This window comes from Cibotium barometz, chromosome 36, assembly GCF_041138505.1.
Source record: "Cibotium barometz isolate CiBa-2024 chromosome 36, ASM4113850v1, whole genome shotgun sequence".
NCBI lineage: Eukaryota > Viridiplantae > Streptophyta > Polypodiopsida > Cyatheales > Cibotiaceae > Cibotium > Cibotium barometz.
Genome location: NC_141081.1, coordinates 18,699,292 through 18,843,470, shown reverse-complemented (window position 1 = coordinate 18,843,470; position 144,179 = coordinate 18,699,292). Strand labels below are relative to the sequence as shown.

Genomic DNA, 144,179 nt, shown 5'->3' with positions numbered 1-144,179 from the left:
GCAGGTACTCAGCAACTCAGTCGAGGTGCTGTACGGAAGCATGTACGAAAGCAGAAGCATACGCGTGCGAGGTGTACGGGCTGAAGGCTGCGCTTGACAGGTTGCAGGCGGATACCAGCAGGCGGCGATTTGCTGGCAGCGCTTACTGTACGGGGCTGGTACACGTACGCTTACTGTACGGAGCTGGTACACGTACGTAACTGTAGGCGACGCCTGTTGTAGTACCTGATTGAAGGCGACGTGCAGTACCCGACTGAAGGTGACGTGCAGTACCCGACTGAAGGTGACCAGGTGCAGAAGTTGTAGGCGGCGCTTGACTGGATGTACGGATGATGTACGGGCAGCAACAACAAGTGTACGGGCAGGGCAATGCAAAGCTTCAATGCTCTGATACCAATTGAAGACAATGGAGGGTTAGGGTTAGGGTTTACACAGGTTCAAGCAAGCGTGGAAAACAAGAGAGGAGTGAACACGACTTCAGTATATCTCAATGATCAAAAAGTCAAGTACAATAGCCACATGATAGTGACCCTAAAAGATAAGTGTTCACATGTCCGGCCATAAATGTGCCGGGTGGACCAAAACACTTATAAACTGCATATAAGTGAAACTGAACTAAACTGGGGGAAAAAACCTCCACTAACTGAAGTAAAAAGTGCCCCAGTAACCTACTGATGATCACTAGCACTCCTCTGGGTGCATACACAGCATAAGACCCAACACAAAAGCTGAAAATAAGTTTGCTAAAAAGTGCCCTTATAAGCCGGCAAACTTTGGTCTTAGTGCTGAGAAGAAGGAGCAATATATGCGTGAAGGCAAATGCTTTACTTGTGGCAGCATTGAGCACATGGCAAGAGCATGCCCAAATAAGAAGAACAAAGCTAAAAATGCTAATGTACCGAAACCTAATGTGCATATGGTTCCGGATGTGCAAGGCAACACTTCACATGATAGGTCAGCCATTGCCTATTCCCACGCAGCCATGGGAAAGTATTACAATGGATTTCATTATGGACTTGCCACGCACCCAACAGGGTAATGATGCAATTTGGACAATTGTGGACAGGTTTAGCAAGCAAGCTCATTTCTTGCCGGTCAAAAAGACCATCAAAGCTGAGCATATGGTTAAAATATATCTTGCACAAGTGTTCAAACATCATGGAATGCCGAAGTCCATTGTGGAGGATAGAGATCCCAGGACTACAAGTCTCTTTTGGCGGGCCTTATTTGATAATATGGGCACCAAATTGGACTTCTCATCAGCTTATCACCCTCAAACGGATGGGCAAAGTGAGGCTGCAAATTCAGCCGTGTTGGATCTCTCGAAATGTTATGTGGCGGATCAGAAGTCTTCTTGGGAGAAGTACTTACCGCTTGTGGAATTTGCATACAACAACACGGTGCATGCATCTACGGGAAAGGCCCCGTTTGAGATTGTTTATGGTAAGGTGGTTTTGCCACCCATCCTTCGCACGAAGGATGAGATATTTGCAGCTGATGAGTATGTAAGAGACTTGGATATTGCTTTTGCTCAGGTGCGGACAGCCATTGCAAGGTCACAAGACAAGCATAAAAAGGCTGCTGACAAGCATAGAAGGCAATTGGATGTTAAAGAGAATGATTGGGTATTGCTGAAATTTGAGAAAGCAAGACTTGCAAAGAGGCCTGGCAAAGAGGGTGCATATCCTAAGCTTGCAACCAGGTACTATGGACCTTTTCGAGTGATCGAGAAGATCAATGAAGTGGCTTTCAGATTGGCATTACCTAGTCATTGGCACATACACAATGCTTTTCATGTGAGTCTCCTTTGAAAGTATGTAGGGCCGGAGCCCAGTGAAATGGTCATTGAGGATCCACCACAAGTGAATGAGCTTGAGGAGATCTTGCAACGAGAGCAGATTGTGTATCACAAGGAACGCAAGCTTGCTGTAGGCAAAGTTGTGAGGCGTTACCTTGTGAAGTTTAAGAACTATCTTCCCATTGATGCTAAATGGGTAGATGAAGAGTTCTTCAAAGATTGCCCGCGTGTGCTTCAGACATATTTGGATGCATTTCAGTTGCGGACAATTGTTTAGAAGCGGGGGGAATGTCACCATTTGGCCACCCGAATGGTTCACTCTTGCTTTCACACTATGTATATATGGGATTAGTGTCCATGGCTTATGGAATATGCCTATGCAGGTGATTGACACGTGTTATGCTGTATAGTTGGATATTCCGTTGGGACTTGATGTTATCATGCCCGGAATATCTGGAGGACTTGGCTTTCCGCTGGGACTTGTGTCTTTGTGTATATGCCCGGAAACGCCTGGAGGACTTGGCTTTCCGCTGGGACTTGTGCCTTTGTGTACATGCCTGGAAACGCCTGGAGGATTGGCTTTCCACTGGGTCTGGTATTGCGTATACTTGCCTGGAAACGCCTGGTCTTATATGGTTTCATGAACGGAAATTGCTCATGCCAATGCTGCATTGCATAGCATCTTTATGTGCTTGCCTGCAAATGAAATTGCATGCTGTTTTCATGCTTGCTTGACCAATGTGTAGTTCTGGGTAAGGGGACGCCCGCTCGTGAACCGTGCGTGTGAAACTGTCTGCTTACATGGTTGTGTGGCATGTGAACAGGTGGTAAGTATTACCCAATCTAGGCTCAAATAGCCCTTAGGACTTAGCCAATATTTATAAGTGAGTGCGTTTCCACTTCATTAAAGTTTGGGCGCCCAAAAGTCACTTATAAATTATGATTGCTTCCAAGTTCACACTCACTGAAGTCCCGAGGCGCCTCGGCGACCAGTCGACCATGCTATTTCTTGGGCAGTGCTCCACCTACTCGTGCTCCATATCGAGTTTCTTTTACAGAATCTTAGGAGATACGGCGACAACTTACTAAACTTTTGGAGAAAGGACATATTCGACCAAGCAAAAGCCCTTTTGGAGCTCTAGAACTTTTGGTGAAAAAGAAGGATAAGTCTATGCGCCTTTGCATCCACTATCGTGCCCTTAATAAGTTGACTGTCAAGAATAAGTATCCTCTTCCGCGCATTGATGAATTGTTTGATTAATTGCTTCATGCAAAGGTCTTCTCCAAAATTGATCTTAAGTCTGGATATCATCAGATTCGCATTGATGAATTGTTTGATTAATTGCTTCATGCAAAGGTCTTCTCCAAAATTGATCTTAAGTTTGGATATCATCAGATTCGCATTCGCGAAGGTGATGAATATAAGACAGCTTTTCGCACTAAATATGGTCATTATGAGTACCTGGTCATGTCATTCGGGTTAACCAATGTCCTTACAACATTTATGAGTTTGATGAATGAGCTTTTTCGTCCTTTTCTGGACCAGTTAGTCATTATCTATCTTGACGACATCCTGGTGTTTAGTCGTAATATGGAAGAACACAAGGCACATCTGAAGATCGTTTTCCAGGTGCTTCGTGATAATGCTCTTTATATTATCCAAGCAAAAGTGAATTCTTCAAGACATCCTTGGAGTACCTTGGACATCATGTTTTAGCAGACGGTATTTCCGTGGATCCAAAGAAAATACAGGTTATTGTCAATTGGCCAACTCCCACAAACATCCATGATGTTCGTTCTTCCTTGGGACTTGCCAACTTCTATCACACAAAGGTTCATCGATTTTCTGAAATGGCTGCTCCTCTCACAGAACTTCTAAAGTTTGTTCTTGCATTCAAGTGGACTGAAGCCGCAACACAAGCTTCTGAAAATTTAAAGACAACTTTGACAACAACTCCTATCATGGCTATTCTTGACCCTACTCTCCCCTTTGATGTTTACACGGATGCTTCTGATATTGCCACTGGTGCCGTCTTGATGCAACAAGGACGTGCTATTGCGTTTGATAGTCATAATCACTCTGCAATTCAAGTAAGATACCCGATATATGACAAGGAATTTTTGGCTATTGTTCATGCCTATGGTGCATGGAAACATTATCTCCTTGGCGCGGATTTAGTGGTGAAAACAGATCATCATTCTTTGAAATATATCTTCACGCAGCCAGTTATGAATGCTAGGCAAGTGCGTTGGGTCGAATTCTTAGCCAATTTTCATATGACAATTGAGTATGTTTTTGGTCTTACCAATGTGGTTGCGGATGCTCTTAGTCGTATGCCGCCAGCTTTGGTCTTGGCTATTTCTACAGTTGAAATGGATATACCTCAAAGTTTCAAGGACCATTATTCAAAGGATCGTGATTTTGGAAATGCATTTCGAATTCTCAATTCTCAGAATACAACTCCTTCCGACTTGAAGATTTATGGAGCATATACAATAGTGGACGGTTTATTATATTATCATGATTGTATTTGTGTACCTCATGATACTCATGTTCGAAGAGTATTGGTGAAAGAACATCACGAGGTCACTTATGCTTCACACCCAGGCATCAACAAGACATCGTCTTTTGATAGCTACATACCATTGGCCTCAAATGAAGCAAGATGTTATTAAGTTTGTTACAGCATGTCTCTCGTGCCAACGTATGAAAGCTAGTAGACAAGTTCCAGTTGGTCTTCTTCAACCACTTCCAGTTCCCAATCAACTTTGCGAAAGTATTAGTTTGGATTTTATCATTGGGAAAGTATTAGTTTTGGATTTTATCACTTCATTGCCACCTTCTTCTAAAGGCAATACACAGATTCTTGTGGTGGTTGACAGATTTTCTAAAATGGCACATTTCATTCCGTGCAAGAAAGCAGCCTAGGCTTTAGATATTGTAGTACTGTTCATACAGTATATCTTCAAACTTCATGGATTGCCCAAATCTATAGTTTCTGATCGAGATCCAAAGTTTACAGGACATTTTTGGACTTCGATATTAAGTCTCTTGGTACAAATTTACTCTTTAGCTCTGCTTATCATCCACAAACAGATGCACAAACGAAACGAGTTAATCAGATTCTGGAAGAAATGCTGCGTCATTGTGTTCAGTCTCGATTAGCTTCATGAGAAGAATATTTACCTTTGGTGGAATTCGCTTATAATAATTCTTATCATTCAGCTATTGGAATGACACCTTTTGAAGTAGCTTATGGCCATACTCCCCTTGTTCCTGCTAACTTGGTTCTTCAACATAAAGTGGCTTTAGCAGACCAACTCATTCAGGAAATGCAAGATATTCTATTACAGATTAAGGATAAGATGGTCAGCGTCCAAGAGCAATATCAACGCACAGCTAATAAGCATCGTCGTCACATTGAATTTCAAGGAGGAGACTTGGTATTATTATATATTGCCCCTCATCGATACAAGACAGTGAAATCAGTCTTCCCAAAGCTTCGCCCAAGATATTATGGACCCTTTTGTATTATTAAGAAGAACTCATCTCTCAGTTATAAGTTACCGCCTTCTTGGGGTAGCATTCATCCAACTTTCCATTTTTCTTGGCTCAAGAAGTTTGTGGACTGTGATTTTCTAGTTTTAGATATTTTGGATTATGTTCTAGAAATCGAAGATGAACACATACTGTCAAATCCCCATAGGATCTCCTCGTAGAACGCTCCTGGTACAAGACTCAAAACCTACAAACAAACGAACAAACGTGAAGGGGGTGCAAGCTTGACTCACCTCCCAAACTCGACAGCCGTGGGCAAGCCCACAAGACTTGGCTTGTTGGGGTAAAGGCATAATGCCCACCCTTATAGTGTGTACAAGTCCATAAGTTATAGTACATAGTACACTTAGTACTTTTTAATGTACTAAGTGCACTATGTGTACTAGTGCAATATACATGTGTGATAGGGGAGTCACACACTCATCTTGGTGAGTTGACTTATCCCCACAACTCTCTCTCTCTCCCCGTTTTTTTTTTCCCAAAGAAAACGTGGCAACGTGGCAGTAGTATCTGTTGCTAATATAGGCCACCTGCACGAATACTCTGTACGCTGAGAAGCGAGCAGCCCACACCGAAAGACTTGGAGGTAGACGACAGCTCCTGCGTTGAAGACTCCAGAAATGAAGCTGCTAGAGATGTTGCAGCAGTTGTAGCGGCCATAGCTTCACCACCTTCGCAGTTGAATTATTTCACGCTCCACACAACCTGCAAGACCTGCATCAATACAGCAGCAGCAAATTCATCACCCTCTTTCCTGCAACGAAAAGAGAAATCAGCTGATTTCAAAGGTACATGCTTCAATTTTTTTTGGGGATTTGCAATTGTGCAGGTACAATCATCAATTGAGCAGGTAACAGGTGCCAAATTGCTCAATTTTTGAGCAAAATTGGCAAAATTGGGTGACATTGGTCACAATCAGGATCAATTTGCAGGAAATTGGATGTCAAAATTTGGGGCTTTTGATGTATTTGTGCAATTGGGCATTCATACATGCTGTATGATGTGACAAATCGCACATTCGGGCAAAATTGCAGCAAATTGCAGTGCAAATCAAGGGGCTTTTGTGCCGATTGGATTGATTTGCATGCAGGCACTCGCATTTGATGCTTTGGGCAACGTGTTGATGCCTGTCAAGCACTCAATGTGCCTGTAAATCAAGGGGCTTTTATGTACTGGATGTATATGTGGCCAGGGGGAAGCACTGTGAAGACGCTGGATGCCTTCATGTGTGTTAATGTACCATGTATGATCAGAAATTGATCTTAAATCAAGGGGCTTTTCAAGGTTTTATGCTTGTTGAGCTTGGCAAAGCAGCAGGCAAGACTTTTATGCCTTGAATCCTCAGAAATCAGCTTGCAGTCAAGGGGCTTTTGCCCAATTTCTGTTTGGAACTGTTGTATGCAGTGTTCGGGACTGTAAAAGTCTGATTTTCACTCGTTAGGACAGCCAGGAGAGCATTTATTGCTACTGTACTTGCTGGTACAGATTTGATACAACTTTGTACAAGTTTTGGCATGGCTGTACACTGATTTGAGTGAGGAAAAGGTTCAATTTCAGCTGCTGTACTTGCCGGTACAGGTTTGGTACATCATTGGTGAGCACTTAGTACTGCTGTACAGTACTTTGGAAGGGCAACATAGCACATTTAAGGTGCTGTCCTAAATCTGCAGCAACCAGATTTTGGTGATTTTATCACATACAGTGGGAGAAAAGTTGCATTCTTGCTTCCGCAGTGGGAGATAAAGCTTGGGAGAACAACTGTGAGCACTTTGTGTGCTTTTGGTGCAGTGTTTGCACATTTTGTAGGGAGTCAGGCATTGACAGATTGCATATTGCTATGGCAACCATAGGTGAGAGCTCTTCATTGCTTCACATCAAGAAGCTTGAAGGCTCACATAACTATGATATTTGGCAAACCCAGTGCTATAATGTGTTGCTCCAGAAAAAGCAGCACAAGCCTATCAAAGAAAGGGGTGTAATGCCCGCTTCTCTTACTGCTGAAGAGTGGGAAGATATGGATGAGTTGGCAAGATCTACCATCATGTTGTCTGTGTCAGACACTTTACTTTTCAGCATTCGTGAAGAGAAGACAGCTTGGGGAATGTGGCAAAGATTGCAGGACTTGTATGCCCAGCAAAGTGTCTCAAGCAAAGTGTATTGGTTGAAGAAACTCATAGGTCTTCAGATGAAGGAAGGGGCGTCTATGACAGCCCATCTAAATGAGTTTAATGGTATTGTCAGCCAAGTTATAAATCAAAAGTTGGCAATGGACGATGAGTTCAAAGCCACTTTTCTCTTATGCACTTTGCCAGAGAGTTGGGACACATTCAGGACAGCCACTAGCAATTTGAATGCTATGCTGTCATATGCAGATGTTGAGGGTGCTCTTCTTCAAGAAGAGATGAACAGGAAGAACAACTCTGTTGGAAAGTCCAATGCAATGAATGCACGTGGGAGATCCCAGCAAAGGGGTAAAAGCCAAGAACGGGGAAGGAGTAAGTCCCGCTCCAAAAAGAACTTGGAATGCCATTATTGTGGCAAGAAGGGACACATCAAAAAGCAATGCTACAAATGGAAAAATGATCAAAAGGAAAAGGGAAAAGGCAAAGACAAAGACAAAGATGTAAAGCCAAAGGGCAAAAGTGGAGTCAAGATTGAAGAAATCAATGTGTCACATGCAGGTGACAGTGAGGATGAGGTCCTTTTCACGTCTTCACTTGATGCCCATTCACTTCTTACAGGAGATGGTCATGGTATGCACTCATGGATCATTGATTCAGGTGCCTCCTTTCATGTCACAGGTTGCAGAGACTTGTTTGTCAGGTATACTGCTGGCAATGAAGGAGTAGTTTATTTGGGTGACAACCATGCATGCAAGATTCTTGGCAGAGGTGATGTGAGGCTTGTGTTTTCAGATGGCTCACAGCTTATGCTCCATGATGTCAGGCATGTGCCTGAGATCAAGAAGAACGTGCTTTCTACTGGACAGCTTGATGATGCTGATTATGTTACCACATTTGGTCGTGGAAAGTGGAAGATTAGTAAGGGCTCACTGGTTGTTGCCAGAGGCTCTAAGGTGGACACTCTTTACTTCATGCATGCAGGTGTTTGTCACCATGCTAATGTAAATGCAACCGAGTTGCCGGAAATCTCTATGTGGCATAGCCGGTTGGGACACATGAGTGTCAAAGGAATGGAGCAATTGTCTCGTTTGGATTACTTGCCTTCTCTAAAGTTTTCAAGTTTTCAGTTTTGTGAGCATTGTATGTATGGCAGGCAACTGCAGTGCCCCCACAAGTAAGCTCTTGGACAGAAAGATGCTCAGTTAGAGCTTGTGCATACAGATGTATGTGAGATGCCTCAGCTTTCTTTGGGAGGGGCAAAATATTTTGTGTCTTTTATTGATGATGCCACACGCAAGGTGTGGGTTTATCCTCTTCGTTTGAAGAGTGATATATTCTCAGTGTTTGAGAAGTTTGTTGCTCTTGTTGAGAATCAAACTGGCAAAACACTGAAGGCTTTGCGTTCCGACAATGGTGGAGAGTATATGTCCAAACAGTTTCAGGACTTTTGTGATGCTAAAGGCATCAAGAGGGAGCTCTCTACTCCTTATGATCCTCCACAAAACGGGACAGCAGAGAGGATGAACATGACCATTCAGGAGAAGGTCCGTTCTATGTTGTCACATGCTGCATTACCTCATGGTTTTTGGGCTGAAGCTGTTATGACAGCTGTTCATCTTATAAACAGGTCACCTAACACGAGGCTTGGTGGGAAAGTGCCAGAAGAAGTATGGACAGGGAAGCCTCCGTCATACAAGCACTTGAGAGTGTTTGGTTGCGTTGCGTACGTGCACATACGCAGGGAAATGCACACCAAACTTGATCCTAAGTCTCACAAATGCATATTCCTAGGATATGGTGACAAAGGTGAAATGGGGTATAGACTTTGGGATCCCGTGAATAGAAAGATTATACGCAGCAATGATGTCATTTTTGATGAAACATGCATGTATAAGGAGCCTGCAAGGCAACAGGAGCCTGGCAGAGTCATCTTTGATGATGATGGACATCATGGACAACAACCAAGGGCTGTAAATCAGCCATTACAGCAGCAAAACCAGTCCTTAAATGGTGCTGAAAATGGTCCAAATGGACAGCGAGACATGGCAGAAGATATCCCTATGGATATGCCACAGTTAGAGGAGATACCGGGCATGATTTTTCAGCCTTATGGCATGGAACAGGAGCCACCAATGGGTGATATGCAGGCTGGACAGCAAGCTGCAAATGATGGTCATTGGGTACGGAGGTCCACAAGACCCTCCAGGGCCCCTGACAGGTTTGTTCTAGGGGTTGACTACTTGATGCTCACTGACTGTGGGGAGCCCTCATGTTATAAGGAGGCTTTACAAAGGGCAGACAAGGCTCTTTGGGAGCGTGCCATGAAGTGAGAGATGGATTCTCTGCACAAAAATGGTACATGGAAGTTGGTGCATTTGCCTGCAGGCAAGAAGGTTTTGCCATGCAAATGGGTTTACAGGCTCAAAGTTGCACAGATGCTAAGCCAAGATACAAAGCCAGGTTAGTGGCTAAGGGCTTCAAGCAGGAATATGGTGTGGACTTTGAGGAGATCTTCTCTCCAGTGGTCAAAATGACCACACTTAAAGCTGTGTTAGCTTTGGTTGCACATGATGATCTGGACTTGATTCAGATGGATGTGAAGACTGCTTTTCTTCACGGTGATCTCCATGAGGAGATATATGTGCAACAGCCAGAGGGTTATCCAGTAAGTGGAAAGGAGAAGCTTGTATGCAAGCTGAAAAAGAGTCTTTATGGGCTCAAACAGGCACCCAAGGGAATGGTATCATAAATTTGATACATTCATGAAATCCCAGAAATTCAGGAGAAGTGACATAGATCACTGCTTATACACCAAGAAAGCTTTGGATGGCAGTCTATTGATCCTCATCTTGTATGTTGATGATATGTTGATTGCCGGGAAATCTCGTAAAGAGATGGATGCCTTGAAGCAGAGGCTGCATCAAACCTTTGATATGAAGGATTTGGGTGATGCAAATCACATTTTGGGTATGCGGATACTTCGGGACAGAAATCAGCATGTGTTGTATTTGTCTCAGAAGGAATACATTGGCAAAGTTTTGCAGAGGTTCAATATGGACGGGGGGAAGAAGACTAGTACTCCTTTGCCTCCATATGTGAAACTCAGTGCTATGGACAGCCCACAGTCAGATAGTGGCAGGGCTGATATGGCCAAGATTCCGTATGCTTCAGCTTGTGGCAGTCTCATGTATACCATGGTTGCTACTAGGCCGGACATTGCATTTGCAGTGGGAGTGGTTTCTAGATACATGGCCAACCCTGGCAAGAAGCATTGGGAAGCAGTGAAAGGTGTCATGAGATACCTGAAGGGCACACAGGATATGTGCATTTGCTTTGGCAAACAGGATGCATTAGTGCATGGTTACACGGATTCGGATTATGCCGGTCATCCAGATAACCGGAAGTCTACTACCGGTTATGTGTTTACATTCACAGGAGGTGTTGTGTCATGGATATCCAGGATGCAGAAGTGCATTGCCTTATCTACTACAGAGGCCGAGTATATTGCAGCCACAGAGGCTTGCAAGGAGGCATTATGGCTATCTCGGTTAGTGGTTGATTTGGGTTATACAGGGGATATTCCATTGTTGCATTGTGACAGTCAGAGTGCCATCCAATTGGCAAAGAACCCTGTCTTTCATGCAAAGACGAAGCATGTGGATGTGAAGTATCACTTCATCAGAGAGGTGATAGAGAACAAGCAAATTCAGCTTGTTAAGATTCATACGGATGACAACCCGGCTGATCTGTTGACAAAGAGTTTGCCTCCGGAGCGGTTTGCTCATTGCAAACACTTGATGGGCATTGGATGAGGCCAGTTTCAGCCTTGATATGGCCTTGTATATTATCATGTAAATGCTGATTTTTCTTTTCCTTCATTTAAGGGCACTTTGTCTTTAAGTGGGAGGTTGTTGGGGTAAAGGCATAATGCCCACCCTTATAGTGTGTGCAAGCCCATAAGTTATAGTACATAGTACACTTAGTACTTTTTAATGTACTAAGTGCACTATGTGTACTAGTGCAATATACATGTGTGATAGAGGAGTCACACACTCATCTTGGTGAGTTGACTTATCCCCACAACTCTCTCTCTCTCCCTTCTTCTCTCTGTGTATGTCTCCCACATGAATCTCTAACCCTAATTGTCTCTCCCATTCATGGCTGTCCCAACCGAGCCACGAGCTGAGCGAACTAGATGGACGTATTGACCAATATCTACCTCGTGACGTCCCATACCGCCACGAAGCTACCCTCGCGGGCTTCGAGATTGCTGCCGGCCTGGGCTGCATGCAGCAGGTGCACGTCTGCACTAGATCTAGGCTCCTGACCATAGAGCTCTCACAAAGTCACGCGAGACTCTATATGACTAATGACTAACCTTGGCCACCCTTTTATAGGCTCTTGGCCGGTCATCGGGCATCCACACTTGGGCGTCTGCCCGTCCATACTTGGGTGCCCGCCCGTTAGTCTATCCCTAACTTAGCTCGCCAATTAGCTTGTGAAACCGATCCCGTCAAGTGGGAAAGACTCCGTTGGACACCCACACGCGTAATAGCACAACTTAATATCACAATTTGAAATGGACAACTTAATAACAACTTGAAATCGAAATGAAATGAAATGAGGTAGATGGACACCAGCACTGGGGTCGGAACGGGCCGACCTCCCCCTCAATATATGATATATTTATTGGGAGTATTTAACAAATACAATGCTCCATGGGTTCCAAGAACCAAATGATGTCCATGTACAAATGAATACAGTACCAAACAAATAGGCTCGAAGTAGATATTCGAAGCAGAACGACCACTAGCGTGGTCCAATCTCTACGGTCCTCTGCTTTCATTGGACTCCGTGGAGAGCGCCCAACTGGTGTTCCAAGACCACGCACAAATAGGCGCTCCCGTACTAACGCATGGCTCTTCCGATCTCAGCACCTTTGGACCGAGGTTCTCCAAGAGCTTGGACTACCTGGAACCGAACGGGTGTTGCCGTGGAGAGAATCCTTTATCAGATTTATCACAAAGTACCTTACTTAAATCTGAAAATTCACTTACTTGTGGATGGCGGAAGGAAGTCCAATACCCATGGTGTCTGTGTGCAGCTGCTTGAGAGGGACACCAGATGTAGCCACTTGAAGAAGGAAAACACCGCCTATGGAAAGGAGGTATAACCGCCTACAAAGGAGAAGAGGAGCAGCCGCTGTAGATAGATACACAGGGGCCTGCTGTGAAGGCATTGCAACTTGTATGGTGGTGACACACACACAGCCTGTATGGTTGCCAGGCTATAGTGGAAAAGGCATGGCAGCCTGCAGCCGTCGGCCTGTAGTGCTCAGTTAGCGGAAGAGGACACACACAGTGGGCAGCCGCCTGCTGAAGCTGGAACGCTGCCGGCATGAGAGGGACAGCCGCCTGTGAGGCAGAAATGCAGGTTGTTGGGGAGGACATGCGCAGCCACCAACTTTAGGAGCTGCAGCTGTCAGGTAGCAGTGCACAACCGCCTGACTATAAAAGTACAGCTGCTAGCGATGAACGCACAGCCGCCTGCTGTGGTGGGTGGCGTAGCTTGAGAAGATGGCCGCCAGGTTATACAGGAACGCAGCCTGGGAAAACATGCGCAGGAGTTCAGTAAGCGCCTGGATGCCACGAGGAGTAGTAGGCTGAAGGAACTGCCTGAAGCGGAGGAGCATGCGCAGCCTGTAGAAACGATCGCCGGTTCTGTGTTCGATGGAGGTGGTGGCTTATTTTTTTTATAAAAATTAGAGAGGGAGTTGCACTATTGTGTTGTGGCTGGCTACCCACGTTTGCATGTGGGCGGCCAGTTCTAAGGGGGTGTGGGTAGGTGACCATGCACCCACTCCCACACACACACAACTTACCCACCTTGGCCCCTAAGTGGGTGCCCAAAGTGGGTGCCCACTTTTAAGTGTATGTGAACATATAACCTTATAAATCAAAAGGTTAGAGATTAAAGTATTAAACTAACATGTGCAATATACTTACCACTTGTTCACATGCACCAAAACTCGTCAGAAGACAGAGCAGACTTCACGACTCACTGGCAGGTGTCCCCGCTCAGTAAGTGACATGTCAAGCAGGCAAACACAAAATACAAGTCATGCGAACAGTTTCAAACATGCAAAACATGAGTGCATGTGCAAATAGTATCATGGATATATCTCCCGTTCATGGAACAAGTACAAAATATCTGTCGGCACAAAAATGGCACGACGTAAAACATAAATCCTGGTCTTCCTATGGAGTGACAGTCTCATAGGTAAGACACAGTTCCAGGCACGAGCTTCCCTATGGAGTGAAAGTCCCATAGGTAAGACCCGGCACGAATACTGGCTCTTCCATGGCGTGACAATTCCATGGATCGAACACAGTCCAGGTCATACACGGGTTGCACCAGTCTGGCTCCTGTCCATGTCAGCAAAATACTGGCCTCTTCACATGAGACACCGGCCTGGCCTCAAGTGAACGAGACACAAAAACTGGAGATGGACCAAATGGTCGGCCAATTGGTGACATCCCCCCGGGCTTCTAAAGAGTTGTCCTCAACTGAAAAGCCTCAAGATATGCCTGCAACAACTGTGGGTAATCAACAAAATAGTCCTCATTTATCCACTTGGCATCAACAGGCAAATAATTCTTAAACTTCACAAGGTATCGCCTGGAAAGCTTTCTTGTAGGTAGCTTTCTCTCCTTGTGAAAAACAATCTGTTCTGGCTGGAGGATCTCCTCAAGCTCTTCAATCTCTGGCGAATCTTTTGTGACAGGCTCATCAAGGTCTGGCCCCACATATTTCCGAAATAGACTCACATGAAAAGCATTGTGAATCTTCCAGTGACTAGGTAAAGCAAGCCTGTAGGACACTTCATTGATCTTCTGAATCACCTTGAAGGGTCCATAATAGCGAGGAGAAAGCTTAGGATATGATCCTTCTCGTCCTGGCCTTTTCCGAAGCCTAGCCTTCTCAAATTTCAACAAAACCCAATCACCTTCTTTGACTTGCATGTCCCTTCTATGCTTGTCAGCAGCCATTTTATGCTTATCTTGAGACCTTGCAATGGCTGTCCGCACTTGACCAAAGGCTACATCCAAACCACGAACATATTCATCAGCTGCAAAATCTCATCCTTTGTACGAAGGATGGGTGGCAATACCACTCTGCCATAGATAATCTCAAACGGAGCCTTTCCCGTGGAGGCATGGATTGTATTGCTATAGGCAAACTCAACGAGTGGAAGATACTTCTCCCATGCAGTCTTTTGATCTGCCACATAACACTTCAATAAATCCAACACGGCTGAATTTGTAGCTTCACTTTGGCCATCCGTTTGGGGATGATAAGCTGATGAAAACTCAAGTTTAGTACCCATACTATCAAATAAAGCCCTCCAAAAGAGGCTTGTAGTCTTGGGATCTCTATCCCCAACAATGGATTTAGGTATACCATGATGCTTGAAAATATTAGCAAGAAAAAGCTTTACCATATGATCAGCTTTAATGGTTTTCTTGACGGGCAAGCAATGAGCTTGCTTGCTAAATCTGTCCACAATGGTCCAAATAGCATCATTCCCCTGCTGGGATCTAGGCAAATCCATAATAAAATCCATAGTAATACTTTCCCAAGGTTGCGAGGGAATAGGCAATGGCTAAAGCAAACCTGGAGGTTTTTGCCTATCAAATTTCACCTTTTGACAAGTAATACATGCACGTACATAAGCCTCAATGTCTTTACGCATGCTTGGCCAAAAGAAATATCTCTGAATCATGCGTGTAGTAGGCATAATACCTCTATGACCAGCATAAGGTGGAGCGTGACATTCGTCCATAACCTTTGGACGCAAATCCTTCACCACACAAAGGCAATTATCCTTCACCACACAAAGGCAATTATCCTTCATAAGATAACCCTCGTTGATAGCATAAGAGGCATGTGAATGACCAGCCATCAAATCAGTCCATATATGGCAAAAATCAGCATCCAAATGGTACAAATCTCTCATAGCAGATAAGTTCCCATGAGAGGCCAGTGAGACTGCAGCTACATAAGGCCTCCTGGATAATGCATCGGCCACCACATTTTTCTTTCCTGGAGTATGCACAATCTGAAAATGAAACATGGAAAGAAAGTTTGCCATTCTCATCTGCTTCTCGGAAAGCTTTGTTTGAGCTAGAAAATATCTCAAGCTTTGATGATCTGTCTTGACTACAAATTCAGCCCCAAGACGATAATGTTTCCATATCTTTAAGACGTGAATTACAGCCAAGAGCTCTTTCTCATAGATATCCATATGAAGCTCAGCATCATGCAAACGACGGCTCTCGTATGCAACTGCATGCCCTTCTTGATTTAGGACAACTCCTATACAATCACCACAAGCATCACATTCAACTACGAATGACTTGTGCAAGTCTTCTTGGTGAGATCATGTAGAGGAGGCTATCATAGCAAAATGCCTTATGAAACGCCTTTTATACGAACATAATCCCAGAAAACTACGTACTTGATGTACGTTTTGCAATTCGGGCCAATTTCGAATGGTCTCTATCTTTGCAGGATCCATTGTAACTCCATCTTTGGATACAATATGACCCAGATAATGAATCTCTGAAAGGAAGAACTCACTTTTCTTGGCATTAATGAAAAGTTTATGCTTCCGCAACTCTTCGAACACTGTGACCAAATGAGTTCTGTGTTCCTGCTCATTCTTGGAGAAAACCAAGATATCATCAAAGAATACTCTTGTGAATTTGTGATGGGGTCGGAATATCCTATCCATCATTTGATTAAACGTAGCAGGAGCATTGGTGAGACCAAAAGGCATTACCAAAAATTCATATAATCCGAAGGCTGTCCTGAATGCAGTTTTATGGACATCTTGTGGCACCACTCGTATCTGGTGATAACCACTCTTCAGGTCAAGTCGGCTAAAACAAGCCGAACCATCAAGCTTATCCAAAATATCATCAATTCGCGGAATTGGGAATCTGTTCTTGATGGTAAGCTTGTTTAAAGCTTTATAGTCCACACACATACGGAATGATCTGTCCTTTTGAACAAGGAGTACAGGAGAGCAATAAGGTGTGCTTCATGATTTCTTCTTGTTGTGCAGCACTCACTCGATATGCGGGTTTGTTGGGTGGAGAACTACCTGGCACAAGATCTATGCGATGATCTTCGGGCCTTTGGGGAGGTAATTCTCTTGGCAAAGTATCAGCAAAATAGTCGTTGAATGCATGAAGAAAATTCAGCCTATCATTAGACATAGCATCCACATTTTGATGATTTGGCACAAGGCTATCACTAACAAAAACCAAGTACACAGAAAGACTCTTTTTCATTGCCTTATTAATTTGGATGTGTGATACAAGTGGGATGGAATCCCCTTCTTTGCCAGCATCAATAAAATGCATGCGGCCTTTATGCATAAAAGAAATCATATTAGTCTTGTACTCTTTGCGGGGCTCAAGCCTATGATGCCATGGCTTGCCCAACAAGACATCACATCCATTTAGTGGAGCAACTAGGAAATGTTCATTATCAAGGTAGCCCTGGATATGGATGCGCAACTTCTCTATCAATGGGGTAACTAGCACCTCTTTACCAATAAATGCAGCTTCGGCTTCAATCTGAGGTCCCATGTTCTCAACCTCAATACCCAAAGTAGCTGCCGTTTGCATAGAGATGAAGTTATCGGTTGCACAGTCATCAAACATGAATAAGGCGGGCTGATCCTTGATTTGTTCCCAAGCCTTTTTTTCCCCCCCCCGAGAAAAGATCCTTTCATTAGTTATAAAAAACGCCCGTAGGGCTACAAAAGATCCTCTCCTGCTCACAAGAAAAACAGAGTAGAGAACAAAGCAGGCAAGCCAGGGAGACTCTCCCTAGGTGCTGAAAAGTACAAGTATCAGTACAAAGAACTGAATGGCTATATCATACAATAGGAGGGGGGAAGAGCCAAACAGGTGGCTTGTAGTGCCAGGGGGGGACCCCGCGTGAAGGGTATAGAAGGGGCCGCTGCGCCAGGTGGTGTGAAAGGCCTGGCGCCGCAAGATCGCCTCATCCGAGTCGCCCCGAATGCGGTCGTACTATCCCCGCAAGGTGTGGATCAACTCCTGCCAAATCCCCCGAACAGTCTCTGCTGGTGGCTCCAGTCTCCCCTCAAAGGCCCTGAAACACCGGGATTTGCCCCAAAGCCTTGCATACCATCCGCTCTTTTACATCATGACTTGTATTTCCTTGCACATCAGGAACTGCATGTACATTAGCCTTGGTTTGCTTGTCCTCGTGCTTTAGTTTGCGATCTGGGCATTGTCGAAACATGTGGGTCTTTGCTACCACAAGAAAAGCATTTTCCATCCTTGGCATATTGCTCTCTTTGCTCCGGGGTTAAGCCGAATTTGTTCTTCCTTGGGCCCTGATCTTTAGATGTGGTATTTTTAGCTTTACCACCCTTGTGGGTCTCCTGGAAGTTCTTTTTAGGTGGCTGTCCACCCTTTTGCAGATTTGGGACAGCCTTGTCTTTCCCCTTTGAACCCTTGATCCTGTTTAATCTTGAGCACCAATTGCTCCGTAGCAAGAGCAGAAGCTGTGAGCTGTTGCAAAGTATGTTTCGGGTGCAATTAAATGCCCGAACGATATGCTGGTTGCAGTCCAGAGCGAAACTTCCTCTTTCTTTCATCCTCAGTGATTTGCATAAAGGGAGTTACTTCTAGCAACACTTTCCAGAACTTGTTAACATATTGTTGCACGCTTTCATTATCTCTTTGCTCGAGCCTGTCCCACTTTTGGGTGAGAGTTTGCTCCGCATTTGGTGGCAAAAACTGAGCATAGAATCTATCCTTAAATTCCTTCCAGGTGCAAATGGGATCCTTGGTGATCTTTTCAGTGATCCACCAATGAGCAGCAGTCTCTTTCAAAAACATGCTAGCATGGCGTACTTTAGACTTTTCAGTGAAGTCTTCATCACTAAAAGCAATGTCGAACTGTGCCACAAATGCTAACACTTTAGAAGCATCATGTTCTCCATGAAAAACATCAAACTTAACAGATTTGTCACCTGCTTTAAATTCATTGAGCTTTCTGGCATGAGGCTCATGGTCTTCTCTTTTTCTTTTCCCCCTATCCAACGGGGCAGCCCTATCTGCATGGGCTCCATGGGCCGTCATAGAAGTTTCTGTTGGGGTAAAGGCATTATGCCCACCCTTATAGTGTGTACAAGCCCATAAGTTTTATGGTACATAGTACACTTAGTACTTTTACTGTACTAAGTGTACTATGTGTACTAGAGCAAATATACATGTGTGATAGGGGAGTCACACACTCATACTTTGTGAGTTGACTTATCCCCATACGTCTCTCTCTCTCTCTCTCTCTCCCTTCTTCTCTGTGTGTGTCTCCCACATGAAACCCTAACTGTTTCAGCTGAGCTTCTTTAGCTCCCTTCAACTGGTATCAGAGCTTTGGTTCCAAGGCTAGGGTACTCTTCTTCTACATGTGTTTCACCTGGGTCCTCTTCGGTGAGAGCAGGTGCCTCCCTATTTTCGTCAATATAGCGGAAGCCGAGGTGGGTTGCGCAGCTGGTGCCCTTCAAGGCGAGGAGGCAGCTGGATGTGTCCGTCCAGATCGGAGCCCTGGCCCTTGAGGAGTATGTGAAGGACGTGGAGCGCGTTGTGAAGATCACTTTCCCAGACTCCGCCCGCATCGGCTACATGGGCGACTCCACTTGGCGAGCCACCCTCAAGCCCGTCGCCTTCTTCCCGACTCGCTGGGGGCAGCGCTCGCTGCATGTGAGGCGCCTAGAGCGAAGCTCCGCCAGCCTACAGTTCTGTCCCCGTCTCGCCGCTAGCCTGCGGTTTCATCCCTGCGCGCACCCGCGCTCCACCTGGAGCACGCATGAGCCCTGCAAGAAACCCGACGCCGCTGATTAGGCCGCCATGGCGTGATCGCTGCAGAGCTCCTCCGCTACCGCCCACCTGCACGAATACAGCATCCGTACCTGCAGAGCATCAGCACACGAGCCAGCAAATACGACCGCCCCCCCTCCCTTTTCTGCAAAGAAATCAAAAAATTTCAGAGGTATTTGCTTCAATTTTGGGATTTGCATGTCCATTATCATCAATTGAGCAGGTACAGGTCCTAATGGCTCAGATTTGAGCACAATTGGCAACATTGGGTGACATTGGTCACATTCCGGGTCAATTGGCAGGAAATTGGGTGTTATCATTTGGGGCTTTTGATGTAATTGTGCCATTGGGCATTCATACATGCTGTATGATGTGAGCAATCTCACATTCGGGGCTAAATTGCAGGAAATTGGAGTGCAAATCAAAGGGCTTTTGTGCCAATTGGGTTGATTTGCATGCAGGCACTGGCATTTGATGCTTTGGGCAATGTGTTGATGCCTGTCAAGCACTCAATGTGCCAGTAAATCAAGGGGCTTTTATGTATTGGATGTATATGTGGCCAGGGAGAAGCATTGTGAAGGCTCTGGATGCCTTTCATGTGCATTAATGTACCATTCATGATCAAAAATTGATCTTGAATCAAGGGGCTTTTCAAGATTTTGTGCTTGTTGAGCTTGGCAAAGCAGCAGGGAAGACTTTTATGCCTTGAACCCTTAGAAATCCACTTGCAGTCAAGGGGCTTTTGCTCAATTTCTGTCCGGGACTGTTGTATGCAGTGGTGGGGACTGTCAAGGTCTGATTTTCACTCATTTGGACAGCCAGGAAAGCATTTATTGCTACTGTACTTGTTGGTACAGATTTGGTAAACTTTGTACAAGTTTTGGCATGGCTGTACATTGATTTGAGTGAGGAAAAGGCTCATTTTCAGCTGTTGTACTTGCCGGTACAGATTTGGTACATCATTGGTGAGCACTTAGTACTGTTGTACAGTATTTTGGAAGGGGAACAGAGCACATCTAAGGTGCTGTCATAAATCTGCAGCAACCAGATTTTGGTGATTTTATCACATTAAGTGGGAGGAGAGTTGCATTCGTGCTTCCGCAGTGGGAGATAAACTTTGGGAGAACAACTGAGAGCACTTTGTGTGCTTTGGTGCAGTGTTTGCACATCTTGCAGGGAGTCAGGCATTGACTGTGTCAAAGGTTGCATATTGCTATGGCAACCACAGGTGAGAGCTCTTCATTGCTTCACGTCAAGAAGCTTGAAGGCTCACATAATTATGACATTTGGCAAACCCAGTGCTATAATGTGTTGCTCCAGAAGAAGCAGCACAAGCCCATCAAAGAAAGGGTTGTAATGCTCACTTCTCTTACTGCTGAAGAATGGGAAGATATGGATGAACTGGCAAGATCCACCATCATGTTGTCTGTGTCAGACTCTTTACTTTTTAGCATACGTGAAGAGAAGACAGCTTGGGGAATGTGGCAAAGATTGCAGGACTTGTATGCCCAGCAAAGTGCCTCAAGCAAAGTGTATTGGTTGAAGAAACTCATAGGTCTTCAAATGAAGGAAGGGGCGTCTATGACAGCCCATCTAAATGAGTTTACAGCCAGGTCATCAATCAAAAGTTGGCAATGGATGATGAGTTCAAAGCCACCTTTCTCTTATGCACTTTGCCAGAGAGTTGGGACACATTCAAGACAGCCACTAGCAATTCAAATGCTATGCTGTCATATGCAGATGTGGAGGGTGCTCTCCTTCAAGAGGAGATGAACAGGAAGAACAACTCTGTTGGAAAGTCAAATGCAATGAATGCACGTGGGAGATCCCAGCTAAGGGGTAAAAGCCAAGAACAGGGAAGGAGCAAGTCCCACTCCAAAAAGGACTTGGAATGCCATTATTGTGGCAAGAAGGGACATTTCAAAAAGCAATGCTACAAATGGAAGAATGATCAAAAGGAAAAGGGCAAAGGAAAAGACAAAGACAAAGATGAAGCCAAAGATGCAAAGCCAAAGGGCAAAAGTGGAGTCAAGATTGAAGAAGTCAATGTGTCACATGCAGGTGACAGTGAGGATGAAGTCCTATTCATGTCTTCACTTGATGCCCATTCACTCCATGCAGGAGATGGTCATGGTATGCACTCATGGATCATTGATTCAGGTGCCTCCTTTCATGTCACAGGTTGCAGAGACTTGTTTGTCAGGTATACTGCTGGCAATGAAGGAGTAGTTTATTTGGGTGACAACCATGCATGCAAGATTCTTGGCAGAGGTGATGTGAGGCTTGTGTTTTAAGATGGCTCACAGCTTATGCTCCATGATGTCAGGCATGTGCCTGAGATCAAGAAGAACCTGTTTTCTACTGGACAGCTTGATGATGCTGGTTATGTTACCACATTTGGTAGTGGAAAGTTGAAGATTAGTAAGGGCTCACTGGTTGTTGCCAGAGGCTCTAAGGTGGAGATTGACCCGCTAAGGCTGAGGAATGACCTACGTAGCTTGTGCCTGACTTATCCTGGACTGAGGATGTACAATGGGTCACGGCGTACGACAAATATCATCCTATTGGGTTCTAATACTGTACAACTGTTGCACTTCTGATGATGAGCCATCTTGTCACCATGCACTGAGTGCAGAGTGCATGTGACATTCCCTCCTGATTAGCTTGGCGGCATGTTCATGGCTTCCAAGTAGTCGGCCAATAACTGGGGGTACTCCTGGAAGAACTCCTCGTCGAGCCATACCGCTTCGTGGGTGTCTCGATCTCAAAATTTCGTATAGAACTGACGAATCCGTCGACCAGAACCATGCTTCCATCGATGAAGAAGGATGTGCTCAGGCTCAATAACTTCTGTCTCGTCTACCACGTCTGGCTGCTGTTCATCTGAAACAACAAACACTTCTGGACCAACATATGGTTTTAGCCAAGAAACATGGAAAACATCATGCATTGTCCAACTGGCAGGCAACTTTAACTTCATGGAGACATCACTTAACTTCTTAACTATTGGAAAAGGGCCAAAACTACGGAATGAAAGCTTGGGACAACGTTTGCCCACTTGTTTCAATCTCTGTTTCATGATACGCAAATAGACCCAATCCCCTTCCTTGAAGTGGACATCTCGTCTAGACTTATTTGCCTGTCTACTATATGCTTCCTGAACTTTGGTCAAGCGGTCCTTGACTGACTCAATGATCTCGGAAAATGCTCCCGTGGTCAGATGGATGGGTTACTAATGCATACCCAAGGGAAAATCCCTAAGGGTGGCCTGCAAGATTTTGAGAACTGGGTTTAACTATGCGGAAGCGATTAACATGATGTGTGACTGAATGACTGATGGAATGAAAATGATCTAAGGTTGGTTACCCTGTAACGCTCTGATACCAATGTGACATGTGAGGTCTTTGACCGTCGTAAACACAACCTTAGTCTAACTAAACTGCACTTAATGATGCTTAGAAAAAGCCAGATAGTGTCAATGCAATGCAATGCAGCTGTATTAGATGAATGGGTTACAAGGAGATCTGAATAGATCTATGATGCTATCCTAGATGACTATCCTTCTCGGGATGAGAGGAATAGGCTGAATGCTGATTTTGAGGACTGTTCCTTGCTCCAATGCTGAGGTCCACCCTTCGATGCCGGCTGAATATGCTCACGACTGCCATAAAATGCCATAAATACCATAAAAATGTCAGTCGGCTGGTTTATAGATGCTGTCGGCTGATGCAATGCTGTAGGCTGATGCTCACGAATGCCTTACAATGCTCATGATGATTGGAATGTTGATGTTGGTGATGAAACACCCCCATATGATGCTCATACTGATATATGCCTGAATGAATATCCTGATTATATGCCTGATGATGCCATGCCACTTGTACACCTGATGGGTGTGCACGTGACAAGAAGTTTATGAAGTTTTCACTTCATGTGGAAGGTTTGAGTGAGGAGTACAAACAAATTGAGGAAGTTTATCAAAGGGCTGCAAAACAACATCAAGGTTGATGTGGATGCTCAAAGACTCGACACCATCAAGGAGGCCATGCTTCTTGCGGAGATCTATGAGGCAAAATATACACATGCTAGTGGATCAAGGCATGGAGTTAGGGCTGATATTGGCACTTCAACTTTGGGCAAATCTTCAAGTGGAGTTGCTCATCACATGGGTACTTCTAGATTTCCAACCGTCTATGGAAGAGGTGGAATAGGAAATTTCAGATTTGGTAACACTTTTTCTCGACCTCCACATGGTGATGGGAAGCAAGTTGATGCAAAAGCATCTAACAAGAGCAAGGTTATGGGAGAAGATCGTATTAATGAGGCTAATCTCTCATGCTTTTCTTAATCCTGGGCTAATGAGGCTGAATCTAGATTGCCACTTTCTTTCAAGCCTCAAGCTTGTAATCATCCCCAGTTTCGTGCAGAATAATCTAGAGGAGCCCTATGCTTAAGATTAATCACATATTATTCAATATACTAGCCATGGCTACTCTTCCTGTATAACCACAGTTGAAGAACCGTTTGCTACAGCCAACATACTCAACCTCCTCACAGAATTCCTTTTGGAGGCTCTTCCTAGCTCATAGGCGATCAACTCCATAGCTTCAATTCCTAGAAATCACCGCCTGGCCGCGCGAATTCGTCAACAAAGAGGCGCTTGCAGTTTCAACTAATCGGCAGCTACTTGCCATTTCCGGCTAATTCCATGTAGCCTTGGGGGTTTTTGAGCACGGCGAACACGATGGCATGCTCCATTTGAAGTATTATGGTCTCTAGAAGCCCCCACAGCTCTGCGCACTCTCACATAGGGCAGTTTTGCTCAAAGGGCTTATAGGCTTCATTAATCTTTCTAATGTTGTGATTAGGGACTTAAAAACTTTAGTTAAATCAGAGTTTTGAGTGTGTCTTGACACGTTTTCAATTTTGTTTTGATAATGGCTCTCAATTTTATGCTCCAAGGGCTCATCATTCTCTGCTATCAAAATAGTGAGCTTTTCTCACTAATCAAGCTACTAATCATTGTCTAATCCTTAAATCCAAGCTAATAAGAGGTTGTCAAGATACTCTGTGACTGTGAATCATCCATTTCAAAATATGTTAAGCCAAAGAAGCATATTAGAAAATCCAAAGACGAGAAGAAACCTTACAATTATGGCTATGCAAAGAAAATGGGTTTTTCAAAATTTCTTTCTATTCATATGCACTTGTATGGTGTAGGGATCTTTTAGAAGTCCTTAATTCTATTTGTAAGGGTTTAGAAACTGCCATTGGGCTAATTGTCCAAGATGTAAGACCTACCTAGACCATGGCAAACTCCATCAAGGGCGATAAATTTGAGGGGCATGGTTTCCACACTTGGCAAACCAAAGTAAAGTTCACACTTATGACAAAAGGGCTTTGGAACATATGCTCTTATGTGTAAGGGTTTAGAAACTGCCATCGGGCTAATCGTCCAAGATGTAAGACCTACCTAGACCATGGCAAACTCCATTAAGGGCGATAAATTTGAGGGGCACGGTTTTCACACTTGGCAAACCAAAGTAAGTTCACACTTATGAAAAAAGGGCTTTGTGAATATATGCTCTTATGTGTGTGTGTGTGTGTGTGTGTGTGTGTGTGTGTGTGTCTGTGGAGTGCGTGTGTGAGAGCATATCTTGATACAGAGTTCTACACCCACTATTGGGCACTGATGATGTCGTAGTATCTAGTCCATACTATGCATAATGGAGTTGATAGTTATATATCATGAGTATATAACATGCACGTTCCTAAAAGGTGAATTTGGGCATGTTCCTGGATTCATCTAGATATATAATTCAGCCGTATTAGCGGACATGCAGATTTCACATTGTGAATTTTTCGTCCAAGTTGCGGCTAGTTGATATTGTGCTTATTCTTTCTATCTTTGGCGGTGCATTTGCCCTATCAACTACTTATTTGCTGTACTAATTCTTTCTATTTGCTACTTCCCTTAGTGCTAGGCTTCATTATGGCTGAGTCTGCCTTGTCAGAATACGCAGTGGAGATTATAACCAAATCTGAGACCACAAGAGCAAGTAGAGTGCACAAAATAGACAGCACAAGAGAAGGAGAGAGACAGGCGTGTAACTCTGCTCTATATACACAAGATCTCGGAATGATACAAGATGATATGACAAGGGAGCAATGGGGTTATATGGCCCCCATACTACAGTCGGCCTGCATTAGAAGCAGCCGACAGGCCCTAAACCTCCACGACTTGCTGAAGGCACCCAATCGGCCAGCTATAATGAGTCGGTGAGCTCATAGGTGAAGTCATGGACCTGATGTAGCAGTCGGCCAGAATCTGTGAGCTCCAGCCACCATAGGGCAGCCACCCAAGCCATAGAAAAATGGGAAAAAAATATAGGGAGTGAGGAAAAATGAGAAAAACACCTACGAGGGCGGGCACATCCACAACAGAGGCCCTGGTGTCTCAATAAAGACAGGAGATGACTTCTAACATCCCCTCTCAGCTCCTGGTTGTGAAACCAATCCTAGGGAGCTGGAGTGCTGCCTGAGCATAGCATGAGGTAGAGACTTCGTGAAGAGGTCCGCCGCATTGAACAATAAAGTAGCAAGATGTCACTAGCCAAGATCTTCTCACGTACAAAGTGGTACTGTATCTCTTTGTGCTTGATCCGGGCATGGAAGACCGGGTTCCGAGCAATAGCTATACAACTCTGGTTATCACATTGGATGATTGTGGGCTCCTTTTTGTGGAAACCCAATCTCGCCTAGTAGCCTCCGCAGCCACACAAGCTCACAAGCAGCACCACAACCAGCCCGGTACTCTGCCTCTGTCGAAGATAAGGCAATAGTTGGCTGCCTCTTACTGCTCCAAGAAACTGCTCCTGAGCCGAGGGTAAAACTGTAACCTGAAGTGGATCTTCTCGTGTCTGGATCTCCTCCCCAATCTGAGTCACTCCAACCTTGGAGTTTGACTCCATCCTCTCCTGTGTAGAAGAGTCCTAGATCCTTCGTACTCTGCAGATACCGCAAGATCTGCAATCCTGCGTCCCAATGAGACTTCAATGGTGTCTGCATAAAAGAGCTCAACAGCCCCACGGAGAAGCTCAAGTTCAATCTAGTGTTTAGCAACCAGATCAATGAACCAACCAGCTTCCGATACTGAGAGGCATCAACTGGCTCACAAGGATCATTAACAGTTAACTTTGTATTCGGGTCCATCGGCGAAGTAATAGGCTTGCAGTTCTCCATCCCAAAGGTTTCAAGCAACTCATGAACATATTGCTGCCGAGAGATGAAAAAACCCCTCTGGGTCTGCCAGATCTCCAATCCCAAAAAGAAGTGGAGTAAGCCTAGATCGGTCATCTCAAACTCCTTTGACAAGGTAGCCTTCGTCACGCCGATGTGCTCCACATGACCGCCGGTGAGAATGAGATCATCCACATAAAGGATGATAATCGTAACCATGCCGCGTTCCCGAAAGAGATATAGGTTGGGATCTGCAACTGATCTCTGAATACTAGTCCGAACAAAGAAGGAATCAATGTTTTGATTCCAAGCCCTGGGAGCCTGTTTAAGACCATACAAGGCCTTACGTAACCTGTAAACCATCCCTTCTGATCTTGGAACAACAAAGCCTGGAGGTTGCTCAACATACACCTCCTCCTCCAGGTCACCATTAAGGAACGCAGATTTTACATCCATTTGATACACAGGCCACCTCTGAGAAGAAGCAAGGGCAAGACCGGTCCGAATCGTGGTCATCCTTGCTGTCGGTGCAAAGGTATCCTCGTAGTCGATACCTGGCCGTTGAGCATAACCTTTAGCCACGAGTCTGGCTTTGTGTTTGTCCACCGACCCATCTGACGCATATTTGGTCTTAAAGACCCATTTGACACCAATGACTGACCGTTTCGACGCCCTCGGTACCAACTCCCATGTGTTGTTCTTCTCGATGGCATCAAGTTCCACCTGTATGGCTTTCCTCCAAGGATCCTTTGAAAGGGCTTCCTTAACGGAAGTGGGCTCCTTGTCCCGCATGATACGAGACATCAAAGTATAGTTTACCTGAAGAAGCTTCGTTGAATGGCTTTTGTCGCGGACTCTGTGCGATCTTCGAGGGCCGTCCCCTGTGGTCCACTCGGAGGGAAGCTTTGTGACACCTGACTCCCGAAGTGGATACTGGAACATGCTCATCAAAGACCACATCCCGGCTGACAAGTCAAGCTTCCCCCTCTGCTTCTTCGGAATATGTACATACGCATCGCTCCCAAAAACACGGAAGTGGGAGACATCAGGTTTCTTGCCAAAGTATGCCTCAAACAGAGTCATATTAGGTACTGAAGTCGTTGGAGACCGGTTGAGGGTATGGATAGCCGTCGCCACAGCCTCTCCCCAAAGTTGATGAGGAAGATCACGATGCTCTAGCATGGACCTCGCCATCACCACCACAGTCCTGTTTTTGCGTTCTACAACTCCATTCTTTGAAGGCGATCCTGTATTGGCCAGTTCCCTCTTGATGCCATGATCTGCACAAAATCTGATGAAAGCATTCGAATAGAATTCACCTCCTTTGTCAGCCCTGAGAGTCTTTACCTGCAATCCAGACTCTTTCTCCACCATCACGTGCCAATCCTTGAACCGTGCAAAAGCTTGGTCCTTCTATGAAAGAAATTAGACTCACGTGAATCTGGTACAGTCATCAACAAGCAGCATGAAATATAGAGAACCTCCCAATGATGGTGTCTGCTAAGGTCCACACAAGTCAGTGTGAATCAACTCCAATGGTTTTGAAGCCTGCCTAGAAGCCTGCTTCGGAAAGGATTCCGTATGCTGCTTACCACGCATGCAAGAACTGCAACGCCCTTGCCTGTTGCCAACATCTAGCAAGCCAACCACCATCTGGTCCCGAAAAGCTCGTCACAGTGCATCCACATTTAAGTGGCCAAACTGAAAGTGCACAGATCTCCGACCTGAGAACCTGTCAATGAGGAGAGTGCGGAGAGCTTGTTGATACCATTCTCCACACCGCCTTCCCAAACAACCTGGCGAGTCTCACGGTCCCGTAGAGCAACTGAATGCTCCTCAAATTCCATCCTAAAGCCAGTCTTACATACTTCATGCATTGATAGAAGATGGAGCAAGGACGTAAAGAACACGGGAGGAATGCTTACCCCCCTTGCCATCCGGAATAATCTCCATCCGGCCCTCGCGGTGTATTGGAATGGTGGAGTTGTGGCCAATGAAGATGTGACCTGATTGCCGTTTTAAATTCAAAAAGAAGTCTCGGGAAGGAGTCATGTGCCTGGAAGCACCACTATCAAGAATCCACTCTCGGGTATCCTTTGCGGTGAAGCCAAGTGCCTCCTCGCTCGAAGACGATGCAGCATCTGAATCCATCATCTCTAAGTGCACAAATGCTATAGTCTTTGCAGCTAAGGTTGAAGAATCAACACTCTTCGCAGTCCGCTTAGGACACTTCCTCCAATAGTGGTCTTTCTCGCCACAATCATTGCAGGACCTGTTGGCCTTTAGTTTCTCTCGATCCGTGTCAGGCTTCTTCTTAGAAGACTTCTCCGGTGAAGCCTTCCCTTTGCCCTTGTTGTTATTTCGGCCTTTTGACCGTTGGCCAGTTAAGCCCTCCGAACCTCCGCTATGAAGAGGGTTCGTGAATCGTTCCTCCTGGTCCAAGACCATGGGCACAAGCTCCTCGTAATCAAAGAAGAGTAGAATGCGGAATACTGAGAAGGCAAGTGGGACAGCAAAGTGATGGCCATATCTTTTGATGATCTCTCCTTCCCAACCTGAAGGACTTCCTGCTGGACTTCCTGCTGAAGGGCTTGCAGCTTGTTAATATGCTTCGGCATCGTCGACGACTTTGCAGGGTTCATAACCTGCATCTGTACTTCCAAGGAAATCCTCTTCATGGGCGATACCTTGTAATAAAGAGAAGCCAAGTGCTGCCATATGCCTCTGGCTAGCGTCATATGCTTTCCATGATTGATTACCTGCGGTGTGCAGTTGAGGAAGATAAATGAACGGACCCTGGCGTTGACACGATCCCACAACTGTGCTTGTGCCTCGCGGTCCTTTGTGGTTGACTGTAACTCCCCTGCCTCTGCTTCCGGCCGTGGAACCCCGACAACGATGAAATCAGCAAGGTCATATGACTCCTACACAGATTCCATCATAACCTTCCATATGCCGTAATTGTTCCCGTCCAATTGACGGTCCTTCGGGAACGTGGGGAGAGTTGGGATCTTCACATGCTTCTCAGCCATCTCTAACAAATTTGCCATTGCGGGGATGTAACTGAAAAGGGTGGGTGGGTGGGTAAAAAAAACTTACACATGCAAGTGGCTGTGCAAATCAGCCCGCCATCCTCTTGCTTCTTCTCTTTCCGAACAGTCCCGAACAATCCACCAATCAGCAACGCAACAGTCCCCCTCTTGCTCACACAACTCCCAAGATCTATCAAGAGCCTAGGGCTCTGATACCATGTCAGAATACGCAGCGGAGATGATAACCAAATCTGAGACCACAAGAGCAAGTAGAGTGCAGAAAATAGACAGCACAAGAGAAGGAGAGAGATAGGCGTGTAACTCTGCTCTATATACACAAGATCGCGGAATGATACAAGATGATATGACAAGGGAGCAATGGGGCCATTTTATATGGCCCCCATACCACAGTCGGCCTGCATCAGAAGCAACCGACAGGCCCTAAACCTCCACGACTTGCTGAAGGCACCCAGTCGGCCAGCTCATAGGTGAAGTCGTGGACCTGATGGAGCAGTCGGCGAGACTCTTTGAGCTCCAACCACCACAGGGTAGCCACCCAAGCCATAGAAAAATGGGAAAAAATACGGGGAGTGAGGAAAAATGAGAAAAACACCTACGAGGGCGGGGACACCCACAACAGAGGCCCTGGTGTCTCAATAAAGACAGGAGATGACTTCTAACCATAGTTACCACGGAACGGGAACGTTCCGGGAACGTTGGATGCTGGAACAGGAGCGGGAACGGGAACGGGAGCGGATCGGGAACGTCGCGGAACGCCACATCATATGACATGTCGGCATTTAGGACTAAAATGACAAAACATTTTAAATATCCAAGATTAAACTTTAAAGTCTTAAACATTAAAAATTTGAAGAGTCCAGACTCCAAATAGAAACTGAAAAGAAAGTACATCGCATGTGGATATATAGAAACTGAAAAAGAAAGTACATCGCATGACAAGTACAAAACTAGCCTCAAGGGCCAAGGTAACTGGTGAGTCAAAGACTAGTCATCAGCAAGTGGGATCTCATCCTCCTGTCCAGGCTGTCCCTCAATCTGCTCATCCTCATGCTGCTCCACATCATCCTCTCCCTCTGGCTGATCCTCACCATCATTGTCATCAAGATCAAGGCAAAATCCAATAAATGGCTCTGGAGTACACTCAGCCCTGAACTTGTTAAGCAAACGCAAGTTTGCATTAACAAATACAAGGTCATTTGCCTTCTGGACACCAAGCCTGTTCCTCTTCTTGCTTGCAATGTTCGCAAAACTGCTCCATAAGCGCTCACATGGCGAGGAGCTAGCACCCTGGCTAAGCACTCGAATGGCCAATCTTTGCAGCAGTGGTGTATCTGCCCCATAATCCTCCCACCACCGTGCACTGGATATCTTGAACCTATCATTCTGTGCATCCTGCAAAGCGAAGAGGCCTCTCTTTTGTCGATAGAAGGAAAGGTCTTCACGAACCCTCCTCCTATCATCTGCACTGGGTACAAGCTTCCTCAAGATATCCTCCCAACCCTGCACAACCTTTGCATCTGTCTCTTGTCCTTTGCCTTGAAATTCTGGATCCACCACAAATGCAGCAGCCTCTAATGCCGAGTGATACTCTGTCCACCTGCCTGTCGCAAGACGAGATAGCTCCTGTCTCCTACCCCCATCCAAAGTCTGTAGAGATAGGATTCTCTCAATCATCCTGTCCATCCCCTCATACACCTTGCCAATGCAAGGCTCATCTCCATCAAGAAGCCTCAACATAAGAATGATTGGCCGCACAACCTGCAACAATACCTCAATAGTGTCCCAAAAAGTGTCATCAAGAACAATGGACCTGCATCGAATACCTGCCACTGAGGTACGCTCTCGCCATGCATCCCACTCCTCACAAACTACAAGCTGCCTCAAATGATTCTTCACTTCAAAAAGACGCTTTAGCATAAGGAAATTATATGCAAAGCGTGTATCTGAATACTTTAAGAGATCCTTTGGGGATCTCTGTCGAAATACAACCAAAATGTAGTGGTGGCGAGTGATAAATGAAACAATGTGATTGCCCATTTCAATAGAAGGCTCCACCCACTGCATCTTACCAATATCTTTGAGGAGATTGTTGAGCCCATGTGACATGCAAGGAGTGAAGCAAATATGTGGGTACCTATCCTCAATGATCCTCCCTGCTGCCCTGTTTGAGTTCTCTCCATCAGAAACAAACTGGATGACATTATTGGGACCCACGTACTCAATGGCTTCACTCCAAATATTTGCCAATCTCTCTGCAGTTTTGCCCGCCTCTGAATTGTCAATAGCTTTAATAAAAAAGCTACATCCTCTGGAGTAGGCAAGGATACCCTGAATGGAGCGGCTCCTAGTGTCACTCCAACCATCACCCATGATAGTGACGCCACATCTACGCCATACATCCTGAATGGGTCCCAAGGCATCCTCTATGGCTGTCCTCTCTGTGGCTAGAAGTGTAGTGCGCAATGCCTCGGATGAAGGTGGAGCATAGCCAGGTCCGAAAGAAGCAATCTCCTTCACCATATCTGCAAAGTATGGGTTGCGGGCCTTTACCAAAGGAACATCTGCAGCATAAAAAAACCGTGCCACTGATGCATCTACTTGTGCCCTCCTCCCAAGGTGCCATGATGCCACAAGACTAGCCTGCACTGGACCTCGTGAAGCCTGGGTCTGGGAAGCATTTGTTCCATGTGCGGATGGCTGTGGAGCAGCCCCAAATAATGGGGTAGATGCACTCGCTGAAGATGCCCACGCCTGCAGGTGTAGCTGATGATGATGTACCTCGAGGATCAAGAACAGAGGGCCGACTCCCTGCTGGATCAAGTCTATCTGCAAGTGCCTGCAATCGTATGATATCTGCTCCTGACACTGTAGGGCAAACAGAAATGCCTTTGCCTCTAACCCCCAACAAATGGGCTCGCACATGATCCGTGCCTCCAGTCTTAATGGATCCACAAAAGCGGCACTTCCACTTGCGTGACCCTCCTCCTCTTGCACTATCATATCTGGACACAAGATCCACCTCATTCCACCAAGGGGATCTGTTTTCTGCATCTATGCCACGAGGAGGTGCCATTGAAATTGATAAATGGCTGAAAATTAAAAAAACATGCAAAATGCCCTTGCATGAGACATAAGTAAAGTGTCCACAAAGTGGAAAAAAACGCAGCAAACTAGAATCTCCAAAATCCAATGTTCATTGCGTAAATTTTAAATCTTACCTGCTGAGTGCTCAAGACTCGAGTCACGAGTGCCACCCGAGCAAAAGAAGGGGCCAACTTGCCAAGGCCCAAGAGCCTAGAGGAGGGGCCAAGAGGAGGTAGGGAGAGTGTGCACTGTGGGGCAGCCAAGGCTCAAGGTAGGGAGAGTGTGGGGCAGCCAAGAGGAAGGGTGGGGTAGTAGGTGGAATGGAGAGTGTGGGGCAGCCAAGGGGGCAGCCAAGAGGAAGGGTGGAGTGGTAGGGAGAGCACTCAAGCAGCAGGCGCAGCCAACGAAGCAGGCGCAGAAGCGAAAAAGAGCCGTACGCTGGAAAAAAACGACCGCCGGCGACTTAGCGAAAGTACACTTTTCCGGAACGCCCGGAACGTGCGTTCCGCCCTAGCGTTCCGACACGCATTCCGCCACGCGTTCCGCCACGTTCTCCGGCAAGCGCTCCGTTCCGGCTCCCGTTTCCACGTTCCGGGCACGCCTTGCGCTTCGGAGCGGCGTACCGGCGTTCCGGGAAGGCGGAACGCCGTTCCGCGGTAACTATGCTTCTAACATGCCCTGCATCTCTGGAGGTTTGATAGAAACTCAGTACGATGGCCTTTGTGTGAATATATGCTCTTATGTGTGTGTGGAGTGTGTGTGTGACAGCATATCTTGATACAGAGTTCTACACCCACTATTGGGCACGGATGACGTTAGTGGGGATGTCATAGTATCTAGTCCATACTATGCATAATGGAGTTGATAGTTATATAGTCTTGTGGGTTGACTACCATGAGTATATAACATACACATTCCTAAAAGGTGAATTTGGGCATGTTCCTGGATTCATCTAGGTATATATATATAGTATTGTGGGTTGACTACCATGAGTATATAACATGCACGTTCCTAATAGTTGAATTTGGGCATGTTCCTAGATTCATCTAGGTATATAACTAATGGAAAGGAGAAAATGCCTAACATGAGGGAAGAAAAGGCCATGTGGACAAGTACAGATGAAAAGGCTTTAGCAATTATTGCCTTGGGTTTAAGTGACACCTATATCCATCATATAGATGGAAAAGATACCTCTTTAGAGGCGTGGAACACTCTAGACACTTTGTTCGGTGCTCAGAACTCTAATGTCAAAAGGTGAAAGTTCCACATACGAAACAGGCAGGGTTACTTCAGCCTATGTCTATTCTAGAGAGACCTTTTCATGACATCAGTATGGACTTCGTAAGCTCTCTTTCTGCTTCAGCTAGATCTCAAAACATAGTGTATGATTGTTGTGGATAGATTCAGAAAGTTTTACATGCTCATTCCATGCAAGCAAACATCCACAGCCGAGGACATAGCTCACTTGTTCATTCAGTATTGGTATCCCATTGGTGGTTTGTCATGGACAATCACATTAGAGAGAGGTCCTAAGTTCACGTCCCATTTTTTGAGAGCGTTGTTTGACAACTTTGGGAGTAAGTTGGAGCTGTCTAGTGCATTCCATCCACATACAGATGGCCAAACATAAATATATAATCAATTGGCCTTTGATGTTCTCAAATCATACTGCCATGACCAGCAGTCGAAATGGAAACAATATCTTTCATTGGTTCAAGCAATTCTAAATGATACTCACTCATCGAGTATTGGTCGAACGCCGTATGAGGAAGAATTTGGTTGCCGGTTCTCATCTCTTTTGACGAGACATGTATCACCGTCTCTAGAGGCCAACAAGACAACCAAAACATTTTCGGAGATAATTGAATTATTTAAGGAGCACCTTGCCAAAGCTCAGGAAGCTTATACGTGGCAAGCCAACAAATCCATGCGAGTTGTCAGCTTTAAGGAAGGGGATTGGGTATATCTCTGCATCATGAAGCAATGGCTAAAGCAAGTGGGCAAGCGTTGTCCCAAGCTTTCATTCCGAAGTTTCGGCCTGTTTCCCATCATTCAAAAGTTGGTGATGTCTCTTTAAAGTTGAAGTTGTCGGAAAGTTGGACTATGCACAATGTCTTTCATGTTTCTTGGTTGAAGCAATATGTAGGTCCAACATTGCAGGATGTATTTGAAAAGCAACAAACAAATACGATTGACGTGGCAGAAGTCATAGAGCTAGAACAAATTCTCCTCCACAGATGGAAGCATGGTTCCGGTCGAAGAATACGACAATTTTATATGAAGTTCAAGTACCGAGGAACCCATTAAGCAGTATGGCTGGATGAAGAGTTCTTTCAAGAGTACCCCCAATTATTGGCGGATTACTTGGAAGCCCTGAACCTGCTGCTAAGTTAATCAGGAGGGAATATCATGTGCACCCTGCATTGGGGTTGGGGTACACAGTGACACACTGGTATCATCATCGGCGCAATATTTGTATAGCAGTAATACCTTTATCTAGGAATATTTGTCGTACGCCGTGATCCCATTGTGAGCCCTCAGTCCAGGGACAGTCAGGCATGAACTACGTAGGTCAGTCCTTGAGCCATAGAGGTCAGTCTTGACTCAGTCCTCTTAACCCACTTGGAGAATTCATTAGATAGGGCATTTAGAAGTCAAATCCATAGCATAAGTTGCATGTAGTTGCATTGATAGGTCTATGGGCCAGCCCATAAGGGGCAATATCCAGGTCATAGGGGGCATATGCAGCTAGTCTGCAGCCTGTAGATGCCCTATATAGGCAGTCGGCCAGTATAAGATGCAAAGAAGCATCAGTCGGCCAGCATCAAACACTTCAGCATCAGGTCGGCCAGTGTGCAATCAGTCGGCCAGGCCTACGGGCAGCAAAAAGAAAAAAAGCGCAGCATTTAATGTTGCTAAACAGTATTTTTTGTCCAAGTCTGCTGGCTGACAGCTACTGGTATGAACCGACCAGCATCAGGGAATCATATATAAGCAGTCGCCTAAATTCAGCATTAATCATTCAGAATTCAGCAAGGTCTCTAAAGCAGATTTCAGCCGTAAATCAGCACACAGCATCCTACTCTCTCCAGGCTAATTATTGAAGCTCCTCTTCCATTCTCAGCCCGCATATGTGCAGTCATATAGCTATCTGGACTTGCATAAGTGGCCCTGAAGAGTCTTCTGCAGAGCCCTTGGATTGGTGGATACTCAGCTGACGTACGGTCTTCCTTGTTGCGTTGGGCAGCCATATAGCTTGTTCTCAAGGATTGTACAGCAGTTCTCCAAAGAAGTGATATAAGGTTCTCAAAGAAGTGATATAAGCAAATACTCTTGCATGCAAATATAAGTAATATTCAGTGGGTAAATTGGGACCCAATACTATGTCGTCTACTTCTCTTCTATTCTCTTTTCTCTCTCTACTTTGTGTATTGGATGTTAAAGATCTTGCCACATAAAGGTATAAAGAAGGCCCTGTTGTGCGTTACCACGATCAACCTCAGCGCATGTAACACATCTGAACCACGCTTTACTGCCTCTGAGTCTATAGCAAGAAACATGTCTTAGATGGAGCATTAGAGTGTAGTGTTGAACCCAAATCACTATGACTATTGAAGGTTGTCTCAAGTCACTTTGCCATTGCTCCGAAGGGGGGTTTGTTGGGTATTTCAAAGACTGTGTGTGTGTGTGTGTGTGTGTAGTACGAGTTGTGTACGTGTACCCTTGTTTGTGTACCCGCTTATGTCTATGTGTGAACAGCCCTTGGTTTAGCCAAGTGTCACCGCCCCATGAGTAGAGTGTTGAGAAAGATAAGGCATTCAGCCTATAAAAGCACGTACTTGGTGTAAGCTTTTACATATCAAATCAATAGAGTATTCAATCATGCAACACATTCTCTTGAGAGCTTTTTCCTCATAGTTGTTTCAGTTTCAGTTAGTTGTTTAATTGTTTTTAGCTTTCCTTACACAGACATTGTATCAGATCCACCAATTGTTGTAACCTTTTTGGTCTCATAGGTCATTTTGGCCTTTTGAAGACGTTAATATATCATTTCATTTCATTTATCATTTCTCTCTCTCTCTCTCTCTCTCTCTCTCTCTCTCTCTCTCTCTGTGCACACACACTAGCCATGATGGACATTTTTAACCCTCCTTAGCTTAGGCCTGTATAACCCTAACCCTAAGGCTCACAGGCAAGTGACCACAGGTACCAAGTGAACTTTGCACTGGGCATGGCACTAGAGATTTGGGACAAGACAGTTTTGAACCTAGATATGCGCATGGGTGACTATCGTAAGAACCTTCACTTCCACCTAAAGACCTTGGATCGGGTTGATGTAATTTTGGGAATATCTTGGCTCAAGGATAAGAACCCTACCTTACAAATAAGTTATGAAAACCATGTCATTACTTTTGTACATAACGATTATCCCATTGTGATTAAGGATTCCCATTTTGTATCTCCTTAGAGGAAGGATATTCCTATTGTATCAGCTATTGATATGAATGAACAGTTAAAATATTTTGAGTATGATGTGTATCTGTGTCGTTTAAGTCTTTTTAAGTGCAATATCTCTTTACAAGATTCTTGATTCATGGGGGTGGGCTCTTCTAATTGTAATAGGTTTTGTTACATTGACGATTCCATCATAGAATCTGATGAATCTTGTGTGTTAAGGATATTAAATATGAATACATAGACGTGTTTCCAAGTGATTTACTTGATGGTTTGCACCTGAGAGGAATGTAGATCTTGTGTGTTAATTGTAATAGGTTTTGTTACATTGACGATTCCATCATAGAATCTGATGAATCTTGTGTGTTAAGGATATTAAATATGAATACATAGACGTGTTTCCAGGTGATTTACTTGATGGTTTGCTCCTGAGAGGAATGTAGATCATGATATTGAGTTATTGCTTTGTAGTTGGCCATATGCGAAACAACGTTATCGGTTTAGTCTGAAAGAAATGCGGAAGAGCCGCCCAGGAGAACCGCGAGCAACGCGGAGAGGACGGAGGCCTAGCCTGGCCAAAGATGGTCTCCGTATCCTTGATCTCGTTGTCGACCATAAGTTGGGGATGAGGGAGACCATTTCACGAAGTGCCCCATATAGGAGGGCTGTGAAGGCCGAAACCCACTATGTGGGATATAGCTGCGAAGAGCAATTGTTGATGTGGCAGCGAGGAGATAGGCAAGCGGTGAAATCCAATGCCAACACCTACCAGAATGAGATGCCCAAACGATGCCAAGCAGGAGTGAATCCGAGACGGAGCCCAAGAGCCGAACAGGCTCTGATACCATGAAAGGAATGCGAAAGAGCCACCTGGGAGAACTGCCAGCAACGCGGAGAGAACGGAGGCATAGCCTGGCCAAAGATGGTCTCCCCACCCCCGATCCCGTTGTCCACCATAAGTGGGGGACGAGGGAGACCATGGGGCGAAGTGCCCCCTATAGGAGGGCTGTGAAGGCCGAAACCCACAATGTGGGATATAGTTGCAAAGGACAGCTGCTGACATGGCAGCGAGGAGGGAGGGAGGCGACGAAATCCAACGCCAACATAGTCATATCAAGGAGGACGAGATGCAAAGGCATTTAAGGGACTGTCTCGAACGGGGGTTTGTATGGCCAAGTAGGTCTCCATGGAGGGCACCCGTGCTTTTGTCCAAGAAAAAGGATGGCTCGTGCGCTTCTGTGTAGATTACAAAGGGCTTAACAAGCTCACAGTTAAGAACGGTTATCCATTGCCCCACATGGATGATCTCGTGGATCGGCTTTGGGGAGCGAAGTACTTCACAAACATCGACTTGAGGTTAGGGTATCATCAGATGAGGATTTGGTCTTGCCATTTGGTTTGACCAACGCTCCAACCACTTTCCAACAGATGATGAATGATTTACTTCATCCATATCTGGGAAAGTTTGTCGTGGTGTTCCTCGATGACATACTCCTTTATAGTAAGTCATTGCATGAGCATGTGCGGCATTTTAGGACTGTCTTGCAGATATTGAGGTAAGAGAAGCTTTATGCAAAGGACTCCAAGTGTGATTTTTTTAAAATAGAGCTCCTTTATTTGGGTCATATCATCACTTAGGATGGTATATATGTAGAGACCCAGACAAGGTGAGACAAATTCTTGAGTGGCCAGTACGGCACATTGCCTGGCAAGTAACGCAACAAGGTAGCAAAATGCACCATTATGGGCACCTTCAATTTGCCCCTAGAATCAGTCCATCTCAGCCCCTTACAGTCCAAACACAGGTGTTCTCTGTGCACAGCCTGTGGACAGCAGTAAGTGGTCATTGTACATTCATTTACTCTTGCAAAACAAGCAAATACATTGGCAACGGTGGGGGCCCTTGATCGGGTAATTGGGACCCAATCTGGTGTTCTTTGTGCCATCTCTATCAGTTCAGTGTTCAGCAAGTATTAAGCATCGATATTAAAAAGCTTCCACAAAGCAAGTGCATGTTATAGGGGGACATGATGCTCACTAGAAGGCCTTTGCCCACCATTGAGATCCTCTGCTTGATGTGTACTCAATGTAACATGTGGAAGCTTGAACGAATTTGGACTTGTGAGTACGAAGGACAATAAGCGAGTAAACTTGCTAGAGAAGGAGAGAAAATAGATGGAGAGAGAGAGAAAAGTATTCTTTACACTAGATGGGGTTGCAAATACCGACCGAAGGGCCCCCTTCCGAAGCAGTATTTGCTTTGATTGCTGCAGTGAAGATGATTACAAAATAGGGCTGAATTTGTTGCATGTGTAGAAGCCTTTGTTGTACTGATCCACAGCCCTAAGCCTGATTAAGAACAAGATGCTGAAGCCTGATTTACACATGATTAAGACAGAGAAGAGAGAAGAAGAGAGAGATTTGTGTCAGGGTTTTTCTTTATTTTATATGATACAAAAGGCTGCTTTATGCTTGTACATGGTTGACCCTTGGTCAGCCACAAGGGGGTGACCTTCTGGCTCCTTTCTACATATCTTCTACTTAATGCTACTTTACTAATGCTGGAACGACTTGATGACTTGCTGAGAATGACTTCATGCTTATATATTATCTGGAGATGCTGGTTGGCTAGTTGCCCTGCTGTTGATCATAAAATTTCTCATAGATATATGAACGCCATCTGTAAGAAGTTCCATGCTGAAAGTAGTGGAGTGTCCAATGAAGCTACAAAATCATCGACAATAGGTTCACCATTGTTGAGAACATTATCCAACAGTACGTTAACCACTCTTTGTTGTGTCGTTGGCTCTAAAGGTGCTAGGTCAGTCTTTGTTTCTTCATAGGATTCAATTAGTAGTCTTGAGATAATGAATCCAAGAACTTTTCAATTTCACCCATTTGTTCTTCTAAAGTCGTGCTAGAAGAATCTTCATTTGTATCCACTGGTGTCTAAGGAGAAGGTGGTAACTTTGAAATCTTTGGGAAAGTCTCTGAAGCAAGGCTAGTACGAACATGAATTCCATGAGCTACTACATGCTTGCCTTTTAAATTATGTGAGCATTGAACTTCCGACTCGAATTCTAAAGTTGAAGGTTCCACATTAGTGTGTTGTCGAGCATTGGAACGCTTCAGGTGCACGAACCATTTATGGTTTCCGAAACAGGTGGTATTGAGACCAGGTGTCGAAGCATCTTTTGAGTTGGTTGAACCGGATATCCGATGTTGAAAGTTATCAGTTTGCGTGGAGGTATCACCAATGTGACGATTGCTGTTGTGATCGAGAAAACAATCACTTGTCATTGTTACCTGATAATGTCGCCCATCTTGATTTTGATTTGGAGAAGGTCCACGAGGATTTTGATGTTGAAAATACTGAGGCCTGAAAAACTCATGAGAGCCAGAAAAGCTGCTACTGAGATAGGAATATTGTCCCTTATTGGAGGGTCTCCGATTTGGAGAATTGAGATCCAGAACTGGCTTTGCATAACGAACTGCCAAGACTAAGGTGAGAGGATCATATTTTTGGACACCGGAACACGAGGTGGAGCTCTAACAGTACGTCTTTCAAGTTCATGAAATTATTTGCTTGCATTTTTCTAAATAAACATGCATGAAGTGACTCAGACGAGGTGTTCGGAGCTTTCAGTTTTGCGCTTTGATCCTGCATAGGACATTATCTTCTATAGGCATATATGAGCAATCAAGTACATTCAGGTCAAATGTGAGCGTGTTAAGAGTTTATGAATATGAACATTGATATACATGGATAAATACGAGCACTTTGGCATGGCTCAACTCCCTTTGGCTTTTTGTATTGATGAAATTACTGAAGGGGAGAAAACAGCAATTAGGGTTAGAGTTCATTCATGGGAGACATACACAGAGAAGCAAGGGAGAGAGAGAGAGAGAGAGAGTTGTGGGGATAAGTCAACTCACCAAGTGAGTGTGTGACTCCCCTATCACACATGTATATTGCACTAGTACACATAGTGCACTTAGTACATTAAAAGTACTAAGTGTACTATGTACTATAACTTATGGGCTTGTACACACTATAAGGGTGGGCATAATGCCTTTACCCCAACAACCTCCCACTTAAAGGCAAAGTGCCCTTAAGTAAAAGAAAAAAAATCAGCATGTACATGATAATATACAAGGCCATATCAAGGCTGAAAATGGCCTCATCCAATGCCCATCAAGTGTCTGCAATGAGCAAACCGCTCCGGAGGCAAACTCTTCGTCAACAGATCAGCCGGGTTGTCATCCGTATGAATCTTAACAAGCTGAATTTGCTTGTTCTCTATCACCTCTCTGATGAAGTGATACTTCACATCCACATGCTTCGTCTTTGCATGAAAGACAGGGTTCTTTGCCAACTGAATGGCACTCTGACTGTCACAATGCAACAATGGAATATCCCCTGTATAACCCAAATCAACCACTAACCAAGATAGCCATAATGCCTCCTTGCAAGCCTCTGTGGCTGCAATATACTCGGCCTCTGTAGTAGATAAGGCAGTGCACTTCTGCATCCTGGATATCCATGACACAGCACCTCCTGTGAATGTAAATACATAACCGGTAGTAGACTTCCGGTTATCTGGATGACCGGCATAATCCGAATCCGTGTAACCATGCACTAATGCATCCTGTTTGCCAAAACAAATGCACAAATCCTGTGTGCCCTTCAGGTATCTCATGACACCTTTCACTGCTTCCCAATGCTTCTTGCCAGGGTTGGCCATGTATCTAGAAACCACTCCCACTGCAAATGCAATGTCCGGCCTAGTAGCAACCATGGCATACATGAGACTGCCACAAGCTGAAGCATACGGAATCTTGGCCATATCAGCCCTGTCTCTATCCGACTGTGGGCTGTCCATAGCACTGAGTTTCACATATGGAGGCAAAGGAGTACTAGCTTTCTTCCCCCCGTCCATATTGAACCTCTGCAAGACTTTGCCAATGTATTCCTTCTGAGACAAATACAACACATGCTGATTTCTGTCCCGAAGTATCCGCATACCCAAGATGTGATTTGCATCACCCAAATCCTTCATATCAAAGGTTTCATGCAGCCTCTTTTTCAATGCATCCATCTCTTTACGAGATTTCCCGGCAATCAACATATCATCAACATACAAGATGAGGATCAATAGACTGCCATCCAAAGCTTTCTTGGTGTACAAGCAGTGATCTATGTCACTTCTCCTGAATTTCTGGGATTTCATGAATGTATCAAATTTATGATACCATTCTCTTGGTGCCTGTTTGAGCCCATAAAGACTCTTTTTCAGCTTGCATACAAGCTTCTCCTTTCCACTTACTGCATAACCCTCTGGCTGCTGCATATATATCTCCTCATGGAGATCACCGTGAAGAAAAGCAGTCTTCACATCCATCTGAATCAAGTCCAGATCATCATGTGCAACCAAAGCCAACACAGCTCTAAGTGTGGTCATTTTGACCACTGGAGAGAAGATCTCATCAAAGTCCACACCATATTCCTGCTTGAAGCCCTTAGCCACTAACCTGGCTTTGTATCTTGGCTTAGCATCTGATGCAACTTTGAGCCTGTATACCCACTTGCATGGCAAAACCTTCTTGCCTGCAGGCAAAGGCACCAACTTCCATGTTCCATTTTTATGCAGAGAATCCATCTCTGACTTCATGGCACACTCCCATAAAGCCTTGTCTGCCCTCTGTAAAGCCTCTTTATAACATGAGGGCTCCCCACAGTCAGTGAGCATCAAATAGTCAACCCCTGGAACAAACCTGTCAGGGGCTCTGGAGGGTCTAGTGGACCTCCGTACCCAATGACCATCATTTGCAGGTTGCTGTCCAGCCTGCATATCACCCATTGGTGGCTCCTGTTCCATGCCATAAGGCTGAAATATCATGCCCGGTATATCCTCTAACTGTGGTATATCCATAGGGATATCTTCTGCCATCTCTGGCTGTCCATTTGGACCATTTTCAGCACCATTTAAGGGCTGGTTTTCCTGCTGTAATGGCTGATTTACAGCCCTTTGTTGTTGTCCATGATGTCCATCATCATCAAAGATGACTCTGCCAGGCTCCTGTTGCCTTGCAGGCTCCTTATACATGCATGTTTCATCAAAAATGACATCATTGCTGCGTATGATCTTTCTATTCATGGGATCCCAAAGTCTATACCCCATTTCACCTCTGTCACCATATCCTAGGAATATGCATTTGTGAGACTTAGGATCAAGTTTGGTGCGCATTTCCCTGCGTATGTGCACGTACGCAACGCAACCAAACACTCTCAAGTGCTTGTATGACGGAGGCTTCCCTGTCCATACTTCTTCTGGCACTTTCCCACCAAGCCTCGTGTTAGGTGACCTGTTTATAAGATGAACGGCTGTCATAACAGCTTCAGCCCAAAAACCATGAGGTAATGCAGCATGTGACAACATAGAACGGACCTTCTCCTGTATGGTCCTGTTCATCCTCTCTGCTGTCCCGTTTTGTGGAGGATCATAAGGAGTAGAGAGCTCCCTCTTGATGCCTTTAGCATCACAAAAGTCCTGAAACTGTTTGGACGTATACTCTCCACCATTGTCGGAACGCAGAGCCTTCAGTGTTTTGCCAGTTTGATTCTCAACATGAGCAACAAACTTCTGAAACACTGAGAATGTATCACTCTTCAAACGAAGAGGATAGACCCACACCTTGCGTGTGGCATCATCAATAAAAGACACAAAATATTTTGCCCCTCCCAAAGAAAGCTGAGGCATCTCACATACATCTGTATGCACAAGCTCTAACTGAGCATCTTTCTGTCCAAGAGCTTTCTTGTGGGGGCACTGTAGTTGCCTACCATATATACAATGCTCACAAAACTGAAAACTTGAAAACTTTAGAGAAGGCAAGTAACCCAAACGAGACAATTGCTCCATTCCCTTGACACTCATGTGTCCCAACCGGCTATGCCACATAGAGATTTCCGGCAGCTCGGTTGCATTTACATTAGCATGGTGACAAACACCTGCATGCATAAAGTAAAGAGTGTCCACCTTAGAGCCTCTGGCAACAACCAGTGAGCCCTTACTAATCTTCCACTTTCCACTACCAAATGTGGTAACATAATCAGCATCATCAAGCTGTCCAGTAGAAAGCAGGTTCTTCTTGATCTCAGGCACATGCCTGACATCATGGAGCAAAAGCTGTGAGCCATCGGAAAATACAAGCCTCACATCACCTCTGCCAAGAATTTCGCATGCATGGTTATCACCCAAATAAACCACTCCTTCATTGCCATCAGTATACCTGACAAACAAGTCTCTGCAACCTGTGACATGAAAGGAGGCACCTGAATCAATGATCCATGAGTGCATACCATGACCACCTGTAAGAAGTGAATGGGCATCAAGTGAAGACGTAAATAGGACCTCATCCTCACTGCCACCTGCATGTGACACATTGATTTCTTCGATCTTGACTCCACTTTTGCCCTTTGGCTTTACATCTTTGGCTTCATCCTTCTCTTTGTCTTTGCCTTTTCCCTTTTCTTTTTGATCATTTTTCCATTTGTAGCATTGCTTTTTGATGTGTCCCTTCTTGCCACAATAATGGCATTCCAAATCCTTTTTGGAGCGAGACTTGCTCCTTCCCCTTTCTTGGCTTTTTCCCCTTTGCTGGGATCTCCCACGTGCATTCATTGCATTGGACTTTCCAACAGAGTTGTTTTTCCTGTTCATCTCTTCTTGAAGAAGAGCACCCTCAACATCTGCATATGACAGCATAGCATTCGAATTGCTAGTGGCTGTCCTAAATGTGTCCCAACTCTCTGGCAAAGTGCATAACAAAAAAGTGGCTCTGAACTCATCGTCCATTGCCAATTTTTGATTAATGACCTGGCTGACAATACCATTAAACTCATTTAGATGGGCTGTCATAGATGCCCCTTCCTTCATCTGAAGACCTATGAGTTTCTTCAACCAATACACTTTGCTTGAGGCACTTTGTTGGGCATACAAGTCCTGCAATCTCTGCCACATTCCCCAAGCTGTCTTCTCTTCACGAATGCTGAAAAGTAATGAGTCTGACACAGACAACATGATAGTAGATCTTGCCAGCTCATCCATATCTTCCCACTCTTCAGCAGTAAGAGAAGCGGGCATCACACCCCTTTCTTTGATAGGCTTGTGCTGCTTTTTCTGGAGCAACACATTGTAGCACTGGGTTTGCCAAATATCATAATTATGCGAGCCTTCGAGCTTCTTGATGTGAAGCAATGAAGAGCTGTCACCTGTGGTTGCCATAGCAAAATGCAACCTGTCAATGCCTGACTCCCTGCAAATGTGCAAACACTGCACCAAAAGCACACAAAGTGCTCACAGTTTTTCTCCCAAGCTTTATCTCCCACTGCGGAAGCAAGAATGCAACTTATCTCCCACTGTATGTGATGAAAACACCAAAATCTGGTTGCTGCAGATTTTGGACAGCACCTTGAATGTGCTCTTTTGCCCTTCCAAAGTACTGTACAGCAGTACCAAGTGCTCACCAATGATGTACCAAACCTGTACCGGCAATTTCAGCAGCTGAATTTGAACCTTTTGATCACTCAAAACAGTGTACAGCCATGTCAAAACATGCACAAAGATGTGCCAAATCTGTACCAGCAGGTACAGTAGCAATAAATGCTCTCCTGGCTGTCCAAATGAGTAAAAATCAGACTTTTACAGTCTCGAACACTGCATAAAACAGTCCCGAACAGAAATTGGGCAAAAGCCCCTTGACTGCAAGCTGATTTTTGAGGATTCAAGGCATAAATGTCTTGCCTGCTGCTTTGCCAAGCTCAACAAGCATACAAACTTGAAAAGCCCCTTGATTTGAGATCAATTTCTGATCATGCATGGTACATTGGCGCACATGAAGGCATCCAGAGTGTTCACGATGCTTCCCCCTGGCCACGTATACATCCAATACATGAAAGCCCCTTGATTTACAGGCACATTGAGTGCTTGTAAGGCATCAGCACATTATCCACGGCATCAAATGCGATCGCCTACATGCAAATCAACCAAATTGGCACAAAAGCCCCTTGATTTGCACTGCAATTTGCTGCAATTTTTCCCAAATGTGCGATTTTTCACATCATACAGCATGTATGAGTGCTTAATTGCACAATTACATCAAAAGCCCCAAATTTCGACATCCAATTTCCTGCAAATTGATCCTGATTTGACCAATTTCCTGCAAATTGATCCTGATTTGACTAATTTCCTGCAAATTTATCCTGATTGTGACCAATGTCACCCAATTTTGCCAATTTTGCTCAAAAATTGAACAATTCGGCACCTGTATCTGCTCAATTAATGATTGCACCTGCTCAATTGCAAATCCCAAGAAAAAAAAATTGAGGCAAATACCTTGATTTCTGATTTTTCTCAATTTGCAGGCTGAATTTTGATTGCAGATGCTGTTGCAGGAGAGGGGGGCAAATCTTGCTGATGTTGCTGCAGAAAGAGTGCTGCTATTGATGCTGATGCTGATGCGTTGATGGAGAAGCGCCTGCTGTGCTGTAGCTGATACGCGTATGCTGGGCAGCCCTTGTCCACGTCACCTTCTCTCGAGCCCCCCTTACGCCGGCGCCTGGTAGCCGGCTTGTACTGCCGCGAAGAGTGGCCAGCTTAAGCTGGCGGTGACGCTCAAGCGAAACGCGTGTGTATGTTATGGCGAAAAGTCAAGAGTCCCGACGGGTGCAGCCAAAACAAGAACCACGGCGGCCTTGTGTATTCACCTGTTTCGCCTAGCGCCAAGCTGACGACTTGGAGTCGACTGCTCTATCCGCCTTGTGGCCAGCGTTACACGGCGCTACAGGGAAGCGATGCACGTGTCCTTGACTCTTTTTGCTGCCCGTTGCTTTGCCCGTCGATTCCAGCGCCACGCCTTGTGAGCGTACGTTCTTTGTGTCCTTGGCTTCTTCGCTCGCCTAGAGCCAGCCTACACGCCTGAAGTCGACGGGCTCCTGCTGCTGCACTACTGCCGGGATGCCTCTGAACTGCGCTAGTGAGTAGCTGCAGCTTGCTTGACCTGCATGGGCCACCATTCGCCTTCTTCTCCACCTGCGCCTGGGAGAGCAGCACTGCTTAAGGCAAGTGATTCAAATGGGCACCAGCACAGGAGAGAGATTCAAATGGGCACCAGCTCAGCAGGAGCCATCAAGGAGAAGAGGGAGGGACCAAAGCTCTGATACCAATTGAAGGGGAGAAAACAGCAATTAGGTTTAGAGTTCATTCATGGGAGACATACACAGAGAAGCAAGGGAGAGAGAGAGAGAGAGAGAGTTGTGGGGATAAGTCAACTCACCAAGTGAGTGTGTGACTCCCCTATCACACATGTATATTGCACTAGTACACATAGTGCACTTAGTACATTAAAAGTACTAAGTGTACTATGTACTATAACTTATGGGCTTGTACACACTATAAGGGTGGGCATAATGCCTTTACCCCAACAATTACAAGCGTTATTATGTATATGCTAGTGGTTGGGTAAATGCTAGTGTAATTAGTTATTTAGTTCCGAGTGTGGGGCATGTGTAACGTAAATTGACTTAAAACTGAGATGGTTTTAGCTGTGAAACTTGTTTGTTCAAAAATAGAGGATCTTTTTTGGATATTAGATATTTGTTTAGTGTTGCTTCTAATGACAAAGTACTCATTTCCACTTTTGTATTCCATTACAAATTACTCATAAAAGTTGCAACTTCTTGGAAGCAGGACATTGGCCCACTAGATTCACAACCTATTGGCGAATTCGATGAACAGTGGGATGGAGTAAGGGATGGGCCACCATTGCATTTTCAATCTTTTAGGCACATGCCTCGAATAAGACCTGGCTCCACCCCCTATCCCGAACCTTATCCTAAACCCTACAGGGGCCGATCAACGAGGCCTTATAGCAGCTAAGAATCGGTTCCCGTTTGATGCCACTATTCTCTTGTAATGTAAATATTGGTGGACCAATACTTATGGCATGCACGTTTTGCCGTATGTATATTATGCTATTATAAACCATGCTTCATGGAGAATGTGGATTTATGGCTGCACTACTTCGTTGCTATCGGGGCCAATGGAGCCAAGAGTTTCTAATCCTTAAGATGGAATAATTCACAACGAAGCAACCGACTGGAGATTGTTTGCTCAGACCCATAGAATCCTTCAAGCAAAATTAAGGCAGTGGACAGAAAAAAGGATGAGCCATATCGCTTGCATATTCACTAACATAAATGTCAACGTCAATGTAACTGTATAAAAACCAAATTTAGGATTTTGAATTGGCAGTAGATTAATATGTGGCATCTTTTTTGTGCATTGCAATATTTGTGAGTCCACCTATCAATGTCTACATCTGCAAGCGAGGCACATTTTTGTGAGTGAAAGTCAAGTCAAGTCAATGTCTAGATCATTGAATTCTTATTGATGTTGATCTATTTTATGGCATGAACAATACGTAGGTTGTTTTGAGGGGTGTGTGCCTGCGTGTGTGCGTGTGTGTGTGTGTTAAGAGTGATTGTGAGAGTGAGTGAGTGAGAGAGAGAGAGAGAGGTTCATTGTAAGATTGAATTTTGGGGCTATAGATATGCATGGTTTGGGGAATATATGCCTACGAGGTAATTCTTCTAAATATCATATAAAGAAAATTGCAGAATTATGAGAGAGGGATGAATCTGTTCTTTGGATCAAATGCGCCCTGTGAATGATCTCACTTAGACATGGCTAGGCTTAAATCACCTCAACAAGGCGTTTATGCTTTCTGTTGCTTCATTACGAGGGCTCTAAGTAAGGGTAAAAGTACGCTGTGAATGGGATTTACTCTTCACACCAAGGTAAATAAAAGTATGCTATGAATGGGGTTTACTCTTCACGCCAAGGTAAAATACTACGTAAAGAAAACCACATATTTTTGGTAAGACATATTTACAATAAAAGAAGAATGGATTAAAATTTGGCCTTTGTATTTTTGGATTATCATTGTATAGAGATTTGTATTTTTGGATTATCACATGGCGTCTTCAACATGCCTCATAGGTGTGTGAGTTACTCAACTTGCAGTGGTTGCACTACGATATTCGTCGATGTTGCTTCATCTTTTGTATCATAGACCTTGAAATCCGAAGGTGGGATGGCTTGGTCTTTAGTGCATGGTTGGGTTGTTTCTCTCTCCTCTTTGTAGAGTAGCACGATTAGAGAACCTTGTTTTATAGCACCATATCTTTAGCATCACGTTTGCTATCAATGTGGCCCCCATTCACCCACCCACCCACTCTCAATGTGGGATGAACACGCTCCTACCTCCCTCCACCTCCACCTCCACCTCCACCGCACCCGCAACCCCGCTTGCTTTTTGACGGTGATACATAGTGTTATGTGCCTAGACACTAATCTATGGATCAAGAAACTAACTTAGTCGAGTTAGGGGGGCTCGAGATTAGGGATCAACAGGTTGAAACTTGGCTAGGATTCTTGGATTGATAAAACAAGCTTAATGGCCTTTTATAGTGGGTTAGCTATTTATGGCATAGTTATCACTATATAAGTGAGAGTTTGGGTTATTATGAGACGTAGTTGTGCGGGTGCACCATTAACGGTTTGTGTGTCAATGGCCTATGGGCAGGCTTCGGTGGTATGGGATGTATGGGCCTATGGGATTGTGTAGGGAGCTCTAGTCTTTGCTCAAGGGAGATTGGTGAATGATGGTCATGGTTAGGAGATGAGCTAGCCCTGTTACTCTTGATTTGGTTTAAGACTAACCTTGGTTTTTTAGTTGTGTTTAGGGAGATTCAAGAAAGGACTTTACACATAGTCTAAGTGATACGCTTCTCCTTGTTTTTGCCATTACTCCAAAATGTAGACATTAGAGGGGTCTTAAAAGTGTCCTCTTAATTTTCCCTTATATTAAATTCTCTTTCAAAGAGACTTGACACATCACATTCATCATGTTATTTCCTCAAGGTTGAATAGTGTGGCCCAAGATGAGAAGTTTTCCAAGCTAGTAGGTTATAACTTTGATTCGGCGTTCTTTCTAGCTAATTTTTGACTTTTTCTCTATTCTTTACTAATTGTGAGTAGAGTTCAAGTGCATAATGTGTTGAGGATGCATGTTATACAAAATATTTGAACGATTAAGGGAGAAAATAACGGACACATTAGTTTCTGATGGGGTTAAGACAATAAGAAAAAAATTTGAAAACAAACATACTCAATTGTAGTCTTACATTTTGAACTCAATAGATTTTACACATTTTGGCTTTTCATATAATACACTTTAAAATGTTCCTATGAAAATGTTTATGCCTAGGCATTCTATTTTTTTGTGATTAATTATCATTAATGTTGTCATCGTTCATATTTTTGAAATAGTCCATGTATCTTTAGTAAACATCTCGAATGAAGTATTTATTATCCTCATTATCATCTCTCTCTTTACGTTATTTTAATTTCAAAGTTTTGAGCATTCATTAGATCACGTTTTGAGCATTCATTAGATCTACTCAGCTTGTGCTTACACTTGAATTGTGTTAGCATCAAGTTTGAACTTTAAAACTTTTTGATGTTTCCATTTATGTAGTTAACATTTTAAAAATATTTTTCTTGTTAAAACCAAGATATTGATAACCAGGTTATCCTTTTTTAGTGAGTAGCAATAAATTTATCATTATAAATTAATTTTGGCATTTTCTTATTTTGATAAATAGGTATTGAGAAAATGATTTGTCCTTATTTTTCAATTTCCATGCACAAAATCCTTGAGTGATATTATGTCCTTGTTTTTATTTAACACTTCACTACCTTAACAACTCCACAAGTTTTTTGATGTGTTAGTTGGATAAACTAGAGCCTTGTACTCATAGCTTCTCTTATGAAATGTTTACTAAAGGTGATCTTTTTTGCGAGGCAACAAGGGAAGTAGTAACCCTATTAATGGGTACATGCTTGGAAACTTAAAAGCATAAAATGTAAATGTGAGCTTGCCTAGATGAGGCTGACCATATAGGAACTAATTTTATTAGTGCTTGAGTTCTTGTGTGGAGTCTAGAGAGCCCTTAGGATGCCTCAATATATAGGGAAAGCTACCATGAGTGCCCTTTCATTTCTAAATTATAGTTGTGTGAAATTAATCAAGCTATATCCTAATGTAAAAGGGGTGAGGGGTGCCCAAAATCTTTTGTGTGTTAGGGAGATTTGGCTAGCTAGTGCATTAGATATCCTCTTGCACTCTTTTTAAATACATTCGCTATAGGGAAGCACATTAATAGGCTGTCTCTCTTGTAGAGCCATATATATATCACCATAATCATTCATTAACATGGGAATTCTCTATAGGTTGAAGGGGCCTAACCCTCTTGGAAACAATCTCCTCTAAATTTTGGATTTGGAGACTTACATCATCATCTATGTAGTGCTTCAATGTATAGGCTCTCCACTATCTCTTGCTAACTTTATCTATAAGTGGTGGTTTCAATGTAGAGGGGGGGGGGGAGATCCACACTACTTGGCTCGTATGTGTGTGTGTGTGTGTATAATTAGGGTCTAAATAATAAGTGAACACATGATAATCAACTTCACAAGTCTCTTCTCATCCATGATAATTCTCAAGGTACAAATTGTAAGAAGCAATTAATTAAATAGAGGCCTATCAGGATCAAAATGGTTTTATCTATTATTCAAATCTTTGCTAAAATAAGAAGAAACTTTGTACAAAGAATATTACAAGGTAGCCCCCAAGCTGGGGATAGACATACAATAAGCAAAAGGTGGAAAATATATGCACAATAAGGAAAAGGTGGAATATATATATATATATATATATATATATATCACTCTGGGCCATGCACAAGGATTCAACAAAGGCTCTCAAGGAGTCGATCAATATTTCTCAAGCCCCAACATCCTGCATATGAAATCCAAGGATGAGTAAGCAGTCCCCAATGTACAACAAGAGTAAGATCGAATCCTCTCCAAAAGAATATCAAAACTAGTTGAAGACCAACCATTTACTTGAATGAGTATATGAGCATTAGACCTACAGCTTTGCTTTATATGGGTAAACCTAAGGGTTATATGAGCATTAGACCTACAGCTTTGCTTTATATATGTTATAAATGCAATCAAGGTTGTTGCAGGGGAGCCTATACAAGGGACTTTTGACACAAACCTATATAGTAAAGTTATAGTAAGTTCGACAAAATTTGCTAGATATCAACTTACTTTTTATCATCTAATCTAGGTATATATTATTCTAGCAAATTTCAATATCTATCTAGTAAATATGTGGTTCCTATATTGCAAATGATAATATCCACATAGGAAAATGACTTTACATCTAGTAAAGAAGTGTTATCTATATAGGGATTGTGAATGACTATATAGAAAATTCATCTTTCAAGTCTAGCAAAATAAGTTCCGTCTATATAGCAAATTGTAGTTTCTATATAGCATTGCAAAGTTTCTATATAGTAATTGATAATAACCATATAGAAAACCTACCTAGCATCTAGTAAAAAAATGCTCTCTATGTAGCAAATTATAATATCTACATAGGGATTTTAACTTTCCTCTAGTAAACCACTAATCTCTATATAGAAAAAGTAGTAGCACGTATATAGAGAACTCAATATATATTTATATGATCATAGTAAACAAATGGTCTCTAACTAAAGATTTTCAACTCCATAAAATAAATCAAGTATATTCGTATTAAAAAAGCAATCAATCAATATAAATAGGGGAGAGAGAGAGAGAGAGAGAGAGAGAGAGAGAGAGAGAGAGAGAGAGAGAGAGAGAGATAATTAGAGATATTGAGAGAAAGAGAGCAAAGAGAATGAGATTAAAGAGATAGAGGATAAGAAAGATGGTAGAGAGGTAGTGAGAGGAAGTTATAGTGTCCATGTGTATGTGTGTCTATGAGAGAGAGACACGCACATAAAGTCGACAATGTGAGAAAGAGAAAAATATATTGAGAGAGATGGAGGAGGTATTATAGAGCTATAGAGATAGAGAGCGGGGGGGGGGATAGATAGAGTGTGTGTATATGTGTGAGGAAGGGTGAGAGAGTGAGAGTAGAGGAGGAAATGAGACATGGAGGTATAGCTAAGTATAGATATAGAGAGGGGGGATAGAGAGTGTGTGTGAGGAAGAGTGAGGGAAGAGATACATAGAGATATATATTTGAGAGAGAGAAGAGAGAAAGGTGTAAGCAAACGTGTGTGAGAGAGAGAGAGAGAGAGAGAGAGAGAGAAGAAGAAGAAGAAGAAGAAGAAGAAGAAGAAATGAGAAAGAGAGGGAGGATGAGCAATAGGGTATAGGGATAGTGAGAGGTTGTGTGTACCCATGAGAGAGAGAGAGAGAGAGAGAGAGAGAGAGAGAGAGAGAGAGAGAGAGAGGGTCATGTGTGTGTGAGGATAGGAGAGGGTGAGGTTTAAGATAGATAGATACATACATAGAGAGAGAGAGAGAGAGAGAGAGAGAGAGAGAGAGAGAGAGAGAGAGAGAGAGAGAGAGAGAGTGGGTCATGTGTGCGTGTGAGGATAGGGGAGGGTGAGGGTTAAGATAGATGGAGAGAGAGAGGATGAGTAAGAAGGTAGAGAGAGATAGTGAGAGGAAGAGTCTAAAGGTATGGATAGATAGAGAGAGAGGATGACTAAGAAGGTAGAGAGTGATAGTGACAGGAAGAGACTAAAGGTATGGATCAACTCCAATTTTAGCGTGGAGAATAAAGGTATTCAATATAACTATGTGCTTGAATAGAGGTGAATGATTGTAAAGAGACACATCCTAAAATGTAGAGGCAATAGTTTAATACTATGATGAGATGATGAGAAAGTAGGATTATGTATATGACTTTTACAAAGGTAGGTACATGAGTTTAGATCCTAATAATTTAAAAGAAAACTAAGGTAAGTCCTTAAGTACTTTTACAAAGGTAGGTACATGAGTTTAGATCCTAATAATTTAAAAGAAAACTAAGGTAAGTACTAAAGTACTTACCTTAGTTTTCTTAAGTACTAAAGTACTTAAGGATGATCATCCTTAAGTACTAAAGGATGATCATCCTTTAGTACTAAAGTACTAAAGTACTAAAGTACTTAAGGATGATCATCCTTAAGTACTAAAGGATGATAATGCTTTGGATGCTATCATATTTGAATTGGATCTCTTAACAGGCTGACACATGCTAATGTATAGGGTACTTCAAAAGAATAGTAATATAGATTGCTTTGGTAGTTGTGGACTTGTTTAAATAATTAGGGGCTCATGAAGGTGCCTCTCTATTCAAATGTTTTATGGCGTGGTGTAAGGGAAAAGGTGCAAGGTGATTCAATGCTAGAGAGGACAACTCCTTAGGTCGAGGACCCTATCCCTAGGCGCTCATTTATAAGGTCTTAAAATTGTCTTCCAAGAAATCCAATAGTCTCGTTTTCTTTGTCAAGAAATTATATGAGCTCTTACATGAGGTCATAATATTATGTAAGAGCTCATATAATTTCAAGCAAGCTTGTTAGCGACTCATTGTGATTATGAAAGCCCATGAAATTTGTAAGGTCTCGTAAGAGCTCCTAAGAGCTTAGAGGAGCTGCTACATTATCAAAGGGTCAAAGGACCTAACAAAAGATAATGTAGGTGTGATAAGGCCTCAAACAAAAATATCCAAAGAGAGGTCTTATGTGAAGAATCACTCTCTCTTGCCACCATCAATCATGGTAAAGGAAAAATCTTCATAATCCTATGTGCAATCAAATTGGGTATTCATAAAACACTATTTATAACAATTAAATTGAAAAACAAAAGAGTTGCTAGTGTGGAGCACACAAGATTAACCAAAAAAACATGGGGCATGCATATAGTACACCTCCTCATGGTGGCCGCATGAGTAAGACCAGAGTTGCTTTCTTTGTGAAGGGAACAAAATAAAGATAAAGCTCAAGGGACATCTTCTTGCATACAACATAGAAAAGGTTTCATATAAGAAAGGGGATATGGCAGTGCCATGCATGCTTGAGGATGGTGGCCGCATGAGTAGGAGCAGAGTTTCTTTGTCAAGGGAACAAAATAAGATAAACCTCAATGGACATCTTTTTGCATACAACATAGAAAAGGTTTCATATAAGAAAGGGGATATGGAAATGTCATGCATGCTTTTCTATCATGTTTAAGGAACCCATCCCACCAACTTTTACCTAGCACTCCATTTGTAAGTGGAGTGACTCAAGTTTGACATATTTTAGCCACTTCTAGCTTTAAGCCCTTTAAGGATATCCCCTGACCTACATCTTTCCCATTCCACAAGAGCGTGCTGATCCTCTTTACTTGAGATGCGCTTATGCTTCTTCTTGGTGTGATCCTCATAATCCAAGCAGACAAGGTAGATATCGTGGTCATGACTTTCTCATGAGTAGCTATGGCCCTTGGCACTACCTCAGTCCACAAATGATTGTCATTATCTTGACTTTTTATGTGAGCTCTCAATTTTTATTTACATAAGATCTATTTGTTGGGTATAAGGTCTTTCTTAATTTCTATTTTATTAATCTAGGTATAAGATAGTCTTGAAGATCCTCATGTTGGATTTTATGTATACTAGTGGCTAATCCCTTGGAAAATCCAATTTTGACTCACATTAGTTGAAGAGAATCATATTGGATTGTTTTTCCTCATGTTGGGCAATTCCTTGAAAAAGCCATTTCGGACTCACATTATTTAAAGACAATCATATTTGATTGTCATTTGGTAATGATAATATATAAAATGAAAATGAGAGATAAATTTCAATCTTAAAGAAAAACACATAAAAAAATGTAAAGCATTAGCAATATTGTGTGTGGGGATCTTTTTTTGGTGAGCATTTAGTGGCGAGCTTTTTTTGGGGTGAGTTTTGGTTCCATGGGTTTTGCTTATGTGGACTACTCTGATCATTAGGTTGAAGATACAGGTGCACAAGTGAAATTCTAGCAATTACTCAATGAAGTGATGAGATAAATAGGTTTTTGAGAGGATTTTCGAGACTCTATGGAAAATGAGGCCCAAGCCACTTGGAATGTAGTTCAACTAGGGTTTAGTGGTGGCAAGACAGGGAGTGTTCTTGTCATTTTCATTTCGCACAGTCTTAACCACCACACAATGAAGTATGTTGTGTGAGAAAATAAAGCAACACACAACGTAATGTGCAAGGAGTGGAGGAAGTTAACGAGTAAGAAAGAAGCACTTGCCTAGAGTAGGAGGATTTGAAAATGGTGGCGGAGTGGAGCTGTTTGGTGTATTGACATCCTAAACATAGACTCGTGTCTTAGTTGATGGGGAGCTCGATTCAACCAACTGGGGTGGCATCCCAATGGTAGTGGGTAATAACACCTTTTCTCGTCTCTACATGAAATGAACAATAGACTTAACATTGATGTTCCATTGTGTAGGATGAGGGTGATCTAATTGAACTAGTATCTAGACCAACTACCATTTTGTCAAAAGGCAAGCATGGTACTTGGCTTGCTAGAAAGGGAAAAAGGTGTACGAGATCTCTCTCTATGATGCACGTGTTTAAGATATTATGATGAGGGCCGTCGCATAACAGACCCCTTGACCCTTGTAAGTTGTGCAAATAATGCAACAAGAAACACTAGAAGGGAATAAGGAGACGAAGAGATGCAAAAGAAAAACTACCCAAAAGGATGTAGTGGAAGATGATGCTAACCACCACCCTAGCTATAATGTAAGTCCCATAAATTGATGCCCAAAGCGGAGACCAAGGAAACTTCACTTAGACAGCATAACAAAGGCACTTGGAGGAAGATTCAAATGGGAAAGTTGAACTCCTGGGACTTGACCCATTATATGTTATAAAGCACGATATTCACAAGACATTCTGGAACTCCAAAGAACAATTGGCTCAAGTGTCTAGGGTGGGTCCAATGTGAAGGGAAATGTGGCTGCATCCTCTCAAACTGTGCAAAAGGAGTGCTAGCACCATGCTCCTTCTCCTCACTCACGAAACCATCAATGAGGGAGTAGATCATAAATGATGTGCTTCTACAATAATGATGTGACAAGAACAATTGGAGACCTGACTGCAATATCACCCATGTTCCTGCCCCATTGGCCAATTGTGCTGCACGTAGACCTTGGCACAAGTGGATGAGGTTGTATATCTAACAAGAGGAGCTTTTGTCATTGAGATAAGGAGGAAATCATTGACACCCTCTAATGCATCTGAAAAGGTAGCCCATAATAGCAAACAACACAAAAGTGAAGGTGCACACAACCGCATATCGGACAACTCCCAAAGTATTGAACCAAGCATCTCTTGGAAGGTTGAAGGTTACATCAACAAGACTCCCTCTCTTGATGCACAGGTAGTGGAGGAAATTGTGGTGAAACTAGGGCTTTGGGAAGTCTTTCATATTCCAATAGAAGGATCAAAACCTCAAGGGAAACCATATACAGTGTGCATTTTAGAGAAGCCCTCACGTGATCGCTTAGATTTTCAGGGACGAGTGGACAAAGGAAGCTATTTCCTTGTATGCAAGAACATATACTACGTGTAATCATGCATTATGGAACTGAATCAAAATGATAACATGTTCATGCGTCAACTTGTCCTCCTAAAAATTTAGCTATGTTTGCTCTCTCCAAGGAGAGAACATATCCCTGAATACCAAAATCATCTCCAAGTGTTTTTTGCTCCCCTTGAGGCTGATGTGCACTTCTTATTTTCTTGTGGTTATGCCAAATGATACTTCCAGTTTCGTAAACACTTAATATAATAATCTTGACTCTCCAACATATAAATATTTGACTCTAAAAGATATAAATATTTGAATTTGCAAGGTGTTCAGTACCAAATATTTGACTCTCCGAGATGTAAATATTTGAATTTGCAAGGTATTTAACACCAGAATGCAATTTTTAGTGAATGTTAGCTCTCTTTAGTGTTAAGCATAAAACTAAGATCATTAATTTTAGTTTAATTGTGTATTTATTGTTGAAATTATTTCGATTAGAGTGTTAGCAAGCATTAGTAGTAGCGTAATCTTTCAAAAAAATTCTTTAAAACATAAAATAACCCTTGAATTTGACTAATTTATCTGAATGGACTGGTTTTTGTCATTAAAGGTGATTAATCTTGTTCAAGAGGTAATTTTTTTAAGAAAATGTATTAATTGGGATCTAAATTGATCATATGAGTAGGCAAAATTGATGTTTTTGAGTGTTTTGAGAGCAACTAGATGCATCAAAACACCTAATTACATCATTTTTTTCATTAATTGGAGAAATTTAACTCTCTTTGCTTAATTTTACCATAAAAGAGGAGATGATAATTAAGAGTCTAATTAATCCTCTATTTTAGATTAATTTACACATCTATTGATGCACAAAGATTAGCATTCCCTTACTCTATCCAATGATGTGCTCAATTGTACGAATTAATTAGAGATTAGTGGTTAATTAGAGTCCTTGATTAGTGGTTAATTAGAGTCCTTGATTAGTGTAAAAGAAGGAAAGATTATGAAAGGATTAATTCTTAATCACTTTTTTACATAACTCATTAAGGCTAATGAGCATTCAATGAGTAGATGCTCATGAGTTGTCAAATTGTCCATTTTGGGGGTCATTTATGAAGGGTGAAAAGGGTGTCATAAAAAGGTTAATTTTTTTTGATTCCCACTTACCTTTTTGAGAAAATGCCCATATCTTCTTAATTTTAAATTCAAAAAATATCCCCCCTCCCCTAAAAGGAAATTTGTATTTCCCACCACGACTTCAAAAAAAATTTTCAAAAAATGGTTCACGTTGTGAACCATTTCTGCAATTTCATGGCCTAAGGGTTTATGCCCTAGGAGCTTGCGCTGGGGAAAAAAAACGAATTTAACTTTTCCGTGAAGTCCAGTTTCACGACGTGAGACCCTTCGTTCACATGACCCAAAAAAACGAATTTAACTTTTCTGCGAAGTCCGCTTCACAGCGTGAACCGATAAGGGTTCACGGCATGAGACCGTTCATGACGTGAAACGAAAAAACACTTTGGAAAACACCCCTGTTTGGAGGCCCGTATCTCTTAAACCGTATTTTTGATGAAGACACTCTAGGGCTTATCGGAAAGCTGACATTGAGCTCTTCAACTTTGGACTTGGCCGTTCGAAGTGAAAATCGATCATTTTGGCCTCCGACCAGCAGCCTCAAATGTGACCCGAAAATCGAGGAAAAAAATAGCCCAAAACCACGAAAAATCACAAAAAACAGCGCGAAAATGACGAGGAGCCGTATTCAAGGCTACTTTTTGAGAGTCTAAATGACAAAATCACAAACGACTTAGGGAAAAAAAGTTGCAGTACTCCAAAAATACTACAACTCTCTCATACAGAGTTTTTCAAAATTCCTTTTGGAACGCCCTAAAAAATGTGTTACGGAACATGAAAAAATTCTTGAATTTTTTTTTCGTTTTGAGGCAATGATGGAAAATAGTTTTTAGGACCTCCTCTTCCATCTGGGAAGCTATTAGCATACGCTTTTTCCAAAATATTATCTCAGGTCGTTCGCGTGCATATACTGCCTAGCTAATTAGGACGAACGGACACCTGTTTGAACCAACGAAGAGAATGCCAGGCCTCTTGAGGTTGTAACGGACTGTGAGAATATAAAAAGCAAAAAAAATCAAAAATAAAAACTATGTTTGCTCATTAAGGAGCATTAACGCAATCAGACATGGCCAGGATAGAGAGATTGCCAGGGATCACACAAGGACTGAACCCAATGGTGGCTGACACCTTCAAGCCATTGAGATCTATGCCGCAAATGCCCCACCCAATATGATTGACCATGCCTATAACAAGCGTGTCATCGGGTTTTATACCCCATGTCATTTCGATCCCACCAGGCTTTGGTACCTTACCTAACGTTCCCACGAATTCTATAGGTACCAACCCTTTCCTGAATGCCCACACCTTGGACATACTGACTAGTCTAGGAAGGGGGGTAGCCCAAGGACTCAGCGAGTCTCTCCCAACAAGAGCACTCACATACGACCTCAGTCCTCTCAGTGACTCATACAAAAATACAGCCATACAGATTTCTAAAATTATGGGCAAATACGACGAAACATCAGACCCTGTTCAATTCATTCAAATGTTTGAACAGAGATGTGAAGCCTTTGAAAATCCCAACTACCCTACCAAGGTACATGTGTTAAACCTATGCTTAGAGGGAAAAGCTAGTCAATGGTTCACCACATTGTGCCTGTGATCAAGACCAACTTCAAAACCTTGAATTCAGCCTTTATACATGGCTTTTCCATACAAAGTGATCGGTGGAGTGCAGCAAAATAACTATACTCAATTGAGCGTCAACCAAATGAATCCATTAGAGATTTTATTCTTCGGTTAAAACTCTTGGAGTCACGATGCGAGTCATGGAAAAAATTAAAAGATATTCAATTGAAGAGAGGTTTTATGATGGGCTTAAATAATAGCAGCTTACACAACTTGATCAATGTATCCAATCCAGAAACATTTGATCAATGTTGTAAGGAAGCAATACATTTAGATGATAACATGCTGGAAGATGATCATGCTTACAAGGTGTTCCTCATCTAAACCAAATGAAGCAATCGCTAAAGAAAGATCGATATCGAAATTGTCATTCCCTGAATTCTATACAGCCTTGCTTAGAAACTTTCAATCGACATCTCTAACAGAGGATGAGAACCTTCAAAACCAAACATCCTTAATGCCTCTATAAGTGAGGAACGAAATGCCTTGTGTTGAGTGTAATCACTACGACCATCCCAATCCTCATTGTGCATACAAGGCACATGTTTTTCTATACTGCATATATTGTAAAACCTTTGATCATGATACCAAAAAGTGTCCCACTTCATTCACAATTGACTCAAAACCTTCATCTCCCGTGCAGCAAACAGAAACAGTCCAAAGGGTAGAAACTGCTCAAGAAGCAGTTAATCGAACACTTCAGTGTTTCTATTGTCGTGGACCTCACAAGGTGGCAGATTGCACGATTTGAAATACTTCCATGCCCATAGTCACTCACACCTTGTGACCCATGTGTGAACGATGTGGCATTGATCACATGTTCCAAGATTTCCCAAGACGAGTTGCTTCAATGCAACTTGTCTCACAAAATACAACTCTTAACATCGTAAGTGTACAAAATGGCCAATTGTCCATGGTGTCCTTGAATGTGCTCACACGCTTACAAGCCAAGGCACGAGGAATAGTAAAAAAGAACACAAAAGATAATACCTCAACATGGGTAGAAGAACATGCTTTAAAGTAGAACCCAAAAGAAAAAGCAAAACCTTCTAAAACCAAGAAAGAGAAGGGACAACAAACTATCGAAACCAAGGTTGAATTAAAGGACAGGGAAAAGGAGCCTATGAAGGACATAAACCCAAAAGGGGACGTAAACCCAAAAGAGCCAAAAGCTATATATAATGTAGAAGCATTCACCTCAAATGCTACCACACAAACCACAAAACCCACATGTGCAACACAGGAGACAAAAACCCAAAAGAAAATTTGATCTTGTCGCATGGGCAAACATAATGAAAAACTGGCGATCCAAAGTAAGTTAAAAAATGAAACAAGTTCTAGTACATCACTAAGTGAGGATGAAACAAGTTATGACTCTTCACTCAGTGCACCACATAGACCAATCAAGAAACTAGAACCCACCCAACCACCCCAAATTGATAATAATGATCACATGACATATGCGTAATTCAAAAAGCAAGATTAGGAGAGCATGCTTAGCTTGGTTGAATGTCTTACAGAATCACCGGTTGTGATTAAGCCTCATAATGCCAATCCTGAAAAAGCAACCAAAATACAAAGCCCAGAGGAGTACCACTTCCCCTTTCAAGAGGAAGACATACTCTCTACAGAGAAGAGTTATCTGAGATAGATTGCACGAATTATGTGCTGGAGAAAGCTCGGAGAAATTTGATAATTCCCTTACAAAATTAAAATAGTCTCTCAAAACCTGATTTGGAGGAATGCTCTTCTCTCATGGGGTGAAGCCAGCATAACATTAGCACTTGCACCTTTAAGGGCTCAACATGAGTTATACCAAGACATAAAGAACTCCATAGAACAGGACTGTGAGGATTCACAAGTTTCCAAATAGACCTCGTTAAGAATTGTCAGAGGGCCAAGTGTGCTAGTGTACACATTCGGTACTCTTGAAAAAATTGAGAGCCAAAATGAGAATGAAGGTGAATGGGAATATGAAACAGAAACAAGATCTGAAGTTGAAACAAAAACTGAAACATCCATGGTTCCTTTGGAAGATTCTATCGTGGTATGGTTGGATTTCCCTTCTACACAGGCAATGATGTTAAGTGCAAACACGCATTGATTAGCCCTCACGCTAGTCATGACATCATGACAATAGACACTTGGGTGTCAATGGGACAACCTAAACTCATCCCTATAAACAATAGTCTTGCAAGAGGAGCCAATGGACAAGACATTGAAGTTCCAGGTTACTTTAACTACACTACTCAAACAATCGATGGCGATATGGAATTTTCATTCCATGTTACCTTAGATTCCCTTGAGTATGATGTCATTCTTGGTGGAACTTGGATATGTGAATCATTGTATTCAATAGATGAATCCATGCAAACAGTCACCTTGAACACTTTTGCAGGCATTGTACAATTGCTATTACGGGAGGAAGAGACCTTGGAGGAACTGGAACTTCCAACATATCTTACTGAAAAGATCCCTAGGATTTTGGTTGGATTGGCAATTTCAAATAAAGTCACCACAGCTCAAGCTTAGCTTTATCCAACACGAGAACGCAATCTCATGACCCTCGAGCTATGGGATTTGTTGGGTCAACCAACACTCACGGCACATCTTGAAAGAATTCCCTTTACACAAGACTTGAACATGCCATGTTTGGGGTACTTTGAACATACAATGTATATTGAAACTAACCCCCTTACTTGCAATTTTTTTTGTGGTTGAGTATGTGTTGGAATTAGATTTAATCTTGGGGCATTACTAGACTATTGCTGCCCAAGCACCACCCACTGTGCTTTGCTAGCGATAGAGTCATCATGGTGGTCAACAACAAAAAGTTGACAATACCATACTGTAAGGAAGAGGATCCAACTTTAATGGATTTCTATGATGCGAAACGCAAAAAGTTACAAGCCTCTTCCACCACAAAAGCCCTTCTACGTAATGACATACCATTTGCATCTACAACCGACTCCATTAGAGCATCTACTCCTTCAACCTCATCCTTACCTACGAAGTTTGATGCCAAAACCTCGCAAATCAATAGCTATTCTTGAAGAGGTTCCCTGAGCTAGGCTTAGATTTTTGTGGCACACCCATGCCCATTCTAAAGGTAGTCTCTTAGTGTATCATTCCATTAGGGGTTCTACTGCCAGGGCATATTGCCTCTCTAATCGAGCCTTTGTTTCATGATATTCTTATGGAGCAACCTCATATTCTCTGATTTAGCAAGCTCTTGGAGCTCTTCCAATGTTTTTGTTTTTGTTTTTTAGCTCCTTGGCAAGGCTCAAGAATTTTTGTAGGTAATTTTGGTTCCTTAATTGAGACTCTCCCCTCATGCAATTCCTCTTTAACAGGCTCGAACAGTGTTGTAACAAGGGTTCTCTAGGGGAACCTACAAATTGGTCCTGCCAACCCTTTGATTTCTAGCTAGGTCTGCTCCACCACCTCTTGCATGCTGTTCAACCTTGAGATTCCCTCTCTTGGGTTAGGATAAGCTTGTAACTTCTTGGTAAGGGGTTCTTCTATTTCTTGTTAGATCCACTGCACCAACTTCTGCATGATGTCGTTCCACCTTGAGATTTCCTCTCTAGGGTTAGGGTAAGCTTGTAATTGGGAAGGGATTCTTCTAGCTCTCTAAATTTCTTCTTACCTTCCACAGCTTTCTTAGCCATTTCAAGAATCTCATCCTTTTGGTCCATTATGATCGATCTAACTTTACTTTCCTTGCCTTATTTTTCATGGAGAGTGAATTGAACTGGTAGTTCACGGATAATTTCTATTTCTATATAGCTTGGATCATGAATTGGTTTTAACCCCAAAGTTATTCATTCCTCTCTATGAGCTTGTAAGGCTCTTCTAGTTTTCTCTTGGAATTATGGGATGCTCTTTGTCCGGATTGGTCCATCGGGACCGTTTAATCCCTTCTCTTCATCCAAGGTTTTTTGGCTTATTGAATCCAGAACATTCATAATCTCAGCATAACTTGGATGTTCTTTGGGTCCCTTTCCCTTGTCTCATTACCACTACGATTTTTTGAGGTCCCTGCTTGATTAGGTACTTTTGTTGTCTCTAAGGAGGCCATTGTAACTTTTCCCTTGCTACGGTCATTGCCTCATTTCTTATTTTTAATGCTCTTGGAAGTTTTTGGTGCTTAGGTTATAGACTGAGGTTAGCCTAATCTTTCTTTTGTTGGGCCTATGCCCTAGTCCTAATCCTGCTTTTGTTGGGCCTATGCCCTAGTCCTAATCCTACTTCCTCTTCTTCTTTTGAAGAAGACTTGCATATGACACTGACTATACCAAAACTTGCTAAAGGTGATTGCGGTGTTGGATTTGGAGTGGTAGGCTTGTGAAGACATTTACTACTAAAACAAAGTGATCTATACCACATCTGGTACACCATCTACCCAAAGGTGGCGGATTTATTGGTTCCACTTTTGGATTTACCTTCATGGGACATTCAACTAGTCTATGGGGACCTTAACATCCAAAGTAAGTAAGAGGGGCTCTCCTTGGGGCGTTAATGTCCCATGGTCTATAAACTCCCATCAATGCTATTTACATTAGGTTAGTCAAATATTGTGTATCCCACATCATTGGTCCTGGTTGTCCTGAATGATATTCAGATATTCACTTCTAGGTGGGCTTCTCAAGATTAAGTCTAGATAGTCAATATAGAATTCCGACGTGCTAGGGGGTTCATCTGAAATGTGTTCTATATCTACTAGCCTCATCTGAAATGTGTTCTATATCTACTAGCCTCATCCAGCATGGTTCTTGGTGGTGTTGGCTATGGTGGTAACACCGGAGGAGGTACGTCTAATGTTCTATATAGGTTTCTTGCCAACATAGGGTTCATTACTACATGAGTAGCATTTGGTCCAGCTATAGGTGGAGCTAGTAAGCTAATGGTGGCTAAGGAGGTGCCAGTAATGTGAGCACTTCTGTCATTCTTGCCATTCATTGTGCATGGTAGCAATCAGATGATTCAAGATTTTCATACCTCCTGCAATACCCACACCACTAGTTCCCCTTGCTCTCAAGACAGAGTGCTCTTGCACCATGTGGTTGCTTCTACAAACTACACACCAAGTCATTTCCCATCTTGGAGCTCAATGCGGATGGCATGTCTCCCTAAGAGAGGCTTTCCACATGTCTTCTAGCCCTTTGATCTCTCTTTCACTTTCCTAGTGTCGTTTATATTGACACAATGGATCCATTTTGACCAATGAGTCTTACCTTCTACTTTCTGTAAAGGGATGCCTATAAAGTTACAATAAAAATCTATCATTATCTAGGCAACACTCCACTAGTGTTATGTACCTTCTAGCACACAATGCATCATGCAATTGTTTGGTTCTCAAACCCTCAAAGAACAATGAGATTAGCCTAGTTTGGCCATATTTTTTCCTCAACAACAAGGAATTGCCTATAAAGTTATCATCAAAATCTATCATTGTCCAGGCGACACTCCACTAGTGCTGTGTACTTTCTAGCACACAATGCATCATGAAATTGTTTGCTTCTCAAACCCTCTACAAACAATGAGATTAGCTTAGTTTGGCTTGGTTTTTCCTCAGCATGGCATCTGCTATTCAAGTCCATAAGGCGGTTGATACAATCGCTCACTCACTGACTCATGTTTAAGCTGCTTAAATCGATACAACTATGTAATAAAGCTTTGCTTGACACTAATCTTCTAGAAGCTCGTGGTAAATGCTAGCACCAAATCCTCCATAGTCCACTTTTTTGTGACTCTTCTGGCATTTGAAACCACAATAGAGAGTTACCTTCTAAAGTCAATCTGATGGCATTGAACCTAGTTCTATAATTGATTACTCTCTCAGCCATGTAGATTTATATAAATGCAGCTAGGTTGCAATAGGGATCCCCAAATCCGTCAAACTTTGACACTAGCTTAGATATGTGTTAGGCTCTAATACTCGAATGGCTATAATCATATTCATCTCTCATTCCTCTAGGTGGTCTGACTACCATGGGAATGGCATCTATCACTCTTCTCGTTTTGTCACAGGAACACGAGCTCGTGCTCTAAGTCTATAGACTCTATTGGTTCTAGAGCCATCGGCACTATATCTTGGTTTGGCTCTAGAAGGTATTGGTGCATAGGGTGGTCCCACCATGTATCCCAGGCTAGTACTCCAATTAATGCACAACTTCTGTAATTGTTCTGGGAGCACATTGGCCATATGCGGCATAGGGTATCCCCACTACTAGTATTCCATTAACTATTGGTAGGCTCATAGCTCTCCCTTCATGACTATGTAGTCTATCAATTTCCTATGCTCCTTGAGATGGTACTCTTGAAATATGCAAGTGAATGGGTGTGTGCGAGAGCAAGCCCTTAGCAAGAGACTGTAAAAGGGAGTCTACAATTAAGTGGGTAGTAGTGAAAAGGTGAGAGGTATCTACTGATGAGAGAATCAAGGGTAGCATGAGTGAATATAGAGGTGTGGAAAGATTCTAGGAAGAGGTGCCCCCCCAGGGGAGGTGACACAAATCAAGGAGAAATCAGTGGGATTAGATGCTTGGCATCTTGTGGATATACAACCTATAAATTGAGGCATTGGCCTAATGAGAATTTGCTGGTTTTTGAGTATCCATGGCTACATTATCCTATTAGCTTAATTGCTAATCTCATCTTAATCATCTCATCATCTTAATTACATGCTAATGATGTTGATTCTTGCACACTTGATCCACCATAGATTATCACTTTGCTTGCATTTTATCATGGTATCAGAGCCAAGCTTAGGATTCATCCAATTTATGAGCCTAATTATCTTGCTAGTCACCCTATTAATCATAATTAGGAGATAATCAAACTTTTAGCCTCTTTTCAACCATTCTCTGCACCCCCAGCTGGTGGAGGAGCTCCCTCTCCCTCTAGCCTTAAAATTAGGAAAAGGTCTTCTAGCCTCATCTAGGCAGCTCCCTGGCGCTCCATCCCATCACCTCAGCTCGTCGAATCGCTACCGCGCTTGCCCCCCTTTTTTCGCCGATTTGCAGGCAAAAATCTAAGTAAAGTGCAGATCTTCTCTCCCTCCAATGGAATTAAGCTAATTCCTCTTAGCCCTAGGGGTTTCCAAGGATTATCTACATGCTGGTGATCTCAGATTTGTGAAATTCTTCAAGAAGAAGTGGCATCAAGCTCTGCATCAAATCTGCAAGTGACTTTGGTAAAACAGAGATTAAGCATTCAATGTTTGGTCAAATCTTTTGTTTCTTGGCTTGATCCTCTACTAAAAAAACTGCTATTGATGCCTTTGAAAGGATTTGAGCTCATTTGAACTCTAAGGCACCAGATCTGGCCTCCCCGCACACTCTATTTTTTGCACACAAAATAGGGGATTATTTCACTAATCAGTGATTAATACACACTAATCACTATTTTTTGGTGCATTGATGGTTCAAATTTACCATTGGGTATCTGATAGAGATCCCTATTACTTCAGATTACAATTCGGAGATGGTTTGATATCCCAACCATTTAGTACAGAGATCAGTCACCCTTGGCTTTATGTAATTTTTGGTGAATTCATGCTGATAAACTTGTTGTAATCATCATTAAACATCAGATTTGAGTTGTAAAAGGGTAGACACTACCCTTGAACCTTGAATTGGATCAAGAGGTAAGTAAGACCCCCTTCACATCATCATGAGCAATGCACAAGAAATAGCTAAATTTAATGGAGAGCAGTTCCATACATGGCAAACAAAGACCATGTACTTGCTCATGAGGAAAAATCTGTGGGGGCTAGTTGAGGGAAGAGATGAATGTCCAGAGGAGCATGGGGAGAATGAGTGGAAGAACAAGAATGAGAAAGCATTAGGACTTATTGCACTCAGCTTAAATGATGAAATCATTCACCACATTACAGAGATACAACGAGCTAAAGATGCATGGGATGAACTCAATAATTCAAGCAAAAAATTCAAAGATAAATCTGCTAATGCAATTCTACAAACTTGACATGAAAGAAAGTGAACCTCTAACCACACACTTAAATAAATACAAAAGCATTAAGCAACAACTCGCAGCCATTCGTAAGAAGGTAGAGGATGATGAGGCACTAGCAATGCTTCTGAAGAGTGTGGACAAAGGAGAATATGAGAACATTGTGGCAACCTTAAAGAATGTACCAGAATTGAAGCTGCATGAGATAGAAGGAGCTCTACTAGAGCAAGAGACCAAGATCAAAGAGAAGAAAGGGTTGGACCCAACAACTGGAGACGAAAGAGCATTCTACACCCTAGGAGGATTCTCATCCTGAGGATGAGGATGAGGAAGAGGCAGGGGAGGAGAAAGGACCTTCACTTTCCACAAGTGTGGGAAGCCAGAACATATGGCTAGAGACCGTTACAGCAAACCCAATGAAGAAGGATTGACATCGGAAAACTTCATGGAGACTCTTAAGGAAGAGGAGTCAGGACATCTTTTCTGAGAGAGAAAGAGAGAGAAACCCCACAACCCAATGTAACCTGCCCCAACAGAGTAAAACCACCTCTGAGCCACCGATGATGTAGGCCATGTGGTAGATGTATGTGTGAGCACTTTAGTCAAGGTCACGGGCACTTGTAGTAGCCTTGGACACATAGAGAGAGTGTCAAGGACTATGAGTTAGGGACTTGAGGCATTGGTCACTCGCGGGCTACCAAGTAAGAGGGAAACTTGGTATAGGGTCCAGGTGTGCTAGAATTATTCACTTGAGGGGAGGTGTTGAAATATACAAGTGAATGGGTGTGTGTGGGAAGAAGCCCTTAGCAAGAGACTATAAAAGGGAGTCTGTAATTAAGTGGGTAGCAGTGAAAAGGTGAGAGGTATCTATTGATGAGAGAACCAAGGGTAGCATGAGTGAATATAGGGGTGCGAAAAGATTATAGGAAAAGGTGCCCCCAGATATAGGGGAGGTGGCACAAATCAAGGAGAAATCAGTGGGATTAGATACTTGGCATCTTGTGGATGTACAACCTATAAATTGAGGCATTGGCCTAATGAGAATTTGCTAGTTTTTGAGTATCCATGCCTACAGTATCCTATTAGCGTAATTGCTCACTAATCTCATCTTAATCATCATCTTAATTACATGCTAATGATGTTGATTCTTGCATTTGATCCACCATAGCTCATCACTTTGCTTGCATTTTATCAGGTACTATGGGTTTTAAGGGAGTGGTTACCCTTGCTCTTTTGAGAGTTACTACCTCTCTTTGGGTGGTACTATTTTTCCTCGTCCTTTCTTCCCTCATTTGGTTTAATAAGGAAGGAATCCGAAAGTTGGTGTCTTGTCTGTAGCGATAGAATGAGAATTCTTGCTCCTCCACTGGAGTATCTCTTCTTAAAGTGATTTCTCTTGAGAGATCCTCCCTTCTCTTCCTCCTACTATCCTTTCACCCTAGCAGGCTATGGGAGGTGCAATTCCCCTAGCTAGACCTCTCTATATTTCGACAAGTCTTGGGGTATAGATGTTACCTTCTTCGTCAACATACATCATGTGATCTAAGCAAGCAAGTAAAACTTTCTAACTATGGATGCTTCACGGAATCAAAAATATCCATGCAAGTCCCCGAGAGTAGTAGTGATTGTGTAGAGGTTATGTGAGGCATCCTCATACATCATCATTCCTTTATTGTCAACTATATGCCACCTTAAGAATAATTTATCAATTACATTAGGGAGCTAAGTCTTTATCGGCTTTGTCTAAACTCTAGCCACTTCTTGAAATATTCTAGGTGTTATCTCAATAGCCATGACAATAGGTCTAACCTTCTCGATGTCCCTTGTCGAGATATACATCATCTCGAGGGAGTCTAGATAGAACTCTTGGTTTCCACTAGTCTCAACAATACCACTCACGGGTTGTCTCGAGAGGTCAAGCACAAATCGACGTAAGGATAACATTGGCTATCTCTCCAAGAGTATCCCTTTTTCATCAATGAAGACTAGGACTTGCTTAGTTGTATGAAAGCCATGTATGGAAGCTTAGCATTGTAAAACGTATGCTTCACTCAACCTAGTTTACTAGTTTGGCCTCCAACATGTTTGCTCATGGCCCTTCTCTCACCCAGTGGTCTACTAGCTGCTTAGCGCCTTTTGGCTTCTTTCCATGACTCTCCTATGAACACTCTGCAGTCTCATTTGGTCATTTCTAAATTTGGACACTGAATAATGTCCTACATTCTTGATTTAGTATCCTCCACTATGAAGGATTCTTGGTCTCCGAACTGGAATTTGGAGCTACTAGGGTGGTTAGATTGACTCTTGGACCTATCCCACTCCTTAGGGTTGGTGTATATGATAAAGTTTTAAGCTCAAATGTTGAAGTCGCAATGCTTTGACCTAAACGTAAATGCATTAGCACTTGCTCCAACACCAGAATCACTTACTCAGGTTCCTTTTTATGTTTTTTCTTGGTTTTTTTATTTTTTTAAAGTTTTAAAGTTTTATAAAATTTTTATGGTTTTCAGCCATTCTAAGGAGTGATTGGTCTTCTAGAGTGTTGAGATGTTAAGCTCAACATGAGCTAACATTCACGAGGCGCCTGTATGACCGTTCGACATTTATATCACTAGCAAGTTTGATAGTTGGCATCGACATATCGTCGCTAGAGATTCTACAGCTGGACTACACTAACTAGTCCACATCTATCCACTCCTCTTAGCGTGTTCACATTTATATAGAAGACTTTAGAGATAAGTGCAGGTTGGTTGCAAAAGGCAACAGAGTGGGCAGAATGTTTACATTGAATGTAAATATGCCTAAAGTGAGTGTTGCAAGTTTGCAAATGGTTCAGGAGTTGTTGCAGATACAGACATTTGGCATAAGAGAATTGGGCATGTCCATGTGCAAAGAATGAAGTCTATGCAGACTAAACAAATTGTGATAGGGCTGCCTAAGTTTAAAGTTGAAGGTATGCAAAAAGTTTGTGAAGCATGTCAATTTGGAAAGCAAACAAAACATGTATTTCTACATGACATAAATGTGAGTAGGAATGTACTAGATGTTGTGCATTCAGTTGTATAGGGTCCTGCGAAGACTATGTCTATGGGTGGCTGCAGGTACTACGTAACATTCATTGATGACCACATGAGGAAAGTGTGGGTGTACTTCATGAAGGAGAAGAGTGAAGTGTTCACTCATTTTCAGAATTTCAGAGTTATGGCTGAAAAACACACAGGAAAGCATGTGAAGTGCCTAAGGTCAGATGGAGGGGGAGAATACTTCTCTAATGAGTTCTCTAAATTCTTGAGAATGAATGGCATTCAGAGACAATTTACATGTAGATACACTCCGTAGCAAAATAGAGTTTCTGAGCAGAAAAATAGGCACATTACAAAGATAGCACGAGCATTGATGACTGAGAAGAATATGCCACATAGCTATTGGGTTGAGGCTGTGTCTACAGCAATTTATATCATGAATAGGACTCCTACTGCAGCCATACATGATGTAACCCTAGAGGAGAAGTTTACTGGCAAGAAACCTGATTTGTCTCACTTGAAAGTTTTTGGATGTATTGCATATGTGCATGTGCCAGATGAGTTACATACCAAGCTGGATCCAAAAATAAAAAAATGTGTGTTTATTGGGTATTCCCTTGAGAAAAAGGGATATAGATGTTATAATCCTACTACACGTGAATTGAGGGTAAGCAGGGATGTTGTATTTGATGAGATGAGTAGCTGGTATGTTGCTAATTAGGACTTTGCTCGCGTGTCCATTCTTATGGGGTGCACAAAACATGTTCTCATTACATATACAAGTCTTATATAGCCAGCTTTTATTACAACACTGGGCCTTTGGCCATATATAATGTGGAACATCTAAGCTAGGGTGGGGATAAAAAATAGTGTATGTCTTCCCTCGCCTTTTTGGGAGATACAACCATCACAAAGAACCATCTCTATCTGCCTCCATCTAGGCAAAGAGAGTTCTCCATCCATCCATCCCTTCCCAACTAGGGCTTAGTTCCATTCATCCGTCCTATTGGGATCACCCAATATTTCTTGGTGTTGATTAGAATATCACATTCCGAAAAATATACACATTTGGAGCCTTAAATGTGTTAGCTTTCTAATTTTTTATTTTGATTTGAAGTTTAATTACATTAGGAAATTCTATTTTCATATCTTGGAAGGAGAAAACTCTAGGTTCTTAGTGATTTTGCATGATTTTTGGAGTCCACAAGGCTTAGATTTCATTGCATTAAGCCAAGAAATAGCTTAGTAATTGTGATTAGGAGTGGAATCCACTCCAAGAACACGAGTATTAAGGCTTATATTTCCTTGCATTAAGCCAAGAAATAGCTTAGTATTTGTGATTTTGGAGTTCACAAGGCTTAGATTTCATTGCATTAACCCAAGAAATAGCTTAGTAATTGTGATTAGGAGTGGAATCCACTCTAAGAACACGAGTATAAAGCTCCATCAGGTGTGGATTAGAGTGGGATAGCTAATTTTTATTCATTTCATATTTTTTTATACATTATTTTAGTTGGTAGCTTATAAGCATGCAAAACCAATTAAAAAACAGTCAAACAATACTTAGTTACTTGCATAACAATCATTAACTAAGATTAGGACCCTTAGTCACCCCCATCAAGTCCAATAAACCTTAAAACAAACACCAAAAATCAAACCAAACAAGCTCTCAAGTTAGGAGACGTGAACCCATAGTCCCGTAAAAAAAGATAGGAGGCAACACATGAGTCAACATACATACATGACCCTGGAGACATAAGCCATGAGTCTAGAGATGTGACTCAATGGATATGAGTCTAGAGGTTGGTATTCCTAATATTCTACCAAAAATCAATTATTACTATCTTAAAGACTTGAAGAAAATGCCTACTAAGGATTTTCTTTATAAAGAAAAGAAACCAAACCAAGCTAAAACATGAGATTAGATTAAGCATTATGAGATTAGTAATGATCAAAATAAAGGTTTCATCCATACCTTGATCAAAAGGGGAGAGATCTTGAGATTCATCGAGTGACGAAATCTCACAAAAATAAGCTTACTCTAGAAAAAATGATGCTGTGAACTTGAGAGAGAGATTATAAGCACAAATTTAATGCTCAAGTTTTCCTCCATATATGAAGTGAGGTTAATAGTAAGGATAAGGGAGAAAACCAAGTAGTTGAAGTATTATAGACACTATTATAGACCAACATTTCATCATTAAAATGTAGTTATATACCATGCTACTAGAATCTTGCTTCTCTACAGCTAGCATACATGAATATTCAAAGGGTCACATATACAGTACTATCATATACTATACGCCATAAAATTCGAACCAATGGGCCACATGAACCTCAATGTTACAGATACAAAGGTTCTGTCAGGCTCTACTACAAACGTAGCATTCACGTGCTTGCAAATTACTATTATACAATGAAGCGAGTTTGTTCACACTACATCGACTCTAGCCCTCCACAACGATAATAGTACCAAGGAGGGTATTGTATAACTACTAATTCCAATCCATGGATAGCCCTATATTATATGATTAATGGATAGCCCTATATTATATGATTAATGGAGAAAATTTATGGTTGAGAAAACACAATGTAAAGACACAAACAACACCCATGGACTTATTCGAAAATTTCATCTATTTAATATACTCTGGCTTACATGTTACATCACTTAAACGAGTTATTTATAATATACTTCTCAAGAATATGCATTCTAGATATGAGACAAGGTTCATCAAAGGAAATCACACTTTCTACAGTGCCACATTCATGGGCTCATAAAAATTAAGATATAGAAGCTCTTATACTGAGAAATATTACAAAGTACTTTTTTGATTGATTAAATACATCATCAAACTAACTAACATAACACTACAAAAATTTCCCTTTGTGATTTTCACCATGTTAATAACCACTCCATAGGTTAATATAGTTTACCCGCCTGACCTACTGTTAAGGCTCACCCGAGCCCTCCTTGAAACACATCCAAAAAGAGATTACCTAGTGAAACGTAACTGTTGTGTGAGGGTCTTTCTAATGGCCGAGCTCGTAACCCTTGAGGTCTCCAAGCTCTACAACTCCTTGTTGAGAAGAAATTCCATCGTGCCTCCCGAAAGCGTTGTCACACTGCCACATTGCACTACGGTCCTCTCACACTCACTTCACTCACACACACTCACTAGCATGCATTAGGGAGAGAGATTAGCAAGAGCAAGACTCAATTGCACAATGGGAGAGTATGTTGTATTATAAGAGAAATTCACTTATATACATGGCCATAAGTGTTCACACACTTAAATTGTGGCCGACCCGGCACTTTAGGCTCATAAAAGGCCTAATGCTATTATAATGACTACTCTCATAATATATCCATGAAGTACATCACTTAGGACTTCATCGTATCTTACTACCACACACTCTTGAAGCAGGAATCGCCCATAAATACTTTGTCACACCATTCCGCGCCCGTCCAAGTTATAGCTTTGGACACTATTGCTTCATATCTTTAATGTATGACCCTTTGGTGTATCTATGGTGACTTCTTGATGTAAGATAATGGCAGTAGATCTTGTTAACCCTAGAATTAGGTTAACATCCCCCCCTTCCTGATGGCGATTGCATCCTGGTGATCGCGTTAAAGACCTTTGTGTGTGGGGGGGGGAATGGACAAGCTTTGTTGATGACTTTGATGTTGATTGACGCTCAATGGTCTTTGTTTCTCTGGAAGGAATAAGAAAAGATATTGAATGAATGAAGAGGTAAGGTAGTGAGTGAATGAAGAGGTTAGTGGTTTATTGGGAATTCCTAACAGGATGGAGGTGGGATTTTTTGCGAATGATTGCATATTTGTGTGAGCAATTTTTTTGGGATTTTTCCTCACTCTGTTTTTAGCAATCATAAGCAATGTTACATGTGATTTGTGTTAGTGGGGATGCTAAGAGGTGTTAATAATGGGAGAGAAGAGAGGGAAGGATCCGGAGGAACATAGACTTAATCATCAGAATGAAATGGTGATTCTCAGTTCCTCATTTGATTCATTGAAGCGACATTCATCATTTGAAGAAATTGACCTTCAATGATGTCCCTTTGTGTGGCAGGATTCTTATCAAATATTGTCGAGTGTAGGACCTATTCCTGCTTTCTTCTGCCCATGTGCTTTTTATTTTTTTATGTATATTTAAGTATTCTTATGAAGCAAATATACATGGAGTACAAGAATTGAGTCATGTAGACTCTTATTGAACTGCTCTATGTGTTTAAGTAGCCACTTATTGGTGAGGATTGAAAGAATTACGTCGACTTGTGAGGCTTATATAGATATCTTTACTAAGGATTGAAGATCATTGATTTGTGAAGATGGTAGCATCATTTGGAGAGGTTTGTAATTTGAAGGAAAACTCCAGGCGATGGGTTGTACCATTAACCAGGCTTTCACCCACCATGACTCCCCCATCTAGAGATGTACCTGGACATTGTCGATGGTGAGGCTTTGGTGCAGATAGTCTCCAGTGCATGAGTATGGATATGTACTCATGGAGCAGTTGTTACATTAATTTAGCCAAAAGAATAGTAAAAGTAATAAGCTTAACAATACATAATGGCGATTGAAGATCGTCTAGAAGGTGTTAATGCGTGAGATGGCTTATCCGTGATATGGCATAAATCGTGAAAGTGCAAGTTCTTAAGCCGTGAAACGCGAGAGATGGCTTATCCGTGATATGGCATAAATTCTTACACACATTTCATTATCAAAAGTAATCTACATTGAGTTATGTGCTATCTTCCCTCTTATGCTTCTCTGCATCTCCACAATGTGTGTGTGTGTGTGTGTGCATGCGCGCGCATTGGTGCTGCTGCATCTTGGACCCCAATAGCTCCCACACAAATGAGCTGCAAATCCCATTATATAGGCCTATAACTTGTTCACACTACATTAAGAACCATGTTTGGTCAGCCTCTAATTAGTAGCCTTGTTATGTCCTATCACGGTCCCCTTGCTAATGAGAGGAAGACTTCTCCTAAGTGTTGTCTTCATCCGTACAATCTCTCCATCTCATCAACCACTCAGGAATAATCCTATTCCAAAGGATGTGATTCCTATGTTTCACAATAGCCCCACTTGCTTGTGGTGGGGAACATAAATAGTTAGATCCTTAAGTCTCACGAGCTCCTAGTCAAAAACCAAGTTGTCTCCTACACCCTACACCTCTTTAAATCTATTAACATGAAAGATAGGATGCACATATACCCCATCCACAATCTTGCTACATTTTTCAGAATCAAATAAGGCCCAACAAATCTCAAAGATAACTTATAGACTTTTCCTTTTCCAGTCTACATTACTTGAGAGTCTTTTTGGATTCTCAAGTAAACCCATCTTCTCCCAAGACCCTAGTTGATTGCTTTTAGTTCGAACTCTCTCTAAGCAAAGCATCCATGGGGATCTAGCCTAATAGCCATACATTAGCATAAAAGAGCTCATTTTAGTAGTAGAATGCTTTGCAAGCATACTATACTAATGGAAGATAATCTTCCCAATCAGACTATTTCATAAAGACATGCACGTAGCATATTCTTCATGGTCTGATTCACATGCTCTCACTATCTACATCAGTCTCAAGATGATCATATGAGCTCATACTCAGCTTTGTGTCTAATTTCTTGAACACCTCATGCCAAAAATGCCCTATGAACTTAGGATCTTGATCATTGAAAATATTAACTAGCGAGCCATAAAGGCTAAAAAACTTCTTATCAAATAAATGAGCAAGTTGCACAGCTGAGATTTTCTTTCATAAGAATACATCTCACCATCTTAGTGAGTTGGTCAATCAACCCATATGGCAATGTTGGTTATGATCGTGTTGGCGAAGTAACCATTTGTGAGCTCAACAATTCAAAATCTTATATGTTTACATACACACCCATAAAAGAGCTCTTGAAAGCTTTGTCTTCTTACATCTAAATATCTCCAAAGTTGCAATCGGTTGGAAATTTGGAGTGACGTGAAAAAACTAGTCCTAAGTGTGCTAATTTTAACATAGTTGGGAAGCTCCATGACACAGTTAACTGACAATTTTTCTTAGTACTATACTTCATTTTTAACACACTTCCCTGTGTCATAGTATTATTATAGTTACGAAACCTTATGGTATAGTTACCCATGTAAGTTAATATTACATTGAAACTCAAAGATGATGACGGAAGGGAAGTAATCAGTATAGTAAATGACATACATTCACAAGTTCTTAACAACAACTACCCATCTAAACTTTTATTAAACACAAGCTACTCTCTTTCCACCTGGCCAAGGGAGAGGGCCAAAAGAGAAAAGGGCGAGATTTTTCAAAAACATGACCAAGTCCAGGAGGGAGTGGGAGTTGAAGATGAGGTGGAGAGATCAAGCCATGGTGTGTGGAAGTAGAGACATGGATATGGAAGAGAGAGAGAGAGAGAGAGAGAGAGAGAGAGAGAGAGAGAGAGAGAGAGAGAGAGAGAGAGAGAGAGAGAGAGAGAGAGAGAGAAATGCAATAGAACTCAACCGATAGAGAAATTGCACATAACCACAATGATTATATTATGAATGATAATACTCACACCATATATCATGAATGATAATGAGAGAGACATGTAATAGAACTCAATCGATAGAGAAATTACTTACACATGAACACAATGATTATATTATGAATGATAATACTGACACATGTACCATGAATGATAGAAAGAGAGGGAGAGAGATGCAATAGAACTCAATCAATAGAGAAATTACACCTGAACACAATGAATGTATTATGAATGATAATACTCACACCATGTACAATGTATTTATAGGCACTAAGGCCTTTATTTTTTAAACTAACCCTTAGTAGTAAGGAGTGTTCACACCTAAGAGGTTGTTTACACCAAAACAACCTAGACACATCCCACTCAAATAATTCCAACACCCCCCCCCCCCCGGAGGGAAGGTGGTGAGACCCAAACACAAAAGAAGCAACCAACCTCTAACTCTATCACATCACTGTAGAGTGGTGACCTAGGCATGTGCACCTCCTGTGCAATGACCATTCCCTTAATTAGCTTTTATGACCAAAGGTGAGATTATTGCTTAGTCACCCCTCCCAACTCCTAACTAGGATAAGAATACATCTTTGCTTTTTATCGGATCAAGGCATTACAACAACTCCAAAAGGACATCCAAATTCCAAACAACCCGGGCAGAGAATCCTTGACTTAACATAAAATAGAAAATAGATTAAAAGTTGGGGAAGAATCCCCCCCCTTGAACATATGTTGGTGAAGATCCTTTTGCAACGATGTTGGGGAAGAATCCCCCCATCGAATATATGTTGGTGAAGATCCTTTTTTGATGATGTTTCCATGCAAAGGATGCTTGGGTCATCCTTTCAGGCTCATGAGCCAAGGCACAGGACCCGAAGTTAGATGTGTTCGTCAAAGAAGTGATGTTGATGTCGAACACATATGCCTTGAGACTTGAGACACGCATAAATGCTGAATCTAGAAGATCCCATGGCTTTATGAAAAGAAGCATAGGATGTAGACCTTCTTGTAGTGGTCTCAACATCATAAATTGAAGCACATGTTTTTGTTTCATGTGCCTCCTCGTTGAAGGAAGAAAACCATTGAAAAAGCGCACGTTTGTATTTCATGTGCCTCCTCCTTTAAGGAAGCGAACCATTGAACAAGCTCATGATCCTTATTAGAGAACCATTGGAAAGTTACCATTAAAGCTGCAGATGATGCTTCATAACACTTGTAGAAGACCTTTGATGAATGGACTGATAAATTTGCAAGGGTTCAAGTCATCTGGTGGAGCATAGGAGAGGGTCCTCTTGATGAAGAAACCATTAAGTATATGATGGCTATAGCATAGGATTTTTCATAAAAAAAACATTGAGTGTATGGCTCTTATTACATGATAATCTTCATGGGATAACATGATGATTATGGAGTGATCACATCATATGAAAACACACCATATGATGAGATGATAAGCACATCTAAAAACATAGTTATATAAGTGCGACGGTAATTAATTTATTAATTGTTGGGTGACCCAACAAGTGAAAAGAAAATCTTGGGTGTCCAAACTAAGTTGATTATGAGTGAATCCAAACAACAGTAACACGTGTGAGACGTGCCCAAGCTAGGTTGATTATGAATGAATCTAATCAACGATAAAGTGTGGTGTTAATGTACGAGTTTGATTGTGAGTGAATCCGATCAACTCTGTGTCACGTGCGATGCATGTGAAGACATTGTGAGTGAATCCAATCAATTATATTTCGCATAGTAGTGAATAATCGAGAGTGAATCTAGATAATGTTTACTACTTGTCTCGTTATTATTTTTTGTGAATAAATCTAAAGTAATTGTGATCTAACACTGTGGACTATCTTTGAGTATAGATCATAACTTCGGGACAACGAAGGTAGACATTAGACGGAATTAACTAGCCGTGCACATGTGTGCAAAATAATTAAATTTATATGGTTTGGCCCACTGTGCATATGATGGGTAAGGTTTATTTTCGATAAGATACTTTAAAAGCATTAGACTATGGTTCAATTTTGGAAAAACTATGCTATTTATGGCTCCAAGGGCTAAATTTATGAAATATGATTTAAATACCGTGTGTGGGAGAGAAGTCACACATGTCGAGGGGGGAGGATTGCACACACTGCTTGTGTTATTTGATTTTGATGCTCTTGTGTTATGCTATGGTGTCTATGGTTTATTTTCTTTATTATTCAATTTGTGGAATATTCAAATTTTCATGTACTAAAGGTCATGTGGTATCAGAGCACAACAAAATCAAGTATTAAATTTGGGTCATCGAGACTTAAAGAAGAAAAATCAAGAAATTCATTTTTTCTCAAAGGTTATTGGCTTGGAGCAAATTTGAAGGCTTTTCTACAAATTCAAAATACTTGCACAAGAAAAATAAAGGCTTGCAAAAAGCGTGCAGGTACAAGGGCTTTGGACAAAGATAGCGATTCATTCAAAAAACCAAAGGGCAAAGGAGGCAAAAGCAAAGAGACCTTCGAGTAAAGATTCAATGGTTAATGGGGAATTTAAAGCCTGCAGGTACAAGGGCTTTGGACAAAGATAGCGATTCATTCACAAAACCAAAGGGCAAAGGAGGCAAAAGCAAAGAGACCTTCCAGCAAAGATTCAATGGTTAATGGGGAATTTTTGGGCCGTCAGAACAAGATTTAGCTCAATATGAAGATTTAGCTCAACTGATGAGGTTTTAAGCCACCTTTATGCATAAAATCACTTTTCTAGAAGTGAAACCAAGGTTCTTATCCCAAAACCACCTTCATCAATTCTAATCCATCTCCATAATCCATTTGTATAGATGAAATCAGCTCTTTGAGGAGGTTATTGGTCTAATTTCAAAATTGCTAAGCGCACAGTATGCTCAAAATCCATAATCGATGGTGCAGGTTTGCCCATAAATCAAATTGAAGAAAAGCGCTTTTGGGTTTTACAGTGCAAGAAAAAAAAGTCATGGATTAAAGCTTTAATCAAATGGATAATTAAAGCTAAAATATTTTTTAACTATTCCCTCTCTCCTCTCCACCCCTTGGCAATGGCGACGGCAATAGGCTTACTTTTTTTTTCCTCCTTTATTTCTTTTTTTTTTCGTACACACCTGGGGCCCACTCAAATGGGTGGAGCCGATTTCCCCTTCCAACAATTAGCCAATTATCATGGTTGGGCAAGGGCCACGTACCATCAAGCAAGAGCCACGAATTAGGCATCCCCCATGACCACCGCGATGAGTCGAGCGCTGGAACAGCGGAGGGGTCTCGTATGGATCCTCCTATCTCGGGTGATCCACCACCCGAGGAGGAGGAGTCACTCGAGTGTTCAAGGGGCAAGAGCCCGAGCAACCAAACACATCAAGCGAGCATAGGTGTCCCTTTATAACATGAGAGAGCCTAGTGGGACTTGAACTCATAACATGAGAGAGCCTAGTGGGACTTGAACTCATAACCTAGAGGTTACAAGTCACAAGCTTGACCACTACACTAACTCAGTTGGGACTCCTCCTTTGTTTCTTTCAACACGCTACGCATGGTTTCCTTCTCCTAGCCGATTATAATAGTTTATATCTATATAGCCCTTTTAAGCCTAAGCTTTGAAGCTTTAAAAAGCTTCAAGTCATTTAAAAAAAAGAGTTATCAATTTTCTTGTCCCTCCTTTCAGAATTACACGCTGCGCGCGGGCCACAGGGATTCCATTTGTGAAGAACCAATATTTTTCTTTATTATTATTCAAAGGCTAAGCTTAAAAGCTTTGAATTTTCAAAGTCTCAAATTATTTTAAGCCCTTAAAGGTTTATAGCCTTCAAAAAGTTTCCTAATATTAAGCTTTTAAAGGCTTACATCCCACAAAAGTTTCTATTAAGCTTTTAAAGGCTTACATCTCACAAAAGTTTATATGCCTTCGTAGTTTACAAAAAGGAGAAAAAGAAAGAGCCTTACAAACACAAAATTAAGCAAGTGGGATTTCTTCAACAAATTTTCAACTCATTTGAAGACTCCTTCAATGAGTTATTATTTGGGTTTATTGTCGACATCAAGGCGTTATTGGATTATTAATCTTATTGTTCGTTGGGGATGTCATCGACTTGAGCGCTTCAACAAACCTTCTTTCGAATACACGGGAGTCAGATAAGCTTGTTACTTTTTTCTATTTTACTTCCACACTTCCATATTATTTTGCTTGGTTCTTCTACAATGGCAACCTATCCTCTACCGTCGCTAACTATCCAAGATCAATCAAATGCACTTCAAGCTCAACTCGCCAGCGAAGCGCAATTAAAGAGAAGAACCAGAGAGAAGAATTTCATGTAAGAAACGAAGGTCATATTCTAGGTTTGATTCTTTAGATTTTGAGGGGGATCGTATATGCAAGACACTACAAGCTACTCTTCAAGCACAGAAAATGAAGAAGGAAACCAAGATTAGCTAGAAAGCTTTCACTTTTCAAAATTTTGATGGTAAGAAGGAACCAAAGAATTTATTGTCATGGCTTAGTCAACTTGACGACTATTTTTCCAAGGAATAATTTTTTGAGAAGGACAAAGTCAAATGTGTTGCTAACCATTTGGTTCAAAGTGCATCTCTATGGTGGAACGCCATCAAGCAAGGATAAACCAAGGACTTGGAAGGAATTTCAAAAGCTCATTAAACAAAATTTTCTTCCAACTTATTACAAAGCCAGGGTGCATCAACAATGGGATATGTTACCTTAACTTGATAAAGAAACTGTGTAGATGTATGTGGATAAATTTTGGCAAACACTTATCCAACTTCAAGTCATTGAGAGAGTGCAATCGAAGGACAAAAGCGGAAGTTCATATTTGGATTGAAGTCAATCATTAGAGTGGAAGTGAACATGTTCTATCTTCATTCTCTTAGCAATGCCATCTCTCTAGCCATAAATTGTGAGAAGAAAAATGGATTTTCTAGGGAGACTACAATGATGGATTCTCACATTCCTCAGTTTTCTCAATCTAACCCTCCTTCCAAAACTTTTAAGACATTTTAACGTACAGGTGAAGCAGCGAAGAAAAATGGTTCACAAGTGAATGGAAAGAAGACCGACTTAACAAAAAAGAATAACAATGGAGATCAAAAACCTCATGTGATTATCTGTTTTACAAATGTGATAAAGAAGGACATTATGCATACGAGTGTCTAGAGAAGATAAAGAATCGACTTACGGCTGTGAACGTGATTGAAGACGAAGACGAAGAAAGTAAACCAAATTAAGAGGGTACTCTAAATCATGACTTTTACAACTAGCAAGGTAAGCCTAAAACTCATTCTTATATATTGTTCAATGTGAAAAGAAATTTAGAGTCCATAAGTGATCCTTTTGCCAAGCAAGAGGGAAAAAATTCTTCTAGGGTATCAGTTCTAAAAACGCAGCATGTGAAGGAAGAAAAAAACGCAACATATGAAGGGGTGGCTCATGAAGAGAAAACCGCATTGATCCTCATGGAACCTTGAAAACGCCGGAAAAACCTAAAAAAATACAAACCCAAAAAATATAGAAGGGGAGAAGGTGAAGCATGGTGATGGGATAGAGCCTAGCTCTGATACTATATTGGAAACATGGCCAGGTCCATAAGGGAGTGGAAGGGGAGGTGGAAAGATGAAGCCATGGTGTGTGGAAGCATAGATATGGAGATATATATATATATATATATATATATATATATATATATATATATATAGAGAGAGAGAGAGAGAGAGAGAGAGAGAGAGAGAGATTACACATGAATATAATGATTGTATTATGAATGATAATATACACCATGTATAATGTATTTATGGGCACTAAGGCCTTTCTTTTGACCTGACCCTTAATAAGGGGCGTTCACACCAAAACAACCTGGACACAACCCACATAATTCTAACAAGCTTCACGCTGCCCCTCTCTCCAATTTGATTTTCACCATCTCACGTCATTTCAATTTTGGAAAGGAGAGCTCTCCCTTCTTACCTAATGATTTTCTTGAGAGAAAAAATAGGGGTCTCCCTCTTAAAAGCTGAGTTTCATGATGAAAAATTCAATGTGTAGGTGTCTCTCTCTTTCTCTCTCTCATTGTAAAAGAAAAGATAAAAGACATTATATGTAAGATGCATTTATTTAAGAGTGAGAATACACGTATATATGTATCTATAGGTATATGTGTCTAAATATAATAAAACATAATTAAAAAAATATAATATATGTATTTGCATATGTGTATGTGTATGTGAGAGAGAGAGAGAGAGAGAGAGAGAGAGAGAGAGAGAGAGGATACATCACCTAGTGATGCCATGTTGGAGAAATCATAGTCAAAGAGTGTGTTCTACTCTGTACTTGGAACTAGTTTATAAGTTTTTGTGTGAGAGAGTGCCACGTGTCACTTTGGGAGTTATCCCATAAGCATATGGTACTTGAGTGTTTGTGTTCACTCTATAAGAGTGATGTACTTTCTTGTGTGTCACATCAATCAAGTCAAGCTATCTTAGTCTACATGTAAGTTCATTGCTTTCATTTCCATTTCATTATGTTTGCCATCTTTCCTTTCTGCAACTAGAGTTAGCACCTCCATGTTTCCAACATGGTATCAGAGCCATGCTTCTCCATGGGAAACCCTTGGGGGGTGAAGGCCAACCCACAAATGGAAGTTGGTCTTCCTCCTTTGGTTGCCCACTCCCATGAGGCTCTCTTCTCTTGCTCACCATCGCTCGCAGCCTATCTCCTCTCTCTAAAGCCTCTTCATGAGCATCGCTTGCTTCGCTTAGCTCCCCTCACCGGCCTCATCGAGGGATCTTCTGATTGCCGACATATGTGCTGAGGATAACATTGCCGACCTGCTGCTTATCTGCTGGCTGCCAGCAACTGTCAACAGTCTTCTATTTGCATGAGCATCATCGCTATTGCTCAGCTTCACCTACACTCAGCACTCACGCTGACCTGCTGCTTTCTGCTGATTTGCTGCCACATGTAAAATGGCCACCATCCTTTGCTGTTTTAGTCACTGCCATGTCTAGAGGAGTTGCCATTATCTAGCCCCTAAGCGTTGGATCACTGAGAAGGCTAATAGGGTATGAAACATCAGGAAAAGTAGGGCTTGGTGGAAGGAAGTAATCTTACAGGGATGGTGGTCTAAGATTCCATATCAAGGGAAGGTGTTCCTATGGTACATGCTAATTGGAGGCCTACCATCGGCGGGGGACTAGTTGTTGCGAAAGCGGTGGATTACTTCTGGTAATTGTGTGTTTTATACTACATGCTTAGAAACATGCTTGCATCTTTTCATTTCATGTCCAGTGGCAAAGAAGGTGTGGGATTTCCTTTCTCGCGTATGGATTTCGTTGACAGATAGGCCCGTAGAGGTTAAAGACTAGATTTTTGGAAAGATTTCGAATGGCCTGATAACCGAGAATATTTAGTTTTCTTTTATTTTTTCAGGTGGACAGGATTGTGGCATATCTGGTTAACTAGGAATGCCTTCATATTTGATGCAAAAGTTGGTATTATAGCTTGTATAAAAGGGCTACTATTGTAGCAAGTCTCTTCCTTGCAGTTAGCTCATTTGGTGGAGAATGACACGGCTATATATTGGATGAGGGTACTCCGAGCTATACATGTGGTTCAGAGTAATTAGTGAGGGAAATATAGTACATCACCTGGCGACAATGTGGTTATTTTTTTTTGGTAATATATCTTCTATTTTATGAGAGAGAGAGAGGGGGGGGGGGGAGAGAGAGAATTTATGTGTGTGAGAGAGTATATGTGAGGGGAGGAGAGTGTGCATGTGCATTACTGCATGTGTGGGTGTACATGCATGCGTGCGCGCGCGCGCGCGTGTGTGTGTGTGTGTGTGTGTGTGAGAGAGAGAGAGAGAGAGAGAGAGAGAGAGAGAGAGAGAGAGAGAGATTAAATGTAAGATGCATTTATTTGAGAGTGAGCACACCTCACCACGCATCCCCACCCATTAAATTTTAATTTTAAATCAAATTTAAATAATTAAAATTATATGTGTATAAAATTATTTATATTTATAAATATACATATGTATATATGTATAGGTATATATGTCTAAATATAATAAAACATAATATTACATATTATATATATTTACATATGTGTGTGTGTGTGTGTGTGTGTGTGTGTGAGAGAGAGAGAGAGAGAGAGAGAGAGAGAGAGAGAGAGAGAGAGACATAGGCAAAGAATTTCTATGCGGCGTGAGAGAGTGTATGTGGGGGGAGAGAGAGTGTGCGTTTGCATTAGCGCATATGCGGGTGTGTATATGTGTATGTGCGTGAGAGAGAGAGAGAGAGAGAGAGAGCATGTGTGTGTGTGTGTGTGTGTGTGTGTGTGTGTGTGAGAGAGAGAGAGAGAGAGAGAGAGAGAGAGAGAGAGAGAGAGAGAGAGAATACATGTAAGATGCATTTATTTGAGAGTGAGGACACCTCACCATGCATTGCCACTCATTAAATTTTAATCTATAGTAAAATTTAATTAATTGAAAGCAAGGCACATGTAAGATACATTTATTTGCAAGTGAGGACTCCCCACCATGCATCGTCGCTCATTAAAGTATAATTTATATTTAAATTTAATTAATTAAAATTGTGTGTGTGTGTGTGTGTGTGTGAGAGAGAGAGAGAGAGAGAGAGAGAGAGAGAGAGAGAGAGAATACATGTAAGATGCATTTATTTGAGAGTGAGGACACCTCACTATGCATCGCCACTCATTAAAATTTAATCTATATTAAAATTTAATTAATTGAAAGTATATGTGTATGTGTGTGTATGTATATGTACAGGTACATGTAAGATGCATTTATTTGAGAGCGCGAGGACTCCATCGTTGCTCAATAAAATATAATTTATATTAAAATTAAATTAATTAAAATTATGTGTATGTGTGTGTATATGTATGTACATGTATTGTGTTTAAATATAATAAAACATAATATCATATATAATATATATTTGCATGTGTGTGTAAGTGTGTGTGTGTATGAGAGAGAGAGAGAGAGAGAGAGAGAGAGAGAGAGAGTTTCTATGTTTGGGAGAGTGTGTGTGAGAAGCCCTGCATTTATGAGTTATCATAAGTCACATGTACACCTATTTGAGAGGTAGGAGAAAGAAGAAATTAATATTGTCACCTCAAGGCATCGATCTCTCGCTCAAGCATCATCAACCAAGAATGCACTTGGTTCCATGATTTGTGGTAATCGAGCACGCGGTCCCTAAACTTTGTTAACCACAATCTAATGGCTTCAACAGTGTGTGTGTGTGTGTGTGTGTGTGTGTGAGAGAGAGAGAGAGAGAGAGAGAGAGAGAGAGAGAGAGAGAGAATTTCTATGTGTGAGAGTGTATGTGGGGGGAGAGAGTATGTGTTTGCATTAGTGCATATGCAGGTGTGTACATGTGTGTGTGTGTGTGTGTGTGTGTGTGAGAGAGAGAGAGAGAGAGAGAGAGAGAGAGAGAGAGATGGTGCATGTGTGTGTGTGTGTATGTATATTTTTATTTACATTTACAAATACACATATATGTTAATACACACACACACACACACACACACACACACACACACACACACACACATATTATACACACACATGTATGTATAATATATCTATCTATACTATCTATTATGCACAAGTTTTTGGGAAGGGAGGGGACACATGGTGGTTGGAAGGGCCAAGTGTTGGGGTAGGCGAAAGAGAGAAGGGGGTGTGATGGGGGAGGTGAGAAACCACTTGTTGGGGAGAGAGAGAGAGAGAGAGAGAGAGAGAGAGGAGTGTAGGGGTATGTTGAAAGAAGAAAAATTAAAATAAACTAGTGTCACGACCCGTCTCCGCGACGAGCGACGGGCAAGAAGCATTTTGCATTTAGGTACATGCAAAAGATATATGTGTAAAATCAGTCTTCCTTTCCTTTTACAAGCTAGGCACATCGAGTTACACACAAACATGCATAAAGATGTACGTATGTATGTACATGTACGTATGAGTACGTGTACGTGAAATCCATTGAAACCATACATGCCACAACTGGAGGATATATGTAAGTGTGTGCAGGCCTTTGAATGCATGTGTGCATGTCATACACACACATGTAAATACGTGTCTGTGTATACGCACGCACCCATAATATCCATAGATACTGGTCACACTCATACATATATGTATACATCACCCTCAACTTGCCAAACTAATATATAAAAGCATCGTGATTGCCATATATATCCATATAGACGCTTCTAGCATTACAAACCCATAAAACGATGAGTATTTTAACACACCTCAACACAACCTCAAAACAATCTTCAGACAATAGGATTATCTCTCCTTGGTGGCCTATATCCCGCGCCTCCATCTAGCAAAATATATGCCATAAAAAATATTAGCATTGAAAATATAACTCTCGTAGAAAAAAGTTGGATAAGGATAAAAGCTTACAAAACTCATTTGGTGGATCAATATTTGAGGCGAACGGCGTTTGAACAGGCTTGTAAACAGCAAATCGGAAAATTATGTATTGTCCAGTGCCTATGCACCGAAAATCTAACTTATCAGGCTTTTCATAATCCACAAACATTACACGTACATGAAGCTGATTTGCAATCTTCCACAATCGTAGATTGTAAATTTCTAGGAGCCCAAAGCTATCATCTCGTAACTGTCTCAACCATACAAAGCCAACAATAATCTGGACTCTAAAAAGTGAAGATATTCCCTGTTGCAAATGAATGTTTCAATAAAAATATAAATTAATCAAACAAAACACAAAAGCTACATAAAAAGAAAGTTTGTATATATATCGTAAAACATCAGTGCTCTCTAACAGTTCAATAATTAGAGAAGCTGTTGCTTGGCCTTCCCAAAATGGAGGGTCTACAATTCAGCCACCATGAATATTAAATAAATCTTGGAAAACAATAATACCTAAATTATAGAAAACGTCTAAAACATTTACCTTCAATATCTTGTCCATCACCATAAACGAACGAAAATGATCTCCTTGCCACATCCATCCTAAGCAATATATCCTTGATATCAAATATAACTCTCTCTCTCTCTCTATACACACACACACACACACACACACACACACACACACACACAATATATATATATATAAGGGCACTGTATATAAAAGCAATCCAAAAGCAAACAAAGACTGCACTTGCACATCTTCAGAAACATTCTCCAATCAAATGCTTCCTTCATTGCACAAAGATAGGTATAAATGTAGGAGGTATAAATGTAGTCTCTTACATTTGCAAACTGCCATTTACATTTAAATTCTTCGACATGCCATTTGCAAAACCTCCTTGTAGACAACATTGGTTGTGAAGAGTTCATTTGAACCTGTTGTGCCACTTTCATATTCCACAATATGCTCACTTTCACTGCAGATGATCTAACACGTGACATAGCGATGTACAGTTGTCCATGTGTGAATACTTGCGTGGCCATATAAAGTCCCAATACACTCAATGTTTGTCCTTGGGACTTATTTATTGACATACCAAAAGCTAACCTGATAGGAAATTGCCTCCTTCTCATGTCAAACGGCAATCGAAGCATAGTAGGCACAAAATGTTATCCTGGGAATAAAAATTGTCTCCAATGTTTGTACCTGTAAGGATTTTTGCTTCTATCACCTTTGAGTTAAATTGCTTGCATATCAATCTGGTACCATTACAAAGTCCCCGTTGAGGGTCGAAATTGTAGAGCAAAATGATGGGCGCATTAATCTTTAGAAGTAAGCTGTGAGGAGGGTAACCACCACCTAAGTTCAAACTGTTCAAGTACTCAATTGGATACAGTATTGCGTCATTCTCACAAGAAACAATAGAATCTGCACTAAGATATTCTCTTTCAAGACCAGGCAACGAAAACAAGGCTAGTTCATTGATCTCATCAACCTCTAAATTTCGTGGTGCAAGAATAGCACGATCTTTGAAGAAGCATGCATAATCCTTAACTCTATGAAGATCTTTGTATACCCATTCTACCAAACTCAAAACAAAGTTGCCATGGATCAACATTTGCGATGGAATTACTACTCTACCTTCATTGTTTGGCTAGCCTATAGTGCCATCCCCTATTTGTAATGTCCATTTGACAGTTTCATGTTCTATACCATAGTAAGCACTCTGTCTAACCCACATGTTTTGGGTGAGCTTTAAAACACTCACATATCTCAAAATATGTGATTGGCATAACGTTGCATCAACAATGTCTTCGCGTGATCCCTTTGACACAACTGGTAAGATTTTCCTAAAGTCCAGAAAGCATAACTTTTCCACCAAACACTGTATCACTTTGCATAATGTCTCTCAATGTCCTATCGAGTGCTTCATATGTGTACCTATGCATCATTGAAGCCTCGTCCCAAATGATTAACCTTGCAAGCTTCAACACCTCGGTCAATGGGCTATTAGCTTTAATTCCACATGTGCTAGAAGCATTAAGTACCAATGGAATTTTGAAACGTGAGTGAGTTGTACGCCCATTCGAGAGTAATAATGCGGCTATTCCAGAGACGATGCACATGCCAAGGCAACGTGTTTCTCTCCACACAATCACGATAACAACTACTACTCACAATGTAAAAGCCATCTAATAATCCCAATGCCTCTTTGATTAAAAGAAGCTTAAGATTGTCATCTAGCTTGTGAGGATCTAAGACTATATAAATGTATTTGTCCACATATATATACACATGTGTGTGTATGTGGGTATGTACACATTTGCACGTCATGTTTGGGTGTGTGTTTGTGTGTTTGTACATGCACACACTCACCTACACACACACACACACACACACACACACACACAGAGTTAATGCATGAAAAATAATAGCACATTTAAGATTATTAAAATATTTTTGCACTGTGTGTCGGTGTGTGTGTGTGTAGGTCAGAGGAGCAAGAAGAAGAAGAATGGAGGAATTGAAAATCATGTAAAACCATCAAAATCTCACCTTTGTATATTGCTTATTGCACAGAAAAACCTACACAGATAAAACGTGCAGAGAGAGCGATTAAATTGAAAAGACCAATAACAATAAAACACATAGAAAAACCAGCACACACAAGACGTACAGAGAGAGAAAGCGAAGCTAGAACACATACAGAATACAGAGAGAGAGAGAGAGAGAGAGAGAGAGAGAGAGAGAGAGAGAGAGAGAGAGAGAGAGAGAGAGAGAGAGAGAGAGAGAGAGAGAGAGAGAGAGGACTCACCACCTGCGTAATGGAGAGAGGGTGGCTGCCTTTGAGTCTAGAGAGGCGGATCTGCAACTCTGCATAGCGAGGCGGCTCTGCAAGTCTCCATGGCAGGGTGCAGGCGAAAGATTTTAAGGTTGCAGGAGTCTAGAGAGGCGGGCCACGGCTCTGCAACTCTGCATGGCGAGGCGGCTCAAACAAATGCGCCACATCTCTCACCCATCTTTGGCCACCCCCCATTCTTTGATGACACGTTGTTGCATGAGGGGGAGTAAGGCCCGTAAGATATATAGAAGATAATATAATACAAAATATAAAGCTATATAATAAAAAGTATAATATATATATAATAAGTAAGGATATTAAATAAATAAATATATTAATTCTATAATAATATATTATAGTATAATGTTATATATAATAATAATAATAATAATACATAAGTATAAATACAAAAATTAAAGACATATATATAGTATATATATTAATATATTATAAATATAATAGTTTAATAAAAAATATATAAATAATATAATATAATATGTTAATATACATAATAATATAATATAATATAAATATATAATTAATAAATAAGAATATATAAAATTATAAAATTTAAAAAATATATAGTAAATATATAACAATATAATACAATAATGATATATAAATCAATATATATATATATAGTAAATATATAATAATATTATATTAATACTATTATATATAAACACATTCACAAACATATACGTACTTGTACACACACAATCACACGTGCATGTGGAGGGTGTATGTATGGTGTGTGTGTGTGAGAGCGCATGTGCACGTACGTGTATGTGCGTGAGAGAGGGTTGTGTGTGTGCATGTAAGATGTGAGTGACGAGACAAAGACATACAGGGTTGTGTGTGCGTGAGAGAGGGTTGTGTGTGTGCATGTGAGTGACGACAGAGACATAGAGGGAATGCGTGTGAGAGGAAGACACACAAATATGAGAGTTGCACACAGACACATGCACACATATGTACACATACACTAATACACGTGCATGTATGTGTGTATGCATCTATGTAGTGTGCACATACACTAATACACATGTGCACACTACATAGATGCATACACACATACGTGTCATACACATATATGTGTAAAAACTTCATACACCAGCGAAGCACAAACTCGAAGCCTAAAGGTAAAGGCGATCATAGAAGGAAAGGAACAAATGGAAAGAAAGTATAATACAAGGTATCAGGTTTTTGGCACTGCTACCTATGTAAGTCAATATCACACAAAAACTTAAAGGTGATGATGGAAGGCGTCAACTCGCAGCTGATGAGGGTTGCAGCTGGATTTTGCTGATTAGGTTACAATCTGTCTCGGATCCAGACAGATTAGGAATCTGTGAATGATGGCTCGGCGAGCTAAAAGGATCCAGAAGTCAAATGAGAGCGCACATCGTTGCATATAACACTGTGTTTAGTAGGGGTTACGGTTCAGCTTTCTCCGATGCAGTAGCCATGAACAGTGCAAGCGATGGTAAAGCAGGCAGCGGTAAGAAAATGCAACACAAAGAAGGGCCTCCATTCGTAACCGGAACTCTGTTTACTCGCCTCCATGTGAATGAAGGAGAGAAAGCAGGGTCAAGAGCTCCCCCTCGTAACAAGATGGCTCTCTATGAGCAGTTCACTGTCCCCTCTCACAGATTTGCGCCATCTCCAAGCCCTTGCAAATCATCTGCCGCATATCCATATCCAGAACAGGTAAGGGCCACAAGCTTCTCTCATAATGGTACGGGTGTTTTATGCTTTATAAGTGATCCAATAAAAGGCATTTGAAAAGCCATGCACATTCTAGAAATTGGTGAGAAATGCCATTTGCGGTCTGTAGATCTTCGGTTTTTTTCTCTGTTGAACATGCTGCAATCCTAATGTCCTTTGGTTGCTTTATGATGATACAGTACGAGTCCAAAGAATATCATAATTCATGTCCTTCACCATGCATGCCTTCCGTGCTGCCATTTACCAATGCACAAAGCTATATTATTTGCCCATCCTTTGGGACTAGCGATAGTACTGCTATATGTGGGAACAAATCTCGGGAATCCCTGTGGCGACAGTTGGCAGCTGGTGGTGCTTTATTAGACAATGTGGCAGCAGCTAGGACAATTAGTAATTTCAAATGCACATCTGAGAAAAGAGCTGAGGAGTTTTCAGACCCAATGCTACCTTCTCACACATTTCACAACAAGACAGCCTGTAGCACGCCAGCACATGGGCAAGGACTTTGTGACAGCTTTGCTGTCGATGTTGCGAAGTTAGTAAAGGGAGCTCAAACTTTAACCATTGGGGATGGTTTGCAGGAAGCTTCTAGTGTCTCTAAAGTCAAGTGCGAAGTTTCAGTTCCTCAGACTCAAGGCTGTAGTTCTGGAGGTGGTGAGAGTGTAGGAGTCAACAGGAAAGTAGTAATTCATGTAACAGATGAGGGGCATAAGATGGCATCAAAACAAGATATGGACACATCTTCCTATAAACAAAACAAAGAATCTTCGAAATTATTACCAGGTGATTGTGGTTCTCGGCAATCAGGGTCCATCGATCTGGGAAAATGGCCTGAGTCCAAGGGGTCTGACCATGCAAGAACGCTACGAGATGGCCCCAGCACAGCAGATGTTGGAATACCAAGTATTGCTGATGAGTGCAGAGATATGGGAGAGAACGAGCTCGACTGTCCGAAAAAAAGCTCATGTGATGCAAGGTGTCTGCATAAAATTTCAGTAGAATGTAGCTCTATATCTAAGAAAGAATGTGAAACATTACTTTGGAATAGAGATACTGCAAGCCTTACCCAAGCACAAGAGGCTGGTTCTCCTATCTCAGATAAGACTGTTGGAGCCAACACACACAAATTCCTAGGTCAAGTGCCTCACCATTCTGCTTGCAACAAATGTGGAAGCTCTGGAGTGTCTGAAACTCCCAGAAACCGCAATGGAGAAGTTGAAGAACTGTCTCAGCATGACATTGGAACGAGAAGAAGCTCCAATGATTTAGAATCACTCTCTGCTCCCCCACTTTCACCAAAAGTAGTGATTAAAGCAGTGGGACAGCTTCGATTTTGGAAAGCTCGTCTGGCTCTTATAAGGTGACACTTTCATTGCTGTATTCCTTTTGTATGTTCATTGATTCTTTTAAAAAAGGAGCTGTTAACTTGTGATAGGGCACAAGGGTTTACACTTCAAAAGTATTGCACACGTGTAATTATCTGTTGGATAATGCATCACGAAGGCTCAACTTTGTGCAAACATGTAATTGCGAATGAATGTTATGCGCTGTTTAGTCTGGTGTTGGTAAGCTATTTGTATTGGTGGCTATTCCTGCTGTGCATTCTGAAGACGAGTGCCATGCACTTTGTATTGTTGTGATTACAAATCTATTTCAAACTTTTCTAGGTGGGAATTGAAGCTGCCTGTGCTGGCCAAAAAGGTAGTTTTCAGGCCAAGCTTTGCAAGCGTAATAAATATCACCATGTGGTCTTGCTGCTTGGCGTGCATCATTGTCAAAGTCGAGGATTGAAGGGTACTCATGTAGCAGTTTTTCTTCTTCCAATACATGCACATGCTCTGGTGTGCGCATGTCCATATATGTGCGTGTGTATATACATACATATGTGTACACACACACTGTCATGTGCATTAATAAATGGATGCCACATGGGCATGATTCTCAGGATTAGCAGTTTCTAGGACAACTTTAGGAAAGAGCTCCTATCAACCTGACTCCTGGAAACAAAAAATGCCACCCTGAACAGTAAAGAAATCTGCATCGCTCACGCCCATAATCCCCCAATATTGGACTGTGAATACATCAAGTCCAAAAAACCTCAACAATGAACTCAGAACACATCTTGTCCATAGTCTTTGCTACACCAAAGCTGACCTTGTCCTGCCAGATTTTTAATGCTTGGAACTCTGACTCACGGTTCCCATTCACAAGAATGGAGCTGCTAATAGCCCTCTCTCTCATCCACAAGCCTTCGACTCATGGTTTCCATGCACCATAATGGAGCTGCTAACAGCCCCCTCTCTCGCCCACAAGCCTCCTCTGGTTGGAAGCACATGGGGAAAACTATCTGAATAACTAGAGAAGAACACCATCGCGGTGCTCTTGGACCGGAATTGCCTTGGGAGCCTAGATGAGTCACTAGAAGTATCTGAATCATTGTCCCGTGTCTTCTTTTCCCTTCTTATGGCATGAAGACTTGCCCTTGCCCTTGTCCTTCTTCTTGGACAAGCAATCCTTAGACCAATGTCCTTTCTTCCCACATGAGTAGCAACGACTCGGACCTTTCTTTTGGACCATAGTAGTGCTTGATCGTGACCATTCTTCCCTGGGAAACGAGGATGGACGCTTCTTCCAATAGAAGGGATCTGAGGTCATCAAAATCCAGTTGACTTGTTGTGACCTGGCACCTCAAAGCCCGAGAAACCACATCATACTCCGGAGGAAGCTTTGTGAGGATTAGTGCAGCCAACTGAGCAGAGGACAAGGCAACACCAATTGCCAGTAACTGATCATGGATGACCTTGGCCTTCATAAGGAACGACTGTAGAGAACTACTATCAAGAAATACCATACTGTAGAGTTGCCCTTGCAGAGGAAGTGCTCTCATCTATGAATCTCGAGCATAGAGATCCTCCAACTTGGACCAAACTTAATGTGCATTGGCGAGAGTTTGCACAGCTGGTGAGGCCTCCTTTGTAATGGTCCACACAAGCACCGAGTGCGCCTTCAAATCACGATCCTCCCAGTGTTGTAATTCCACAAGGAATTCATCCTCTTGAGCCGCCTCGAGTTTTGAGGATGCTTGGGCTTCTTCTCACTGCCTTGAACAATCTCCCACAAACCCTTATGAATGAACCAGATCCGTATATTCAGCTTCCAATGAGCATAGTTGGTTCCATCCAACTATGAATGAACCAGATCCGTATATTCAGCTTCCAATGAGCATAGTTGGTTCCATCCAACTTGTCCTCCGTGCTCGTACAGGGGGGAGCCATATCCACAGCAACAAAGTATGCTGCAAAAATGCAAATCTGAGCACTCCAAGACTTCCCTGGAGCACTTTCCAACGGAGCAAAGCATGAGGACCAATCAGCTGCCTCTGAAAACTGAGGTAGAAAGGTGCGGGACGGCAGCAAAACAGTCCACCAAAATGCACTCGAAACATCCCTCCGAAGGGAGGGGAAGGCGGGGAAGAACCAGATCCGTATATTCAGCTTCCAATGAGCATAGTTGGTTCCATCCAACTTATCCTCCGTGTTCGTAGGGGGGGGGGGGGGGGGGGGCATATCCACAGCAACAAAGTACGCCGCAAAAATGCAAATCTCAGCACTCCAAGACTTCCCTGGAAAACGCAGCAGCTCCTCCTTGAAGAAAAAAAACGGCAGCACTTCAATGAAGGAATGCAGCACCTTCAAAACGCAGGAGGAGAGGAAAGCAAGGTTGCATTTAAAACCCGTTTTTTATTATTTAGGTCCTAGGACGTTTTGGACTTGCAAACGTTCAAACCCGTTTTTTATTTTATTTTTTGGACTTGCACTTGTTACTCTCTTTAGAAGAGGTTTTGTCTGTGATATGCAGCGGAAGTCTTTGTATTGGAAGATCCTGTCACACAAATGCTTACACCATCTTCTGTATCCTGAGTTTCGTGAGTTTAGCAATCCACTTTAATACTTCAAACTTTAAAGAGATGAGAGAGAGATATGAGAACTGCACACCAGATTGGGTCCCGAATTACCCACTGAAGGGCCCCTATCCCGATAACGAGGTAGTATTTGCTTTATTTCTTTAGAGAGAATGACTGTGGACTGTAGATAAGCCAAACGCAAGATCTCGGAGGATCGGAAGCCTGGCTGAACTTTACACGGCTGTAGAAACACCTCGATGAACTGATCTCGAGCCTATGCACTCTTCCCAAGGGCATGAGGAAGGGCTGCACACCTGAGGCTGAGAAAAGAAGGCGGTGGACTGTTCTAAGCTATGTTAGAATGCTGTAAATGCTTATGAATGCTATGTTACCTTTACCAGATGGCTGGGGTAGATGGGGATGATGATTGGGAGGCTGAGAACTGCTGTAGACTGAAACGTAGACTGTATGGATGAGGCTGGACTGAAACGCAAGGTAGCTGCTGTGGGACTGTAAACGCAGGGTTGTGCTGATGCTGGACAGAAAACGCAGGACTGTACTGATGTTGGATTGAAAACGCAGGACTGTTTGCTGTTTTTGGGACTAAGGAGGACTGTACGGCTGCGCTTGTATGCTGTCCTATTGAATTGTTGAGTTAGGACTGTTGACTGGCTGCGTTAGTACTGCTGAATTGCTGCGCTTATGGCTGTAGGGACTGCTGAACTGCATGCGTTGGAGAACCAGGGCTGGCTGAAGCAAACTCAAGCACTCCAAGGGCTGGATGAGACTAGTCTAGTGCTGAAGGCAAGGGAACTCCCAGGGTTGAGGAGGAAAGCTCTTAGCACACTGAAGACTGAATGAGAAACTAAGCCCTATGCAAGCCTATTTATACTAACTAGAGGCTGGTTAAGTTGGCTGGTCATTTATTTAATAAAGTTTATATTTATAAATGACAATAAATGCTAAATAAATACCAAAAAATATGAAAAAAATACCAGATAAATCCTAGTAAATTCCCTAAGGCTTCTGGGATGTTCTAAATGATGCACATGCATATGAATGCATATTATGCAGGATGCAAAGTGCTTTTTGATGCAAACCCTAAGGCTTCTACTGACTCTACATGCATGAATGATTCTCTCCAAGTGGGTTAAGGGACTTGACTGACTGACTGACTGACTGACCCGCTAAGGCTGAGGAATGACTTACGTAGCTCGTGCCTGACTTATCCCGGACTGAGGATGTACAATGGGGTCACGGCATACGACAAATATCATCCTACTGGGTTCTAATATTGTACAACTGTTGCATTGTTGATGATGAGCCAGTTTGTTACCATGCATTGAGAGTGCAGAGTGCATGTGACATTCCCTCCTGCTTAGCTTGGCGGCAGGTTCATGGCTTCCAAGTAGTCCGCCAACAACTGGGGGTACTCCTGGAAGTACTCCTTGTCTAGCCATACGGCTTCGTGGGTGTCTCGATCTCGGAATTTCGTATAGAACTGACGTATCCGTCGACCGGAATCCTGCTTCCATCGATGAAGAAGGATCTGCTCGGGCTCAATAACTTCTGCTTCGTCTACCACGTCTGGCTGCTGTTCATCTGAAACATCAAACACTTATGGACCAACATATGGTTTTAGCCAAGAAACATGGAAAACATCATGCATTGTCCAACTGGTAGGCAACTTTAACTTCATGGAGACATCACTTAACTTTTTGATTATTGGAAAAGGGCCAAAACTACGGAATGAAAGATTGGGACAACGTTTGCCCACTTGTTTCAGTCTCTGTTTCATGATACGCAAATAGACCCAATCCCCTTCCTTGAAGTGGACATCTCGTCTAGACTTGTTTGCCTGTCTGCTATATGCTTCCTGAGCTTTGGTCAAGCGGTTCTTGTCTGACTCAATGATCTCGGAAAATGCTTCCGTGGTTTTATTAGCCTCTAAAGATGGAGACACCATTCTCGTCAAAAGAGAAGAAAAACGGCGACCAAAGGTTACTTCATATGGAGTCCGTCTGACACTGGATGAATGAGTGTCGTTCAAGATAGCTTGGACCAATGGAAGATAATGTTCCCATTTGGACTGTTGGTCATGACAGTACGACTTGAGAACATCAAAGGCCAACTGGTGCAGAATTTACTAAAGCGATCCACAATGGTAAAACATTGAGTGTTACGGGATCCGGTGGATGTTGGTAGAGGCCCTACAAAGTCCATAGATATGTCGATGAAAGGTCCGTCGGGATAGGCAAAGGTTGAAGTAAACCTGCCTTCTTTGTATGGGGAACCTTGACTTTTTGACAAATCTTATAGGCTTGTACATGTGCATAGGCATCACGCCTCATCTTTGGCCAATAAAAGGACCGTTCTAATTTCTCGAGGGCACTATTGGTACCCCTATGTCCTCCAACTAAGGAGTCATGGGCATCTTGGAGAAGAGCGGAACGCTTCTCTCGAGTAACACAGAGACGGTTCTTGTAGAACAACCAACCGTTCTGCACTGAATAGTGGCCAAGCTCAGAATTGAGGGCCAAACTGTATTAAGTACCAAACTCAGGGGAGTCGACATATTGGTCTTTCATACTATCTAAGTCCTTCCTTGTGATTTCGAGAATGGTAGATTCTTGGACTGCCTGGATGCTGGACTTTCGACTAAGAGCATCTGTTACTGGGTTATGCTTACCAGGGATGTATTCAATCATACCTCCAAACTGTTGGAAGATTTGACTCCACTTGGCCTGTCGATCACTCCACTGGGCACTTGGCATAGTCTGAAGCCACTTAAGTGCTTGGTGGTCTGTTTTCACTGCGAAAGCCTGTCCATAAAGAAAAGGCTTCCAATGCTTGAGCTTTGTGATCACACCCAAAAGCTCTTTGTCATATAGCGAATAATTCTTTTCGGCAACATTCAACTTTCTACTGTAATATGCCACGGGTCTATTGTCTTGCTGGAGAACTGCACCTATGGCTACATTGTTGGCATCGGTGATGACCTCGAAAGGTTCGTCCCATGATGCTAACTTTAATACAGGTGCTTTTGAGGCAGCTTTCTGGAGTGTACGGAATACATCAAGCGCCTTGCCTGTAACTGAGACCTTCTGCTTGCGAGTCTTCACCCCCTTGAGCAAGTTGGTAAGAGGTGTTGCAAGGTTGGAAAACTGATGGACATGAGTACTATAGGCCTGACAAAGACCTACGAATGAACGGATTTCTTGGGTGGTCTTAGGAATGTCCCAATCTAAGATCTCTTGAACCTTTGATGGATCCAGTCTAATCCCATCGGAACCGATGATGTAGCCTAAATACTGAACTTCCTTAACACCAAAGATAGACTTTTTAGTGTTTATGTAGAGCTGATTATCAAGCAAAAGGTGCAAGACTTTCTCCACATCTTTCTCATGCTGCTCCGCAGTGGTTGAGAAGACTAGTATGTCATCAAGGAATACTTCCTATGGAGTGACAGTCCCATAGGTAAAACATAGTTCCAGGCACGAGTCTCCCCATGGAGTGACAGTCCCATAGGCAAGACACGGCACAAATACTGGCCCTTCCATGGCGTGACAATCCCATGGATAGAACACAGTCCAGGTCATACACGGGTGGCACCAGTCTGGCTCCCGTCCATACGACACCTTACTGCTAACACACGGGTGGCACCAGTCTGGCTCCCGTCCATGTCAAGCAAAAATACTGGCCTCTTCACATGAGACACCGGCCTGGCCTCAAGTGAACGAGACAAAAAGACTGGAGATGGACCAAATGGTCGGCCAATTGGTGACAGTAACCACTCCCCACAAGAGGCCTGACAAATCGGATGATAAAATACACATATTTTAGATCACTTAACTAATTCAAACAATAGACAACACTTTTAATGTTAAAACTGAAAATAACAAAGAACACTTAACACCATCACGGGGACCGGAAAGGGCCGGCCCTTGGAGTATTTATATGTACAAGTGTTCACGGGCCCTAAGCCAGATTTCTTCATAACAAGGAGTGAGTACAACTTGCAAACAATAAGATTTTGTCGGTGAAGAATTAGTTGTCGGAGTAGACCAAGTCACAAGTAATCTCCCACCTTCACTGGGTGAACACCTGCCCTCACTGGTCTTCTAGGACCGTACACCAACAGGCACGTCTGTACTAACGCCTGGCAAGGTGAAACACCATGGAGGGAGCAATACCTAGTGCTCCCAACATTCCTCATACCCCAAATGACTTTTACTGGCTCCTCCAAAATGTGAGGGCGCGGTCAAGGTAATCATGGAAAGAAGTCACCGTCTTGATGGCCTTATTAATGAAAGAAACAGGGTGTGATATTTTGCCTGACAAGACTTGTACAAGCAACATTTAATTTTAATAGTTACTGATTCTGAAATACAAAGATAAATACTTGACAAATATTCAAATTCAATTCTCAGGAGAAAAGCTCATCCCCTTTTTATTGCACTCCCAAATTGTAGGCAGGTCTTGGCAACAATAGATGTTGGATAGCAGCTGCTACAATTGCAGGGACAATTGGGTACAATCAAGTACAAGCTGGTACAGCAGGTATAGCATGTACAGGTTGGTACAACAAGTCCAGCAAGTACATGCTGGTACAGTCGGGTAAAGGTGGTAAAAGCTGATACAGGTTGGTACAACCAAGTACAACCGAATACAACAAGGTACAACAAGCACGTATTGGTTGCTAATAACAAGGCGGGTACAGGCTGCTAATAACAAGGCGAGTACTTTCCTTTAATCACACTCCCACCAACCATCCACGTGTGGGGGAAGAAGAATTACTTCATGCAATAATAACTATAAATGTCATTAATAATGTTGGGCACCCACATTAGAGCAAATGTCCAGCCAATATTTAAATGTGTGTGAACACCCAACCTTATAATTATTAAGGTTGACATTACTTAAGGGATTTTATATTTGAAAAGGCCAAAAAGGATAATACTTACCACCTGTTCAAATGCCACACCAACTCCTCAGCAAACAGCACACCCACGGTACACTGGACACTGGGGGCGTCCCCGTCCAGTGTACTGGCACGACATAGCAAGCAAACACACGAGAACAAGTCATGCAAAAACAAGTTTATGCATACAAACATAAATGCATGTGCACATGTAATGGACGAAATCTCCCTTTCATGAAACTTGTACAAAGATTTCTTGTCGGGCACAAAACTGGCGCAACAGAAATGTGAAGTCCTGGTTTTTCTATGGAGTGACAGTCCCATAGGCAAAATACAAGTTTGGGCACGGGCCTTCCTATGGAGTGACAATCCCATAGACAAGGTCGGCACAAATATCAGTCCTACCATGGTGTGACAGTCCCATGAATAAGACACAATCCTAGTCATACACGGGTGACAGCAAACAAGCTCCCGTCCATATGGCACAATACTAGTCACACACGGGTGGCACACAACTGGTTCCCATCCATGTGACACCAAATGACTGATCCTTTCACATGGGGCACTGGCCTAGCCACATGTGAACAGGGTACAAATCTAACAACTCTATGGAGTGATAGTCCCATAGAAGTGGCTCCAGAAATGGAGATGGACCAAATGGTGACACAGAGATCCTCGAACCCGGCACCCATTATCCATGTCAATCTACCTCACCAATTTTTTCTGCCCACAAGAGGACACTGAGACGAATGAGGCCACCACAACAACAACGATGGGCCCACCACCTCGCCCCTTAACTGGAGAGCCGAACGGCCTCACCCTCCTTGGACCTCGAGCACCCCAGCCTGTTTGTGCGTGGTCCTGGAACACCAGTGGGACGCTCTCCGCGGAGTCCAGTGAAGGCACAGGACTGTAGAGACTGGATCACTCCAAGTGGTCGTTCTACTTCGAGCCTTTTGTTTGGTACTGTATTCATTTGTACATGGACATCATCTGGTTCTTTGAACGCATGGAGCATTGTATTTGTTAAATACTCCCAATAAATATATCATATATTGAGGGGGGGTCGGCCCGTTCCGGCCCCAGTGCTAGTGTCCATCTATCTCATTTCATTTCATTTCAATTTCAAGTTGTTGTTAAGTTGTCCATTTCAAATTGTGATATTAAGTTGTGCTATTACGCGTGTGGGTGTCCAACGGAGTCTATTCCCACTTGACGGGATCGGTTACATTGGTATCAGAGCACGGTTGTTTCCCTCTCCCTAGTGGGGAAACGAACCAGTGTATTGGACACCCCGCTTCTAGCACACTTAACACAATGGACAGCCAAGGCAACCCTTTGGAAGTGCCTAATTCGAGGGGTCCATCTAGTGCCTCTCGTGGGTCTGATGCTCTGCGAGGAAGGCACAAGCCCCTTGAAAGGGTTAATGATCGTGAATCAAAGGGTCAATTGTCTCGAGGAAAGACAGTCATGCTAGAAGAAGAGCCTGATGCAATGAGGGCTGAATTGGAACATATGAGAAAACTTTTGCAGGCACAAGAGCAAGAGTTAAAATTTTTGCATGAAGATCCCCATGTGCAAAGTGCCATTGAAGCTAGGAAAGCTGATGCAATGGTAGATGTAACTTTTGAGTCCATGGCACGGGAAGTGGGCAAGAAGCCAAGGGAGTTGGCACTTGCCTACCTCCTCTGCAAAGGTGACATCAAAGAGGGGGACGACGGAGAGCTGAAATTCAGAAATCCACCTCGCTTGAAGCATGGAGATCCCGCATCTCAAAGGTTGAGGTCTTTTATGCAAAAGGAAGAGGTGACAGTCACCTCTCGTCATGCGTCTTCTCCACAAGGCACAAAGCCTAACAGGTATATGTATGTTAGTGCTCATGGAGGGCATGAAAGTCACATGCATTCAAGACATGTATCCCATGGTAGGGGTGACAGGTCTGCAACTAGAAGAGCTTTGCTCACTGAATTGTCTCATGGAGAGACATTGCCTTATGCAGGAAAGGCACATGCATCTGATTCTCAAGTTCGTGGAACACATGCCACCGTGCTTCATGAGACTTCCATGATGGCCCATGGAGCCCATGCAGATAGGGCTGTCCCGTTGGATAAGGGGAAAAGAAAAAGAGAAGACCATGAGTCTCATGCCAGAAAGCTCAAGGAATTTAAAGTAGGTGACAAATCTGTTAAGTTTGATGTTTTTCATGGAGCGCATGATGCTTCCAAAGTGTTAGCATTTGTGGCACAATTTGACATTGCTTTTAGCGATGAGGACTTCATTGAGAAGTCAAAAGTACGCCATGCTAGCATGTTTTTGAAAGGGACCGCTGCTCATTGGTGGATCACTGAAAAGATCACCAAGGATCCCATTTGCACTTAAGGATAGATTCTATGCTCAGTTTTTGCCACCAAGTGCGGAGCAAACTCTCACCCAAAAGTGGGACAGGCTTGAGCAAAGAGATAATGAAAGCGTGCAACAGTATGTTAACAAGTTCTGGAAAGTGTTGCTGGAAGTAACTCCCTTTATGCGAATCACTGAGGATGAAAGAAAGAGGAAGTTTCGCTCCGGACTGCAACCAGCATATCGTTCGGGCATTAAATTGCACCCGAAACATACTTTGCAACAGCTCATAGCTTCTGCTCTTGCTATGGAGCAATTGGTGCTCAAAATTAAGCAGGATCAAGGCGGTTCAAAGGGGAAAGACAAGGCTGTCCCAAATCTGCAAAAGGGTGGAGAGCCATCTAAAAAGAACTTCCGGGAGACCCACAAGGGAGGTAGAGCTGAAAATACCTCATCTAAAGATGAGGGCCCAAAGAAGAACAAATTCGGCTTAACCCCGGAGCAAAGAGAGCAATATGCCAAAGGAGGAAAAATGTTTTTCTCGTGGTAGCAAAGAGCACATGTTTAGACAGTGCCCTGACTGCAAACCAAAGCACAAGGGCAAGCAAACCAAGGCTAATGTACATGCAGTTCCTGATGTGCAGGGAAACACTGAACATGATGCAAAAGAGCGAATGGTATGCAAGGCTTGGGGACAAATCAAGGATCAGTCCGCCTTATTCATGTTTGATGACTGTGCAACCGATAACTTCATCTCTATGCAAACGGCAGCTGCATTGGGTATTGAGGTTGAAAACATGGGGCCTCAGATTGAAGCCGAAGCTGCATTTGTTGGTAAAGAGGTGCAGGTTACCCCATTGATAAGGAAGTTGCGCATACATATCCAGGGCTACCTTGATAATGAACATTTCCTAGTTGCACCATTAAATGGATGTGATGTATTGTTGGGCAAGCCGTGGCATCATAGGCTTGAGCCCTGCAAAGAATACAAGACCAATATGATTTCTTTTATGCATATAAAGGCCGCATGCATTTTATTGATGCTGGCAAAGAAGGGGATTCCATCCCACTTGTATCACACATCTAAATAAATAAAGCAATGAAAAAGAGTCTTTCTGCGTACTTGGTTTTTGTTTGTGATAGCCTTGTGCCAAATCATCAAAATGTAGATGCTATGACTAATGATAGGCTGAATTTTCTTCATGTATTCAACGACTGTTTTGCTGATGCATTGCCAGGTGAATTACCTCCCCAAAGGCCTGAAGATTATCGCATAGATCTCGTGCCAGGTAATTCTCCACCTAATAAACCCGCATACCGAGTGAGTGCTGCACAACAAGAAGAGATCATGAAGCAGGTAAATGAGCTTTTAAAGAAAGGTTTGGTTCAACCTAGTTCCTCACCTTATTGCTCTCCTGTACTTCTTGTTCAAAAGAAGGACGGATCATTCCACATGTGTGTGGACTATAATGCTTTAAACAAGCTTACCATCAAGAACAGATTCCCAATTCCGCGTATTGATGATATTTTGGATAAGCTTGATGGTTCGGCTTGTTTTAGCCGACTTGATTTGAAGAGTGGTTATCATCACCAAATACGAGTGGTGCCACAAGATGTCCATAAAACTGCATTCAGGACAGCCTTTGGATTATATGAATTTTTGGTAATGCCTTTTGGTCTCACCAATGCTCCCGCCACGTTTAATCGTATGATGGACAGGATATTCCGACCCCATTGCAAATTCACGGCCTTTGATGATATCTTGGTTTTCTCCAAGAATGAGCAGGAACATGAACTCATTTGGTCACAGTGTTCGAAGAGTTGCGGAAGCATAAAATTTTCATTAATGCCAAGAAAAGTGAGTTCTTCCTTTCAGAGATACATTATCTGGCTCATATTGTATCCAAAGATGGAGTAACAATGGATCCTGCAAAGATAAGAGACTATTCGGAATTGGCCCGAATTGCAAAACGTACATCAAGTGCGTAGTTTTCTGGGATTATGTTCGTATTATAGGCGTTTCATAAGGCATTTTGCTATGATAGCCACCCCTCTACATGATCTCACAAAGAAGAAAACCACTTTCAAATGGACTTTAAAAGAACAGGATGCTTTCTTGCAGCTCAAGCATGCTATCATATGTGGTCCAGTATTGATTGTTCCTGACTTGCACAAGTCATTCGTAGTTGAATGTGATGCTTGTGGCGATTGCATAGGAGCTGTTCTAAATCAAGAAGGGCATGCAGTTGCATACGAGAGCCGTCGTTTGCATGATGCTGAGCTTCATATGGATATCTATGAGAAAGAGCTCTTGGCTGTAATTTATGCCTTAAAGATATGGAAACATTATCTTCTTGGGGCTGAATTTGAGATATTTTCTATCTCAAACAAAGCTTTCAGAGAAGCAGATGAGAATGGCAAACTTTCTTTGCATGTTTCATTTTCAGATTGTGCATACTCCAGGAAAGAAAAATGTGGTGGCCGATGCATTATCCAGGAGGCCTTATGTAGCTGTAGTCTCAATGGCCTCTCATGGAGACTTATCTACTATGCGAGATTTGTATCATTTGGATGCTGATTTTTGCCATATATGGACTGATTTGATGGCTGGTCATTCACATGCCTCTTATGTCATCAACGAGGGTTATCTTATGAAGGATAATTGCCTATGTGTGGTGAAGGACTTGCGTCCAAAGGTTATGGAGGAATGTCACGCTCCACCTTATGCTGGTCATAGAGGTATCATGCCTACTACACGCATGATTGAAAGATATTTCTTTTGGCCAAGCATGCGTAAAGACATTGAGGCTTATGTATGTGCATGTATTACTTGCCAAAAGGTGAAATTTGACAGGTAAAAACGTCCAGGTTTGCTTCAGCCATTGCCTATTCCCTCGCAACCTTGGGAAAGTATTACTATGGATTTTATTATGGACTTGCCTAGATCCCAGCATGGGAATGATGCTATTTGGACCATTGTGGATAGGTTTAGCAAGCAAGCTCATTTCTTGCCCGTCAAGAAAACCATTAAAGCTGATCATATGGTAAAGCTTTTTCTTGCTAATATTTTCAAGCATCATGGTATGCCTAAATCCATTGTTGGGGATAGAGATCCCAGGACTACAAGCCTCTTTTGGAGGGCTTTATTTGATAACATGGGTACTAAACCTGAGTTTTCATCAGCTTATCATCCCTAAACGGATGGCCAAAGTGAAGCTGCAAATTCAGCCGTGTTGGATTTGTTGAAATGTTATGTGGCAGAACAAAAGACTGCATGGGAGAAGTATCTTCCACTTGTTGAGTTTGCCTATAGTAATACAATCCATGCCTCCACGGGAAAGACTCCGTTTGAGATTATTTATGGGGGCAGAGTGGTATTGCCACCCATCCTTCGTACAAAGGATGAGATTTTTGCAGATAAATATGTTCGTGACTTGGATGTAGCCTTTGGTCTGCGGGCAGTCATTGCAAGGTCACAAGATAAGCATAAAATGGCTACTGACAAGCATAGACAGGACATGCAAGCCAAAGAAGGTGATTGGGTTTTTGTGAAATTTGAGAAGGCTAGGCTTCGGAAGAGGCCAGGATGAGAAGGATCGTATCCTAAGCTTTCTCCTTGCTATTATGGACCCTTCAAGGTGATTCAAAAGATCAATGAAGTGTCATACAGGCTTGCTTTGCCTAGTTGTTCACAATGCATTTCATGTGAGTCTATTTCAGAAATATGTGGGGCCAGATCCTGACGAGCGTGTCACAGAAGATCCGCCAGAGATTGATGAGCTTGAGGAGATCCTCCAGCCAGAACAGATTGTTTTTCACAAGGAGCGAAAGCTACCTGCAGGAAAGCTTTCCAGGAGATACCTTGTGAAGTTTAAAAATTATTTGCCTATTGATGCAAAGTGGGTAAATGAGGATTATTTTGTTGATTTTCAGTTGAGGACAACTCTTTAGAAGCCCGGGGGGGATGTCACCAATTGGCCGACCATTTGGTCCATCTCCAATTTTTGTGTCTCGTTCACTTGAGGCCAGGTCAGTGTCTCATGTGAAGAGGCCAGTATTTTTGCTTGACATGGACGGGAGCCAGACTGGTGCCACCCGTGTGTTAGCAAGAAGGTGTCGTATGGACGGGAGGAAGGTGTCGTATGGACGGGAGCCAGACCGGTGCCACCCGTGTATGACCTAGACTGTGTTCTATCCATGGGATTGTCACGCCATGGAAGGGCCAGTATTTGTGCCGTGTCTTGCCTATGGTACTGTCACTCCATAGAGAGGCTCGTGCCTGGAATTGTGTTTTACCTATGGGACTGTCACTCCATAGGAAGACCAGGATTTATGTTTTATGTCGTGCCATTTTTGTGCCCGACAGATATTTTCGCATGACTTGTATTTTTGTGTTTGCCTGTATGACGTGTCACTTACTGAGCGGGGATGCCTGCCAATGAGTCGTGAAGTTTGCTCTGTCCTTTGACGAGTTTTGTTGCATGTGAACAGGTGGTAAGTGTATTGCACATGTTGGTTTAATAGTTTATTCTCTAACCTTTCATTTTATAAGGCTATATGTTCACACTCACTTAAAAGTGGGCACCCACTTTGGACACCCACTTAGAGGCAAAGGTGGGGAACCACACTTCACTTGTGTGTGTGTGGGGGTGGCTGCATGGTCACCTACCCACACCACCATGAAGCTGGCCGCCCACATGCAAATATGGGGAGCCAGCCAGCACTAATCGTTAATTCCCCTCCAACGCCTATAATAGAGGCGACCACCCTTCGTGGAGATCATCAGCCGGGGACCATCTTCTGTGCATGTTCTCAAGCGACGCCATCTCCACCACCTCTGCTGGCGGCTGTACTTGCTGCAGGTGGCTGCGCTAGTCCTTCAGCGGGCGGCTGTTCTTTCTACACTACAGACGGCGAAGGCTGCAGCCAGGCGTTCCCTATCCATTAGGCGGCTACACCACAGGCTGAAGGTTGCTTCTCTTACTCTGCAGGCGGCTGGCTGCTATCTCCTCTCAGGCTGCACTACCACTTCGTTCAGCCGACTGTGCGCTTCATCTCCTGCAAGTTGTGCTTTGCAGCCAGGCGGCTGCCCCTTCTCCACTATAGCCAGGCGACTGTGCGCCTGTCTATAGCAGGCTACTAGGCGCCTCCATCTCCTCCTTGCAACCAAGCGACTATGATAGCTAGGCGGCTGGCGGCTGGCGGCTATGCTCTACAAACTGGCGGCTACTCCTCCATCTCCAGTGGGCTGTTCAATTTATCCATAGGCGGCTACTACACCTCTTCCTTCCCCACAAGAAGGTGGCTGTGTTCTACACAGCGAGTGGCTATTCTCCTTGGTAGGCAGTTGTGCCTCCTTTACATAGGCAGCAGCTCCTTTCTTCAGGAGGTTATACTTTTCCCCAGGCAGCTACTCCTCTCGACATGTTGCTGCACTTTGGTGTCCCTCTCAAGTAACTGCACACAGACACCATGAGTATTGGTCTTCCATCTGCCATCCACAAGTAAGTGAATTTTCAGATTTAAGTAAAGTACTTTGTGATAAATCTGATAAGGGATTCTCTCCACGAAAACACCCGTTCGGTGCCGGGTAGTCCAAGCTCTTGGAGAACCACGGTCCAAAGGTGCTGAGATCGGGAGAGCCAGGCGTTAGTACGGGAGCGCTTGTTTGTGCGTGGTCCTGGAACACCAGTGGGGCGCTCTCCGCGGAGTCCAGTGAAGGCACAGGACCGTAGAGACTGGATCACTCAAGTGGTCGTTCTACTTCGAACATCTACTTCGAGCCTTTTGTTTGGTACTGTATTCATTTGTACCTGGTTCTTTGAACCCATGGAGCATTGTATTTGTTAAATACTCCCAATAAATATATCATATATTGAGGGGGGGTCGGCCCGTTCCGGCCCCAGTGTTGGTGTCCATCTATCTCATTTCATTTCAATTTCAAGTTGTTGTTAAGTTGTCCATTTCAAATTGTGATATTAAGTTGTGCTATTACGCGCGTGGGTGTCCAACGGAGTCTATTCCCACTTGACGGGATCGGTTATAGTTACACTTTGAATAGTAACTCTTTGTGTTGTCGGATCTCCAATAGGAAGAGTTTGAGACAGTGTTGATTTGGATACTCCATAACCCAAGATAATGGCCCAAACCCCTCTTTGGAGTCTGAATAGGCAGTGGAATCTCCCCGTGATCTCATAATACACCAGGCATTGACAAATATAATACTCCTTAGACTACTACTCCATGACAATCTATAGAGTCTGCTCTCTCTAGGGATCCCTACTACTCTGCCAACCTCAATCTCGAGCCTATGGGATGAGACCTCATGGCATGTGACATGAAAACATCCAGGTACCTCGGCCTCTGTACGAATCCATCCTCTGTAAGCCTTAGAAAATGGTCACTGTAGTACTACATCTTGGGTGGTAGGGGATCCCTTGGAGTAATCTATGTATCTCAAATGTGTAACTGTAGCAAGTCATATCGAATTATGTGGTTCCTATCCACATGTGTGAGCGTGGTGTAGGGGGATTCTGGGTCATACTGAAATGGGGGTAGTCGGCTCATCTGTAGTCTGTGTGTGGTGAACCATGTGAGGACAGAAGCATATACTAGGATGGATGCACCTTATCGCCTGAGAAGACTGTAGTGCCAAGTACGGTAACCGTGACGAATCCATCGCCAGTATGCTCTCTATGTACGTGACAATTTGGAATAAGGTCTCTACCACCATAGATGCTATAGCAAACTCTGCTAGAATGATATGGTGAGGGATAGATGGTTTGCTGCGTATCAATTTGGATAACATCAAAATTTGTGGATGTTGTATGGGTTGCCAATTTGTTGTTGGTAAGCCTGGTGCCAAGAATGAGGATGCATACATCATTGCCAGAGTCCCTAGTGTGTCAAAAAGCTAGCCCTTTGTCTGGGGCTCTTGGAAATGTGTCTGGTGGCATTGTCTCTCTAGGAGGGCAACTGCAAGCATATCCATTAGTCAGTTTGTCTTGTGATGCTTGTCTCACGGAGAAGCGTTTGGCGGAGCTCGTGAAAGTGACCCCCAAGTTGACATACGAGTTTGCTACCTACACCGGGTTGCCCATGTAGGTGATCTCTGTATGTTTCCTCACAGTAGGGGAAGTATAGAAGACCATGACCTTGGTCTTTCCAAGGCTGACTGACAAGGCCCCTTTGCAAACAGAAGTCCTACAGGGCATCCGTGTGCTTCTGTAGTCCCTCTTGTGAGTTTGCAATAAGCAATATATAAGAGAATAGACACAAGTACGCATGCTAGGGATGCCCCTTCACGTCTTGCTCTGTCAATAAAGTCTGAGATCTCATCAATGTATAGCCCGAAGAGGGTGGGGGATAGCAGGCAGTCGTGTTTCACCCCAATAGTACTAGACATCTCCTCTGAGAGTACTTCAGGGCATCTCACCCTCCCAAGCACTAACTCATATAAAGCAATAATGCCCAAATAATGTCTGATGGAATCCCAAGGATTTGTAGGTGCTGTAGTAGGCGATCACGTGGCACTATATCAAAGGCTTTGCGGAAATCCACAAAGCAACAATAGAGGCGTCGACTGTAACTTGGTTGAACACAATGCTAATCAATACACTTAAATACACTAAGATTTGATGGACACATGCTCAATACAAGAAGTAAATTTGCTGAATTGACAAGAGACACACAATGAGCCGGAACGGTTGGCCCCTCCCTCAAATAAAGTATATTGATCTTGGGAGAATCAAGTACATAGTGTCGTGGGCATTTCTGACTAGATTTCCATACCAATGCATATGAATACAGTATTGCAAACAAGTGGTTGTCGATGTAGACTTGCAACTCACACTACCCTCTTAAGTGCTCGTGTTCCCTACCATCTACTCTCTATTGTTCCACCAACACATGGTAGTAACGATCTGCAAGAGAGCACGTAGGACATGAGAACACTACATAGGGTATGTGATCTTGTAATCCGGTTCCTCCTTGCTGCTACTTACTTCCATAATTAAGCATAAAAGCTTACCAATTGCAAGTAGAGTCGATGACAGCGGAAGTCTTTGCGATAGAAGTCCTTGGAGTGATGAGATCTTCTATTTGTCGCATTTCTGAAAGCTTCCCCTATGGTTTAACTTGAGAAAGGAAGACTGAAATTAGGGTTTTCAGCAAAAAGACCAAAAATTATAGCAATAAAGAGAGCTGTTTTACTGATTTTCAGTCATTGAGAGTGTGTAGGAGAGTGATTAGCACCCGGAAACACTCTTGGAAGCTTGGGAAACACCTTAGCAAGCTTGGATATGGAGTTGGGAAGGAGAAAGTGCAGAAAATACAGCCCAAATGCCCAAATGCCTATATCTAGAGAGAGGAGTGAGGTGGTGAGTTGTCCAGTGTAGGTGGCAGGCAGGTGTTGTGTGGAGTAAGTTAGAGTGGACACATGGCTGGTTACTCACTTTGTACAAAGGGGATAAGGTCTGGGCGATGGACATTGGGTTTTGTCTACCTCGGGACATTAGTGTGTATAAACAGCGGGCTGGTCATAATTTATAAGCGAGTTTTGGTCGCCCAAAACTTAATGAAGTGTGTACACACTGTAAACCGGCCTTCAGAAACCAAAGGGCGGTGAAACAAATACTCGCACATAAAACACTTCAACACCATTGAGGACCTAGAAAAAGAAAACAAACAGGGGGAGCTAGAGTGCTCCTGCAAATAGTACATGGACACCGATTGGCCCCAAATCGCAGTGGCGCCCCTTGCGGTATTTCTTTAATTGATTATAAGAGCTTTGATTACAATATAAGGCTGGGAACTCAGCCGTCACAGTAGAACCCCTGAAGCCTGCAAAGAACCTGCATCTGGCTTCTTGTCCACTCGGCATCCACAAACAAGTCCAGCCATTGTTCACCTCAAAAGACTCTCAAACATTGAGTCTGCATACAGAAGCTTTCTCCCATGATCAAGGCTGCCACAACCATCCATAGCCTCTCACACTATGAACAGCATCACACCCTGACACATCCAGTGCTCCTGCATCACAACACAGACTCCCAAACTGTCTCTCAAAAGAGAACTCGTATCACAGCACAGCATACCATACAGTTGACACACCTGTACAAACCCTCTCTACCTTCCAAGGGTACTATCCATCTCTGTCATGGATTCCCTGTCCCTTGTCCTATCAGTAGCAAGGCTGTACCAAACATGTGTCCACTCCTGTACCTTCTGCCTGCATGTGACCTATCTCCTAGAGAAACCCAAAAACATGTTTCCTCGAGAAAACCTACGACCTGTTTCCACATGAAACCCTTAGGCCTGTTTCCCTTTGAAACTTCTGTCCTGTTTCCATACATCTAGTTACCTGTTCCCTCATGAAACATCTGGCAACATAGAGATGCCCATAACTGTAGCTCCCACTGTTCCTTTCTAGCAGGAAGAAAACAATCTGCTCCATGAGCACGCAGCCATGCGAGCTTGCATCACTCCCATGCCAAGAAACATTACCAAATGACCTTGTACTTGCAGCCAAAAACCCAAGCACATAGCTGAATTTGCAACCAAACAAAAACAGCCCATAAACTGTCCCAAAACAGTCCCGAATCCAAAGCAAAGATAAGCTGAAAGCTCCATCAGATGAACGCCATCGACATGATGTCTATGTTCATGGAAAACTAACCTTTGCCTTCTGTAAAAACACGGCGTTCTCCAAAAAGCACACACATGGCCTAGCTTTTTATGCGCCGCCTGAACCCTGGAGATGCGCCGCCTGCAACAGTACAAAACTGACCTGAACTGGCCCACTTGTACCTGCTGGACAGAAATTGTACGCCTGCTGTACCCGACTGTACAAGCTGGTACAGATCTGTACCTACAACCAGCCGCCTGTCAGCAGTCGTACAGCCGCCTGTACCTGCTGTACAGTTCCCTGACGGCTTCACCTGCACCAGCCAACCACAGCGCAGCAATCGACTGAATCAGCGCCGCGTGGACTTGCAGCCGGCTGTACCTGCAGCAGTCGTACCTGTACCTGCTGCCGTACAGATCAGTACGGGCAAGCTGTACGGCCTGTTCTTCCAGAACTCACAGCAGCCACTCCTGACTGGAAAAGCACACCCACCACAAAAGATAGGCGCCAGCTGCTTTTTCTGCCGTACAGCCCCTCTTTTACCAAAAAGCTCACACATGGCCCCAAAAATAGCATAAGGGCCATGTTTTCTTTAATGAAGGGCTTTATAAATGATTTTAAAGGTTTTTAAACCTTTTAAGCTAAAATTTCTTTGCCCCCTTTCACACATAGGGTTGTCCACACATGGGCTCCCTTTTTGACTCCAACCTGATGCCATTCACACTGTCCACCATGTCCCCGTGCACATCTGCATCTTGTCCAGAGAGAAACACAGGGTCATAACATACCCCCCCCTTGAAAAATGGCAAGCGTCCTCGATTGCACTCAATGGCACAGTAAAGCATCTTATGAGCAAAGACATCCCATATGGCAAAAACAATGGCCTTCCAATGCATCTGGATGATAAAACAATCATCCTGCACAATAAGCCACACTGTCCTCTTGCTTGTTCCTTTAGAACCTACAGCAAAAGTCTAAAACCAAATGGAAACACGTTAACTGTGTTAGCCAAAAACAAAACCATGCATCATTCTACATATGGCACACATATGCATGACACACATATGCATTCGCAAACAATATGCTCCTCAAAATGCTCTACCTACTCCAAAGTAACAGTCTAAGGACTGCTCGCAAGCCTTACGCCCATGGGCATCCCGCAGGACCCACGACTGATGGTACAACATGAGCATATGCAAGCACTCAATGCATCCAAACACTACATCCAGTAAGTACTTTCCCACATATGTTTCATGGTCATCCCGCAGGAGTCACACCCAGTGGTGCATCCATGCACATAATAAAGTACTTGATGTATCATACCAACATACATGCAGCACATGACACAATGCAAAGTATTTCCCAATGTATTCTCAATGGTACCAGGATCCAATGGCACCAGAATACAAAAATACCTCTACCTCAAAAAGTGAATGCATACATGCACGAATAGAGTTCGATCCATATTTCCATGAACCAAACCAACTCTAGGACTGCTCGCAAGACTTATGTCCTCCATAGAGTTTTCCATAGTTGCAGTTATAGTTCAAGGTGCGCGCGACTGCCAACTTTACCATCTCATGTGACTAGTACACAAGATCATAGAAGTCCCATAAGCAGATGTACTGTTAGCCTCAGTACCTTCGGGTGAATACAAAGATGTCACCAAGCGACTCCTAGATAACAAATGAGCCTGTCTGTAACAAGGGAGTGGAGGTGCTACCCCCCTCTTGAGCATCAGGTAATGCTCCAGACCCATGCTCTGCTGAACCTGAATGAGCCGTAACAAGAGTCGACTCCAACTCATAGGCATCAAGATAAAGCTGCAACTCCTGAGGTGAATCTGCTAAGTCACCCTCCTCCATCCACTTCGCATCCATCAGTGAACCTCCTCTATCCACTTCGTATCCATCAGTGAACAGCTCTTGAACTTCACAGGATAGCGAGGGGAAACCTTACCCTGTACCTTTCTTTCCTTATGTGCCAGTATATGCTCAGGAATAAGAACCTCGTCAAGTTCCTCCACTTCCATCTGAGCCATCCTCAGGCACCCAAAACCTGCTTGCACTCCACCCAAGTGATAAGCACAAGTCCTCGATGAAGCATAGTAGATCACCACTAACATAGAAAGAAACTGTCTTCCGAACCCATGAAGCCTCTATGAAGATACCACCGGTGACAAACTGTCGAAAGCCATAGCCTTCAACGCATCTCCTGCACCATAACACTTCAACTGCTTCTTGTTCCTGGCCGACTACTTCTTGTCCTTGGTGTCTTTTCTCCTGAGCTTCATCATCAACTCTTGCTCTTCACCTCATACAAGCAAAGACACAAAATCATGTACTGTGTCCTGCACTTCCTTTTCACTTTCCTCATGTTGAAGCTTTTGATGTGACTCTCATGAGACAACCACGAGCTCGCCCCCTTAGGAAAGTTGGCGATTGTCCCGACCAAAGCAACCACGGACTCGCCTCCTTGAGAAAGTCGACGATGTGTCCCGGCAAACGGAACCTTGAGAACCGGCCTCTGATAAACCAAAGGGCGGTGAAACAAACACTCGCACATAAAACACTTCAACACCATTGAGGACCTAGAGAGTGCTCCTGCAAATAGTACACGGACACCGATTGGCCCCAAATCGCAGTGGCGCCCCTTGCGGTATTTCTTTAATTGATTATAAGAGCTTTGATTACAATATAAGGCTGGGAACTCAGCCGTCACAGTAGAACCCCTGAAGCCTGCAAAGAACCTGCATCTGGCTTCTTGTCCACTCGGCATCCACAAACAAGTCCAGCCATTGTTCACCTCAAAAGACTCTCAAACATTGAGTCTGCATACAGAAGCTTTCTCCCATGATCAAGGCTGCCACAACCATCCATAGCCTCTCACACTATGAACAGCATCACACCCTGACACATCCAGTGCTCCTGCATCACAACACAGACTCCCAAACTGTCTCTCAAAAGAGAACTCGTATCACAGCACAGCATACCATACAGTTGACACACCTGTACAAACCCTCTCTACCTTCCAAGGGTACTATCCATCTCTGTCATGGATTCCCTGTCCCTTGTCCTATCAGTAGCAAGGCTGTACCAAACATGTGTCCACTCCTGTACCTTCTGCCTGCATGTGACCTATCTCCTAGAGAAACCCAAAAACATGTTTCCTCGAGAAAACCTACGACCTGTTTCCACATGAAACCCTTAGGCCTGTTTCCCTTTGAAACTTCTGTCCTGTTTCCATACATCTAGTTACCTGTTCCCTCATGAAACATCTGGCAACATAGAGATGCCCATAACTGTAGCTCCCACTGTTCCTTTCTAGCAGGAAGAAAACAATCTGCTCCATGAGCACGCAGCCATGCGAGCTTGCATCACTCCCATGCCAAGAAACATTACCAAATGACCTTGTACTTGCAGCCAAAAATCCAAGCACATAGCTGAATTTGCAACCAAACAAAAACAGCCCATAAACTGTCCCAAAACAGTCCCGAATCCAAAGCAAAGATAAGCTGAAAGCTCCATCAGATGAACGCCATCGACATGATGTCTATGTTCATGGAAAACTAACCTCTGCCTTCTGTAAAAACACGGCGTTCTCCAAAAAGCACACACATGGCCTGGCTTTTTATGTGCCGCCTGAACCCTGGAGATGCGCCGCCTGCAACAGTACAAAACTGACCTGAACTGGCCCACTTGTACCTGCTGGACAGAAATTGTACGCCTGCTGTACCCGACTGTACAAGCTGGTACAGATCTGTACCTACAACCAGCCGCCTGTCAGCAGTCGTACAGCCGCCTGTACCTGCTGTACAGTTCCCTGACGGCTTCACCTGCACCAGCCAACCACAGCGCAGCAATCGACTGAATCAACGCCGCGTGGACTTGCAGCCGGCTGTACCTGCAGCAGTCGTACCTGTACCTGCTGTCGTACAGATCAGTACGGGCAAGCTGTACGGCCTGTTCTTCCAGAACTCACAGCAGCCACTCCTGACTGGAAAAGCACACCCACCACAAAAGATAGGCGCCAGCTGCTTTTTCTGCCCTACAGCCCCTCTTTTACCAAAAAGCTCACACATGGCCCCAAAAATAGCATAAGGGCCATGTTTTCTTTAATGAAGGGATTTATAAACGATTTTAAAGGTTTTTAAACCTTTTAAGCTAAAATTTCTTTGCCCCCTTTCACACATAGCGTTGTCCACACATGGGCTCCCTTTTTGACTCCAACCTGATGCCATTCACACTGTCCGCCATGTCCCCGTGCACATCTGCATCTTGTCCAGAGAAAAACACAGGGTCATAACACACACTCACTTATAATTAGTGTAACTCCTAAGACCAGGTTTATGACCAATACTTACCACTTGTCACATGCCACATAACCATGTTAGCAGACGGTTTCACACGCACGGTTCACGGGCGGACGTCCCCTTACCCGGAACTACACATTGGTCAAGCGAGCATGAAAACATCATGTAATTTCAATTGCAAGCAAGCACATAAAGATGCTATGCAATGCAGCATTGGTATGGACAATCCCTGTTCATGAGACTATACCGAAATAGATGTGCTCTAGGCAACTACAGGAAGTACTAGACCCAATGGAACACCAATCCACCAGGCATTTCTGGGCATATACACAGAGGCACAAGTCCCAACGGAAAGCCAAGTCCACAGTATCACATGAGTGGCATCAATCCCTGGCATATACAACTACCATGGACACCAGTCCAATGTACATACATGATGAGAAAGCATGGGTGGACCAATTGGGTGACCAAATGGTGACATCCCCCCTGACAATGTAACTTGGTTGAACACAATGCTAATCAATACACTTAAATACACTGAGATTTGATGGACACATGCTCAATACAAGAAGTAAATTTGCTGAATTGACAAGAGACACACAATGAGCCGGAATGGCCGGCCCCTCCCTCAAATAAAGTATATTAATCTTGTGTGAACATATGCTCTTATGTGTGTGTGAAGTGCGTGTGGTGTGTGTGTATTCGAGAGAGTCTGAAGGCCGCCGAACACCTGCTCGACTGTTCTCGACTTGTTCCCTTGCTCTGTCGACCTGCACGTCTGCCCCCTCATCCTATTCACCTGCTCGTGTGAGAGCACATGTGGTGAGGCGATTGTCCCAGGACTGTATCGGCCCTGTAGCCAATACTGTGTCAGCCCTGCAGCAATCTACGCGACCTTCTGAGGCTACCCTGATGCTCTTTTTCCTCATCGCCTTTTTCATCTCTTCTTCGACCTGAGTGCGTGTATAGGAGTGAGTGTGTGTGTGCGTATGTGCTGTGACTCGCTACAGGTCTATTTTTCCCCTTCTGTATAAGTCGCTTCAACTCTCTGTTTTTCCCTTTCTGTATAAGTCGCTTTAGCTCTACGTTTTTCCTCTCCTTGTAAGATTGCATTCCAATAGTGCTGTTCCCCCTTTTTTCCTGATCTGTGTCTTACTGCTGAATCGATTGGTCTCGATGGCAGAATCAAGCAAGTATTATGTCAAGAGAGCTCTTTCTCCTGAACCTAAAAGACAATCAAGGGAATCTCTGCCCCCCATAGCTCCTTCATCTGAAGATGCTTCTTATGTGTTTGACATGTTGAATGAGGATTTTCAACAAAGTAGAAGAGAATGGACACTACCTGCTCCGGAACTCACTTACAAGATGAAGTTACCTTCTCTTGTGCATCCTCTGAAGAAGCTCTCTCAAACTGCAGTCATCATCTTTTTTCCAGGTAAAATACCCTCGGCTAATGATGTGGGACAATGGGTGAATTCTCTCCTAGGTGGATGCTATGTAGAAGGAGTCTATTTTGCCTCCAGAGGATTTTATGAAGTTCATCTCTTGGATGTACTGACAAAACAAAAGATGCTGGAAATGTCCCCTTTATTTTTTGGTCGTCAAATGGTGCACGTCATGCCCTGGTCTCCTAACAAGGATTATCAGAATCTCATCAAACATCACTGCCCTGTATGGGTTGAAGTTGTTGATTTCCCAGATTATATGAGAACAGAGCTTCCAGGCTTAGCGATGACTTTGGGACAAGTGATTTGTCCCCCTCGTCCCACAGGTAACAAAAATCGTTTTTGCATTTTATGGGATACTGATAGACCAACCCCCTCTTCTATTGCAGTTGAGATTGAGGGTGTTAATTTGGGAAAGAAATATTTCACTTTGAAATGGGGCATTTTTGCCGGGGCTTGTTTCTCTTGTCACAAGTTCGGGCATCTAGCTTCGGAGTGTCCCTCAATCCTTCATCCGCCTCCTCCAGCTGCCATTCCTCCACCATCTAATAAAGGAGGTCAAAAGACTTATGTGGAAAAGATTGAAGCTAAAGGAGCAAAGCCTTCACTTCCTACAGGGAACCAAGCCAATTTAGCCCAAAATAAGGATAAAGGAAAAAGCAAGCTAGTGGAAAATATTTCATCTTCTCACGAGGGTTGGCAGAATGCAAAGAAGACGGTGCCTCTCAAACAAAGACCTCTCCAATCTCGCAATTGGGATGCTTCTACTCCATCTCCTGGCCAACCTTCTACCTCTTCGGACAGCCCCATCTCAAAAGCATGGGTCAATGCAGTTAAGAAGGGTATTCCACTTTGTGAAGAAGATGATTTAGTCAGGGAATTGGATTTTGAGGGTCAGCAAGACCCTGTGGCAATGGCAGAGGCTTGATGCCTCCCTTTCTCTTTGAGGATTGCTCATCTCTTGTACATATTTTCATGCGTGCTTCTCTTAAATGTTTTTCTTATAATATACAGGGCCTCTGTAATCAGCACAAATGGAGACTCCTATGGCATTATATAAACAATACTCATCCTGATGTGGTGTGTCTGCAAGAGCATAATCAGCATTCTTTTGCTGGCCAGCATGGGTTCTTTTCAGGCTACGATATATTTTATGCAGGATCTGGACATTTCTCTGGGCTGTGCATTTTAGCCAGACATGATCTGCAGCCATGTGTAGCTTTTAATGATCCTTATGGCCGATGGATGATTATCCAATGCATGATCAATGGAGAGATTTTTGAAATAGGCTCCTTGTATGCTTATCAAATTTCAGCTTCCAGAGCTCAAATGTGGGACTCCATTAACCAATATCCTTGGTCTTCAAATGCTCTACTTTGTGGTGATTTTAATAATTCCCCTCACTGGAAAGACAATACCGCACATAAATCCCATATGATTCCCTCTGAAATCCAGCGATGGGAACATATGAATTCTTCTCTTCATACTGCAGATTTATGGACAGCAATTCACCCTTCGGTTTTGGGATTCACATATCATCATAATGCTTTTACAGAATATTGGGCCAGGCTTGATAGATGGTATCTTATTCATGCTCAGCAATATGATGATTATACATGTCAAATGTGGACTGATTATTCTCAACAACTATCTGATCATACTCCACTCTGGCTCAACCTTTCTTTTGGTATGCCTCTGGATGACATTCAGCTCTCTTTAGTCAGACACTTGCAGGTTAATCAATTATATCTTTCTCATGAAAAATTCCAGCAAATGATCAGATTGGCTTGTAAGCCATTGTTAGCTCATGCTCGGGAGGATCTGGATTTTGCTTGGAACTCCTTTGTACATCGTATTCAAAATGTCATGAAGGAATATGGAAGATGGTACATGGCAGAAACTAGACATCATATCCAGTGGGCAAAATCATACAAGCAGTCCTTGGTACAGATTAGCCATCAAAGGTCTCTTTCTGCTTCTGAACAGAATTCATTGTCTTGTGCTTCTTCCATAATTGATGCTAATGATAAACGCAAGCTTTCCAAATGGCAGACAAGGGCTAGAGTTAAACCTATGCTGGATAAGGGCTGCTCCTCGAAATCTTTCTTTCGAAATTTACACACGTGCAGACAAAGTCAATCTATCATGAGAGTCAGGAAATCGGATGGTCTTTGGACCCAGTCTCTATCTCAGTTAGAAAAACAATGCCTGGATCATTTTCGGCTTCTTTTTTCTCTACCATCTTCTTCTACATCTCAGGCTGCATTGGCTCGGAGCAAATTTATTGAGCTTGTTTCTCCTATTGTTTCTTTGCAAAAAGCTTCAATGCTGGAAATGTCCTTTTTGGATACAGAATTGGATGAAGCCCTCAAGCATTTGGGTAAACATAAATCCCCAGGTTGGGATGGTTTGACAGTTGAATTTTTTGTAGCTTTCTGGGCTGAATTGAAGGGTCCAATCTTGAAGCTCGTTAATGTATCCTGGCAGCATCAACATCTTCCCTCAGCTTGGAAACATGGTCTGGTTAAGCTTCTGCCCAAAAAACCTCTGTGTGAAACAATGGATGACTGGAGGCCTATCACTTTGATGCCTGTTATATATAAACTTATTGCTAAAATGCTGGTACACCGGATAAAGGATATCCTTCATGATGGACTTCATCCCAGGCAATATGGTTTTGTTCCAAGAAGGCATATACATGATAATATCTCCAATACTCTCATTGCAATGGAATATGCAAAATACTCTGCTCAAGATGTCTTGGTCATGCAGGTGGATGTGGCAAAGGCATTTGATACGGTGCAGTGGGATTATGTTTCTCAAATCATGTCTAAACTTGGTTTTGGGCCAAAGCTAGTTAATGTCATATACTGGCTTTACTCAGATTCCACTGCTCAATGCTTTATAGGGAAACATTTATCTGAGTCTTGGACTCTAGAACGATCAGTTCGACAGGGATGCCCTCTCAGTGCTCTGTTCTATGCTATTGCTTCGCATCCTTTGCTTCTTTACATGGATCATCTGGTTGATACTAGACAGTTAGAGGGGCTTCAGATTTCTGGTTCACGGCCTTTCATTGCACAGGCTTATGCAGATGATTCATTCTTCATGCCAAAGAACAGTCCTGTGGAGCTTCGTCTATTGATGGATACTCTTTCAGATTTTGGGTTGGCAGCTGGTTTAAAGATTAATTTTCAGAAATCGAAACTTTTACCTCTCAAGCATTGTGATTGGCATGCTATCTTGTGGCCTGGCCAGATTATTTATCCGGAAAGCATAGTAAGACACTTGGGCTATCCCATTGGCTGGAAAATCAGAAATAAGCAACAAATATCTTGGGTGCTAAACAAAATTAAGGACAAATTAGAATATTGGAAGATCTCCACTTGGCCATTACATGTACGGCTTCGAATTGTTCAGTCCATTGTTCTGGCTTATGTCCAATTCTACCTTCCTCTATTACATTGGTCATCTCGAGATCTTTCTTCTTTTATGTCTCAAGCCATGGAAATTTTTTGGAAAACTAAGCTTCATAAAAAAGCTTTAAGGCTGCTCAAAATGGACCTGCTTTGCTCTCCAAAAATGCATGGTGGTTTGAATATTATAAACATCAAATTTCATGTGCTGGCAAGAAAGATCACTATGCTCAAAACCTTCTTTCAGCAAGAACAGCCGTGGTCTATCATGTTGGCTATTCTGTGTGGTAGTATGCGCACAAATGCTTATGGTTGCTGGTTGGTTGATCCATCGGAAGTAGTGCTTGGCAAATTTCAAGGTAAAATCCCTGGTTGTCCATTTTCTACTTCCTTGATTCAGGATTGGAAGAAAGTGCTCTCCCGCATCAAATGGTCTCCCCATCCTGCTTCTATAGCTTCCTCGCTTCGAATGGAAAGCATACATTGGAGTGCTGTTTTTTACTCTCCACTTGCTATACAACAACCAATCAGAGCTTACAATCTTATGAAATTGGGCATCCGCTTCATTGATGATGTAGTGGATACTACAGGGCAAATTCTTTCTTTTCCGGCAGCTTGCCAACAATACAATCTTGGGATGCATCATAGATCTATATGGAAAGTTATTGCAGATCTCTTACACCCTTTCATTCCGATTCCAACATTGGATGTAAGAGACAGGCTTCAAGATTGGCATCTTCAGTCTTCAGGCTCAAGATTATCCTCTCAATCTTTGCATCAGTTGACTTCTATACAGGCTTATCGATTGATATTACCCCCTCCGTGGATTGCTCAACATGCTAATTCTCTTTGGCATCTGGATAAGTCTTTAGCTTGGTGGAAAGCAAAACTGACTTTGATATGGAAGTTGAAAATGCCACTGAAACAGAGACTCTTTCTCTGGAGATGCATTGTTGGTATTTTTCCAGTGGGAGTGAAATTGGCTCAAAGAAGGATTGCCTCTCCTTTTTGTCCAAGATGTCATCATACTACTGAGAGTGTTCCTCATTTATTGTGGTCTTGTTCATGTTCCAGAATCCTTCTAGACAAGATCTCCTATTTTTTATCTCTCAGATTTCCTGCACACAGATTCTACAAGTTTTTCTGGATGTTTGGCACCTTATCAGCTGCATTGTCACAGTATTCTCTTTTCTTCCATTGGATCAGATATTGGGCCTTGTGGACCCTCTGGCTACAGCGAAATTATACATATCTGAATTCACCCCTTCAGCAGCCTTATGAGTTCTTCCGAGCCTCGTTGCGGCAGTCTTTATATGATGCCGTGCATGAGGGAGATTTGGATGTTTCTTGTGTTCAGCTTTTCTTTTACTGTTTCTGATAGATAGGGCATAGGCTCTTTTCTTGAGCACTGCCCTGCTCTTGCATAGAACTTTTTTACTGCTGTTTTTTGAGTTATAGGGTTTAGACATCCTCCTGATGCCTAACCCTTTTGTACATTCATGATATAATGCATTTTCAACTAGTTTTACAAAAAAAAAAGTGTGTGAAGTGCGTGTGTGAGAGCATATCTTGATACAGAGTTCTACACCCACTATTGGGCACTGATGACGTTAGTAGGGATGTCATAGTATCTAGTCCATACTATGCATAATGGAGTTGATAGTTATATAGTCTTGGGGGCTGACTACCATGAGTATATAACATGCACGTTCCTAAAAGGTGAATTTGGGCACGTTCCTGGATTCATCTAGGTGTATATATATTGATCTTGGGAGAATCAAGTACATAGTGTCATGGGCATTTCTGACTAGATTTCCATATAGTAAGTGCATGAATTACAGCCAAGAGCTCTTTCTCATAAATGCCAAGAGATAGCTCTCCATCATGCAATCTACGGCTCTCATAAGCCACGGCATGTCCCTCTTGATTTAGGACAGCTCCTATGCAATTTCCAGATGCATCACATTCCACACTAAAAGGCTTTTGCACATCCGGAATGATCAACACTGGACCATGAGTAGTTGCATCTTTCAATTTGAGTTATGCATCCCTCTCTATATTAGTCCATTTGAATGCGGCTTTCTTCTTTGTCAAATCATGCAAAGGAGAAGCAATCCATGCAAAGTGCCGAATGAACCTGTGGTAGTAAGAGCATAATCCAAGAAAACTATGGATCTCATGCACCGAACTCAATTCGGGCCAATTCCGAATTGCATTAATCTTTGCAGGATGCATCCGCACTCCATCTTTGGACACAATATGCCCAATATAATGTATCTCTGACAAGAAGAACTCACTCTTCTTTGCATTTATGAAGAGTTTATGCTTATGGAGTTCTTCAAAAACAATGGCCAAATGAGCTCTATGCTCTTCTTCGGTTTTCGAGAAGACTAGGATGTCATCAAAGAAGACACCTGTAAATTTCATGTACCCACGGAATATGTGATCCATCAATCTATTGAACGTAGCCGGGGCATTCGTAAGACCAAAAGGAATAACAAGATACTCATAAAGCCCAAATGCTGTCCTGAAAGCAGTTTTGTGTACATCCTCAGGCACTACACGTACTTGATGATACCCACTCTTGAGATCAATTCGGCTAAAGCATGCTGATCCATCCAACTTGTCAAGGATGTCGTCTATGCGTGGAATCAGAAACCGATTCTTGATGGTAAGCTTATTCAAAGCTCTATAATCCACACACATACGAAAGCATCCATCCTTCTTTTGAACCAAGAGGATAGGCGAACAATATGAGGAAGAACTTGGCTAAACCAAACTCTTCTCAAGAAGCTCATTCACCTGCTTCATGATCTTCTCTTTTTGGGATGCACTTACACGATAGGTTGGCCTATTAGATGGTGAGCTCCCTGGCACAAGATCAATGCGATGATCTTTTGGTCATACCGTTGGCAACTCATTAGCAAAATAATCATTTTACTCTTGCAAGAATTTCAGTCTATCATTACTAAGAGTGTTTACATGTACATTATTTTCCTCAACATGATCTCGTACAAAAATCAAGTACGCAAATACACTCTTTTTTATTACTTTCTCAATTTGTACATGAGATACAAGGGGAATGGTATCACCCTCTTTACCAGCATCAATTACATGCTCTCGGCCTTTATGCATGAAGGTGATCCTGTTGGTCTTGTAAGCCTTGCACGGATCAATACGTGTATGCCAAGGCTTTCCAAGCAATACATCACAGCCATTCAAAGGCGCCACAAGAAAATCCTCATGATCTACATAGCTTTAAATGTGTATGCGCAACTTGCCAATAATAGGCATGACCTGCACTCATCTACCAACAAAGGCAGCCTCTGCTTCAATTTAAGGACCCATGTCCTCCACTTCAATATCCAAAGCAGCTGCCATCTGTGTCAATATGAAGTTCTCGGTTGCACAATCATCAAACATGAACAAAGCGGGCTGATCCTTAAGCTGTCCCCAAGCTTTACATACAACCCTGTCTTTGCTATCATGTGAAGTGTTGCCTTGCACATCCGGAACCATATGCACATTAGGCTTTGATGCATTTGCATTATCACGCTTCTTCTTATTTAGGCATGCCTTTGCAATATGCTTGGTGCTACCACAAGTAAAGTATTTCTCCTCGCTCATATATTGCTTTTTCTGCCCGGAGTGAGACCATAGTCTCTCACTCTGAAGGGACGCTTCTTGGTAGTGTTATTTTCAGCCTTTGGATCATTTTTATCTTGGTTTTGGTCCTTTTTAGGTGGTTATCCATTATTTTGCAGGTTTTGGATAGCTCTCTTTGCCTTGAAATGAGGGTTTAGCCTTATTGGATTGACTCAATTTGAGTTCCAATTGCTTGGTTGCAGTGGCGGCTGCGATTAGTTGGTGTAAGGTGTGACCAGGATACATTTGTAGTCCCGCTTTGTACAGAGGTTGCAATCCCGATTGAAACCTTCTCTTCCTTTCCGCCTCGGTGACATGCATAAATGGAGACACCTCCAAAAGCACTTTTCAAAACTTTTGTACATATGCATTCACTGTTTCCTTCTCATTTTGCTTCACCCAATCCCACTTTATTGTTATCTCATTCAATGCTGCATTGGGAGGCAAGAGTTGAGCATAGAAATCTCCTTGAACTCTTCCCATGATCTAACAGGATTCGGTGAGAGCTTCTTCGTGAGTCACTAATGCAGTGCCTTTCATGAACATGCTTACATGCCGGATCATGGATTTTTGAGTGAAATCCTCATCACCGAAAGCAATATTAAACTGGGCAATAAAAGCAAGTGCCTTTGATGCATCATATTCCCCAATGATATGCGTCAAACTTCACAGATTTGTCTCTGGCTTTGAAGTCACGAGACTTTGATGCATGTGCTTGCATCTCAACATGTTTTTTCCTATGATTGTCCATTGGGACAGCCCGTGTGACTGGCATCATTTTAGGAGCAAAAGGTGATGCAAAAGGCATAGATCCATGTGCCCTGTAAGCATGAGGCATGGCTAGTCGCTCAACATGCATTGATACATTTTCAGCCATAGCTTCTCCCTTTTTATGAGCACACTCGAAGGCATGAGTGGCATGAGAGATACTCGTGTCTGGATCTCCTCCCCAATCTGAGTCACTCCAACCGTGGAGTCGGACTCCATCCCCCAATCCCTCTCCTGTGTAAAAGAGTCCATGATCCTTCGCATGCCGCAAAAACCACAAGATATGCAATCCTGCCTCCCAAAGAGTCATCTGCAACCATGAGCTCAACTGCCTCATCCAGGAAGCTCACGTCCAATCTGGTATCCATTAACCAAATCAATGGACCATTTTGCTTCCGAGTCAAAGAGACATCACGCTACTCACAAGGAGCCAAGTCCTGGAAACCTGCTGAAGACCACGCAAGGCCTTCTGAAACCTGTTGTCCACCCCCTCTGAATCCGGAACCACAAAGCCTGGAGAGTGCGCAACATCTATCTCCTTCTGCAAGTAATCAACTGCCACCTGCCTGGCTTTCCAAGAGGTCCCTGTGAAAAGACCATCCTTATCTACAGGAGTTTCTTTGTCCCGAATGTGCTACGGGACATCAGAGCATAGGTCACCTGTAAAGTTTCCTCTGATTGACCAACAGAAGAACCACCAACATCAGTTCTGGAAAGTTCCTGCCAACTGCTGCCATCAACTGGCAAGCTATCCTCCATCTGGTCCCGGAGAGCTTGCATCTGCAGTGTATCCACACTTAAGTGGCCATTACCAAACTGCCACTCATCACAAACCTGAGGACCTGGGAGAGAGAGTGCTGAAAGCTTGTAAACTCCATTCTCCACTCCGTCTTCCTAAACTACCTGGCTTGTTGCCTTGTCCCAGAGAGCAACAAAATGCTTATCAAACTCCACCCGTACGCCAGTCTTGCAAACCTGATGCACTGACAACAGATGAAAACCAAGTGACGAAACATACAACACCTGGGAGGAATGCTTCCCCCCTCTGCCATCGGGAACTATCTCCAACCTGCCCTCATTGTGAACTGGGATAGTGGATGTATCTCCACTAAGAATGTGACCAGAATACCTGCAGAGATCCTATAAAGCCGAACGGGAAGGAGTCATGTGCCTAGAAGCACCACTGTCTAGAATCCACTCCGCCCTTGGTTGCCCTCTACTCTCAACATGGCTCTGTCACCCCAAGAAAGACATTTCTGACCAGATTTCCATACCAATGCATATGAATACAGTATTGCAAACAAGTGGTTGTCGATGTAGACTTGCAACCCACACTACCCTCTCAAGTGCCCATGTTCCCTACTATCTGCTCTCTATTGTTCCACCAACACAAGGTAGCAACAATCTGCAAGAGAGCACGTAGGACAAGAGAACACTACACAGGGTATGTGATCTTGTAATCCGGTTCCTCCCTCCTGCTACTTGCTCCCAAATTTAAGCATAAAAGCTTACCAATAGCAAGTAGAGTCGATGACAGCGGAAGTCTTCGCGATGGAAGTCCTTGGAGTGTTGAGATCTTTGATTTGTCGCCTTTTTTCGCGACAAAAGTCTTCAAGAGGATAAAGGGAACCTTGGGAAAGCTTCCCCTATGGTTCAACTTGAGAAAGAAAGGTTGAAATTAGGGTTTTCAGCAAAAAGACCAGAAATTACAGCAAGAATGAGAGCTGTTTTACTGAATTTCAGTCATTGGGAGTGAGTAGAAGAGTGATTAGCACTTGGAAACACTCTTGGAAGCTTGGAAAACACCCTAGCAAGTTGGGTATGGTTATGGAGAGCTTGGAAATGGAGAGAAATGGTGGAAAAACAGAGTTTTCAACCTCCAAAAATCTTCATGAAGAGAAAACACGAATTTTCTCTTAATAAGTAAGTGAATTGGGGTCCAATCAAGTGAAGGGACATGAGTGAATTGAGTCCAATCAGGTGAAGGGTCATGAGGAGATGCCCATTTATGAGTAAAAGGGGAGGATCAGGTTCTGGACATTGAGTCTTGTCCGCCTCGGGACTTCAGTGAGTGTGAACTTGGAAGCGGTCATAATTTATAAGTGACTTTTGGGCGCCCAAACTTTAATGAAGTGGGAACGCACTCACTTATAAATATTGGCGAAGTCCTAAGGTTTATTTGAGCCTAGATTGGGTAATACTTACCACCTATTCACATGCCACACAACCATGTCAGCAGACAGTTTCACACACATGGTTCACGGGCGGGCGTTCCCTAGCCCGAAACTACACATAGGTCATGCAGGCATGAAAACAGCATGCAATTTCATTTGCAGGCAAGCACATAAAGATGCTATGCAATGTAGCATTGGTATGGACAATCCCCGTTCATGAGACTATACCAAAATAGACGTGCTCCAGGCAAGTACACGAGGTACCAGACCCAATGGAACACCAATCCACCAAGCATTTCCGGGCATGTACACAGAGGAACAAGTCCCAACGGAAAGCCAAGTCCACAGTATCACATAAGTGGCATCAATCCCCGGCATATACAACGGCCATGGACACCAGTCCAATGTACATACATGATAAGAAAGCACAGGTGGACCAATTGGGTGCCCAAATGGTGACATCATCATTCACCAAGAGCTAAGGCAAACAAGGGCCAGGACAGTCAAGAAGTTGCTAACGCAAAGGGGTGAAGGACTGCAGGTCAAGCGCAGAGTTATCTCAGCCAAGAAAGGTCAAGTTTCTTGTATTTTCTTTTCAAATCTACATCATTTTAATAAAGCAAATACACCATTCGTGGTGGGGGCCTATAGAGGGTATTCGGGACCCAATACTGTGTCCTCTCCTCTCTCTCTCTCTCTCTCTCTATTTTCTGCACATCTTCATTCAGTTTTGTGCATTAATTCTGTCGTGAAAAGTGTGCTGATTTCTAAGCATTGAAGTTACCGATCTCCCCCGAAGCTTCCGCACGTTACAGCAGCAATGGCGAGAGGGCTGGCGATGGCAGGCAGTCAACTCCTGCGCGATTGTTACTCATTGGTGGCTTACTAAGAAGCTCTCCCCAAATCCTATTAGATTCCATTTTCAGTATTACCACATCCACTTTCTTACATTAACCATGGTGGAAAAGGCCATCTGGAAACTCCAAAACGGCCGCTCCTCCCAGGATCATGAGGAGATTAGATCGGAGCACCTATCACATGCAGCCGACACCCTTGCACCCCTCTTGGCTCACATGTTTAACAAGACACTAGTCGAAGGCTTTCCCCACACTTGGTCATCACCCATCATCTCACCCATACACAAAGCTGGGGGGCACTATGGAGCCCAATAACTACAAGACCATCATGATCAGCCATACCTTGGCCAAGCTATATGGATCTGTGCTGGAGATAGAGCTCAACTCATTGGTAGAGAGAGAGAGAGAGAGAGAGAGAGAGAGAGAGAGAGAAAGATATATTAAGCGTCTACTAAAGACCCGATGGGCCTATGAGACCAAAGTGATACAATAATGTCCATGGCATATCTCATCATGGAATGGAAAATAAAACAAAAAGAAAACATAAACATAGCTATCTCACTAGGGTGATACAAGACTGTCCATGGAAACTCATCAGGGAATACTAAGAACATAAAAACATGGAAGCAACATCAGGTCCGAGTAGATGGTATACCACTCTCCAAAATATCAAGCATGGAGCTGATGAGTATGGCCGAGAGGTCTCCCTCAGCTATGTCACGTCGAAAGGTAGCTCGATGGCGGTGGAGCATGTCCTGGATCTGGAGCTGATGAGGAGATCGTGGCCAACGGGGGGGTCGAGGGCATCGATTCAGAGACTAGGCATAGATTCAGGCGGAACTTCTCCAACCTAGATCACATCTTTACACTCACGAGCCTCGTTGAGCAGGCCAAGGCTAATGGTCGATGTCACCGTTTGGTCACCCAATTGGTCCACCCATGCTTTCTCATCATGTATGTACATTGGACTAGTGTCCATGGCGGTTGTATATGCCGGGATTGATGCCACTCATGTGATACTGTGGACTTGGCTTTCCGTTGGGACTCGTGCCTCTGTGTACATGCCCGAGAATACTTGGTGGATTGGTGTTCCATTAGGTCTGGTACTTCGTATACTTGCCTGGAGCACGTCTATTTTGGTATAGTTTCATGAACGAGGATTGTCCATACCAATGCTGCATTGCATAGCATCTTTATGTGCCTGCTTGCAATTGAAATTGCATGCTGTTTTCATGCTTGCTTGACCAATGTGTAGTTCCGGGTAAGGAGACACCCGTCCATTAACTGTGCGTGTGAAACTGTCTACTAACATGGTTATGTGGCATGGCCGCATGTGACAAGTGGTAAGTATTGGTCATAAACCTAGCCTTAGGAGGTAACACTAATTTATAAGTGAGTGTGTACACACTTCATTAAGTTTTGGGTGACCAAAACTCACTTATAAATCATGACCAGCCCAGTGTTCACACACACACTTATGTCCCGAGGTGGACAAAACCTAATGTCCACTACCCAGACCTTATCCCCTTTGTACAAAGTGAGTAACCAGCCATGTGTCCACTCTAGCTTGCTCCACAAAACACCTGCCTGCCACCTACACTGAACAACTCACCACCTCACTCCTCTCTCTAGAGATAGGCATTTGGGCTGTATTTTTTACACTTTCTCCTTCCCAACTCCATATCCAAGCTTGCTAAGGTGTTTCCCAAGCTTCCAAGAGTGTTTCCAAGTGCTAATCACTCTCCTACACACTCTCAATGACTGAAATTCAGCAAAACATCTCTCTTTATTGCTGTGATTTCTGGTCTTTTTGCTGAAAACCCTAATTTCAGCCCTCCTTTCTCAAGTTAAACCATAGGGGAAGCTTTTCTCTTGAAGACTTTTGCAGCGAAGAAATGTGACAAATCGAAAATCTCATCACTCCAAGGACTTCTATCGTAAAGACTTCCGTTGTCATCGACTCTACTTGCAATTGGTAAGCTTTTATGCTTAATTATGGAAGCAAGTAGCAAGAGGGAGGAACCGGATTACAAGATCACATACCCTGTGTAGTGTTCTCATGTCCTACGTGCTCTCTTGCAAATTGTTGCTACCATGTGTTGGTGGAACAATAGAGAGCAGATAGTAGGGAACATGGGCACTTGAGAGGGTAGTGTGAGTTTCAAGTCTACATCGACAACCACTTGTTTGCAATATTGTATTCATATGCATTGGTATGGAAATCTAGTTAGAAATACCCATGACACTATGTGCTTGATTCTCCCAAGATCAATATACTTTATTTGAGGGAGGGGCCGGCCATTCCGGCTCATTGTGTCTCTTGTCAATTCAGCAAATTTACTTCTTGTATTGAGCAGGTGTCCATCAAATCTTAGTGTATTTAAGTGTATTGATTAGCATCGTGTTCAACCAAATTACATTGGTATGAAAGCATACGGTTCTCTTTCACTTCTATCGCGAGAGACGATCACCGTGAACACTAGCTATCTCTACACTTAGAACATTATGGACAGCCATACAGTGAATGTTGGAGATGCTAACACAACAGGCAGGGACAATGAAATGCATGCCTCCAGTGCTTTACAGGATGAGCAAACTCATGTGGTGCACAATAGGGAACATGAATATATGGGACAGCCGTCCCGTGGCAAAGAGAAGATGTAGGAAGAAGATTCTATAGTCTTTAGGGCTGAACTTACTCACATGCAGGCTCTCATTCATGCACAACAAGAAGAATTGAATCTCTACCGCCGCGAGGATCCATTGGTACATGACCGTTTGAAAGCCAAGAAAGCTGAATCTTATATGGATCATGCAATGGCAATGATTTCTCAAGAGTTGCACATACAACCGAGGGATGCAGCAGGTGCATACTTGGCTCGTACGAAGGATGCCTATGCAAAAAAGGCAACCATCCCACATGTCTTGGAATCCCCACAAGTGCCTGAACAAGAACTTACGTCTAAGAGGATGAATCTCAATGCTATGGGAGAGGAACAATCGGCGGCCATGCAGGAACACCTTATGTAGCCCATGAAGGACAGAATGTTTGTGGCAGTGGTCAAAATGTATGCCAAATGCCATTGCCGGCTGAAAAATGTGCATGCACGACACATGCAACATGGGCTGCAATTTTCTGTTGGTGCAGGAAAGCCAGTCAAGGAAAAGAAACCTGCATGTCCAATCTGGCAACCCTCAAGATCTCTTAGCATAGAGGATACACACACAGATCTGTGTCCCACAAAAGCAACGCATTGCTGTCTCCTCTAATCAACCAAGACAACGCAACAGGGAAGCCTTGAGCACGCATCTAGTTGTTCCATGGTCGTAGCCTCAAACTCAACCAAAGAACAAACCCACAATCTTACTCTGTTTCAACCCTTCAAACTGCCAAACCCCTCCTCTCACGAAGGGCTAGATGAAACAACTCTGAAACAATTGTAAGCCAGTGGAAAGAGAGAGAGAGAGAGATATTCAGTCGGTAGTATACACTGCTGTCCCTCAATCTAGTCCTTGTCAGATACACCAGCCCCGAGAGAAAATTGTCTGCTGTCCTGAATTACAGCCACCTGCCTTTACCCTCCAGAGCTCACACGAGAGAGAGAGAGAGAGAGAGAGAGAGAGAGAGAGAGAGAGAGAGAGAGTGTTTCAGGCTGTGCCTGCTGTCCAGTCAACAGCATGCCAGCAGTCTTTCCTCACCCAACTCTTTGTGTACCAACTATCCTACATTCGCCTGCAAAAACCCATGCCCAGCTCTATACGGCTACTGTCCTACAGCCGCCTGCAGTTCTGTCCACCTGCAACCTGGTTTGGTGAGCAGCTGCGCAGATTGCCAACTCCAAGCGTGTGCAGCCCTCTGTGTGCTGTCTGCTGTGCAGCCGCCTTCTCTCCACGCCTGCAATCCCTCTAGGCTGTATGCGCCCTCCTTTCAGAAAAAGCAAGAGAGAGATAGAGAGGGAGGCGTGTACTCTAAAAGTAGAGTAGCCCCCTCTCCCCTTAAAAATCCTAAGGTCCATAAAGTTTATCAAAACTTTATTAGGGGCCACTTATGCCTAGGGGCCACCCAAGGTTATAAACTTTAAAAACTTTAATCCCTTGGTCCCCCTTCACACTTGGGGATGTCCACAAGTGAACTTTTTGTCCGGGCTCCCAAGTATGAACAATTAAATGTTCATCTTGCTCACAGACCACCATGCCCACACACGCTGTACCAATTTCACAGGGCCATTAAATGTTCATCTTGCTCACAGACCACCATGCCCACACATATGCTGTACCAATTTCACACGGCCATGACAAGGAAGTCGGTGAGAATGTGGCAACTTATCTTAACAACTTTTTAGTTGGTTCATTGAAGTTTACTTCTTATAATCCTATTTCATTGTTAATGGAAATGCGTAAGTTTATGAATGGACTTCAACGTAAGCTTATGCAGACAGTATATATGGCTGGTCCGAAATCTTTGGAGGAAGCCAAGACAAAGCTTTGCAAGCTGAGGCTTTGTACATGCCTTGGATGGAGGGCAAGACAAAGAATGATAATTGGGTCCACCTCAAAAGAAAAAGTTGAAAGACGGATCCCAATCGAGAACCGAGCCTCAAGAAAAGAAGGATATGAGTGGGGACAAACCTCCACTCTTTCGAAGAAAATTGTCCCTCAAGCAACTTGAGGAATATGCCAAAGAAGGGAAGTGTTTTCAATGTGGAAAGAAGGGACACTTGGTTACAAATATTTCTGACAAGCCAAAGCAAGAAGCCAGAGAGACTGGACGATCATCAGATTGACATCATGCTAGGAAGTTCGTCAAGTGGTTTGATGTGGTGGCTAGTCCATTGCATGACTTGACCAAGAAAGCTGTGGGATTTAGGTGGATCAAAGCTGAAAAAGAATCCTTTTTGAAGCATTGAGATTTTATGCTAGCAAAGGACCGATGTTGATTATTCCAGAATTGTCAAAACCTTTCGTGGTTAAATATGATGCCTCAGGATATTGCATTGGAGCAGTCTTGAACCAAGAGGGCCATGCTGTGGCCTATGAAAGTCAAAGACTTGAAGGAGCCGAAAAGACCATATCTACATATGAGAAAGAATTAATGGCTATCGTTCTGGCATTGAAGATTTGGAAGCATTATCCTATGGGTGTTGAGATTTGAGAAAGCAAGACTTCGGAAGTCTAAAGCCAAGGAGCACAAGGACCGAAAGCTTGCTCCTAGATATTATGGACCTTTTTAGATTACAAAGAAGATCAACGATGTATGCTATTGGTTGGACCTTCCGGAACATTGGAGGATACATAATGCCTTCCATGTCAGTTTATTGAAACCATATACGAGAACTCTAGAGGAGCCTGTTTTTTAGGATTCACCAAAGGTGGAAGAGAAAAGATTTTGCAACCAAAGAAAGGAAAGACAGTGGTCAGAAAATTCCTATTGAAATTGAAGAACTATTCGTCATTGGATGCGAAATGGATGCCAAAGAAGTACTTCAAGGACTATCTAGAGATACTTCGAGCTTATGAGGAAGTGGTTGGTCTAGATGTATTTGAAGTACAAAATTAGACGTCTTGAGAACAAGACAGATTCAAGAGGGAGGAATTGTACCTCTAGCCCTCTTCATTGTACATATATATTGGAATGTAATTGATCATTATCTTGCTTATGTAATGGTTACTTGGACATGCTCTAGTTTAGGTCGGTTGTATATAAGGAGAAAGATTTGTATTTGGGTGGCAACGATGCCAGATGGTCGACCCATTGGACGACCTTTATGCTAGATGCCTTCGTCATTGCGATCAAATAGCCCAAATGACTATTGATGAATAGTTGGGCAGTCGGTGTGACCAGATAGCCTAGATGACTATCGATGAATACTCGGGTTGTCCTAGTGAGCAAATGGCCTTGATGATTGACTGAGCGGTTTTCTTCGGGAGCCAGATAGCTTCCGATGAGACCAGACAAGACAATCCATGAACAGGAGGATCTTTACATGTGCATCATAGTTGCAAACATTCGCGTTTGTAGGGGTTTGCAAAGGTTTGCTGCATTCTTGGAATTTGCAAACTTGGCTTTAAAAAAATAAAATAAAATTTGGACAGTGGACAAAATAATGGCCAAAAGGGGGAAAAAACTAGTAATCTAATCATAAGTTTCATGATTTTATGCATACATTATAAGGTCACGAATGCAACTCTTTCCGAGGTTGAAGCATTCTTTAGCAAACTTTGTAAACTCGTGCACGAATGCGACGAATGCAAATAACTATGATGTGCACTGATGTATGTTTGAACTTTTTTTGACTTTGTGTGCTGTTTTGTTATGTGAACAATGCTTGGATTTATGGCATGTGATAGTCCACTGGGCTCTAGACTACCTGGTCAGTACCTGGAATACCGAGTCTGTTATTGCTTTGTATGTCGAGAGGACAAATGCCTAAGATACATTGGAAAGGAAGTATTAAGTTAGAAATGAAGCTAGGGTTATGTATTTGAAAAGGCAACTGGACATTGTGTCAATGGATGAAGGTGATTCTGTGACATATCATCTCACTATAGTCAAGGAATTGAGAGAACATCTACTTGGGATTGATGAGGTCATAGATGACGAGCATGATCGGCAATTGGTGACTACCACAGCCACCTTGATCTCCTTGCTTGGATCTTATCTCGATTTTGTTACCTCTCAATCTTCCTTTGAGTGGAAGTGCTTCCATCACTTTGCTTCAAGAGGAGCTAACAAGGACCAATTGTGCGATCTCTTTTGCTTCAGAACAAGCATTTGTGACAAAGGACAGGCAAAGGAAGAGCTAAAAATTTACCCTCTGCTTCTAGTGGCAAGAAAACCACGAAGGCCGATTTTGAGCAAAAGGATGATGCATCAAATGCTCCCAAGAAGAAAGGCAAGTGTCACTATTGACACAAACTTGGACGCTACATAAATGAATGCAAGAAAAGACTTGCAAGTTAGAAGGAGGACTCTGGCAATGTAGTGTATCAAAACAAGAGCAGCATACCAATCTTGTTATGACTAAGGAAGAGTAGGATTGGACATTCTTGATTATGGAGGAGATGGATGATAACTTTTGCAGTGTCACCTTAGGTTCTAATCATGTTGATACATGCCATGATATGTTTCTCAGTGCTTCCGATTTTAAGCACATGGTTTGGTATATTGAGTGGTGCTACCAGACACATTACTTTGAGGAGATATGTATTTAGGAAACTTGAGCCTGTTGCTGGTGGTGGAAGTGTATCTTGTGCAGATCACTCTTCCTACCAAATCAAGGCAATAGTAAATGTGCTCTTGATTATGCCAAATGGTAAGGAAAGTTGCATGAAGGATGTTCTCTATGTTCCATGAATCAAGAAGAATCTGAATTTTGTTCCCATAATTATAAGCTTTTACAAAAGCATAATATGGTTTGGTGTATGCCTCACTTGGAGACACAAGTTGGACATGTACGTGAGAGATGCATTCCCAAGAGATGGTTCGGTAAGGGCTGTCTAGAAACTACAACTTGTACGTGATGTTGCTGAGGATGATTTTTTGGTAACAGAGGAGAATCAGAAGCCCTTCACTGAGTGCGGTGCCGAGGGCCTTTTCTTTTACTAGCACCACCACCATTCCAACTGGCTGTAGTCCTTGCACAATTTCGTGTAAAAACCATGGGTGATTGGTCTCTTCTTTTACTAGCATAACCACCACAGCCCATCTGGCTGTAATTCACCCCAAATTGATGCAAGCCCCCTCCAAGTGCCAGCTAGCAGAGGGAGGGCTGCTGACTTTATCAAGTTAGTTAGCTGTCCGGCTGTTTTATGATTGGCATAATAATAATGGAACAATTACGGTTGAGGCTACACCTGAGGTTGGAGTGACATTACTGTGATGGTTCCAAATTTGAGGGAGATTTCATCTTTACAGCGTCCTTAATATTGTTTGATCACCACGAAGTTGAATGTGGGCGCTCTTTTGATTTGGGTGACTTCTTTCTTGTCTTGAATGCTGCTAATGTTGTTACTCTTACTTGGTTGTTTGGTCTGCTGCAGGCAACAACAGGTCTTCTCAGATCAAGTTTTTGAGCTACACAAATTGATTCAGGTGGTGATGGAAAAGATTTTATGACATTGTTTTGTAGGCTTAGCTAGTGTATTCATTTCCAGCTTATCTACATTTTTCTGATACTTTGCTCTACAGGTTCAGCGATTATTGGCAGAAACCCCGAATATTTTGATTGATGATATGTACTTTGGCAGAGGAGACATGATGCCAGAGTGTGATGCTGATGCACATAACTCTCATGGTGGTCATGTTGTCAAAGAGGACAATAATGTGGAAGAGGTGAAAAGCCTGGTTTGTTCCAAAAGAGGTGAATGGAAGTCGACCAGTTGAGGGAGGGGCAAAGACCACAGAACCCAACAGCCAAATGTGTTCAGAACAATGTCCAACTGTGCCAGGTATTTGTGGGGCTGGAGTGAGTGCATGGGGGTATTCAAGTTTAGGTGGGGGTCATGGAATGGCTCATTACCTGCTCAACCTGGGGTGTGCATCTACCCACTTTTTGTTGAAGGTTCCACACCAGGATCAGCAATTGGGTGGGGTATTTGGGTCCACAATCTTAGGGCCTGAAGATGCACTCATTGTAATATTGTACCCTTGCTAATGTTCCTTTCAGCTCTCCTGTTTGCTTACAAATGCAGGAGCTCCAATCAAGTTATTGATCTGCAGGCCTCCAGTCACCAACAACATTCGGCACCTTACCACAATCTTCCTGATCACGAGGCTTTTGATCTTTCAGGACCAAGGATTCATATACAAAGGGTGCGAGCTGCCGAAGGTCCAACACTATCCAGAAAAATGCAGTGCTTCAAAGGATAAAAAGAGCATAACCTTCTTACAATGAAGGGAGGGGCATTTTGGCAGCGAAGGCTGCAAAATAATTAAAAGGAGGTGCAGCTTTGCAGCAAAGGCCTCAATGGATCTGAATCTCAGGGTGAACATTGACAAAGTATGGCTGGAGAGTCCATCTTAAATATTTCTACTGCTAGGCCACTTGGTACTCTGCCAAAATTCCAAACATAATGAACAAGGATCAGCTCGAGCTCTAGACATTGTAGACATTGAGCACCATGATGATGATGCAAGCTGAGGAGGAAATGACGCTGTCAGTAAAGAATTGAGGGGTTGGAAGAGGCAGAAAGAAAGGGAACAAGAGTGGATGTGACAACAGGCAAAGAGGTGGATGTAAATAGTTCACTGAACACCTCTATGAGTGCTTTGAACCTTTTTCATCAAGCACTGATGTTGCGTTCGGTTGACTGTGAATGACAAGGGCGAGTGATTAAGGTCGTGCCTCTAGTAGCAGTATCTGCTCCTGAACCAGCTGCTGGGATATTGCCGGGAATCCAACAAGAAAGAAATCATTAGCCTCGAGTTTGTGTATTATATATGTGTTATCACACATACGCTCATCCTGCAGTTCTTCAGTGAAGGCATGGAAGTGCCCTATTTTGTCCTCTTGCATTAAAGGGACATCTCAATGTGGACCAATCCATCAAGTAAATGTGTTTCTGATTTGGTGACTTGTAAATAATCATCTATGAGATTGTCAGGCCTGCAAATTGTGCAGCCTGTTTGTGAAATAATGGTCTGAACAAAGTTTTTGATGGTACTTACCAGTGTCTAGATATCCTAAAAACTATAGTCCCAGCCTCAAGGTGTGCATATTTCATCACAGTGCGTCTTTCTCATCACCCTAAGTCCCTAGAAAGAACGATTGATGAAAATTTCTTGTTCTAAAGAGAGATCTCTGTCTTGAGTGCTTGCCATCTTATGGATCATATGTGGTCAGCTGGCTTGACTGACGTTAAAAACGTTGTGTCTGATTGTGAAGTGCTAAATAAAGAAAGCTGTGGAGGGTGAAGAGATGGCAGTCACAAGGGCTCAGAAAGCAAGGACCCACCATACTCATGGTGCAAAGTGCCATTATTATTTTAGTTAGGAGGGTATGTTTTTATAGATCTACTCGACAACGTCTATGGCTTCCTCTAAGATTTCTCTTGGGTCCTTTGGAAGGCTTTTAAATGCATTCCAAGATCTAACGAAGGTGTGACAAGTCTTCAGTTGTGTGACCAATGCATCTAGCGAGAGGAACTGAAAGGCTGATCCATGTCATCTCTTATCGAGTCATTCCGCATGATAGGTTAATATACGTATGTTTCTACATCTGTACTCAATAATGTGTGTCCTCATGCTACTCCATGCTATGGCATTTGCTGATAGTAAAGAAGACGTGGGAAATATACAAAATTTCTCCAAGAAAATTCTACGTGTTGTGCAAGTAATAAAACGATAGATGATTTTTTTTCAAAAAAAATAAAAAAAAAATGACGTTGTCCATCCTTTGGCCACTAACTTACATGCGTTGATGCTAAACCTGTCTCTTGCCTTAGCTTGTTACGTCGTTATGGGACTTTTTGAATCGTTAAGCTCACGATGGGGTCTCACCTCCATGTATTGGAATTTGCTCGTAAGGTGGTCCTCCCGCACATCAAAGAGGCTCCAAATGTTGTCTGTAGTGCATCAGATGAAGCCTCCAAACTGCATGCTCACAATGGTAAGCCTCCAAACTCCATGCTCGCAATGCCTAGACTTGCAAGGAAAATGAGGCAAGAAATAGCGAAGTCAAGAGGACATTGCCTTTCCAAACAACCCCAAGCAATAACATGGCACACTCGAGAGAACACTCAATTCTATTACACAAACTAGTCACAAACTAGTTGGGGACCCATGCTTTGCACATCTTTTGAGGCTTCCAAAATCAAATGTTACCCAAAACTCCTCAAAACTCCTCCTTCTCTTCCTGAACCTCTAAATTCTTTCCACATAGCAGCTTTGTGAAACTCTTAATATAGAGATGGAAAGTATGTTATATACATGAAAAATTTGACTTAAGCATGTGCTCTATTTGTAGCAATGCTCAAAATTCTAGACGATGGAACACAGAGCCTTTGATTGTTTTTGTGACTTAGCAAAAACTTAGTTCAAAGGAAAACCTAAATTTTTCATTGCTTTCAACCGTGATGTAGATATTTCTACCACCATATTGTTACACCACACATATTTTTAGGTGATGACTCAGTACACCAAGTGATGTGGATTGATGCCTTGTTCCCTCCTTTGCTACATCACCAGCAAAGATAAGCATTCATGAAACGCTTGTTGTTGCGAAGATTCCTGGAGGAGTTTGTGAGTACTCATAATCATTTCACGAAAATCACACAGGTAAGAGTCCACAGCTCTAAACAAGGGAAACGTAGGACTAGAATTTTTATCATGGATATTCACTTTCATCTTTATGCTGAATGAATGTGAAGAGGAGGATAAAGTGGAGATCCTTGCTTCTTGGAGGACAGAGTGATGTGAACTATCCGCCAGAGACCATAGACACAAAAGCAGAGATGGAACTCTAGTACTTGCAGTGAGTGTACAACCTACTGCTGAGGGACCAAGCGAGACATCAGTGTCCCAAGGAACGAGAGGAACAAGCAGATAACGTGGTGGCCTTCTTGCAGACTATGCCCAGCTACAATCGATGAGCTTGAGTGTGCGGTAGCTATGAGGGAGAAGAGTTTTTCTTTCTCCATGATGTGGAGAAGATCTTCCATCTAAGGGAAGATGAAGCCCTTTCCCATTTGAGCACTGCCTCTAAGTTCCCGCTTGACAATGCCAATGATGATTACCTATGGATACAGCTTGTGCAACGTGTTCCTATTGGAGGAACCGTGTCAGATTCGGTAAGGATTGTGCAGAGTTCTATTGAAGAGAGTAAGTAGGCCGCAATGTTAAATGCGCCCCCTAATCAACAATATATGGAATTAAGCTACATCTTTATGCTTGGAATAACAGGGGCACGGAAAACTGCAAAACATAAAAAAATGTTTTGCAGTTTTTTCGTGCCCTTGCAGCCGTGCTATTCCAGGCATAAAGGAGCCCCGACTAGCCCTTAGCATGACATGATTATAGGAAACAATGCAAAAGCATGGAATTATGTCATGAACATGGTAAAAATATGCCTCGACTTGGCTTTGTGATTCCTATAATGATGCCATGCCAAGGGCTACAAGGGGCTTCTTTATGCTTGGAATAGCAAGGGCACGAAAAATTGCAAAACATAAAATTTCCGTGCCCTTGTAGCCTTTCTTTTCCGGGCATAAAGGAGCCTAGACTAGCCCTTAGCATGACATCATTATAGGAAGCAATGCAAAAGCATGGAATTATGTCATGAACATGGTAAAAATATGCCATTGACTTGGCTCCGTAGGTCATGACTGTTAATAGACAAATAGGTAACTTGAAAGTGATAGTGGGGCCGATGGAGGAATCAAGGATGCAGGCTCCACTAACCACAGTGCATAGGTGGGAGCATCGAGGATCTTGTAAAGGCATCAAAGAAATTGGCCCCTAATGTGCAATTCGCATAAAAGAACTAAGATTGAGCTATGTATCTTGTCGTTCTGGATGTTTTATAACATTATGCCGTGCACAACACAAGAGATAAGAGTATATATTGCCATTCTTGATGTTTTATGACATTATGCCTTGCAAAATACAAGACAACACCAAATAATGAGACAATATGCATAAGACACCACAAAAGAAAAAGACAACATCATGCTCATTAAAGGGAAGCAAGATTATGATTATGATTATGATTATGCCTTGCACAAGATAACATCAATAAAGAGAGAACATCAAGCACATTAAAGGGCAATACTGCAACCAATAAATAGGACGCCTTCTATAAATAGTACAAGCATCGTTCTATTAAAAGCAAGTAGATACATCACTAGAAGCAACTCGCAATCAAATGTTACAAAATCACTGTAGGTCATCATATAGGAGCCTATGTGCAATTTGCATGTCTTTGGGGAAAATCCAACAGTGAATGCAATTTCAAGGAATTAAAGTCAACTTTTTCTATGGAGTTAAGAGAATGAAACCACTTTCCAGCCTTGCTTTGAAGATAAAGGCCAATACCACCAATCTTAGTTTTATCATCTACACGTCCAGAAGCTTCACAAACTTAATTAAAAATTTCTAGATATTGCACAAGGTCTCCATTATCATCAAACTTATAAGTTTTGAGATGTGTTGGTAGCCATCCGACGGTGGATCGCCGCCAAGCATATCCATTGGGCAACATCCCAGGATCTTTTTCTTGTAACAACCTTGTAACCGCTCTTGCCAACGAGTAGTACCCAAGCGAGAGTGAAGGGGACTGTGGCATTAGACGGGCTAGGATTTACTAAGGAATACATTGATTGTCAGTGTGGTTTTTCATGCTCTGTGCTGTGCAATTCCAATTGACTCTTAGGTTGTGTGAGTGCTTTCTGTGTTGAACATGTCTTTTTACTTGTGTCTGTGTCTTTTTACTTGTGTCTGTGTCTATAGCCAATCCTATCCGGAAGTGACCCCCTTCCAAAGACAAGATTAGGAACCATGCTAAGGATCTCTCTTGATGCAGGAACTAACTGGCTTCTACGGATGTTGACACACGATCCCGTTTTCTCTTTGGAGCCATGGCATTTACTTTTGGATGTAGTATATGTCATTTGGAATGCATGGTATTTGATTATATGGTGCATTATATGGATTTACATGCATCACATCTAGATTCTCACCTGAGCAGTTATTTGGACCAT

General features: G+C 42.7%; 2 protein-coding genes across 3 annotated transcripts in view; both read left to right on the top strand.

The window, feature by feature from the left end:
- LOC147617573 (uncharacterized) overlaps positions 1-48,585 on the top strand; it is a 63,466-nt gene extending 14,881 nt beyond the window's left edge. Inside the window, exon 2 of the mRNA XM_086775857.1 lies at positions 47,984-48,585. Coding sequence (XP_086631983.1) covers positions 47,984-48,172 — 189 coding nt within the window. The 3' untranslated portion in view covers positions 48,173-48,585. The remainder of the gene's footprint in view (positions 1-47,983) is intronic.
- A 43,895-nt stretch (positions 48,586-92,480) lies between these two features.
- Positions 92,481-140,148, top strand: LOC147617572 (ELF3-like protein 2). 2 transcript variants are annotated; one of them, XR_015262241.1, is made up of 5 exons: positions 92,481-93,059; positions 93,257-94,437; positions 138,525-138,576; positions 138,673-138,932; positions 139,274-140,148. XR_015262241.1 is itself a non-coding variant. In XM_086775856.1 (4 exons), exons 1-4 carry the CDS (start codon positions 92,742-92,744, stop codon positions 138,865-138,867), a joined length of 1,746 nt encoding a protein of 581 aa, XP_086631982.1. In that variant the 5' UTR covers positions 92,481-92,741; the 3' UTR covers positions 138,868-140,148. The 2 variants fall into 2 exon arrangements, 1 of the variants encoding a protein (XP_086631982.1); XM_086775856.1 differs by having other exon boundaries at positions 138,673-140,148.
- The last annotated feature ends 4,031 nt before the right edge of the window (positions 140,149-144,179 follow it).

Bases quoted from the DNA above. Each gene is read 5' to 3' on its own strand.
- LOC147617572 (XM_086775856.1), top strand. From the start codon at position 92,742: ATGAGAGCGCACATCGTTGCATATAACACTGTGTTTAGTAGGGGTTAC. The intron at 94,438-138,524 runs GTGACACTTTCA...GGTCTGCTGCAG, and splicing joins GCTCGTCTGGCTCTTATAAG to GCAACAACAGGTCTTCTCAG. The intron at 138,577-138,672 runs GTGGTGATGGAA...TTTGCTCTACAG, and splicing joins AGCTACACAAATTGATTCAG to GTTCAGCGATTATTGGCAGA.